The sequence below is a fragment of the Polypterus senegalus genome, chromosome 18, assembly GCF_016835505.1.
Source record: "Polypterus senegalus isolate Bchr_013 chromosome 18, ASM1683550v1, whole genome shotgun sequence".
NCBI classification, from domain to species: Eukaryota; Metazoa; Chordata; class Cladistia; order Polypteriformes; family Polypteridae; genus Polypterus; species Polypterus senegalus.
In genome coordinates, this window is record NC_053171.1 from 35,840,061 (window position 1) to 35,984,239 (window position 144,179).

A 144,179-nucleotide genomic window follows, 5' to 3' on the forward strand; every position below is an offset into this window, starting at 1 on the left:
TTTACTGGAATCGTACTTTAACTGTTTACTGAAATGTATGTAAACTATGACAGGAAAAACAACAACAACAATATTTATTTATACAGCACATTTTCATACAAATCCTGTTTTACAAAGAAATAAAAAGACAAAATACAAGAATAAAATTAGGCAATACTAATTAACATAGAATAATAGTAAGGTCTGATGGTCAGGGAGGACAGACAAAAAACAAAAAAACTCCAGACAGCTGGAGAAAAGAAAAACAAAATCTGCAGGGGATCCGAGGCCACAAGACCATCCAGTCCCCTCTAGGAATTCTACTTACCATAAATGATCTCAATCAGTCCACATTGTATTCAGGGTTCTCATGGAAAAATTACGCAATGACAGCCATGTGGACCTCTGGCCTTCAATCCATCAATGTAAGGACTGCATGGAGCTTTGATCCGGTGGTGGGGGTGCAGATTGCCACCACAGAAAAAAAGGAAACTGAACAGCAGAGAAATTGATAAATGATAATTAAATGCATATACAGAATATCAGGGTTACACTAAATTGAAGCTATAAGAAAGTCATGTTAAAATAATGAGTTTTTAGCAGTTTTTTCATGATCGCCACTGTATTAGCCTGGCAAATTCCTATCGGTACGCTATTCCAGATTTTAGGTGCATAGCAGCAGAAGGCTGTCTCACCGCTTCTTTTAAGTTTAGCTCTTGGAATTCTAAGCAGACACTCATTTGGAGATCTAAGGTTATGATTTGGAGTGTAAGGTGAAAGACATTCTGAACTATAGGATGGATTGAGATTATTTAAGGCTTTGTAAACCATAAGCAGAATTATAAAGTCGATTGTAAATGGCACAAGAGTTATAAGAGATCTAACTTTTCCTATATTTCTTAAGTGAAAATAATGCTGTCTTTGTAATCTGACCAATATGTGATTTAAAATTTAGATCAGAGTCAATAATTACCCCTAAATTCTTTACCACTCATTGACAGTGTAAATAAGCAGGCTGCTTCTGTCATGTGCACATTATTTGTGTAAGCCCGGTGTGGTACATAAGTTACATGATACTTATCAATATTTTTATAAAATATGTCTGCTGTTTTTGTTCCTCTTGACTTATCTTGCAATGCAAACCTGGACAAGTCTTCAGTGATGTTCTTGGGGTCTTTGGGAATTTTGGTTGCTTCCAACTTCAGACTCCCTCGTCTAGGTGACCCAGACAGGGCTGAGCAGGACCCAACTTGTGTTGCACTCTCCCTCATGGCTCTTCCCTCCTAATCCACAGCCACCTAGATGTCACTTTCCTGCCCTCCATGGCTATCTTTAAAGCTCTTCTCTTTTCAGATACCAAGGTAAGCATCTTGCAGAAGAAATGGCCAGCGAACCCTCTGACGCCTACTTCAAACTTCTCATACCTATTAAATAGTCACGTACTAATGTCACAAATTTAGTTTTTGCCAGCACATAAATTGTCTTTCCGCTCCACTGGTTCTCAAAGCATACCAGTGAGACACATAACCAGGCCCATCTTTTCACAAGTCACCACAGCCTGCACCTCAACACCTGCCTTTACATAAGTTGCTTAAACTTCTTTGGTTGTCTTCCATAAATGCCCTTCCCAGTTCCAATCTCTGCTCAGCTCCTTACTGAATGCAAGGTCGGAAACAAGTGGCTTAGACGTCTTGTCCTCCTTTCTGATTCTCACTTCCAATCTCAGCTCAGCCTCTAACTCAATGAGTGGTTCTGAAAAAGTCGCTTAACCTCTTTATACGGTCTGTCAAAAGCAGTGGCATTGCTGAAAATGATTCCGCAGCACGAGTTGGTACACAGGCTAGTCTTTGTAGTGTACTTCGGGAACACCTTGACATGATGGCTTATCCAGACATGAGCAGGATTTCTTGCGAAAGCTCTGGAGGTTACCGGGTGGGTTAGGCCTGTGCAGTACAGTAAAGAGAGGTCTCTGCAAAGCTTCGGGGGGGAGAAACTTAGTTTAGGTAAAATCTTTTACTGGCAACAGCGGCACACAGACTGGTCCTGACACAGTTGTCTTCTGGAGTCTCTAAAGATCATTCTCTCAAATAAATATTCATGAGGATTTAGGGAGGTATAAATAGAAGAGAAGGTGGCTGTATCACAGGAATATTTTCATCACGACCGAGGAAGCTTAATGTCGTATTATATATGGCATTACATCATTCCCATCCAATTAAAATTCAGTGAGAGATAGGGTTAATCTGCCACAAACTCGAGTGAATTAACCTCACTTATTCTTCTTATTCAGAAGAGCACATCAAAAATGCAATTGCACATTTTCACAGCCACGTGCTATCAAGCATTGGCGCAAGTCACGAAGAAGCACAACATTGGCTGTATTAGCTCAGTAATACAGTAAGGTTAATCCATATAAGCAGGTAGTGTATAAAAGTCACCATTTCTCTTCTTTTTATGGAACAGTGTAAGATTGCACAAGTGCTCAGAAACACCACACAGCATGATACAGATTAGTCACCACTGCTATTGACCTCTGCAGGCCAGGCATTTGATTTATCATTACAGTATTATTGGCCCAGTTAGTATATTATTATTGGTCCCATTATTGGCTGATGGGATCTTATCTATTCCAATGTCAGTGCTCCACTTACCTTTTCTGATGGTTACTGTATAAGCACAATGCATGTAGACTCTAGATGTACACTTCCAGTTCATTGTGGCAGTTTAATCCCTAGTTAAAAAAGATAGGTTGGAATTATTGAAATATGTCTCAATTTGACCAGGATAATAAAAGTTGCATTCATTAAATAAACACATATTTACTCCCCAAGTGACGTTGGGAGGGGCACAGGCAGCATGAGCAGATATATGGATTAGTGTCTGGAACTGAGTTGTAGCTTACACCTGTGATAAACCAGGGCGTCAGTGAGCCCCAAACCCCAACACAATCACAAAAATGCAGTGCTTTATCAAAAATAAACAAAGCTTTTATTTAAATACCTCCAAAAGTATTACCAATACTCACAAAACACTGGTCTGTTTCTCTCCACAATATGTTATCTCACCACCGCACTGTCCTCCTCCAGTCAATTGTTGCCTCTCTACCACCCAGCTCCGACTCCCCTGAATAAGGGAGTGTGGTCCCTTTTATTTCAGACCTAGGAGTACTTCTGGTGCCAGGGCGATTGCCCGATGGAAGTACTTCCGGGTCAAATGGAAGTCCATTATTTGAGTAGGGACCTTGTTTCCCTGGAACACCCTATTGTGGCATCCCATGACCCCTCTGGGTGGGGATATCGGGGACTGCTGCCATCTAGCCATCTAGTGATTTCTCTGCTTCCATAGGGGCTGTCCATCCATTTCTTCCTTCAGACTCTGCTTCCTTTCCTGGCTGGGATGTCCTTCCAGCCCTTGTGGCATCTACACACCATATAACCAAAATAGAGTAAAGGGTTTGGATTTTAAGGAGAACCATGTGTCATGTGTGTGCACATGGGAGACAGCTTAAGGGCTCTGGGGATGGTAATTACCCGCCAAACCAGGGGTTGGCGCTGTGTTCTAATGCCTACTCTCTTCCTCTTTATGCAGAATGGAAGATTGACAGCTGTTCCACCACTGACATCACTTCTGTTATCCGCCTTCCTGGATCCGCCTCTTCCTGCCTCATAAGTCATAAGCAAAAGTTCAGCCATTTTGAGTCAGTTTAATTCTGAGCTTCCGTCTGAAAGGATGGTATCAACCACTTCAACCACCACCGTTTTTCATTACTGCCTTGTGTCAATGATATGGGGTCACCAGGTCAACACTTTAACATTGTTTTCTCTCCTCTTTACACTTGTCTTTCATCTTTCTTGACTGTTGACATTAAAAGCAGAATCTGCAGATGATGAAGTGGCAACTTGAATAGATTCTAGTTAGAAACAAACTATCCAGTCATATTACCCACTTAACCCAGTTCAGCATCATAAGGTCTTGCATTCATCTCTGCAGCAATGCATCCAAGGCAAGAAAACAATATTCTGCATGAGGTGCCACAGGGCACACAGATTTAAATGGGGCTAATGTATTTAAGGTTTCCTGTTAAACTAACATGCATGTGTTTGGGACATAGAAAAAAACTGGAGTACCTAAAGAAAAACATTCAAATATATTGAGAATTAACTTGTTAAAAAGGCATTGTTAAAAGCACAAAACAAATTGCTCATGAAATATGAATGGCTGAATGAATAGGAATAATTACAATCGTAAAATTATATTTGGTTATTTAATTATTCTAAAACACTGTAGATACAGCCTACCACTGCATTCCTATGATATCAATCCTGTGCTTTATGGATACCTCATTTTTGATATACAGCTGAAATTAGCTAATGCTTTAAAAAGTCCAGTAGAAATGATAGTCAGCCACGGAGAATACATTAATGGAACATTCATTCCGGACAATTCCAAAAACTGCTAAAAACGACACACAGCCGATTCCTTTAGGTTTGGTTAATACAAACTGATCATAACACCAACACGCTCAAGTTCTTATCCAGTGATTTTTCAACACTTATGAGATTCAAGCTGTACCTTGGCATCATATCTACACAATGGCCCCCAAAACTACATCAGTGGCTCAGTAGTTAGTAAAGGTGCATCATAGAATCAGATTGGGTTTGAACCACAGCCCATTTACTTTCTAGGTGGAGTTTGCATCTTCTTCAAATGTCTCTGTGGCTTTTCTCTCATGTCCTAATCCTTATAACATTAACTTCACTGCACTGTCTCTTCACTTAAGTCTGGTGAGGCTTGCAGTGGTGGCATACTGAGCTGCAGAGAGAAGCTCATTCTATCTTAGTAACTTTGAAGAACTCCTCAGAGGAATTCCCCAGATGCTCCCAAGCCATGTAAGAGGTATAATCCATTCAGCAAATCGAGGCTTGGGTGCTGGATCTTTCTAACTAAATGCTCAAACCACCTAAAATGGCTCCTCTGGATCCGTAGAAGCAGCAGTTCTACTCTAAGGCCCTTGCCTTATCATGAATAGTTAGTTCAGCAAGTTTGTGAAGGATCCTGATTTTTCTCCATAGGACTCGCAGTCTCATTCTTTTGTTCATTACCCAGAGCTTGGGACCATAAATGGGATGTGGATATTTACCTTTAGTAAACATTGAGGATATCCACCTTTGTGAATCTTAGTAAGGCCCTAAATATCTCTCATCCAGTATCTTCTGCTACCTTTAGACAAAACCATATGAAATGATTTCACTCAAAGAAGCATATACCCATAAGTAATGAAGTGTAAAAATATAGTACTCACTGATCCTGGTGTCCACTCAGCTGAGGAATACACACCAAGTAGAATATGGCTAGACTAGTGAGTTCCATATCTTTTAATCAATCCATTTACAGTTACCTGTCACATTAGCAGAAGGTCACTGCCTACTTCCACAACAAAGTATACCATATGTCTGGACGTTCCATGATAGAGGCTTACTCATGTATCATGGAGCAATTTGGACAATCCAATCAACCTAGCTGATCTAAGAAGAAACACGTCCAATGCTGGCAGAGCATAAAAACTCCATACAGAAATGAATAGCAAAACAGCCAAATTGTACCTTGTCTCCTCATTTTCTAAATGTATTAGCACAAGGCATTAAAGGATCTCATCTTTGCAACTGTTCAAATATCTCCATTTCTTTATAGGCTGCCATGTTAATGGGTTAATGATGGTCAAAGTGTGATACACTTCTGAGTGAGACCCATTGTTTTCATATCATCTGACAACACCTCCAACCACATCTTCTTTGACCTCATCCTCACTACCTCCATCTTTGTGCGCTTTTCACCCAATCAATCCCTTGTCTGTTGCACTACATAACCAAACTACCTTAGTCTGTTTCTCCCCAGCACAACATCTATACACCGACATGCCTTTCTCTCATCTCAGCATTCGGCTTCCTCTCACTCAATGAAACTCCACATATCCACCTGTGTTCTTTTCAGCATTCCATCGTGTCCCACCTTCACTCTCATACAGCAAACAACTTTGTAATTTTCATAAAAATGAATGGCTCCTTTAGAAGTCAGAATGAAGGACAGCTCCTGAAATGTCTTCCATGCACCACTCACCCTCGCTGTCACTGTTCCTCCTCCACCTCTGATTACACTCAACATGTCAACTAAATAGCACATCTACCATATATCTCCAAAACAATTCAGTTTTTAGTATTTAAATTTACACTTACTCCATCAACTTCACACATTTATTACAAAAAAGATTAGATTTGTCATTTACTGCTTACCCTTCACACCACTACACCTTTTTATGTGCCCACTTCTGACAACTAACATATTGGACTGAGTTTCTCCCCACCTTTTATCACACAAGCCACACAGCAATGCATCCACCTCTTTCATACCTCCTGCTCCTTTGCTTCCTTCCATCATGTTGTCTTTCTTGCATTTACATTGAGGCCTTTCACTAAACCCCTTCTCACCATTTGAGTGTCTTCTTCATCAAATCCATTTCACCTTTTGAGGTCGATGCAGGAACTCCCCCTCACAAACCTCTCTAGTCACCACCTTCAGTTCCATCACAAATGAAAAAAGGGACTCAGAACAGACCACTGGTGCAACCCCACCTTTACTTCAAAACTTTTACTACCTCCATCTTTAATGGATTATTTATTACAAAATTGAAGGTGTATTTCTGTCACTTAAGTCATTGCCTAGAGCAGACACCAAGGCCTAGAAGAACTTGGCCACTTGATCATGTGCTTACATCGATGTAAAATTCAAAGTACATTATCCTCCCTAGTGTTGCATTTTTTAGCTTGAAAAATGACATTTTTATTAAATCTCATCTTTCTACTGTAAAACATGCAAAACACTAAAAGTACAAAGTCAGAAATGTAAAAAGTATAATAATGATACAAATAATTATAATGAACAATAACAATAATATGAACTGAATAATAACAATGCTGATGATGCTAAGACTGTATATACACTCAAAATATGTCTTTCGCGTGGTATCTTTGAACTTTGAAAACTGCTTAGGTGTACCGTCATTTACCCAGCACTGTTCAACATAACAGTTTGTCTCAACAACAATTCTTTTGATCATGTCAACATCAAGAAATAACTTCAAGTAAGTAAATAGATCTTGGCTGTCGATGTTCACTTTTACTCCTGGCTTCCCCACAAAATCAAAACGAGGTGTTGCAGGTTTATATGAAGCAGGGTCAACAGAAAGCCAAATGCGACCGTCACTTTCCGATTCATCAAAATCACTTTTGGTTTCACTGTCTGTTTCAATTTCACTGCCTGAAGACACATTCACTTCGTCATCACTGCTGATGAGAGGCTCATCAACATCACTGCTCGTATCACTGTCAAGAGCGTGCATGTTTCTTACCAGACGCCATTATGAGGCTGGGTAGGAGATGATGTGTCTACACCGTTGCCCGGGTAAAGCTTACATAAGACACGCTCATACCGTTTCCTGAGTATCGCTCAGGACTAATGCTGTTAGCACTTTTACAGCCTGAGTAATCCACACGTCTAACGCTTACGCAAGACACATCCATACAGTTGCCTGAGTAACACTCAGGACTAACGCTTTTAACACTATTTTCACAGCTCAAGTAACACTTGGGTCTAACCTTAAGGAAGTTAAAGTTTGTTACTTTTAAAACAAAATGTGAAGCTCACAGAGGAATAATCTTGGTGAAATTTAAAGGAACGCCACTCTGATTGCTTGGACACTACCTGAACATTCTGAGACGGAGCTCAGTATAACAGAACTTCTATTGACCATTGATCAGCGTAAGGTCAGTGGTTATGGAGTAAAGTGTGACAAATGCTTGAAAGAAGAAACTTGTGACGATGTTTAGAACATTTATAGAGTCACCCTGACTTTCTTAGCAGCTAGTTTCCCCTACAAATAAGCCAAAAACTGAATTTATTTTCAGAGAAGAGGTCTAGACAAATAAATGAATGAGCCAGCCCAACCGAAGCCATAGAGTAGCTAGATAGTCAGCACTTTTTGGTCTGTCTAATCTACCTATTAGTAACAGGTTCAAAGCCAGGCGAGCAACATGTGTGAAAGCAAATAAGGCTGACTACGCTCAACTGTATGAAAAGCTTCTGAATGCTGGAGATGCAGAAAAAGCAGTTTGGCTAAAGAAACAGCACATCTGCATCAGAAAAGAGCAGACAAGTTGAAAAGAGACATAGAGGGCCGTGTTGTCTCTCAGTGTAATTAGCTGTTTCCAAGACGTAGTGATCAGCTACACAGCACTGTAGCCCCTCCATCACCATACACCCTCCCCAAGCCTCCCCTCACATGCATCTGACAGCATTGCACTCTGTGATCAAAGGCTTTTACGGATGTCTTTTTGATCAGAGGCCCTGCCCTTCAAGCGTGCTCTGTCTTTATGCCTGTGAATTGCAATAACCACAGCGGTGACAGTCTCACTATGTCCATCTCATTGCTGAACTAATTGCTGTATCTTGATGAGCCTGCTGCTCTTCTTTGCTTCACCATATTTTCACTGTCTGGCCTGTCAAGGACCAGACTTATCCATACTATTTGGGAGTGGGCTTTTCATTTCACTAGTAGGGGCTAATCTTAAAAAAAAAAACATCCATCCATTTTTGAACTTGCTTAATTAACTTCAGGGCATCAAAATGGTATCTCTAATGATTCACCACAGTGAGGACTGGGAAGCAGACAACTAAGCAGGAGAGAATGAAATGGCTGCTTTCTCCCAGAAGTCTATTACTCTATCCTGAATGATCTCTCTGATTTATGAAGTACCAGAAAGGTTTACATGTGTGTTGAAATACATTTAACTTCCATCTCCAATGAAACTTTCAATTTTAAAATGTATAAAATCTTTGATATGGACAACCGTGGCACAGACTGTTAAGCAATCTGTGATTCAGACTGTGAGGGTAACTTGAGGTCTTAACTAGACAATCCAGTCTAGCTCAGATTTTAGTCTCATAATTAAAGACTAATTGTAGCCAACTATCAATAAGCAGACATGAACTCAAATGTCTGGTCCGAGTGAGGCACAAAAGAAAATAAAGGACCAGGAGTCTCATCTATAAATCTTGACATGGATTCAAGTGTGAAAACACCAAAAAATGTGTGTGCCAAAAAATCTCATTTTTAAAACCTAATTTACTTTTGTAAATCACAAACATCTTGTAAATGTGTGTACATGAATGCACCTTGAACCCATCTGCTTGCCAGCCTGAATCAATCATATGTGGAGCACGTAAATGAACCACATAATACCATATGCAATCACGATGGTGCAGCGCTTCATTGTTCTGGTGAAGCAGCCTCATACCTGACGCACTGAGACCCCACCACCTACATTCAGAAGTATCTGGCATCACTCCATAACTGAGTGCACAAGACCATGAGTGACATTATATCACAACTCCTCTGCATTCTGGGGGACAAGGACAGGCATAAGGCATCAGTGTCTGGCATATTTAATGACTATTGCTGCTATCATCATGTCTGCCAACTCAAAATAAATGACTCATGGGTTGAGTGAAGCCACAGATCCACAGCATTTGTCAGTCTCACTTTGACATCACAGATGACTTGTGCATTCATGAACTGTAACTGCTTATGGTTAACAAAAGCAGCTTCATTCTTGTTAGATACCCATATTGCAATATGAATGTAGTCAATTGGTCTGATTATGTTAGAAAAACCAAACCCTTCTGCATTTTGCCTTTTTATGTTTCCAAAAACATGTTGTTGTATGTATTTACACCCATACCATACAAAAACTGGATGTAGTGCCCTGCCAGTTGCTAATGCTTCCAGTACAGTGGGCATGATGGACTGGTATGGCTGGGATATTCAGTTCCCAGAGAACTAACAACAGGTAGCCAATATAAACTGACAAGAAACCAAAAAAGTTCTTCAATGCAAATACGCAGCATTGACCCTCTTAAAATGGAGCTGCAATACAGCCTGTACATCATATTCATCACTTCTGAGGTGTAATTTGTTTCTCACATCAATGCATATCATAAAAACAACTCAGTGACATGAATTATTATAATTGTGAGTCGTCATTTAGCTAGTGTGGCTGCATTGTACCTACTTCATCAAGGGGGTCAACATATCTCAATTTCTCTGAAATGTTGCATACGGATGGGTCAGCATTGCCATAAATATACACAAATTTTCATTATTAATGTTGACGTTTATGTGGAAAGCTGCATACACACATTTCATGCCTCTTTTTGTGCGTACACACTTTTTATAAATGTAACCCTGGAGATGAATTCTTTATTTTAAGACAAGTGTTGGTCAAAGCCAGAAGTCAAACTATTGCATAACAGAGCTCAATAGGCAAACCCAAGTCAAACTCTTGGAGAACCTAGGCAAACGGAAACAGAAATAGAAAAACAGAAAAAATAGAAAAACAAAAGTGCTTGTAAAAGGTTTTATGCATCAGCTAGAGTGTGACTTCCTTGTTTATTTTATTATTTTTCATATGTTTATTGTAATGATGTATTTTTGTTAATTTGGCCTTGTTTATTTACTATTTATTTTGTATGGTTCTCCTACGCTTCTTGTACTTTGTGGGTGGAGCCCTCAAGAGGTGTGGCTACCATGATGTCACTGCTGAAGGACTGCCCTCAACCTGCATGTTTTGAAGGTGAGAGTCAATCTTTTATTGGTTCACTGGAGTATATTGAGTGAGTGTCAGAGTGAGTATTGCTTTTCTAATTTCTGGACATTGTTTCTGTTTTGTGGATTCTATTTATGGGATTGTGATTTAGGACTTGTTTGCTTTTTGCCTTCTTTTGCATATTTGCAGTTTTTGTGCTTCTTGCATTTATTTAAATAAATATTTTTATTTTTAAAGGTTTTGCTTTGATTGGCCAGAGGTTTTTATCTTTCTTCTTTCTTGAAGAGCTTTTATATGCCATTTAGGCATGTTTTTAGGACATTAAAGATATTTTGACCATTTGAAGTTCAATTACCTTTTAGACTTGTATATGCCAAAACTGGCCAATAAAGGGGTACATTCAGACTACCTTGGGTGAGGCTTGTTCTGAGAAGGTTATGCAAGGGCTCTGGCCTGTTTTGTGGGTCTTATAGAGGTCACACACCATTTTCATAGTTGGACTGTCCTAGATTTATGATAAGTTTAAGCTCTTTATCCACCAAAGAACTTTACATTTAAATAAAAGTATACCACAAAATAAACATGTAATTGTAATTGAACTGAGGTTGTGCACATTACAGTTCATGACCTCAGCAACCAAACCATACTGGACACCCAGCTTCTGCATCTGTGTGCTCTCCAGGCTGCAGGTGCTTCCTCAGATCAAACTCACTCTGAAACCTGAGGAGCTTCAAAATTATAATCCTGATGTGTGCTCTTATTTCATTATTGGTAAAGACTGGAAATTATTGAGTTGTATATGCATATCGTCACACGTGTTCGTCTGGATTGGGGGGGGGTCATTCTTTTGGCTCTTGCAAGGTAAGCAGTACCACCCCACATGGAGAGCGGGTGCTGTCACTAACACTAGTCTTCTTTCCATCCCACAGTTCAGACTGGCAGCCCCAGGATTAAAACTAGTGCCTGCATTCAGCACTGAGATGACTCTGCCTCTTTCAGTTGAGGCACCCTAAAAATTGGCTATCCCGAAGGATGGTGTCTCATTCTGGGACCAAAAGGTGGAAGGGGTGAAACTCCCAATAGCATACCTTGAGTGCATTTTTGTAAAAATTTTGGGCCATTGTTTTGAATGCCTGTGAATGCAGAAGTGCTGAAACACTTTAGCGTCATATTTTGTTTCTGGCAACACCAACAATTAAAAGAGGAAACCTCTCTGGTGACTCAGCTATGCCTAGTTCTCTCCAACGGCCACTCACTATATATATAGATATAGATGCAAAATACCCGCACTTCGCAGCGGAGAAATAGTATGTTAAAGAAGTAATGAAAAATTAAAGGAAACATTTTGAAAATAACGTAAAATGATTGTCAATGTAATTGTTTTGTCGCTGTTATGAGTGTTGCTGTCATATATATATATACACATACATACATATACACACATTACACACACATTATATATATCTATATCTATCTATCTATCTATCTATCTATCTATATATATATATATCTATCACATATTATATCTATATCTATTTATATCTATATATATATATATATATATTTATATATATATATAGCAAAATACCCGCGCTTCGCAGCTGCGAAGTACTGCCTTAAAAGTTTTATTAAGATGAAAATTAAACCTTTTTAAACTAAGGGAAAATATACCAATAATTATTTGTTAAGGATCTCTTTGTATACCACATTGTGAGTTCGGCCCTCCGGTTGTAATATGACCAATCTGTGTGCTGAGCTTACTCTTGAGCATGCAGCGTACAGTTGGCCATGTGAACAGTAATCTTGTTTCAAATCTCACAGCTTGGATTTCTGCTGTCATAATCGGTTTGAGTTTCATGGTTTGTTTCAATTACGACAGTATTTGTAGGACTTGTGTTGAAGTGACATTCGGCATCTGTCAAGCGTTGTAAGTATACAACCAGTTTCATCGATAACTTCACATCCAGCTTTTGAGAGTTTAAACATTCATAAACATCAAAGTGTCCACTACTGAAATCGTCACCTGTGAATCTAAGATGTTTAAGAGGCATTGGCGGTTGTCCAAAGGTGTAAAATATTTGGCCATTTCGGTACACTTGAAAGCGACAACCGAACAATTCAGCGGCAGCCATCAACTCACATGCAGAACCATAGGTGAAGGGCTTAAGCATTTCACTCTTCTAGTGCTCCTGTGTAGTATAATTATCTCCTGTACCGTCATCAGTCCACACCTTAAACCTGTCCCAGTCGTTCAATACATAAGACACAATGTTCCTCCAGATATCAAGAGTGAGCCTGATATGGCCGTGCAATATGTAACAAAGAGAATGGAAAAGATAGGTGCCATCTCCGGGCATGGAAACCACTCAGTAAGTGACAGTTCTTTGATCGATGGTGATCACCTCGATAGACATGTTAATGCGGGTACGGTTGGAATGATAAAGGAAATGGGTACCTGAACAATGTAAAGTAAGTCTAAAATACCTACACAATAACTATAATCATAATAAATGAACAATAAAACAGCGGAGAAGCCGTGGATTAAATAAAAAGGCTGTAGTTATCAGCAGGGAGACATGAATCCTGTGGCAAAGCAAGGAAGGGAATAAAGAGACCGGAGCAACGGACGGCCTTATATAGGCAGGCAGCCAACAATGTGGGAGGCGTTGGGATGGGGGACCCAACGCCGCCTCACACAGTGACTGAGCTGCAGGCTATGGACATATATATGTACGTAAGTAGGATTCAGTTAGCATTGGGAACCCGTATACCAAATTTCTTGAAGATGGGCCCATAAGTAACAAAGACTGTTGGAAAGTTCAATATGGCTGCTGACAGTGGCGTCATACCACCAAAATAAGTACATACATTAGTTTCAGTTAGCGCAGGGAAGCCACCTACCAAATTTCGTGAAGATGGGGCCATGAATAAGAAAGTTCAGCATGGCGTACGTTGTTGACCGTTATGACCGTTATGCGTAGAATTTCGAAATGAAACCTGCTTAACTTTTGTAAGTAAGCCGTAAGGAATGAGCCTTCCAAATTTCAGCCTTCTACCTACACGGGAAGTTGGAGAATTAGTGACGTTGGAAAGTTCAATATGGCGGCTGACAGTGGCGTCATACCACCGAAATAAGTATGTACATTGGTTTCGGTTAGCGCAGGGAAGCCGCCTACCAAATTTCGTGAAGATGGGGCCATGAATAAGAAAGTTCAACATGGCGGACGTTGTCGACCGCTATTGACCGTTATGCATAGAATTTCGAAATGAAACCTGCTTAACTTTTGTGAGTAAGCCAAAAGGAATGAGCCTGAGAAATTTCAGCCTTCTACCTACATGGGAAGTTGGAGAATTAGTGACGTTTGGAAAATTCAATATGGTGGCCGACAGTGGCGTCATACCACCGCAATAAGTACGTACATTGGTTTCAGTTAGCGCAGGGAAGCCGCCTACCAAATTTCGTGAAGATGGGGCCATAAATAAGAAAGTTCAACATGGCAGGACGTTGTCGACCGCTATCGACCGTTATGACCGTTACGTGTAGAATTTCGAAATAAAACGTGCTTAACTTTTGTAAGTAAGCTGTAAGGAATAAGCCTGCCAAATTTCAGCCTTCTACCTACACCGGAAGTTGGAGAATTAGTGACGAGTCAGTGAGTGAGTCAGTCAGTGAGGGCTTTGCCTTTTATTAGTATAGATATATATATACTGTATATTGTGGCAGATGCCTGGGGCGATGACCTGGCCAGGACGCCTTGGAGCATCGGAAGAGGGCGTACGCCCACCTCAGACCACGTGGGGCCAGCCACCCTGGTTGCTATGGGGACCATGGGTACAGAGCTTTGAAGCTCAACCCTGTAGGGGCCCGTGGTCACTGCCAGGGGGCGCCCCAGTGCCTTGGAGACCCTGGACCTCAGCACTTCTGCCGCCTTCCTTCATTCAGGGCTGGAGTCAGGTGAGGAGTGGACGAAGCAAGAGAAGAGAGAGTGGAGACGGCAAAGTGTGTGAGAGGCCTGGACTTGGGGAGTCTTGGGGGTTTGTGTGCACTGTTGACTTGTATATAGCTGTAAATAAACGTGTGGAGGTGATTTAAAACATGTCTGCCTGACTGTGTCCAGGTCTCGTTCCACTATATATATATATATACAGTATATATATATAAGATGCAGTACCTGCCAAATAATACAAGAGTACACGACACATGTTTCACCCTAATTGGGGCTCATCGGGTGTACACACCTTTGCTTCCCCTTACGTGTTGTGTACTCTTTGTATTATATGGCAGGTACTCTATCACATACCTATGATGTGCTTCTCGCAAACCAAGAGGACATTGTGGATGTATGCTGACTAGTTGACCAGCCACAAGTGACCTGTTACCTGGTAGGTAACTGTCCAAATAATATATTATTTATATATATACAGTATGTATATATATATATATATATATATATATATATATATATATATATATATATATATTATTTTTAATAGATTTTTTGAACATCAGAAAATTGTCCTGGAGTTTGATAAATATAAACACTATTAGGTCAAATACCTTCAACAGCAAGACCTGGTCATCCCAATATAAAGAAAAGAAGTAAATCAATGAATTATCTGCTCCTTACATTTCTTATTTGCCTCCCAAAGTTCTGCTGACTTGTATTTTCCAGTTTAAGACGTTCCAGAGTGGACAAAGTGTGTTACTAAAGGAAAGTGTGTCTGAGAGATAGAATAGGTGGGCAGAGGGGGATTTCAGAACACCTCCAGCCTGCAGCACGCCTCAACGATATCTGAGGTGTGACCCCGATTGAGTCCCCGGCAGTAGGTAGCGCCTCTGCTTTCTCCCGTCAGCACCATTACTGTCATATCACACAATGCCATGTGCAGTCAACGCAGAGTCATGGAATAATTCCGCGGAGCGCAGGCTTCTCCTGCGAGGAGCGAGTAGCACCATTCTCAGCGTTCTTTATCGCAGCCATTGATCGTGGCTTGTGTGCATTGATCCAAGTCGACCATCTGCTAGTGTTAGATAAGCGTGTGAGGGTCTGTGCATTGTGCTGTCACTCAGGGACCATGCAGGAGGGGGAGGCAAGGAAGGGGAGGGGGTGCTTTGGCTGGAGGGAATTATGGGGGCAGGATTAGCCTCTTCGTTCACAGGAAACAGAATTTTAAGCGACTGTCTCCTCTGGCTCGAGCTCTCCCTTTCTCTTCGTCTCTTTCTCTCTCTCTCTCTCTCACTCTCCCTCTCCCTCTCTGTTTTTCTGCGCTTCAGCAAAACTTTCATTTCATCGCCTACATTGGGGGCTCTTCATGCCAAACGGCACTCGGCTTTTAACAGCCCTTTCAAGACTCTGTTTTCAAAGGAAGGGTGAAGGTTGACTTTAGAAGAGTGCAATTGGTGCCATTATTATCAGTGTGAAATAGAGACAGGCTCTCCAGTAAACAGCCTCAACATCCAGAGGAAGGCAGACAAGCTCTTTTCAATGGCCAATCTGGACATTTGTGGGAAAGACTCGAATGCTTTATCCAGATCAGTTGCTATGGCATATGAGACGGATGAGTGTTGTATTTCTGATTCAGAGGTGCACCATCCGTCTTAACGTAAGAAAAGCTACAGGAACATCTGAGTAGTTGCTGCACTCATCAAGGGCTTGCTGCGGGACAAGCATTGAATTATTTCAAACTTGTCAGAGATGCACTCATCTTTTCCTACAGCCTGAGCTTCAGTATGGCTAACAATCTGAGGGTCATAAGTTTATTTGAGTCGAGCATCAGCCCAAACGGTCCTGCTAACTCTATTTCCATTTCTCCTGACACAGTGAACCACTTACTAAAAAACTTTACATGTTAATATTATATGGAATGGTGATATAATACACTTTATTATATCTGATGATCAAGCCGGTTAGGTGGCTTTCTCAGGTCATGAAACTGTGCCAGTGGAGTTTCAAGTGTCCCGCTTGGCCGTGCCACCAAATGCCATCAGTTTATTTCTATGTATTTGGCATCATTTAGGGCATTTATGTAGTCCAGTAAAACAATGTTGAGGACATGTCGAGACTACAGAGTCCGTTTGGCCATGTTTTATTTTAAACAGTGCTTTTTTTTTTAGAATGCACGGTAATAATTCTCATGATTCAATTTTTTATGCATTTATTAGCTTGCTGTATAAATATTTAAATAACTGCAGTAGTGTGTTTTAACATTCATTGTAACTTTATTTACAGGATTTCGTGCCAGATTTGCACAGTTACTGGGAGCTCGAGGCTTTTTTCACACTAATCAGAGAGTAGGTGGCATGCAGTTTTTTTTTTCTATGCTTACATAATACTGGCAAATATTTATAAGATTGGCAGATGCTGCTTTTGTGATGTTTTCTTATTCAGTGTGAGAGAAAAAAAGAACAGATCTTTCTCATTCACTTGTGACTCTCAGTGTACTATGAGTAAGAAGGGTAATAGAAAACAAATGAACTATATCTTTTAAATAAATGTTTCCTTTTTTCATTTGCAGAGGTTTGTATAATAAATCTATACACTGTGACGGTTGCTATTTTAAACATAGCATAACATTTTCAGACCTGTTTAATCCAATTCAAGGTTGGTTGTCCAGGGCCTATTCCAGCAGCACTAGGCCCAGAGCAGGAGATATCCCGGGACGAGACATTAGAGAACGGCAGGCAAAGGGCATATACTGGACTTCAAAGAAAGGAACTAGAGCACTAAATAAAAATGAAAAACAGGGAAAAAAAAAACAGGTTAAAGAGCTTTAGGATCAAAAAATGGAAACACTGCACTCAAGAAGAGCTTCTGTAAAGATCCTAAGTACTCAACGCTAGAGCAGCTCCATCATCCGAGCTCTCCAATTATAATTCCATGGCTTCTTCCATCATGTGATTGCATGATACTGACTACAAAGAAGAGGAGCCAGGGGTAAAGCAGCAAGCAGAAGGAATGACTGAGGTGGGGCACAAGCCAATGTTTGACAATGTGCAGATTCAGGATGGAGAAATTAAGGATGATGGCTGTTTCCCATAATGGAATATCAGAGTGGTAGGATTATGTTTAGTTTTTATGTTATTTTCACACTCTCCTTTCATTGTTTTCATGTTTTGTTATTTCATGTTATTATGACTAGGAGTCCCAAGACACATAAGTCCCAAAAAGTTCAAAAACACTTTTAAAAATGGCCACTAGAAGGGGACATACCAAAAAACCCTGGCTAGATAAATAATAAGGTTTTATCCTTCAGAAAAATGCCCTGTCACACAAAGAAGCTCCAAGGTGCACAAGGTGGCAAAATGGAGTTACCTAGAAACACAAGGCAATCCAAGGCAAGCACAGATCCAAGACAGTAAACCAGAAACATTGTCAAAAACAGAGCATGAAGGTGAAAATCTCAAAATTAAGAAAGCTCAATGAACCATCAGAAACTGTGGGAGACCCTCTAGATTTAGAGGGCAGTTCCTGGTGGTTCATTGTGAATGTGCTCTCGGAGTTTACAGAGTTCTTGTACCTTTTCTATGACTTCTTAATTTTGAGATTTTCACCTTAATGAAAATTGTGATGTGATGGGCAGGTGGCCTCACCCCTTGGGGAACTACCCGCAAAAACACATGAAACATAACCCAAGAAACATAGATACAGAGACGCAAACACAAACGAAGAATAATGCGAACGCTCCACAAAAGTACCATCAACATAAATAAAAGAATAAAAAAAGAACACAACAGACACAAAACTTGAATGAACCCCATTGTGGCTAAAACACAACACACATAAGGTTTTTGTTTCATGGAAAATTCATTACTTTAATTAATATTTTGGTTACTTTTAATTTAATTTAGTTTTGACGGCTATTATTTTTTCACATCTTGTCTTGTAATGTGTCGTCATTTTGTTTTTTTAAAGGGTGCCGCCATTTTGTGGAGTTGCATGTTAAGAGACAAATTACTTGTCTGAGGATTAGTAGAAGAACAGGAGCTAGTAATGGAAATAAGATGTAGTCGGGGATGAGAAACAAAGTTATAACCCAGAAGTCAAAATGAACTAAGAATTCAAGAAGGGCCTAGCTGCAAACCTCTGGAGCTCCACGATTCAGAAGCGCCACTGAACAGTCCAATCAAATTGCATGTTTATGTCACATGATTTACATAGTGGACATGGGTGAAAAGGGTCTGGCTACACTTTGCAGCAGTGTACAACAGTGTTGCTGCCCGAAACCAGTCCTACTACATGAAAGCCCACTATAAAACACGTCATTACTTATGAGTCAGATGGCCCTCCGTCCAGCCTAATTTTAACCTCAGCATAACGATGTATTATGAGCACAGATCACGAGGGACTCAAAAAATAGGTGTGTTGAGAAAGATACAAATGACTGACTGGGCATCACTGACATGTAATGCAAAGGACTGTAACTGTCATCTGATGTTGGATTGGCTTCTGAACAAAGTGGCGGTCTAGGGGTCTACAGCCAGACTTTACAGGAGAATTCACAAGCCAAAGAGAAAAACAAAAATCACAAGTTAAGAAAGTAAGTGAGATTTGGGAAACCAAAAATCAGCCAAAGCCCCCCCCCTACCACCACCAAAAGCAGTATTTTGTTTTATCCACCAAGGAATAGTGAATAGTTGCATATTATAGTATCATGACTGCAACATTACTAATGGGTTAAACAGGGTCACGTGATGTTTCCAGTGGCCTCACGAAAATAATAAAAACAAGTTGTTAAATAAAAAGATGATCAAAGGAAACATGATGTTCAGGTCCAAACACCAAACAATTTGCAAAAGAACTTATATTATCACACCATCGCTATGACACAGTGACCCGTTTATTAATAGGGACATAGTCATAAAAAATGAGCATAATGGTGTCATCAGCGTGAGCACTTAAATGTTAGTTAGTCATGGGGAACACTTGGTACAAGACTGTGAATTCCTATCAACACCTCACTGATCTGGGTGTCTGTGTGCTTCATTCTAGTGTTTCTGGCAACAAATTTGGACTTTGATTTTGGCTGCCACTTTAAAAGCTTGACAGAAGATTTCTGATCACCCAGTTTTGAGTTTACAATTCTGTCCTTTCTCACATTTTTTTAAGGAGTTTAATCAGAAAACAACATGAAGAGTGAAGGTTTGTTTTGCTCTTTAGTGTTTAAATTTTGTTTAACAATGCCCAGGTTGGTTTTCTATTTAGTATACTTTCATTTATTAGAAATTATTGTAATATTAGTCAATGATAATATCCAAGTAGCTATGGTATATCTTTATTGTTTTTGTTGAATACTCTGTGGAAAGCACCTTTAGTTGCATGTATGATAAGGTGCTATATAAATAAAGTTATTATTATTATTATTATTACTTTTTATCCAAAGAAAGTCATGTAATTCTAAAATGGCTAGCTTTCCAATTGAAAGTAGCACAGGCATCTTTCCCAACATTATTTTTTTTTTATTGCCAGGACAGATTATTTTGGGGATATCTAATTTGCCATCGATCTATCCGAATTACTGTTCGTGCTTTGAATGAAACGCTGATCGATTCAGAGATGACTAGCTAATTACCCTCTCAGGTGTGCCTTTATTTCCATGATTACCCAAACCAGTTGGTAGTTTTGGGAGTTTTCCTGGAGTCTGAGATTGATCCTTGGTCATACTAAGGTTTCTCAGACCATGTATTGACAACAGGGGTCTACGGAAGAAAAAAATACGGACACAGCGAAGAAAAAAAAAATCAAAATGTCGAGATTAAAGTGGAAATGTCGAGAATAAAGTCAGCATGTCGACTTTAATCTCGACATTTAGATTTTTTTTTTCTTCGCTGTGTCTGTATTTTTTTTTTTCACCGTGGCCCTAATACGCTTCCGTAGGGGTCTGTGGAAGATTGCTACAAAAACAATCATCCCTTTTGTTTGATTACCCACTTGTTGGAACATGCAATACAATCCCACATATGTGCTAAAATTAACCATAGGAGTGTATAACCTAGTTTAAGACCAGGAAGACAGAAGCAGAGCAATGCTTGAAATACTGTCACTAAATTTTATAAATATTTCTAAGTGCTCTACTATTTTACCAATGCCCATGCAGTTTTTCAGGACATACACTTTCTGAGATTTTGCTGTGAGTCTGTACTCATTTATACTTACAACATTTGGATCTTCAATACAAATATATCCGGTCCAGTAAAGCAAGATTAAAAGCAATTTCACATTTTAAGAAAATAGACTGTTCATACTGAAATGTTCTGTCTCAATTAGATCAGCACACGTGTTTCTTTAAAGAAAAACACAAATTGGTAGGCTAGGCTGAAGCAAGAGTCTGTTACACAACTTTCTGTTGAGACCTTTACCAAAAACTAAAATTCCAACTGAATCCTAAGTCAAAACCAAACCGCAATTGAAAACTAAAAGGGACATTCTAAATAGATTTTTATTGTTTGCTCGTTTTTCATGTATCTTCCATAGACTGCATGGTAGCTTTGTAATGGGAAGTGTGAAATGTCTGAGCCACCCCTCGAACTCACACTAATGAATATATTGGAGTGAATCTAGTCCAGTACTGTTAATGCCAAGGGAAGTTTGCTTCATGCTGAATTCAGGCTAGTTGTCTCCCAGACGTAAATGTGCAACCTCAAGCTTCTGTTGCAGTCACTGAGTGCTACCTCCTTTTGTTAATTCTTTAATCTCGAGTTGAAGGTGGTCTCACAAACGGCAGAGTCACAGTGTAAACTCTGTGGTAAGAGATGCTGTCAAAAAGAAGAGAGTACATTGTGTAAAATAAAACAGTACAAAGAATACAGACAATAGTTAAATGAGCGTTGGAGCCTTGAGGTAATAATAGTGTATCAGGAAAAGTATAACATCAAATTGCCATGCTGTCTTCTGGTCTCAAGCTGGTCAGAATTTGAATGCCGACTTCCAGATTTGCAAAGGCTTTTACTGTATGCCAGAACAACCAAGAGGATGAGAGCCATGAGAGGACATGGTGTCAAAAATGAGGTTGGAACATACAACGTGTTGTGTAGCAGTGGTGTCACATTCTTAGCTGTTGTGAATAACCTGATTTATAAAGCAGAAAATATATAGATATATATTTTGTCACATGCATGCAAATAAGGAACAGTGTAAGTGTTTGGATAATTGTATTATTCCTCAGGAAAGCCAGAGGTTGCTGTCAGAAAAATTCCTTTCTTCTCTCTGCAGACCGGAAGATTGACAACCATGACACCTATAATGTCACTTCCAGTTTCCACCCATCTGGACCTGCCTCTTCCTGTCCAGGACCTTTATCTCTGGAAGCAATGCCATCTTGAATCAGTCTTATGAAGACAATTCCACATTTTTTCTTTTCTAACGTGTTATACCATGCGTTTTATTTGAATATATGGGGCTTTCCCTTGCTGTACCCCAAAGATTTTTAATCTCTGTTTGACTCTTTATTACAATATACTGTATATATATTGTCAGCTGAGTGAAAACACATGTACACCATAGAAATGTTGGGATGCCATCTGGGTCACCCCTTTTAATAACTAAGTAAACAGGCACTCAATTGTGATTGAAAGGCAATATCACCTGTAAGGCTTAGGTCACACACACATCAGGTTGGGGCTCCGTCTGGTTCTCTGCTCATCCTGGAATGAAACAACCCCTGTCAAGATTTTCATGGTTTTATAGTCACCAAAGTGGAAGGGGAGGAGTCAGTTGCCCTCACTAGGCGGTTTCTCTGGGGTGTAGGTGGACAACACCATCAGCAACAGCACCCCTTGTGTCCCGGAGTGGTAGTGGTTACCTCTGATGGGCCTGGAAAGTGACACTCTGATGCATGTTCTTGGTAATATACAGTATATATTAATATATATACAGGCAGTCCCCGGTTTGTACTTAAGGTAAATTTGTATGTAAGTCGGAACAGGTACATTATTTTAATAAATGCTATTGTAGACCGACTGTAACCAAGTGCTCTGCCAATGAATGATGGAGTTTCACCTCTCTGACCTTTTTATTATTTCTACTTTATTTTCAATGGTGATGGGTTTCTTTTCTTTACTGTATCACCAGCACTTGCATCAGATTTGTGTTTCAGAGACATTCTTGAAGGGTGAAGACAAAAGGTTAAGATGAGCTTTTCTGCACAGCACTGTACACGCTATCACAGCAGGAAGGCACCCATCGTCAACACGTGTGATGAACTGACAAGAGACAACTTCCTGCTATGTGCATAACAGTACAAGCAGGCTTGCTATTGAGAATGAATGGGGGCGACGAGGGGCGGTTCATCACCCACCCACAACACAGTCACCACTATAGTATGCTGCCTGCAGCGTCCGCCCACCGAGAATAAACACGTTGTGTCCAAAGGCGGGTAGTGAATCGCCCACCACCTCCCCCATTCAACAGGCAGCCACACAAGGCACACTACAATGCTACCCCCTGCCGCCCCGTTCACCCTCAATGGCCTCCGTTTAACAACCTGCGGGACACCGCTTGCAGCATCACCAGAGAATGAACGAGAATGAACAGGGCAGCTGTGTGTGGTGGGCGGGCAGTGAAACGCTGCCCTCCGCTCCATCCATCCTGCATCCAGCGAACCACCCCATCAAGCCTCCGTCCTGCACACGAGCGATAGCTGTGGCCTCCGTGACTATGGACCACAGGTCACCGCTTGCCTCCGGGAGCCACCTGAGGGACACTACACTGCGCGAGCAGCGAAATCGCCCCTTTCCAGCCTCCGTCCAGCCACCGCTTGCAGTGTCCTCAGACCGAAGATGATGGACCTGCGGTTACTGAGGCACATGCCAGTAACTTGAGGACTACCTGTATATATATATATATATATATATATATATATATATATATATATATATATATATATATATATATATATATATATATATATATATATATATATATATATATATATATACAGGGATTTGGGATTTCGGGATTTGGGCAGCCAGTTTGCGAAATGGCATGGGACAATCGGACAAAGTTGGAAAAAAAGGCATGAGCAGTGATTTGCTGTTTACTTAGTAGTGCAATTGCATCGAGTGTAGCCTTTGTGGCTGTTATGGTGTATAAAATCTGTACATTTTGGTTTCCATTATATTTTGTTTAAGATAAGACAACAATTGAACTAAGACAAATTAAAGCAGGTTTTCTTCCCTTACACCTTACTTTTTGTTCATAGCTTAGTGCTCATTTGGTTTACAGCCTGGGAAAGAATGCTGAGCTGATACTTCAGGCTATTGATTACTTTATGGATGGACATCTGGAACAATAGTTTGGTTTACAGCCTGGGGCAGGAAGAACTACTGATACCTCAGAGTACATCAAAGGTTTTGTTGTGTGGGAAAATGGACAGTGAATTAATTCATCCATCATTTTGACAGCCAGCCAATCAGGTGCATGTTTTGTAAAACCAAGGCATGACATTTCATAATAAATATGCCTTGGTTTGAAAAGCAAGATAGAGAGAAGCAAAGGGAGAAGAAGAGAGAAGCAAAGAAGAAGAAGGAGAAGAAGAAGAGGAACGGACGAAGACGGCCCTGGTCGTCAGAAAGGCATCATGAACATCGATTGCTAAATCAAACGCCTCCCTGGGACATTCATCCTTGTCATCTATAACTTTTTTGTAAGCTTTTCCTAAAGACTATATATTTCCTATCAGTACCTATTTTCTAGTATTCTTTGTTCTTGTGGCATTATTATTATTCTTGTAATAAATACCATGCTGCTTTTAACTTTCTATGCTTTGTCTTAATGTCTAGAGTGATTGAAGTAATGTTAGATTTCTTTGAGCACCTGGTGGCAGCCAGATTTTTGCCATTATTTCTGTGCTGCGAGGTTTATAAGGCTGAGAGTGAGAGCGCTACTCAACAGAAGGGACAAATACGATAAAGAAGGTTTTCTTGGCTGATAAATGGCCTATAGTCAAGAGTGCTGAGTCTTTGTATGTTTAAATGTATTCTTGTAGACCAAAAGTAATATTTAGGTCTGAGATATCATGTCTCTAGTTAAGGCATAGTTGGTGCTCAGCTTTCAGCCACATGTCTGTTCAATATATATTCATATATTCATTGTGTTGTCTTCATTATCACAGGTTAGCAAGAGAGATGCTTCTTCATCATATGTTGGTTAGAGAGAGAGAATGTGATTGAGCAAGCAAATTTATAGGTTTTGTGTCCAACACCTTCAGCCAATCCAGACAGCCATACCATAGCTCAGACCAATGGGGGAAATAGTACATTTTAACACCTGCAACCCCCCAAGACTATATGTTAAGCTAACCTGGCTTTGTGTGGGGGATGAGACAAAGACTTTAGCAAAGAAATACTCATCAAACTGGTTTAAGACACATCCCCCAAATCCTGTCGTAAAATTACAAAGAGACAGTCGTAAAGAGGGCAAACACGAATACCTCTCACCAAAGTAACACTAAATTACATTGGTTTGCCTAAATTATAAATAAAGACATACAAAACATTTATATGCAAAATCTCACATCACAACAGCGGACGCCACTTACATCAGCGCATCAGATTTTGGCCAGGGAATTCTCACCACTTCGCGAAATGGCTGGCCAAAGTAGCATATACGCTGGTCATTTCTAATAATTTGGGCTTTGGCCACACCTCACGGCCAAAATGTAAAACGGCTGGCCAATTCGGGCACTGGCTGAACTTTGGGTTTTGGCCGTAACATATATATATATATATATATATATATATATATATATATATATATATATATATATATAGATATATATGTAAATGGAAGCATATATCGTAACCTGTTGAACAGTAAAATTCTCATGCATTTCTAAAATCTGATTTTAATCCAACATGAAGAACCTTGATTGATAATCTTTCTGCACCCATGGTTCTGAAAATTTGAATGTGATGCTTACCCAATTTTTTAATTAAACATCTTCAAAAGTGTTCCACCATTATGGCAATGTTAAGTTAAACAGCTCCTGTTTACATAGGGCATCTCTGGAACACTGCTGTAAGTGATGGCACTTTTAAGTGTGAAGTGTAAAAGTGATCAACTCCTTCCAGGGGCAAATTATGGCATTAATAATACTACAGTAACATAGGATTATGTGTTGAATTCCTAGCTAAATAGACCTCATCAGCTGTATTTCTGAAGTTTGCTAATCTTGATGTATCTTTTTCTTGAAAATAACAAACTACTGCCCTCGATTTGTTATTATGGAATGCCTGTTCAGTGGCTCAGCAATGCCACTGAAATATCTAATATTAAAGATCCTCCATTATCAGGGGAAGTACAAGTAGTTAAACAGGCTTCTTGCTTCACTTCAGAGGTCAGTCCTACAGTCACTGTACATGTCTGCTTCTTTTAATCCTCTTTAAAGATGTTCCTGATTTTTATCATCTTTTGGTTAGTTGTAAAATTTTGGTATTTTTTAGTTATGTTTCCTGCACTGTGCTTTGATGTTCAGACTTTTTTAAGAGTGTATTCTACCATGTAACCAGCTTACTTTTTAAATATCTATTATTTGTGTTTTTCAGTGCATTACTATTACTCTTGTATTTATAATATTACTGTGTCATTGTATTGTTTCCAGCTTTGGACAGGCACCATTTCCTTGTGTTTGGCATGGCAGTGGCCATATTATATTAGATAGATTAGATAAACTTTATTAATCCCATGGGGAAAATTCATATGCATACAGCAACAGAAGCATAAAACTCAAAGGTATGGACTCACAGGACAGATGATGCAATCAATCAATCAATAAGTAATAAATCAATAAATATAGTAAACTTAAATTGTTTATAGCAGCAATGCTGTTTCTGGTCATGTCATTGAAGGTTTATAATGTCGCTATACCAGCATTATTTAAGATGACAGGATGCAGTTGTCAGTATTGTAAGCTTTAGGGAAATTAAAAAGAACTTTTCAGGTTATTTAAGAAAAGGAATTATAGAACTTGAGCTTTGTTTGACTTGGCTTTTGGATTTTTGTTTTAAACTTTGATTGTCTGCTTACTTGGATCTTTTTCATGCTTTAGATTCTCTGTCTGATTTCTACATTTTTCTCCTTATTTGGTGATGTTCCTCTACCTTCACCTTCATGGAATAAGAGACTGAGTTGTAGATTTTCAGTGCTCTGTCTGTTTTTTGACTCCTTTATTTGGCTCCATCCTCGAGCCTGACTGCTGCTTTTTTCAACTTGACTCTTCATCAAGAACCTGCTAGAGTCACTTAGTTGGATCCAAACATAACGTTTCTTCCTCCAAATGCCACACACGTTCTCAAGGAGTGGCTGGCTATGAAGGCTATTTGTTTGAGTGTGCAGTGCACTAATAAATGTCATGGATTTATCAAATATTGGAAATATATATATATATATATATATATATATATATATATATATATATATATATATATATATTTAGTTTCTGCAAAAATAAATTTGAGTAGAATTTGTTTTGGTTTGTAGCCTTTGACTTGTATGTCGATGTTCCGCACCTTCCCTCCCACCAATATTTCCCATATGGATGAGATGATATTGCTTGTAGAAACACGGGAGGTTCACAAGCAGCACTCTTGCTTTTGGATTATCTTCATTACACGGCAGTAATTCATGTGGCTTAGAGACCTCTGCAATAATTTGCCAATTAAGTATTTAAGCAAACTCCCTCAAGCCTCAATGTTCTTATGAATTTACACTTACATTATTAGCCTCTCTTGTGTTTTCTAGTGTTTCTCATAAGTCTTTGGCCGTTTTTCTCGTCTCAGTCACAGTTTGCCTCGGCCTTTATAGAATATTTTATATTTGCGTCATCTACTCATTTATAGCAATTTTTGACTACGTCTTGGATTAAATTTCTAGTCCCCCTGGTGTTCGCCACTGTTTCTCAAGACACCTTCACTCTTTGACCATTAAACTTGGACCTCAACGGTGATTTGTCTCAGGCCTTTCTTGTGTACTGACTTTCAACCATTTCTGGTGATGTAAATTTCCACACTTTTTAGTGTGTTCCTCCTGATACATTTGCCTTTAACTTGCTCCACCTAATGATGTTTGCACATTTCTGACTATGCCTCTTTAAATTTACAGGTTTTCTTGTGTTCTCTTCTGCCATTAATATTTTTCAACCATTTGATAAAAGCGTCAACCCTTATGTAGTGTTTTGTACTTGTTCTGTGAGCTCCTGTTAACTCAGTTCTGATTCCACTTTCAGCTGTCACTTCCAGTGTCCGCCCACCTGGACCCACCATACCCTGCCTGGCTGGCATTAACTAGAGGTGTCGCCATCTTGGATAGTCTAATATGAGACTTGCATCCTGAAGGACTTTCTTTTTGCTAAAAAGCTGCATTTATTGTTTTTCCTTCACAATATATGGGATTGCAGTGTCACCCCAAATCTTTACCTTTCTCTTGTCTTCTTTTACAATGCATACATACATATTGTTATGTGTAACAATGCAAAAATGACACCACTCGGTAGTTGCCTTTCACTTACCGGTGAGTTTGATCTAAATTCTCAGTTCAATAAAGCGCCTGGCTTGCAACTGACGCTATGTCTTGGATGTTACTGTGTGCCATGCTTGTACAGTCATCCAATAAGTCATATTTATTTATGAGTTTAGAGTGATGGCACTGTTCCTGGTCACATAGGTGAGGGTCTATGATGTCACAACATCGTGGATATTTAAGATGGTGGGGTGTAGTAGTCACTACCCTTAGCTCTGGGGAAACTGAAGAAAATAACTTTGCAGATTACTTAAAGATAGGACTTTGAGGACTTCAGCTTTGTTTTTTGGCTTTGACTTTTGATTCTTGTTTTGAACAAGAATGTTCAAAGGAGTTGGGAAGCTGGATGGAGAGTAGCTGATCTGATTCAGATAAGATATAGTTCTGTATGACATGCTGACTTGTAATTTGCTCATTTAAATGAAATACTTAACATCAGAAATAAACGTGAAGTTTTCAAAGTTTCTGTTGGGGTAGAATACTGTATATGGGCACAGGTGGTTTGAAAACAGGACTCAGAAGTAAATCAGGTAAACAAGTTGTTTTCTGTTTAATAAGATGAAAGTCTATATTTCAATACATTCTTGATTATCATGGCATAGGAGAGCAGTGATGTATTGCATGTTGGTTGGACATCCAAGTAGGAATTTCACGATACTCTGCACAGTCAACAATATTAAGACTACTGCTTACTACTACTATCAGGGAAACATGCTGCAATATCAAACTTTAGGAGAAAGGAGAACAAATGTAATAAAATAGCATGTTTTACGATTCCATGGCAAGCACAAAAATTAACAAGTGGATTTTTTTATGTACGCTGACAAGGGCAAAAGAGAGCTGGAGAAGGACAAACTATACTAAAGTTTATCTCAAGGTTTTTTTCTACAAGGTTTCAGGAACTGCGAAGCTAACTGAACACATGAAATGGAAGCAAAGGCATGGCGTACATCAGGTTAGCCCGTTTGTGTTTTCTATTCAGTTAAACAAAATGGTATAATTTATTACACTCTTCCTTCTTATAGTACTAGAGAAGAGTGACTTGTTGCGTGTTGGTTTGTCACCCCAAGTAAGAATTTCTGGGCTCTGCAAACATGATAGCACAACGTACTGTGGCAACTACTCTTTCAAAGAGCTCTGTACCCTTATATCAAGGCCACATTAAGACCCCCAGTGTGATGGAGCTCAACTCACCTCATTACCCCATTATGCACAGGCATATACTCACATATTATTAATCAGGGACAGACCAATGCAGAAAGAAAATCCCCAGCTTTTTCTGAGGTCAACCTCCCCTTTCTTTTTTGTTCATTTGTTTATCTGAATGAATATAACAATCAAATTGATAAGTGCAACATTACATCTACAAGAAATCAGCTTTCTTCTGATAGCACAGGTAATGAACTTCAATGGAACAATGCTACTTTGGGGCAATTGTGTTTTGGGGTTACATATTTGCAGTAAATAAAATAAAGCGACAGAAAGTGACCCCTCCATTCAGGTTTGGTGCTGTTTGGTGTGTTTTATCTCCTGCAGTGGTCACATTGTTCACCCCATTTTTGATCACGTCTATGTTGGTGGTATGGGACACCACAGAATTGGACTGCACATTACTGGTAAAAGCTGCTAGAAGCGTTGACATCAACCCTCTCATCTGCAGTATTTCCAGCTTGTTCAATCATCAGTTTGGTTTATTATTTGAAAATGTCAGGTGTAGTTTTTAGCAAAAGAGTGGCTTTGTTTCCAGTTCTTTTTTTTATAATTTTTCTTTTTGCTGCACCACTGAGCTCTTGTTTTTGTTTTAAATGATGTACAACACATCAAATGTCTTATCTCAGAAAAGTGACTCACCCATGTCAACCAACCAAAAGCCTTCTATTTAAGTCAAATTGGGTAAGTTTAAAATCGCAAGGATTGAAGTGGGGTACATGTGGGTGCTGGGTAACTGATTGCCAGGAGTGCCTGTGCTGTTGGTGAAATGTGGACTTTTCCAGATATTGGGCATTCTTTCTTGCACATGCTCAGGAAGCCCCATTGTGAGCAGGGGTGTGCACTCAAGTCACCATGATAGCTCCGGCCTGCATCATGAGATTTGTTTTTTATTTAAATTGATGTTCCTTCAAGCCTTTCTTGCAATAAGATCAAACCTTCTGGCACTGCCTGATGCTCACTGAATTGTAGCTCATGGTGGTCCAATGCCTATAGATTGAACTGAGCACAAGAAGACAGTGAGAAGATGGTGGATCAAAAACTAGATGGACAGCACTGGATGTGCTCAAAGTTGTGTATCACCCAGATGCTCTGTGAGGTGACAGTATGTGTGCTCTGCTTACAAAAATAATAATATTTCATTTATTAACTCTTATATCTCACTTAGTTTATGAGATTTAGCAGAAACAGTAAGTGGAAAACAAGGTCATCATGTAGGGAACCCGATGCTTTCATGATGGCTGCAAAGTACAAACAAAAGCCATATACCACATCGAGCCTCATATTGATAAGCTGAGAGTCCTTTTGCATGATGGTTGTGACAGGCACCTGGCGTCCATGCCCAGCCGGGACGCCCCTGCACACTGTATTCAGGGGGGGCAGCCCTGGATGCTAGATGGCTGCCCCCTGGGCTGGTGTAGTGCCTTGGTTTCCCACAGGGCTCCCTGGGAATTGGAGTTGGGGGCAGCCCTGTTGGGTCTCGCTGGTACCGCCAGGGGGTGCTGTGTTTGGGACTCCTGAGCCCGTGTGGGCAGCATATTCATGACACCTGGAAGTGCCTCTGGATCTTGGTGATCAAACACCTGGCGCACTTTCAGGTGACCTATAAAAGGGAGTCAGCAACCACCACCCATCGGCCAGAGTCGGGTGGAGGAGGACAAGGTTGCGAGGGAGGAGTGGTGGTGCCAAGGAAGAGAAGAGAAGAGAACAGAACAGAACAGAACAGAAGAGAACAGAACAGACGAGAACAGTGCTTGTGCTGTACTGGTGTTTGGGACTGTGTTGTGGCTGGGGGGAGTACGGGGAAGACGTGCCCTCCAGCTGAACAGTAATAAAAGTCTTTGTATTTTAGACGTGCCTCCTGTGTCCAATCTGTGTCGGGTCAGGCGCCATATAGTGCCTTTCACATGGTATAAGCTGGGACCACCAAAGAGGTAATGTGCCCTGTATAAGTAAGACATAGTTGACTATTTCCCAAGGCTGTAAAAGATAGCATGCAGTCAAGTCTGACTGCCAGAAAACTCAGTTCAGTGAGTACAGATTCAAATCACTTTAGCCAGTTTAGAGATGTAAGGTAAGCTACACCATTTATGTACATAAATGTACACATTAGGCTAACACACAATAAAATAACACATTTATTTTGGTTAATAAAACAAACATATAAATCCATTAATCCTATTCTTGGTCAGTTGACAACAGAGAAGAGGAAATCAAAAACTCAAGATGAGAACAATTCTGGAGAAAATGAACCACACACAATGTCGAATGAAGTCACAGTTCTGGTAATCTGAGCCCACTGGCTGCCCACCCTCTCATAGATATTGTACAGTATTAAAGAGATAAAAACACAGTCACAACACCTCTGGACCACTAGAGTGCGGCCCCTCTTGTAGTTACACATGGAGATGAGAGAATGTGCTCAGGCATGAAGCTGTTTTGGAAGCCATTAAACACCAAGGAGAGCTTTGAGTCGTGAAGTTTTATTGGACAGTTCTTATCCAATATTCCTGAATTTGACTGGGAAATGAGGCTTAAGGCTGTCTTAATGGTAGCTCCCTTCAAGAGCTAAACAGACTTTTATTATTATTAGGGGATGAGAGGAGGAAAAGGCAGAAGGGTAGAAAGAGAGAGGAGCTCAGAAGAAGAGACATATAGGATGAATTTGTGAAGTTCAATGTGTCAGACTGGGGCAGACCCCCTCCAACTAAAAGACAGGCCCAAGACACTTAGGTAGACAGTCCAACAGTATTGCGGTAAATTACAATCTATAGCTTATTGTTTTCTTATTTTGTTCATCCCTTGTGGGCTCATGCTTTTAAAAAAAATTATTTATTTCAGATAATTTGACCTTAGGTTTACCATCAGTCAGTGTTGGTGTGAATCCCAGCAGTTCTTCCATTGACAACAGTGGCATAGCTTTAAAGTTTCTGGGAACACCATAGAGAAGAAACTTTCGCGGCAGATACTTAGAAGCAGCCAGCTCCTAATAACATACAGAACTATACGTTATGCTGATATGCTCATATAGTTCAGAAGTTCTCTGAAAGTTTCACTTCACAATATTTCAGATATTTACCATAATCCTTCTTCAGATGAATAGTTAGACAAAAAACGAGATCACAATTTCCAGAGTTACAGAGTCAGAAATGTTCACGGACAAATCCATCATGGCATACATAGTACTGTATATATATCATTCAAAAGCCCAAAATATTGGAAAAGTTACACTAAAAATAAATCATGCGTAATCCTTTAAATCCTACAGCACACATTTCTAGAATAATCACTCGGTAAAGGAAATCCCAGCGGTTGCCTTGGAGTTAAGTTGCTTTGTAGGTAAAAACTGAAATTCTTCTGTGAATTTCTCATAAAACTTTTAACACTTGGCAAATTTTGAGAACATAGATTAAATTTGATTAGGAAACAGTAATATATACTGGACAAAAAACATTGTAATTAAAGAAATACAAACTTGTCTACCTTTATTTTGCAGTTGCTGTATACACTGAGAAAAACATTGATTTTTTTTAGAAGGAAGTAAACAACATTTTCAGAAATTTTATGGCCGGCACCTTCTCTTAGCAAAACCTCGCGTGTGTTACTGAAAGCGGCAAGAGTTCTTGAACCTGTTATCGTAGTCAAGAGACGGATACAGGGAAGAAGGTGCAAGAACATAACGGTAATGTTGCATTAAAGAGGAAAAAGAAATAGAAATGGTAGGTTTTTCATTTACAACCATTGCTAAGATCTATATCCGAAATAAATGTCCAACGTACACGTATTGTTTTCTACCGCATATGAAGCGGCTGATATCATGGTGTTTGTTCCACCACTGGCATCTTTGGGATAAAGTGGCGGTTGCCAGGCATTCACTCAAAAGAGCAGCAAGCGGCAGGGTCCTGGCCTTTCTTTAAGTGTATGTATGTGTGTGGTGGGGGGAGCCGTTTTGGGGTGGGGGTGCTTAAAGCCGTGTGTTCCTGCCACTCCTTCTTAAACTCCCACCATCTTCTGTTTTTCTGTTGTAACTTTCTTTATATTTGTGAAATGTATGCATTGTGGTTGAGCTGACAGGCGCTCACAGATAGACTGCTTGAGGAAGCGAGAAGGGGGGAAGGAGGATTAGTGGGTCACTGGGATCCACTATCTGCCACCCGACCCCCCACTCCCACATACAATAGAGATTAATCTTCTCCTATTTTCTCTTATTCTTTACCCCCAAAGTTCTGATCACAACAAGAAGACTCAATGGTTTTGGAAATGTAAAAAAGCTGAGGTAAGGTTTGTATGGGAGTGACGGGGTTAACCCCTTCGGTACCGTAGCCACCTTGATGACAAAATAACATAAACGACTATAAATCCAAATAGAATGTCCAGTCCCAAACGAGTCAAACAGTCTTTGTTGCAGCAGGTTTGTGTTTATTCTGTATTATGTCACTATTTGAATAAATTAGCCTTGCTTTAGCCAAAATAAGTATCAAAATGACGATGGCGCTCAAAACGTTATTGTTCTTAGTACAGCCTGAGCGATGCTGCAATAAAATAGTCTTCATCTGTTCTGAAAATGTAATCAGATGGGCAAGCAGCAGGCCGCATGTGTGCATGAAAACATGAAGAAGAGGGATAACACTTGAATGGTGAGGAGCGCTATGGCAGATCACTGCTGTTGCCAAAGAAGGCCTTGTAATGGTGTACCACAGGGCAACCCTCTTTATATGAGCGACTCAGATCTGCATCATTTACTATGATTAGATTCTTCAGCTTTAGCTTTTAAAGTACAGTTTATATAAGTCAATTTTCCATGCCCATTATCATCTGTTCAGACTTTGAATTTCAGCACAGTGTGGATATAGGAGATTATCGTTCTCCTACCATGGATGGATTCCTGGCTGGGATGGAGAAGGACATGTCCCCAGTGCTTTCTAAAACATCATTTTATCATCCCACTCTTTTAAAATGAAATTAAATAATAAAAATATCTAAAGCAGATAATACTACAATGGTAAGCATGCTTAAGCTATACCATTACCCCACACAGAACAACATATCATTTTACATACAGAACTGGGGAAGAAACTTTAAGAACCAAATTAGCTTTATAGTGCAATAATGATAACTGCTTGTGTTATGCCATTAGAACATTAGAAACATTTTAACAAGAATGGTTTCTTCATTCAAAAAAAAAAAACTCACCCACTTTGATTCCTTCTGAAATAACATCTAGTCAGATTTTAAATGTCCCTAAAGTCCTGCTGTCCTCCACATTACTTGGTATCGTATTCTGTGTGTCTATGGTTCTCATGGTGTACAATGAATTGTTGTGTGTTGGCTCTTAACCAGTAAGGGTAATACAAATTAAGTTAGGCCTTTGAATTTCCTAACTTTGAAAAACCATCTGAAGAAGCAAATGATTATTTTATCTCAAACAGAAATCCAAAGTTACGGCTTCTTTCAACAAAGTCATTCTCTCTAGCTTTGAATTCAATCAAGATTTATCACGTCACGCATCCATCTTTTCGTGGTCCTTATCACTTTGTGGTCATATCACCAACAATGATGGTTGGATTAAAAGGCAGAAGTCTACATGACCATCATCATCAAGCCCTTCCGTGAGAACCCTAAATCCAAAGAGGACTGTTTCATTTATGTTAGGTAGAATGCCCAGAGGGGACTGGGCGGTCTCATGGTCTGGAATCCCTACAGATTTTATTTTTTCTCCAGCCGTCTGAAGTTTTTTTGTTTTTTCTGTCCCCCCTGGCCATTGAACCTTACTCTTATTCGATGTTAATTAATGTTGATTTATTTTGTTTTCTTATTGTGTCTTTTTTCTATTCTTTATTATGTAAAGCACTTTGAGCTACTGTTTGTATGAAAATGTGCTATGTAAATAAATGTTGTTGTTGTTGTTGATATCTTCTTCAGACTGCTATTTCTTCTTGATCCTCCTCTATAAGAAAATCTTAAGAATTCTTACTTCTCATTTTTTAATAGATTCTTCTGCTCTTCTCATATTAAAGAGTTACTTCTTCTACTTGTCCTCATCTTTGGGTCCTTCTTTCTAACAAGACATCCCAGGTTTTCTAGTACACCTCTATCTCATTATTACTTTCCTTGCCCTCTTTTCTAAATAATATACCCATTACAATTCCTCCCAGGTCTCCATCTATAAAAGGTAAATTTCTATATGGTCTTCTTCATTGCAAGAGTCAAATATCCTCCTGGTTCTTTTGCTGAATACTATAATTCCTACTCCTGGTACAATTCTAACACCCTTTTTAATTCTGATCACTGACACAACCCCAAATCCTGCATATTTTACTCTTCTCTAAGAAATTCACAAAATGTTTTGATGCTTTGATCTTCTCTCACCTTTTCCTAGACTTCATTTCTCACACTTCAGCCTTGTCCTCATCCTTAACATATTAAAATGTACTCCTGGGATCCTTATTACACTTAAAATGTCATCTGTTCTAGTCTTCCTCTCTGTGTATCCCATCATCTTCTGGTCCTTATCTCTCAGAAATGTATTCCTTCATCCAGTCTCGCTTGTTATTGGGGTCATATCTTTTCAAGGCCTACATCTCTTACAAAGATGTAGATGACCCCCTTGGTTATCTTCTGTGAAATAGTAGGATTATGCTTTGTTAATTTTTATTTCAATTATAGTATCACATCTGAAGACACCTACATGTCCTCCTTGTCATCATACCTTCAGGTACACCTGTTCTATCATATCTTTATTATTTATGCCACAGAGGACAACCAGAAGTGCGTGGCACATGATTTCATTTCTGTGACAGTATAAATGTTGGCGTTGTTCACTTCCTTCTTATCCAAGATTTTCTTTCCTTTTGATTTTTGAAGTTCTTCCTTTTGAAATTTTACTCTTCTTTTTTTTTAATACAATCTGGCTTAGCATTTCTTGATTTTGATGTTTAGAGTGTTTGATTTCCCTTGTTTGTAGACTATGTCTCATTTCATCACTTACACAGTTACAAGTTTCTGTGAGAAGCATTACTACTCTTTTGGACTTTATCTTCTACACAAAGTCATTCCTCTTCTTAAACTTATAACTTCCGCAGGCCCAATTTCCTAACACTTCTATAGTACACCCTGGTTATCTTCTATGATATAGCTGTGTCATGTTTTCTTGCATGTCCTGATCCTTATCTCTAAGACAGTTACTTTTGCTTGTGGGTCTAATAATAATGTTGTAGTCTATTTTGTCACCTGTACTTGGCCCCAATCTCTAGCACCTGATCAAAACTTGTACCTGGTCCTCCCACACAGACAAATCCACTGGAGACCCTCATGTCTAATACTAGCACACCACTTTCAAGTTCTCTTCTGTGAGTTGGTGAGCCATGTTTTCACTACTTTATCACATAAATACCCTTCTCCTATTCTCAGTTACCCTGTGATCATTCCTAATAGTGCCTTATCTCCTGATTGTCCTATAGTTTGGTCCTTGTCTCCTTTCAAACTAAATTAGAATTCTGGAAGGACCTCTTCTGTTACACATACACATGTTCCTTCTTTTCTTACTGTCGATGTCCCACAAACATCTCCTCTCCCTTTTCTCTTCTCTAACCACCTCACATCTTCTCAACGTCTTCATCTCTCTTTCCCAGACCTCACTTAAATCCATCTTTTCCACTTGCTTACTGACTTCCTTGTTTCTTGGCTTGAAACTAATAAGGGAAAGGCAGCTGTGAGAGGCCTCGCAGTATGGAATGGGTTAATAAAGTTATTTATTAATAAGTCACCCTTCATTGAAGGATAATTAACTTGAAAAAAGATTCATTTAGTGTTTGGATTGTCCTGCACTGATAGCTGCTGCAGGAGGGGACGCGAGGAGATTGGCTCGTATTGTTAGCAGATAGTCAGCTTCTATTGAACAGGAAGGAAGACAATTACTGCGGACAGGAATAATTTTCTGGAGCAATGTCATTAATCTAACTGCAAAGCGTGCCCATAGTTGGACAACCTTCTTCTGCTCCCCCCTGCTTCAAATTTAGATAGTATTTGTCTATTTAACTACATTGTCAAGTTTAGGCACAAAATACAAATAATTTATTCTTCTTTATGCTTGTAAAATATATTTGCATATAGATGTAAATGTTATTTTCTGCCGAACAGAATTTTTAAAAACTCCATCTTTGTAAGAACAATTTTAGGAACGCTGAATGGCTACATAAAGGCCTTTTGTTAAAATGCACTTATCACCAGAGTCCTCCCCGGCCCGTTGAGCCACTCCCCCATTTTAATAGTAAATGTATACCCCAGTCAGTCATTCACATGAAGATATAAGATCGACATACACTCCCTAAATCTGCAGCAGTGTTCTGTTTTCTTCTTATACAATTTTCCTTTTTCTATCTCCTTCTTCCTCCATTTTTACCACTCTTACACAATGCAGCAAATGGAAGATTAAAAACCTGCTCTAAACTTATTTACTGGTCAGCATTTTGGTCTTCTGCATAGCAAGCATGTTTCAGTTTTGTATTTTTTTTTAATTATACACATGATTAAAATGTCCATTCAAAGTTTCACTGAGAGGAAAGCAAAAGAAAATGTTACAATTGCCATATTTAGAGGATATTTTGCTTGTCTTGAGGTGGTTGTTGTGTCTGGAAAGAAGCTACTCCCACGGTTCAAGTCTCCTTGGGTTGCAATGAAAAGATAAATGCCTTTCACTCTGCTTTTCACATTGCGTCCAATTTTCTTCTTGGATGATTTCCTTGGAGTCGGAAAAAAATGTTAATGTTGTTTGGGCTACTCCAGCCCATGTCACAATGAATATGAATGCAAGTTGCTGTTGTTACTCAGACGTCGGTCTTCATGATCTCTTCTTCTGTAGCACACTCTTTCATATCTTTAGCCACCCATTTTTTGTATTTCTTTGTCCAGTTCAGGGCATTCCAGCAGAACCCGACACAAGGCAGGATGGATGCCACCCTTAATGGACGACAGGGGGCTTACCTTCTGCTCTAGAGCATCACCTCTGACTGTCACCTGTGTTATTTACAGTAGTATCTCCATATCACTGACACAGCTGTGCTACTAAACTCATTTAACCAAATTCTCTGTTTTCTTCTTCTACTTCTACCAACCACACAAGCATATTGTGAGCATGTGGGATTATTTTATAATATGCTTATTCTTCTTTTTTTTGGCTGCTCCCGTTATGGGCTGCCACAGCGAATCATCTTGTTTCATATCTTCCTGTCCTCTGCATCTTGCTCTGTCATGTCCTCTCTCACCACATTCATTTTTATAATATGCTAAAAAAATAATCATAATGATCTTCCTTTTGATTTCCAAACCATCTACTTCCAACTAAGGGTTATCAGGAGCTGAAGGCTGCATCAGCCGCATGGGGCACTATGCAGCGTCGGACATGGGGCCAGTCTGCCACAGGTCTACCCACCTACTCCAGTATGTGGCTGTGTGTGCTGGAGACCACACTGACAACAATCTACTGCACCCTGAATGTGGCACCCATCCATTACAAATACCAATAAAATGTGAAGTATCAGGCTGGTAGGTAGTTACTAACGCACATATGATCGAAGAACCTAGAACTGAGAAAAGTGTTGACAAACAATGCTCACTAAAACAGAATATTTGACTAGGGTCAGCACTTTTCAATTAGGTAGAAAGTGATTTTTAGCAAATTGTTTTTGTGGCGGAAAATCTGTTAAACAACATCAGCTTGATCCCCTTGATCGACTAGGCTTATTGAATTTCAGTTTGACTCTGCTGGTCACAGCATTGCGTCCATCTGATCAATAACATGTATGATTTTAATGAAAGTTCCTTTATTAGTTTGAATGTCTGTAGATCACTGCTATTCTACCTGATCTGCGACGGGAGGCTCCAGCACCTGCTTTCATAATCAATTTGTTTATGTACCTCTACAAAGCAAGCTGCAAAAGTTGAGGAAATCACGTCAAGCAGATTTTAACTTGTTTAAGGTCCTTATAAGTTGTGAGGACCAAAACAATTCATTCAAAATCGAACTTGCAATGAAACTCAGTGTTTTGCTTCCAAAAAAATTTGCAAAATAAGCTGCATTTCACTTTCACTAAAATGTGTGCCATTCACACTAGAAGAATGGTGTTTACTTCGAGTCTGGAAGCTTTTTCCTGCATTAATTCCCTAAAACTCTTTCTGTCATGTACTATTTAAATAGAGATGGCTAATGAAAAACAAAATCACATATCTGTGCATATCCTCAGATAGAATAAGATGGTTATGAAGTAATCACCTCAGGTCTAACATGTACAGAGTTTTTCAGTCGAGAAGACACTGTAACTACATGATGATGTGTCTTCCTGTGGAAAATATACTGCATGTCATCATTTTCAAAAAACATACAGCATTTTTCTGTGGTGATGTGAACGAAAGAGAATCAGTTTTACCTGTTTGATCGGAATACTGTACATGCATTCTGTAACACAGGTAAACACAGAAGTGTGAATGAGGCTTTAGGGAATAATATTCTTTGTTTTCCACTCACAAAAATCCTTAGTAAGTTTTGCTTTTGTGGAAACTCCAGCAAAACAAAGTTTTATGTCAGCTTTTGAAGTATTTTGCACATCAGTACTTTTAGAGCGTTGTGGTTTTTGTCTTTATGACTGTCGGTCAACAGCTCAGTTTCTGAGGAAAATATACATAGATAGGCGAGTGAGAGTTAATTTAGCAACAGAGGGTTCTGGGATACTTGACATAAGTATGAACCATAAAGGTTCACCAGTTAATGCTAACATTAAGGCAGTATAATCATACTTTAACATTTCCTTGCACCCTGACATATTCCAAAGACCTTCATGTTGCAGATTTAAAAATAGCTCAGTGTGAGAGAAGCATTTTCCTGATATCTGAACTCTGTATTAAGAAAATGGATTGGTAAGTACTGTAAATGCCTTACAGTTTCCCATACCCATGGTGTCAATGTAAACCTTATTACATCACTAAGTAAATAAAGAAGTTATATCTCCTGCTTGGGACAAATAAAGTCTATCTATCTATCTATCTATCTATCTATCTATCTATCTATCTATCTATCTATCTATCTATCTATCTATCTATCTATCTATCTATCTATCTATCTATCTATCTATCCAGTACCAGAGAAAGCCTATATGGAGCACTAGACAGGAAGGGGGCCCACCTCGGTGGGCAGATCACACATCCTTTGTGTTACCAAAATGGCTCCTGTCATTTTCCATAGCGTGGCTGGGTAGGTAAGATTCTGAAGTACACACAGGTTAAGTTACATAAATAGTGCCCCTCAGTGTCCGGAGCCCCTTAACTTTCATAAACAACACCTTAGGCAACCACCTAAATGACTGACTGGCTATCTATCTAAATAAATCTATCTAAGCAAATAAAGAAGATAAATCTCCTGCTTGGGAAAAATAAAGTCGATCTATCTATCTATCTATCTATCTATCTATCTATCTATCTATCTATCTATCTATCTATCTATCTATCTATCTATCTATTGTGACAGATAGGGGGCGCTATCGCTCCCTTGAACCCCTGTCCACGACTCCAGACACCAGGTAAAAGTCCAAATGATGACTTTATTAAATCGCCACAGTGCACAAAGCATCCTTTCCTCCACTATACTCATATAAATCAACAATAATACAAACAATAAACAATCCTCTGACTCCCAGACGCATTGCCACCCTTCCACCCAGCTCAGCTCACCATCTGGGAGCTCTCATGGTCCTTTTATATTCCCTGACCCAGAAGTGTTCCCAATCCCCAGTCCATGTGATCTTGTATCACTTCCGGGTCAGGTAAAAAGTCCTTTTCTTCACCCCGGAAGCACGTCGCTCTTCCTCTGACGCACTTCTGAATTATAGGGCACAAAGGAATCTTCGGTCCTCCCTGCAGCTCCCTCTTGCGACCCCTGTGGTATAAAAACTACAAAGTCCATGACTCCCTGCTGGTCTTCGGGGCACCTCCATACTGCAGGGAGGACTCCATCTGGCGGCCTGAGGGTTTTGGCCGGGATGATAAGCCGGCCAAAGATCACACTATCTATCTATCTATCTATCTATCTATCTATCTATCTATCTATCTATCTATCTATCTATCTATCTATCTATCTATCTATCTATCTATCTATCTATCTATCTATCTATCTATCTATCTATCAATGATGCTTTGAATGAGTTTGCCACTCTCTGAGAATGCTGACTTTACTGCCACATAGCAGCACATAGAATCAGATTTATTAATCAATACCCAAAGCCTTAATAGTGTATATGAACACCCTAAACAGTTTGAGTTATTAGTGATGCTGATTACAAAAGTGTTCCTTTGCATTGTTAAAATAATAACCAAGAAGTAAGGCTTAAACACGTTACCCTCAGGGTAAAATTGTTTTTGAAAGATTGTTTCAAGTTCCTTTCCTAATTTTTCTTTCCCATTACAGTATTGTTTTTTTTAAGGCATTGAATCATATATTTGCATTTTTTTGTATTTTTTCAGTTATTAAAGCTTTTTTGTTTTTGCATTGCTTCCATTGCCTTTTTAATTTTTTTTTCTTGGCATATCACCATTTTGAGTTGCTGTCTTCATTTCCTGACATTTGTTGCTGCAGAGAACAGTGCTAGAAGATACACATTTAACGACACCAGCGTGATGCTATGAAAACGGGCATTTCAGATTCATCGTCATCCGAGTTTGCGGATATTCAGAGAAAAAACCTGTGCGCATGTACGTATATTATTTAGTTCACTTTAGAATACCCTGTTCCTAATTTTTGATTCTTAAAACATAACCTCGATTAATTGGGTTATGAATATGTTTATATGAATGACAGGAGTGATTTTATTTTTTGATTCCCCAGTTTGATTCATGTTTCCTCTCATGGTCATCCCCATTAAATCTGGTTGCCTTTCCCTGTGTACAACATAACAGAAATCACACAGAGTAACATCATGGTTCCAATAAAGATGAATTTAACTCAGCAGCTAAGCCACCTGCCTGGTCATTTTTTATGAGTTCAAGCTTGGTATCAGTGCTACTTTGTAACAGTTTCAATTTTTGTTCTAAAGTCCTCAATCCAAATTCTAGTCTTGGCTGTAATGGGTGCTGCACAGGAAGCAGACAAACTGTGTCAGGGAGCTTTTTTTGCAACATGTGATCAAATGAGGCAATGTACTAAAAACACTGCATTTTAAAAACATGAGTACTTTACTCAGTGTACGCATTTGTCTTTTGTGATCCAATATGGAAGCTGACAGGCAATGTCAATTGAGATGATTAATGTTTTATTGATTTGCTTGTTCAATGGCTCTGAAAACACCTAAGACTCAAAACTGGAAAAGAAATTGTGGGGCTTTCACATTTTTAATTACTTAGTCTTTGTTGTATGTAGAAAACATCATCATCTCCACTACAGGACTAATAATAAGGTATGAACAAAAAAGAACATAAATACTTCATTCATACACCATTAATGGAAAATTTTGTGGTCTGCTGCATCTATCATTTAATCTGGTGTTTTTATATTAAATTATTGAAAACGTTTTGTGGTTTTCAATAGTTAAGTTTTCTTAGAAGTTTGCAAATGTTTCTATTTTGAATGGTAAATCATTTTTTGATTTAACTTATCATAGATTTCTACCTTCACTACATGAGACTACACCCAATGGAGACTGAAGCAATAGTGAACCTTTTTCAGTGACGTGAGGTGAGGTTCATGGCTGGTGAGGCAATGACTCCTTCAGAGTAAGATTTACAAATATATGAACCCAAAAGAGTCGCTTATTCACTACTCAGTTGGCTGCATGCACATTGACTACTGGTTATGCTTCTTATCTGATCAGCATTCTTCACACACACACATAGGTAAGGTACATATTTGTCTAAGAAAGAACGTTACATTTATACCGGCGAGAGAGAGCGGAGAGAGCACATTTGCTCTGCACGCTGTATGCATTCTAAATTTACCGTTGCAATTCCTCAATTCATATTCAGTGGTATAAAAAAAGGATTTCAGTTTTGACCTTAATTGAAATATTTAGTTGTTTTTAAAAGCTTTTAATTCTGATGCTTTAACTAGTTTTAGTACAGACTGTGCAACAGTTAAGGTCAAAATTTACCTTTTAATTATTGGATTGTTTTTTTTTTCTATTGTGAACCCATTTTTTATAAAATTGAAAACCATTTATGGTCCTACCTATAAATGAAGTCCATGCGCCTATCATTCTTTACGAAAATCTCTTGTCACTTTCTTGTAAAAGTCCTCCTTATTTTCCTTTTTAGTTTTAAAAGTTTTAACTTTCCATTTTGGCAGTCAGTCAGAATAAAAAATTTAAATAAATGGACCACTGCCGAGCACTTGACTTTCTGATATCGCTAACTTACTGACTAACTTATTGACGCCTCTGCGTAGAAGAGCAGCAGCAATGAGCACCTGTTGGGTTCAAATGCGCCCCATTAGTATGCCATGATACTGTCTGCCTCACCTTGAGCCTTTTCACTGCGGCTTTATGTCTGATCAGCAAGACTAAATATGTCACACACATTCATTAAAGATATTAGCCAGACTGTGGAAAGTCAGGGTGTATAATAAACGTGTCTTTAAACATTATATTGGCGACATACAGAGAGACAGCAACAGGCAGCACCAATTGCAGGCATCAACCCCATGTGTGACAAAGAGCACAGTCCGAGGTGAGACAAGTCTCATTTCGTCACTACCATACCTCCCGTTTCTCCCCTGTTTTTGAACAGGAAATGCACAAATTCAGTGATTTTGACTATAAAAATTATAGAAATTATTGGAATCATACAGAAAACAAATTTATAGCACAGAGCAGTGGGCAAATTTATTTTATGTTATCATTATTAGTTTTTTACTTTTATAATGACAGCCTCACTTGCCGTCCCTGACCTTTTTGTAGGTCTGAGAAATCCTGCACTGTGTTAGGCCCTCGCAGTACTTATTTAATTTATTTTAGTGACACACATTGCTTCATGTTGTTTAAATCCAACAGTGTCCACCAGTCTTGTAATTCTGTGGTGATTGGCATATCGTCAGTTCCTAAGAGCACAAATCCTGAATTAAAAACCTGCGTGTGTAGAGTACCAACCTGTAAGAGGCTACCAAGCCTGAGCTTCCTATGGGTGATCAACAACCTCTGCTTTCAAAGACCTGATATTCAGAGTTTTTAATAATTTCAATAGAGTACTTCCAGGCGCTGTGCAAGCAGCGGCCTTTTTACAGAAGCTCTGTGTTCCTCACTGTTTTTTTTTCTGAATTTTACTATTTATTTATTTAACTATTTCAGGGCTGATGTCGACTTTTGTCAAACTTCAAGAGTAGAGGATGGTAATCAGCTGTAAACTGCAATGAAACTCGCCCTTACGTTTTATTTCGACTCTCTTTGCTAGAAGGAAAGTTACATAGCTTTGTTGATTGAACCTCAATCCCCTATAAATGCCTGAGTAGCGCAGAGCGAACAACCTCTAAAATGGCGCCGACATCTGGTGAGAGACCAAATCAAATGCGCAAAGCAAAAAACTCCGTGGATGTTTTATGTAATTTCGGTGAACAGAACTCTGACTTGTCTGACTCTGAGTTTGATGCGAGTGACCTGGAGATGGATATCAAAAACGATAGTGAGGTACCAGCATCATCTGATCGGTCCCCAGCTGATTGTGGTGCTGAACACTTTCGTGCAGCTGATGTGTCTACAGCAGCATTTGCCTGGGAGGACCACCACTTACGATGACAAGAGGTACAAACCATATTGCGTCACACTGAGACCACTACCGCCACTCACCTACTGTGTGAAGACAGCCAGGCAGCTGGCTCACTGTGCATTCCTGCTGACCATCAAGATGCCCCTACGCAGCCACTGCCGCCAGAGATGCCAAAAATGCGCCAACAGCTGCCACAGCACATAGCAACAGACGTTTCATGTTGACTTACATTATGTGTGAAACCATTGCTTTGTGTGCTTGTCAGAAAACTGAGTTTTTTGGAAAAAAATATTCAGTCCTCAAAGAGATAAAGAGCTCCATATTTCTCACCATTTTTCTTTTGTTTCTGAATTTTACTATTTATTTATTTATTTAAAGAGCTTTGGTAAAAAATCAAAGTCCAGGGGACAAATAAAGTTCTGTGTATGTCTAATTAAAACTTTGACAGTGTCAGGAAAATTGTTAATTTATATATGATAGAACATCCTTGAGCAGCTACCATGTGCAGTCCTTAAAAGGTGGAAACAAGCACATACAGTGACAAATAAAAGACTGGTAGCCATCGACCAAGGTAAAAAAATGAAATTATAAATTCCTAAACTGGTAACCATTTCATTGCTGGTCCTACACGAACATGTGAATGAAAACTATTTTTTTAGAGAAAATATCATCCATAGAGAAAGGGGAGAACATGCAGTTGCCACACAAACAATAACCAGGTATGAAAATGGACAGACATTAGATCTAGGAGACACTGTGCCACGTTCACTCGGACTAAGAAATTATAATTAAATTGTTGAATGAATATCTAAACTCCATCCATCCACCCAATGTCTAAGAAAGAAAAGAAATGTATTTTACAAGACATAAAATGATGACGAGCGCCTGCAATCTGGAAATGATCCACTGTTCAAATTGTACTTTTTGCATACAGAAAAGTAACACAGAGATTGGTGAGTTTCCTAATTAGACTTTGGTCATGTCCTGCACTCTGACTTGGAGGGGTCATGAAGTAGTTCAGTTTGTCCTAAAAGGACATGCTTTGATTTACATTGTCTGCTTCAGATACAAATCCATAGGGACAAGGCTATGTGACATCATCCTGAAAATCAACTAATGCTGCTATGATTTAAAAATATTTTACATTGGACATCGGGAGATGAATCAGTAAAATGATGAATATTCTGAACAATGCATTTATTCCTTCACTGTGCTTGACATTTTATGAACCTACTTGTTTTAAAAACACAACTGCAAGTAATACCAACCTATACCAGTGTGTGATGCTCAGTGTCTTTTAAACCCAAGCAAAATTACACCCTGGGCACGTACTAATTTATGAACCAAGACCAGTGGCGACATGGACGATAGATAGATAGATAGATAGATAGATAGATAGATAGATAGATAGAACAACAATATTTATTTATATAGCACATTTTCATACAAATTATGCAGCTCAAAGTGCTTTACATCATGAAGAAATAGAAAAAAGACAAAATAAATAAAAATTAGAGTAAGACAACACTAATTAACACAGAAAAAAAGTAAGGTCCGATGGCTAGGGAGGACAGAAAAAAACAAAAAAAAAAACTCCAGACGGCTGGAGAAAAAAAAAATCTGCAGGGGTTCCAGGCCACGAGACCACCCAGCCCCCCCTGGGCATTCTACCTAACATCAGAGTTCTCATGGAAGAACTTAATGATGACAGTCATGTGGACTTCTGGCCTTTAATCCATCAATATAGGGACATCACTGTGCTTTGATCAGGTGGTGGTGGTGCAGATCGCCACCCCAGAAAACCGGAAAAAGAACAGAAGAGAAAGTAGGGGTTAGTACGGATTATGGAGCCACCATGAATAATCATGATAATTAATTGAATATACAGAGCATCAGGATTAAACTAAGATGAAGCTATGAGAAAGCCTGGTTAAAGTAATGTGTTTTCAGCAGTGTTTTAAAGTGCTTCACTTTATTAGCCTGGTGAATTCCTATTGGCAGGCTATTCCAGATTTTAGGTGCATAACAGCAGAAGGCCACCTCACCACTTCTATAGATAGATAGATAGATAGATAGATAGATAGATAGATAGATAGATAGATAGATAGATAGATAGACTTTATTTGTCCTAAGCAGGAGATTTAGCTTCTTTATTTACTTAGTGATGTAAAAAAGCTTATATTGACACCATGGGTATGGGGAAACTGTAAGGCGTTTACAGTACTTACCTATCCATTTTCTTAATACAGAGTTCAGATATCAGGAATATGCTTCTCTCACACTGAGCTATTTTTAAATCTGCAACATGAAGGTCTTTGGGATATGACAAGGAGCAAGGAAATGTTAAAGTAAGATTATACTGCCTTAATTTTAACATTAACTGGTGAACTTTTATGGTTCATACTTATGTCAAGTATCCCAGAACCCTCTGTTGCTAAATTAACTGTCACTCTCCTATCTATGTATATTTTCCTCAGAAGCTGAGCTGTTGACCAACAATTATAAGACATAAACCACGACGCTCTAAAAGTACTGATGTGCAAAACATTAGATAGATAGGTTAAATTCTATTAGTATTTAGTGTTTGGGACTGAAAAAATAATTCATTGCCAATAATGGAACTGGAACATAGCGCAGTCTTTTGGCACGAACAGTTGAAAAAACTGACTGCAGAATGCCGAACTCAATGGCAATGTCTATTTTCTTCTTGCTGCACTACAAAAAATTAAATCTAAGCCCCCTGAAAAGTATTTTAATCATCAATGGGAGTGAGAAGTTCCTACTTTTTCTTCAAAGTAAATTACTTTAGTTACATAGGCGGTGTCCCTTGGTGTTCATAGTGCACAGTCAGTATTATTAGACTTTGAGGTTCGGGGGTTCCTCCCAGTGTTTGGAGCATACGTTACTTGAGTTATATTATGTGTCCATAACAAGTTCCCCCGTAACTTCCATTCACAGTACCCTTCAGGTGACATCGCCTAACAGATTGACTGGCTCTCTTTGGCTTCCATGTGTTATTTTGTCAGTCACCTTTTTTTTTAAATCTAGAAAGGGTTAATAAAAAATCATGCTAAAAAGTTTGAGTGAATGAAGGTCATATTCGTAAATAAGAATCATCGGATGTATAAACTTGCGAGCACGAAATTCAAAGACACATTCAAATGCAATAACATTTTTTTAAAGAAAGGTCATGGTGTGCAGATGTTCATAGGTTAAAATCTCTGCAAATTTATGAAACACATTGAAAACTTGTGGAGTAGCAAAAACATGAGGGAACTCAGCAGTCAGCTGAATCCTCAATCTGATCAATGCACTCGTCAAAGTCAAACTGTACCTAGAGAAACCTGGAAACAGGCAACAGAGTCTAACTGCAGCAAACCTACAGAGCTCCGCGAGTATAGCTGGTCAACTTTGATTGACAGTTATCCCGCCCCTAGATACGCCCACAATGCCTCTGGTCTGCAGTAACTCTTCTTGAGTTCCACTTCGCTGCAGGAGTATGATGAGTGTCGAGTAAACCAGGTGACATAAACATGCAATCTAATTGGCTGTTCAGTGAAGCTACTAAAGCATGGTTTTTGTGCCAGGTAGAGAAGAAATATGCATATTTTGCTGCTATTTATTTTGAAAAATGATTATATTGGGATGAATTTTGTAGATAAAATGGATCTTGCTTATTCTTATTTCTTTTTTTAAACAATAGTTCTATAGGGAATTGGGGAAAAAATGTAAGTTAAAATAAGAATACGCTTTAAAAAGGAGTTCATTCTAATGGAAAGCAATGTTTCTTTTATTTAGAGTGTCCAAATACAAAGAAAAGCTCAAACATTCAAAATCAAAATCAGTGCCATGTCATCTACTATACTAATGCTGTAGACTAGGAGTTGCAAGCACTAATCAGTTCCAAAGCTTGCAGTTCCAAACACTTCCAATAACACCCACTGGAGGGGGATATCACCATTAACCCCCAGCTAGTAATGAGGGCAGACACTGAATCTTTCTAAATAAAAGATTTAATCTTCACAAAAAAGTATTTCAATCACAATGAAGTTCCATGGAGCAGAAAGGCAAAGAAGACAATCCAGTGCCAATATAGATGCCTTTGTGAAGTCAGCATCTTTATGTTAGTTCACACTGTTACCCAATTGGCAGTAATAAAAACACCTCCACCGTCAATATCTAGATTTGCAGCTCGCTCCCATATTTGCAAAAAACAAAAGATTTTGTTGACCACCAGAAGACCTTCTAGAACTATTGTTGCCAAGCCATAGCTCTTTGATTGCATGTTACTCTTACACAACTCCTAGCTTTGGGCCATAAACATCAACATGGTCATTCCTGTATACACCTTTACAGTTTTTGCTTCCATGCCATTCTGTCCCGTTTGAATTCTTTTCCAAATCTGTTTTGATTTACAATATCACTATTGGTCTCCTCATGTTCCCCTGGCAGTTCATCACATTCCTCTCTGGTCGCTGTCTCCATCATTACCACAAACCAGACTGGACTTTATTAAGGCCGCCTATGTGTTAACTGAATTACACTTCATTTGACCATTTAGTGACTGTTAATCCACTCTTGACTTCCCCAGTGGCCAAATCATGATGTCTTTGGGGAACACGTCTCCTCTATATATATTACATCTAATATCCCTTAGCACTATGTTTATCCTACATTTACTACACACCTATATTTTAGTCTGTTGTTATTTCCCAAATCTGAACATATTTTTCCCCAGAATTAACATTTGGCCAACTCATAATATAAACCAAATTCCTTTTTACACCAGAATGAACACAATTCACTCTTCCAATCTACTAGACTCCTTCTACCCCTCATAGGTTACAAGCACGTATCATTTGTTCAGGTCCAAGATTTTCACTTGCATTCAACATTTTTGACTTCATCCCCGCTGGTCCTGCTGCTTTAGCTCTAAGCATCCTCAAATATGATTTCAGTGCGCTTTTATTTTGAGGAACCTAAACTAAATGGGACAATGAGCAGCCCAGTAGATTTTACAATGCAATCTTTTATTATTATTCATTTGTTATATAATTATTTAAATTGTTTAACCAGATATATTTGCAACCGCCTTCATTTTTCTGCATTATCTTGGTCAACTTCAACAGCCTTTCAATAGGAGGAAAGAAGTAGGTACCAGAGTGAATCCCACTTCTTCACATCTTCAGTAGTTTCATCATCACTCACAAATCTCCTCCCGCATCTCAGAGGGCTCAACGATGAGGAAATCTAAGAGAGCAAGACCTGGGCCAGAGGAAGAGCATGCCACCTAAAGGAAGGCATCTCTGCCACAAGAAAGTCAATAAGAGTCCATTGCTTACAATGCTGCACTGCATGACACCATTGTAGTTGCTGCACATAAACTTTTAAATGGACAGGTGGGACATTTTAGAACATCCACAGACTAAGCTGCAGTTGTGTCCTTCTTTGATGGAAGTATAAAAAATGTTATTCAATATTTTTGGGGAGCAAAGAAATGTATTTAGGGATGGATCCTTCCATGCATATGTTGTTGCTGAGATAGGCTCTAGCTTTCCACAACCAAAAACAGTTAATCTATGTAAGGGAAGCATTGTTTATAATTATGGGTTACTGCTGTTTGATAAATCAGAATTTAGGAACTTCACCCAATAGTAATTTACATCTTTGGATTTTAACTCCATTTCTTCAATACCTGATCAGTTGCAGAAAGCCGAAAACTTGGACAAGCATCCAGTTTCTGCTGAATGGTCAGACTTCACAATGCTGTTTTTGGAAGAGACAGCCCCCCCCAAAATGGACATGCCAGTGAAGGTTTCTAGCTAATGTCCATGGACTGAAGTCTCACTTTTGAGAGCAGATGAATAATGAGAAAGTTCTGTTTCATTGGTTGTTATAACTTATACTAAACAGAACCCCAGTAGAATAAAGACAAGACAGTTGATAGGCTGTAGGCCATAACCATATTCCTACCAACCACCCCCCACAAGCACCCCCCTGCCACCCCCCCATCACCACCACTACCTTTATATCGGCGCTCGGTGGTGCAGTGATAATTGAATCTTAAAGTCTGGATTAGGATTCTAGGAGCGCCACTTGACTCGGTCAAAACAACTATTACAGGGAGGCAATATTTTTACACGGCACTTCACATTGATTAGGTAATGCACGACAATGAAAATGTGTTGGAATCTAAATTATAGTAATTTGCATTAAACAAGGAGAGCGCATCTGGGGAGAGACGAAAGCCTAATAACTGACAGCTTGCATGGCTGACTCCCAGAGCCACTGGAGTGTGCCCTTTATTGGCTGTCATTTTCTTCTGAAACAAATGCACACACACATACACCACAGAAGAACGTGAAGCTCTTTTATTTCAAGAAATGAAGTAGAAGGAGGCCAGGTGAAAAAAAAAATGTAAAAAATGAAACAAAACATCATATTCGCACCATACGAGTTCAAGCACATGCCTCTTGGTAAATCTTGTTTAACTCGGACAACAAGTTCTCATGCTGGCTTGACCAGCAATCACAGGTTTGGCCTCACAATGAGACCTGAGCAGGACAGGCTAATTAGATCTCATGCTTAACCGGCACGATGGAATTTCAACCAGATCAGGTTTCCACGGTCTCTCCCTCTAATCACACTACCAGTAGGTTTGCGTTAGGCCTCCCAAAAGCTTAAAAAAATGGAGAGGGTACTCTAAATAAAAGGTCATTGTAGATAGCCTGGAGCTTTGTTATCACTGAGAAGCGTAAGTGTCACTTAAGCCACTTGTGGCAAGGGAGCCCCTACTGTAGTGGAGCTCCAACCTGGCATAAAGTGCCAAACGTATCAAGATGTATCAGTCTTAGACTGAATGTTATGTACACAATGAATGCATTTTTATGTGAACTGCTGTATATTTACCTTTGTTTTCCATCAATTTTATGTATTTTAATAACTCACTTTTAATGTTACACTGTCTTGGAAGGCCAGAGCGTATGCTAAGTTGGATTCAGCACTGAATGGTACAGGAGACAACATTATTACACATTTACTCTTGGACCTTTTACATTTAGCCTAAATGCTATGTCAACTGGGATGGTGGTCATTTGTAGAGATTGGAGGGCTTGGGTTGGGGTCCCAGACTGCAGCAACAGAAGGAAGCCCATGTGAACTCAAGGAGAACATGCCGTCTCCACTTAGACTCAGATGGGGATATGGCTGAGATTCTAGCAAGCAGAAGTTCATACATCTGTTCTGTGATGGAGTAGCATTAACCCCAGTGCCACCATGACATTTTATATATACAGTAACTAGCTGTGTAAGCCTGTGTTGTAAAAAGTACTGGGTCTTAGAAACAATTGAAATTGTCAGAAAAAAAAATGAAATGTAGAGATGTCAGGTGATTGAAAGGAATTACTCTGAGCGTCTCTCTCCTAGGAGGATTTGTTTTGCCGACATGCTCGCATCACTTGTGCATTGGCGGCTGGAGGAAAAGTTAAAAGGATACCATTGTGCCGATGTTAGCAGCTAAGCTAAGCTAAGCTAAGCGACTGAGGTTTCATTTTGCTGACATGCTCGCCTCGCTTGTGTTATTAGTGACTAAGTGAGTTTTCTGTTTCCTCGGAGGCTGAGCCCTTACCCCGACTTCACCTCTTACGTCCGGGCCGCACAGGCACACACACTTCCACATTACAGACATTTATATATAAAACTAGCCATGGCACCAGCCAAAGACAGGTAACAGAATAATTTAAAAAGATTTGCTATCTTATTCTCTACATGTATCTTCAGTGTCTTTCCTCTGTATTTACATGTGTCAACGTTGTAATAAGACAAAAACACAAAGAAAGTGTTTGGTGAACCTTAAAGGCAAACTTTGTATGTTACCATGTGCAAAAGACATAAAAAAAGAGTGTTAAGCGCAAAAGATCAAGTCTTTCTTAGGTTCTCTAATAGAACTGTCCAAGATGGTGTTGATGCTGGTTTTGAGGCATTCTGGTAGGAAGAGGTGGGCTGACCTCAGGAAATGACATCATAGGTTGAATTGTGTCAATCGTCCTTTCTGCAAGTTGGAAAGAAGAGAGAACATTAGTGCATGGTGCCACCTCATGTCCCAGAAGAGAATTAAAATCACCTTAAGTCCTTAAGCTGTTTCCCAAATGCACACGTGTGACATTTTTTCATTGCCGCCCCCCCTCTCAAGTGGGTTCCTGTAAAACTTGATTCTCAAACTCTGTCATTATTTTCAAAGCATTTTTCTCACCTTCTGTCCGGTGTTATAGTTGACGTCTTTGAAGGCGACTCTCTAGGTACGCCTCATATGCCTTTACTCCTCCTTGTGTGTCTCACACTTCCTCTTTCATTGCGTCACCAAAGCCAATCCGACCAATCAGATTGCTCTGAAGGACAGGATGCACATACCTTAGTTTTTATTATATAGTAGAACATTAGTTATTCATAAATTAAAGGCATTAGATAATATATTTTGGAGAAATTAGGTGAATAGAATTTAATAGGATCAATGGCTTGTTTTTGTGAAAACTGTTCTAATCGGCAAAAGTTTGTTTTTTGGGTACTGCAGTTCTCTTCCCACATGTCATTGGCATGTATGTTAAGTTAAATGGCAACTCTGAGGTTTTAATGAGTGTTGGAATCTTCTTTAGAGGGGTCTGAAATGCACTGGCCCCTTCCTGGGTTTGTTTCCCACCTTGCACTCAGTCCTACCAGGATGGGCAGCATTTCTCAGTGAGTGGGCTAGAAAATCAATGGAAGGATGAACATTTGTTTGGTTACTGAACAAACAACTGAACTAATCGAAGGACTTTGACTGATGAGAAATGGATACTCTGCAAATGGAAGCATTGCTTCTTCACAGCAAAAAGTCTTTATGTTGTTAATGAAGAAATTAATTGAAAACTGACAGTATACTCAGAATGCTCTGATCTATGAAGTTACAAAACCAAGTTTTTCATAAAGGGAGGTGGATGGGAAATAAAAGTAGATAAAAAGTTTTTGGATAACTGATATGTAGGTATCCCCGACAGGGGCAAGACCACCTATCAGCTGCACTTAGAGTTTACATTCCTTAGAATGGATAATAAATGTGGGCTAAAGCTGAACAAAGTTGATTAAAGTTGTGGATTATCTTCATGCAAAATATCACACTAGGAATAACATTGTTGGCCTCATGCCTAGCAAACTCAAAATGATGCCCATAAATTCAACCCTGGAGTTCTGGCGTCTGCAAGAACATTAGAAATGTTACAAATAAGTGGAAGCTATTCAGTCCATCAAGCCCATTTATTAAGCTAATAGCTAAGCTGTCCCTGAATCTCATCTTCTTAACCCTTCTTCATAAAGGTTGTCAAGGTTTCTGCTTCAACTGTGTGCCTCGGAAGTTTGTTTGAGTCCCACAATTCTATACGTAAAAGATCCGGTTCCTGGTTTCAGTCCTAAATGCTCTTCCCCTTAATTTCCACTGATGTCCTCGAGTATGTGATTCACCCTTAAGCTGAAAGAAGGTTCCTGGATCTACTTTATCAGTGTGTAATACCTGGAATAGGTCACCATGCAGTCTGCTCTGCTCAAGACTAAACAGGTTTAATTCTCTGTGTCTGTCAGAGTAGAATGTGTCCTTAAGAACTGGGATGCACTTAATTGCTCTCCTCTGCATAGCTTCAAGCACTGTTATGTCTTACTTCTATCGTGGTGACTACTTCGATAACCTAACCTGGGATTTGAAAAGAAGATCTACCACACCAATGTGCCATCTATGTTGAAGAATTTGAGATAATATAAAAACATCTGCACCTTCCAGATAACTCAAGTTTGGTCTTCTAAACTAAACTTATCCTTAAGTTTTATTGTCCGTATTTCTGTTGAAAGAAATTACATAATGTCTTTGTAATTCTCCAAGTAAATGGCCAGATGGGTTATGCTGATGAGAGGTTATTTTAGTAGGCAATACGGAATGGATAATAGAGACCTTTAACATGTGGAAATCAGTATGGCCTGTCAAACATCTGGCACCCTGAATTATCAGTATCTCAGTAATGGAAATGAAAAAAGCATGTTGATAGTTAGATATGCAAGGCGATAGATAGATAGATAGATAGATAGATAGATAGATAGATAGATAGATAGATAGATAGATAGATAGATAGATAGATAGATAGATAGATAGATGCTAATTTTATTAACATCCTTCTATTTTCACAATTGCCAAGTCCAATGGCTGACTAAACATTATTGCCCTTAGGGCAGTCATGTCCACTTCTCAAGCTTCTAATGTAGCAGAAAATGAAAATATAAACAAAATAGTTGAATGAAATAAAGGCTAAAACAGAAAAAGAAAGAAGTAATGGCAGAGACATGAGCCCTTGAGCATGAGCAGAACCTGGATTCTCAGGGGGCTTTGCTCACCAGTAGATCTCTGTCAGCTGTCCCAGCTGAGGTCAAAGCCAGAGGCCAACAAGGGCCACCTGCTAGGCGAAGAAACCAGCAGATGATGCAAAGTATATGTGAGAATGATGCAAAGCAGGGTAGGTTTTACTCAAAAAAAGATGGAGGAGGAAGGCTCTGAGAGCGGAAAATAAGTGTCTAGGACCCAAGGGAGAAAGGAAGGAGGTGTAGAAGTTCCTTTATTGTATCAAAGCCCATTTAGATGGGAAGCCTTACTTGACTGCTATACCTTTTCTGCACTTCGAAAGAACGCAAGGCACTAGTCCTAGCAGCATGTAAAAGAGCCTTTGTGTATGTGAGAGTGTGCGCTTCAAGGCAGCTATGGGCTTTGCCCCCACAAGTTGTATGGCATCTGTCACAGGGGTTATTATTGGGTTAAAAAAAGAGTAATGAATGAGGTGAAAGGGGACTACAGGCTGAAAAAGACTCATTGGTTTTTGCATTTTTTTAAAGAAGAGAAAGAAAAAAGTTTTCCTTGCCTCTCCCGTCGCCCTGTCAAACTCAATCAGTTGGGGACCAAAGAGATGGAGCATGGCTGACCATTTCCCTCAAACAAAGACTGTGCGCCCCCAGAGTTTGGCACAGATTTCACATTCGATTTAGTTCTCTCAGGGAGAGTGAAAAGAAGGGGATTTCATTTCGGAGGGATCTGATGTTGAAAGGAGTGAGGTGGTGGGATGGGGAGGGGTGTTAAGACAGAAGGGGGCTGAAGAAAGAAGGAGAATGCACATGGTGGAGGGGGCTCCACTTTCTGAAAAAAAATGCACACTCTGTCAAGCATTATCCCCAGAAGCTTAAACTTTACATGCCCCTCAATTGAGCCACTGAGAGCAATATCCGTCTCCAGCTCCATTAGCCGGTATTAGGAGATACGACACTACGCAAGCAGATTTGAGACAAACCCAAGCAGCTACAACAAACGCGAGCTACAAGCCTTGAGCCTTAAGACCCCGGCTCTTCCAAAAGGGCCTGAATAGATGTTCCCTAAATCGTGTTGTTGAACAAATCAGGTATTAACAGGGAGAGTTAGTCCGCATTTAGTTCCTTAAAGACTTTAGTTAAGCTAGTGGTTTCAGCGCTTTGGGACTCGGACCGTGCTCGTAAATCTTTTTCCCTTCAAGTTAATGCGGGACTGAGGGCCCAAAATATTCATGAGGAAGAGAGCAGAGGGATAAACAAAGCCAGCTCCAGCTTCAGGACCAGGTTGGGTTGGCTTGTGAGGAGAGAAGTGTCAAAGAACTTCAGTACTGCATCAGAGAAAGGGTTTCCTGCAAAAGTTAGCATTTTTAAAAAGCTGGATGCTGTTGTTGGAATCTAAATTTGAAGATGAAAGGGCCATATTAAAACATTTGGCTGATTAATTGATGACAATGAAAAAGGAGTCAGGGCACACTGCCACTTTCCTATCGCTTACAATTAAATCCACCATTTCAAAGGAGTCTATCATTATTGAAACGTTACTGAAAATGTTGGTTTGCCATTTTGGTTGGCTGGATAATGGCGGTGTTTTATGTATCAAGAAGACAAATGCTGTGCTGTTCAGACTGGGAGATGACTTGTTGGAGAAGGATGATGGTAAGCAGTTGTGGTTGGACACACAGGGGGCACAGACATGGGAGAGGGATGAGGCTGTCTGACAATGAGCAATGGTGACCACAAAAAGAACTACTATTAGATATCACTGAGAGACCAATGGAGTGCAGCGAGCAACCATCACATGCTGCCAGTGGTTGGTTCTTCAATTAACTCTTTCATGCACCTTCTTATCTGGACAGAAGAAAGTCTGCATATTTGGAAGAAATGCCTACATCTGATGAAGGCAAAATATATTCTACTTGCACAGCAACCCTTGTCCAGTCTGCCACCGTATGTCCTTTTCAGTGTTAGAATAATTCTTCTCTATATATTATTTCACTGCCTATTTACTACTTACAGTTATTTACTTTAGTTTGTTTTCATTGTCCGTACCTACATGAAAATTAAAAAAAAAAATAGTTACTTATGTCAACAAAATTGAAATTTGGCCTATTGAAAAGACTTATTACTGTTGGTATAAAAATATTTCTACTTCTATTTGCTTTCAATTTGGGTAGCAAGTATCACCTTTCAGAAGGTAAAATTCTGAAACATCTATTCAGGCAGTGTGTCTGGTTCTTTACCATTTTCTTTGCTTTTCTTTTTGCTCTTTTCTTATACAATTCTTAAAGTCCTAATTGCGATTTACATGCTGTATTAATGCACACCCTTTTATTGTTTTGTACTTCTGGGGCACAGACTGGTAAAATGACTTTCTAGGAATTAGTGGAAAGATTAAACTAGCAACTTTGACCAACGTGGCAACCCTAAACCACACATCCTGTCAATTATGTGATCCTAACGTTATAGCTATGTTCACACTAGACATCAGTCTCGATTTTTGCCTTTTGTCCACACTACCACACCATCTTTAACACACAAAAAGTCGCTCACCAGAGACGTATTTTCTGTCAGTGTAGACAGGAAAAAATGCAGAGTTTTGGAAACATAAACTCCAATCGCACTCTGACTGGTTTGTGCTTATTATGTGCTCCTTCCCTGATTGGATCCTGCTTATTACAGCATCACATTCTCTGATTGGTCATCCTTCATGGAAGATAACCATATTGCAACATAGTGGGCATGGAAGAGTTGCTTTCCATGGAGCTTGTGTTGCTGTTCTGTAGGCATATAAATTGCATTTTGTACAGTTTGAACGCTGCATACATGCGTGAGAGACAAATTATTTACCAGTTGCTACAGTTTTGTGATAAATCCTTTGACCATAGGTATCAACATCCCTTCAAGGAGGATATTTCCTCTTCCTGTTTCGGCCAATGTATGTGTGCCCAGTCTAGGTGAACATCTGTGTCATTTGTGTTTTTGGATGTTTTATTTTGGATGAAGCTACTTTTGTAAATGATGTGAAAACGCTACAGTGAATAGAGATCTTTTTCTTTAAAGTGCCATTTTTAATTAAATGTAGTAGCGTGGACACAGCCTGTTTCACACTCTTCCACAGCACACCCCATCAAAAGGCATGTTTAGCACATACTGTAGTTTCATATTTGAATATTTTTAGCAATACCTAGTGAACCAGTTCACAAGAACACTTGTTTTCTTCATCTGAGTTGTAGCACCAGGCCACAAATCATAGGACCTTTCAACAGTTAACTCCATTCTAAAGAGTTTTAAAGGCACTACTTTGTTTTCTTATTTCAGTACTTGAACAAACAACAGATGATGTCACCATTTAGGAAGTCCAATGTGAAGTGGGATTTGAACTGCCAGCTTTATGATTCGCGGAGCAGGTTCTGAGCCTCTAGACCTGATTACCAGACATTTTCCAAAATGCATTAGAAACCTGAACTGGATTAGGCAAGTTTGAAAAAGGAATGGAATGACAAATTCATAAAAGCATGGATATTCAGACCACTGCAAGAAATTGAATACTTACCTAATTATTTCCATATTTTCACATTTGAAGCACTGGAGGTTGAAATGACTCAACTCAGGATCATACTATTAAACTTTGACATTATGCTCTTAATGTATTGAGCTACCACCTTCATCCATAGTGCCATACAGATCTAAAGGGGTTGCCTCCATATTTCTTCCAGTTCAAGTGACTTGTTTAGGATAACATGTTGTGACCACCAGCAGGTGCATCAGCTACCTAAACCTGACACAGTCAGACCCAAGAACAAATTCTATTTAAGTGTGGGAAAATGTTTCACAAATTGTTTTCCCCCGCACAGTTCCTGCGCACAGTATAAACCACAAAAATATAGCACACAGTACTTTTCTCTCTTTTCTTTCACCTCGACTTCTCCTCTGGCAAGCTTCACTCTCCTCCTCCCGACTCTGGCTCCCTGAATGAGATGTAGCTGTTCCTTATATTCAGAATCCCGGAAGAACTTCCAGTGTTGCATAATTGTGGCCCCGGGAGTACTTCTGGGTAAGGTGGGAGCCTTATACAAAAGGGCTCAGTAGCTCCTGCAGCACCCACTGGCGGCACCCCCGGAACCCACCAGGGCTGAGTCAACAAATACCAATTCGCATACCGCACTGTGGGAATCCAAGGTGCCATTCCAACCCAGGAGGGCTGCCAGGTAGCAGTTCAGGGGAGATAGTACCCTTTCTAAACCATTTATGGCAAAGATACATTTTGCTATTGAATTAAAGCACTGGATTTCAACCTGTATGTGTTTTATTGTGTCTGGGGTTTGGGGTGCTATTACGCCCCCTACAGGCGACAATATACATAGGCGAAGATTAAGGGAGAGCCAGATGGTGCATGGCCCCCCAACTGATGCACTATTTTGTTTACCAATCATCAATAAGAGTTTTTTCTTCCCTCAGATGTTTATTTTTTAAGGTCACAGTCAATGTTAAATGTTGCTAATCAAAGATTATGATTTTTAAATCCATCCATTTTGTATGCAGCATGTTCTTATTTTACATGTCACATAGACACTCCTGTTGGCAAGCAGATCCTCAAGCAGGTATTTAAATGAGCATAAAGTCAACGTGGATCTGTGTCTTAAGAACTGGAAATTCTTCCAGGAGGCAATGGATTGAGCACCAGAAGTATTCCTGGGTCGCTTGTTAAAAGAGAGCCCTCCACTTAGCCCAGAGAGTCGGAGACAGAAGAGAAGACAGGAAACACTAGACTGGGAGGAGTGGAGGAGAATGGAAGGAACAGGAGAGGGAGTGAAGGAACTGCTGGCTGTACTGTCATGTGTTGAAGCCATTTACAGTATCCTGAAAAGGAAGCCTGTCAAAAGTCCACTTTGCTATTGAATAAAAGCACTGGATTTCAACCCAGGATTGTGTTGTGTGTAGTTGTGCCTGCGGTTTGGAGTGCTGTTATGCCCTCTATAGGCCACAATGTACATCGGCAGAGATTAATAAACAAAAATGTCAGTGTCAGTCCATGGACAGGATGGCACACACACCATAACTCACACACACACACACGCATCAGCAGCCAATTTATCATTGCCAGTCCACCAAACCTTTTCAAAATGATTTTCCCAAGACACCATGCATGCAATTTCTAACTTGTTTAAAAATGAAGAATGTGTTTATTTTGCCAAAAGTACAATCAGCAGGCCAAAAAAAAATTCTGTCATTTCAATATCATTAATAAAACTTGTGTGCTTTTTGAGAATTTCAGAGTTTTAAACATGTTATTTTAAGTGAGATTTAGGTTATAGTGTAATAGTGTTATATTATGAACAATTTATGATTTGTGACTTGAGATTTGATGTAAATATGTAACAGTATGCCTGTGTCTCTAAAAAACTGCAGTTATTGCTTACGGCTTAACTTGTGGTCTCTTGTTCTGGGCCTCAGTGACAATGATCTGAGTTGGATTAGCAGAGTTTGAGAATGGTATATTATAATATCCATCCATTTTCTAACCCGCTGAATCCGAATACAGGGTCACAGGGGTCTACTGGAGCCAATCCCAGCCAACATAGGGCACAAGGCAGGAACCAATCCTGGGCAGGGTGCCAACCCACCGCAGGACACACACAAACACACCAGGGCCAATTTTAGAATCGCCAAACCACCTAACCTGCATGTCTTTGGATTGTGGGAGGAAACCGGAGCGCCCGGAGGAAACCCACGCAGACACGGGAGAACATGCAAACTCCACGCAGGGAGGACCCGGGAAGCGAACCTGGGTCTCCTAACTGCGAGGCAGCAGCGCTACCACTGCGCCACCGTGCCGCCCACATAATATAATATAATATAATATAATATAATATAATATAATATAATATAATATAATATAATATAATATAATATAATATAATATCATTTGGAGGAGTAGTTTGTAGGAGTTCCTTTCCTTGCACATCCCTAAGACTAACGGATAACTAGTGAGTGTGTGTCAGTGCCCTGCGATTGACCGTTAACCTGTCCAAGACAACTTGAATTAGATAAGTGCATCAGAAAGGAATATTTCAATAATATAATGCATTGTATAAGACAGTGGTTCTCAACCTGTGGGGAGGAACCCCTAGGGGGGCGCGAAGTAACAAAAAGGGGGGCGAGAAGATGTGAAAAAAAGAAAACAAGAATCAAAAATAAGGAAAATCATCTGTTGAAACCAAAACAAATTAACTTAAACTACATTCTGATACTAGAACAATAAATATAGAGTTAGATAAATGTCAATAAAAGTTAAGTAGGTATAATAAAATACGCATCTACATTTCAAAAAAATGTTGGGGGGGTGCGATTAAAACTGTTATGAAAACTCGGGTCGCAAATACTTAAAGGTTAAGAAACACTGGCTTACGGCTCATCTGGACCCCCAAGTCAAACTGTTCAACTCATAGAAGAAACACGTTTTCTGAATCTGTATGTTTTTGTGAAGAATCAGAGCTTATCCTGACAAAATTCAGATGCAAGACAAAGAATTCAGACTAGATACAACACAACTCCATTGTGGGACAAAGGAAGAGACAGCGAGATACATTTTGATTGCAGCAGATAAGATCATTAAGCTGATGCCTATCTAACTATAATTTCTCCTCGGTGCTATTGAATTGCTCATTTCAGTTAGGAATGAATGTGCTACACCTTGTAGCAAACCTAATGCTGATTTCAGTCTGCATGCTAATACCATAGGGGTTGTCTTAGAGCTCAAGCACTCATTCTTGAACCTGCTTGTTAGATTTCAGGTTGACAGGGAACCACAGCTCAGCAGCAGACCCAAAGGAAAAACAAACATTCTGGGAACTGCAGGCCAAACTCAACCATCCACACTCTTACAAATAAAGGTGCCAGAGTGGGTCTTCAAAACAATGCCATAGGGGAACCATTTTTGGTTTCCACTAGACCCATCCAGAAAGAACCATTTATTTATTTAGGTCCATAACAGGCTCCATATAGTAAATAACCATGAACAGATGGTATCAGATTTGTGAAATATTAATGGGTCAGGATTTTAAAAGGACTCCTGCTGCATTCATACAGTAACAGAGGATACTGTAAGTCCAAGTTTTCTTAATCTGTTAGAGTCCCGCTAGGTAGCCTACCATGCATTAAACACTTTGGGGGTTTTCTACATTTTAGGAAATTTTTCAAAGCACAAAGAACCAACTTCATATGCAAAGAATCCTTCCCAGAATACAATGGTGCTTTGTCAAGCTATCATTCTAGAAGGAACAACACAAACCAGTAAAGAACTGTAAAGTGCCATTAAAGAACCAGGATTTTTAAGAGTGCTCCTGTCAGTTTGCTCACTTGCTTATTCCAGTTCAGCGTCTATGGGGCTGGATTTAACCACCGTAGAATGCAGTTAATCATACCAGGCAAACTTAGACGTGCTAAATGATCTATCATGCATGTCTTTAGTATCTTTAAAGAAAGTGGAGTACATAGAAAAGGCCACCTAAAGAGGGTCATGAGAAACATTTAGCTTACATATGGCACACTTTAGTTTGACAAAGTGGATTTTTGACAATTATAATAAATATGCTGGCATTTGTTTGAAAGATTGGATCAGACATACTGTATGTGTTCATCACTATCTTCGATAGTGACACTGGTAATTAAGGGGACTGCCTGAACCAACCATACATGGAAGGACCTTAGTTAGAAGAGTCATAAATAGAATATAAGGAAGACATTAACCTCTGACCCAGACACACATTTATTTAAATGGTAGGCACCACTATCAGAAACATTCAGCATGGTGGGGAGCAGAACTTGCTAACCAAATGCACTGGAAAGAGCAAATAAATGTGTGGACATTTTGATGTATGTTTCTTCTGGCCCTGGGGCATCATAAGTTGCACTTCTAATGCCTGTTGAGCTCGGAAGGACCTCTCCATGAACCGCATTGGACAGAGGCAAGCTACATAGAAATGCAATAAATTATTAAACTTCTCGTCCATCAATTTTCGGAACCTGTGCGTCCATTATAGGCTTGCAGGGTACCACAGTTCATTCTGGCGGCACTGGGTTTAAAGCAAGAATGAACTCAATCTATCACAAGACACACTTTCACTGCAGGCCAATTAAGAGTTATCATTCAATTTCATTTGTATGTCTTTGGAATATACTGTAGGAGAAAGCCATAATGCCAGTGGAACTCCCACAGATGCATAGAGCGAGTGCACTGGCTGAGATTTTAACCCATGCCATCATGGCTTCCATTTTGAATCACACATAAAAAATGCTTAATGCACATTTAATCATACTATCTTATTAGTAGCATTTAGTTTTAATGAAAAGTAATCTTGGCTATAGTTTGTGAGTTCCTTTAAATAGTAATAGGGTTCAAATAAATAGTTTTGCATATCTTTTTAATTTTAGTAAGACAATCATCAATTAAAATATTGATTTAAAAAAATGATCAGTCTTGTTTACAAGCATGACTGATTGGCAGTTTTTGCTGAATTTGCAAATATTTTGGCAGACGGTGTTAACGGGGGTGAATCGAATGAGCTGTCTCGCTCAATTCATGCTTCCCCCCCCATCCACTCCTCTGTGTTCTGCTTCGCACGGAGTGCTGTGTTTAAACAACATGAATAAAGATCGGGGGAGATAAATTCAGCGCAGGAATAAAAATGAGACTACTGTATTATTATCTGCTTGCCGCTAATCTGGGTCGAATTGTGTCTGTATCGCTTTCTTCCTGGCCGTTGTTTGTCGAGTGAGGTTCCCTTTACCCATTGACAGGGGCTTTGAGAGGAATATGAAAAGACAGATTTAAAGGTGACACCCGGGTCAGATAGCTGTGGTTATTCAGAGAAAGGAAGAAAAGCAGCGAGAAGAAGGGAGAATGAAAAAAAAAAGATGATGGGGGGGTGGCAAAAAGATGAAAAAATGTGTAAAAAGTAAAGGTGTCCAGTAAGATTGTAGTGCACAAACTAAAATAAATAATTCAGTTTGGATCAAATAAAATTGCTGTGCTCTACCTTCTACAAAACTCCTTGCTTGCTTTAGGGGGTCCCTATTGCTAGACGTGTAGTGCTCAGGAATCTTCAGTGCTCATGGAGGGCTGTCTGGGTCCCAGCTGTATGTTTTGATCTGCAATATTCAACTTCAGCTAATACAGCAATGATGGACACATTTGGAAATGTAAGCCATTAACTGAGAAAATCTGGTCTGATAATGCCCTCAGGAATAATGTGGGGGCCCCCAAGTTACAATTATTTAAAGAGAAAACCAAGTGTATGCATCTTGCTTTGTTTTTCAGTATGCTATTTTGATGGACTTTAATCCAACCTTTTCTTAACTGCATGATCATCCAGACATTCAAAAAATACATTAAGGAGAGTTTAAGAGCAATGCTGAGCAATGATTGGCAGGAAGTTAATAACACAAAGCTTATACTGAGGCAGAAGAAGCTTCTACAAGTCACATGGAAAGTGTTGCGAGCTTCATACACACAATATTACATCCAGACATCTGCTCTCTAAACTCACTTAATCCAATACAGGATCAAAGGAGGCCAGAGCCTATTCTGGAAGCACCAGGCACAAGTCAGGTACCGACCATGAATGGGTTTAATTTAGTCTCACCAATTATCTTATCACATATATTTTATGGTGTGCCCAGTAAAACAGCACAGAACGGTACATGGAAGTCATACAGTTTGAGCTCAGGTTGGGATTCAAAAACAGCCTCGTGGAGGTCTAACGTGGCAAGCCTTAACGGGCCACTCCAGGTAACTAGTTGTAAATTGAAAATCTGTTTCCATTTGACTCCTCCTTGAACCGTCACCTTATCGTGGTGGAGGGGTTTGCGTGTCCCAATGATCCTAGGAGCTATGTTGTCCGGGGCTTTATGCCCCTGGTAGGGCCACCCAAGGCAAACTGGTCCTAGGTGAGGGATGAGACAAAGAGCGTTCAACAAACCTCCAATGATGAGTAAAACTTTGGACGACGCTTTCCCTTGCCCGACGCTGGTCACCGGGCCCCTCTGGAGCCAGGCCTGGAGGTGGGGCTCGATGGCGGCCCTGGTGGCCGGGCCTGCACCCATGGGCTCGCCGGGCACAGCCCGAAGAGGTAACGTGGGTCCTCCTCCCCATGGGCTCACCACCTATGGGAGGGGCCAAGGAGGTTGGGTGCAGTGTGAGTTGGGTGGTGGCCGAAGGCGGGGACCTTGGCGGTCTGATCCTCGGCTACAGAAACTGGCTCTTGGGACGTGGAATGTCACCTCTGAAGGGGAAGGAGCCTGAGCTAGTGCGCGAGGTCGAGAGGTTCCGGCTAGATATAGTCGGACTCACCTCGACGCACAGCTTGGACTCTGGAACCAATCTCCTTGAGAGGGGCTGGACTCTCTACCACTCTGGAGTTGCCCCGTGAGAGGCCGAGCAGGTGTGGGCATACTTATTGCCCCCACTGGAGCCTGTGCATTGGGTTTTCCCCCGGTGGACGAGAGGGTGGCCTCCCTCCGCCTTCGGGTGGGGGGAAGGGTCCTGACTGTTGTTTGTGCGTATGCGCCAACAGCAGTTTGGAGTATCCACCCTTTTGGAGTCTCTGAGGGGTTGCTAGAGGGCATACCTTCTGGGATTCCCTCGTTTTGCTGGGAGACTTCAATGCTCACGGGCAATGACAGTGAGACCTGGAAGGGCGTGATTGGGAGGAATGGCCCCGATCTGAACCCGAGCGTGTTTTGTTATTGACTTCTGTGCTCGCCATGGATTGTCCATAACGAACACCATGTTCAAGCATAAGGGTGTTCATATGTGCACTTGGCACCAGGACACCCTAGGCCTCAGGTCGATGATCGACTTTGTGGTCGTGTCGCCGGACTTGCGCCATATGTCTTGGACACTCGGGTGAAGAGAGGGGCGGAGCTGTCAACTGATCACCACCTGGTGGTGAGTTGGCTTCATGGTGGGGAAGATGCCGGTCAGACCTGGTAGGCCCAAACGTGTTGTGAGGGTCTGCTGGGAACGGCTGGCAGAGTCCCCTGTCAGAAGTAGCTTCAACTCCCACCTCCGCAGAACTTCAACCACGCCCCGAGGGAGGTGGGGACATTGAGTCCAATGGGCCATGTTCCGTGCCTCTATTGTTGAGGCGGCTGACCGGAGCTGTGGCCGCAAGGTGGTCGGTGCCTGTCGGGCGGCAATCCCCAACCCGCTGGTGGACACCGCGTGAGGGATGCCGCCAAGCTGAAGAAGGAGTCCTATAGGACTTTTTGTCCTGTGGGTCTCTGGAGGCAGCTGATAGGTACCGCAGGCCAAGCGAACGCTGCTTCGTTGTTGCTGAGGCAAAACTCGGGCATGGGAGGAGTTTGAGAGGCCATGGAGAACACTTTCGGACGGCTTCGAGGAGATTCTGGTCCACCGTCCGCGCCTCAGGAGGGGAAGCAGTGCAGTGTCAACACCGTATATGGTGGGATGGTGCGCTGCTGACCTCACTGACGCTAGGGTCGGTGGGAGGAGTACTTCAAGACCTCCTCAATCCCACTAACATGCCTTCCACGAGGAAGCAGAGCCTGGGGACTCTGAGGTGGGCTCTCCCATCTCTGGGACTGAAGTCACCGAGGTGGTCAAAAACTCCTTGGTGGCAGGGCCCCGGGTGGATGAGATACCGAGTTCCTTAAGGCTCTGGATGTTGTAGGACTGTCTTGGTTGACACGCCTCTGCAACATCGCATGGACATCGGGACAGTGCCTCTGGATTGGCAGACGGGGTGGTGGTCCCCTCTTTAAAAGGGGACCGGAGGGTGTGTTCCAACTATAGAGGGATCACACCTCAGCCTCCCTGGAAAAGTCTATTCGGGGTTCTGGAGAGGAGGGTCCGCCGGATAGTCAACCTCGGATTCAGGAGGAACAGTGTGGTTTTCGCCCTGGTCGCGAACAGTGGACCAGCTCTTCACCCTTAGCAGAGTCCTGAGGGTGCATGGGAGTTTGCCCGACCGGTCTACATGTGTTTTGTGGACTTGGAAAAGGCATTCGACCGTGTCCCTCGGGAATCCTGTGGGGTGCTCCGGGAGTATGGGGTACCGGACCCCTGATAAGAGCTGTTCGGTCTCTGTACAACCGTGTCAGAGCTTGGTCCGCATTGCCGCAGTAAGTCGAGCCCGCTTCCAGTGAGAGTTGGACTCGCCAGGGCTGCCCTTTGTCACCATTCTGTTCATAACTTTATGGACAGAATTTCTAGGCGCAGCCAGGGTGTTGAAGGGGTCCGTTTGGTGGACTCAGGATTGGGTCACTGCTTTTGCAGATGATGTTGTCCTGTTTGCTTCATCAGGCCGTGATCTTCAGCTCTCTGGATCGGTTCGCAGCTGAGTGTGAAGCGGCTGGGATGAGAATCAGCACCTCCAAATCCGAGAGCATGGTCCTCAGCCGGAAAAGGGTGGAGTGCCCTCTCAGGGTTGGGGGAGAGATCCTGCCCCAAGTGGAGGAGTTCAAGTATCTCGGGTCTTGTTCACGAGTGAGGGAAGAATGGAGCGTGAGATCGACAGGCGGATCGGTGCGGCATCCGCAGTGATGCGGCTCTGCATCGGTCTGTCGTGGTGAAAAGGAGCTGAGCCGTAAGGCAAAGCTCTCAATTTACCTGTCGATCTACGCTCCTACCCTCACCTATGGTCATGAGCTATGGGTAGTGACCAAAGAACGAGATCGCTAATACAAGCGCTGAAATGAGTTTCCTCCGCAGGGTGTCTGGGCTTTCCCTTAAAGATAGGGTGAGAAGCTCAGTCATCCGGGAGGGGCTCAGAGTAGAGCCGCTGCTCCTCCGCATCGAGAGGAGTCAGATGAGGTGGCTCGGGCATCTGATCAGGATGCCTCCTGGACGCCTCCCTGGTGAGGTGTTCCGGCACGCCCAACCGGGAGGAGGCCCGGGAAGACCCAGGACACGCTGGAGGGACTATGTCTCCGGCTGGCCTGGGAACGCCTTTGGGATTCTCCCGAAGAGCTGGAAGAAGTGGCCGGGAGAGGGAAGTCTGGGCCTCTGCTTGCTGCTGCCCCCGACCACCTCGGATAAGCGGAAGAGATGGATGGATGGATGGATGGTGAGTTTCAGAATTCCAGGGTTTAAAAAGAGAGAGTTTAGCATTCATCTACAAGTGCTCCAGTGGGTGACAATGTGCAGTATTATTACTATCTGATATGTTATTTTTTCACAGTGATGTTAGGCATGTACAATTCAGCCAAATCCACTAATGACTAATTCCTACTGAGACAAAATAAACATAATTCCATCCATTCACCTATCAAACTGGACTATTCCTAGCTTGGAAGCAGCAAATAACAATTCAGCACAGAGCATGCTCAGACACACACCTGGTGTGATTTGCACAAAAGGAGAAATTAACAGACAGTGAGCCCTGCAAAATTAAAATAATTAAGCAAAAATTACTTTATTGGAAAATTAGGCCATAAAACAAGAGATGATCAAATAAGAGAAGAAAACATGTATTAAATTAAAGGAATCCTAAAGAGTTTTATATAATAACTAGCAAAATACCCGCGCTTCGCAGCGGAGAAGTAGTGTGTTAAAGAAGCAATGAAAAAGAAAAGGAAACATTTTGAAAATAACGTAACCTGATTGTCAATGTTATTGTTTTGTCACTGTTGTGAGTGATGAGTGTTGTTGTCATATATATATATATAAATATAAATATAAATATATATATATATTTACACACACACACAAACATATATATATACATATCTATACATATACACATACATATACATACACACATACATACACACACATATATACACACAAATACATATATATATATATACATAGACACATACATACATACACACACATATATATACATATACATACATATCTACATATATACACACACAGCTATTTCAGATCAGTGCAATACGCTGCTTGTTAAAACGGATAACTCCCGCTCTTACGTGCAAGTCTGCGTGGATATTATGAACTATCATATTTGTTCAAGTTCTATTTAAATTTTAAATAGAAGGAATTTTTATTTAGTCGACAGAAATATCTTTGGTAGGAATGGTAAAAACAGACAGGAATATTATTCCTGAATAAATCAACTTAAACCTTAAACAACTTATAATATTTTGCTCTCCATAAAAATATATCCTGTCTAAATTATACAAGTTAGAAATAAAGTAAACATTAAAAGAACAAACATTCAAATTTCTTTACTCTTATGTAATTTTATATTTTATAAAAAATAAACTTAGATTTTAAATATCCCAAAAGATTTTGCTCTCCATAAAAATATATCCTGTCAAAATTATACAAATTCAAATATGAACATGCTGCATAACAAAACCTAGAAATATAAATAAAATGTGTTCCTTTCAGCAATAACAAATCAAATCATTCAGTTGTCTTTGCTCATATGTCATTTTAGAGCTGGACGCCTGGCATCTTTTTTTGGCAACAAGTTCGTTTCTGTTTGGTGTGAGGTTCTGTGTTGTGGAGATTCTCAGGATGGATTGCAGGTGCTCATCAGTGAGGCGACTCCTGTGTGCTGTTTTGTTAGTCTTTATCACTGAGAAGAGCTTCTCACACAGATATGTGCTACCAAACATGCACAAGGTTCGAGCCGCATGTAGACGGACTTTTTTTGTTCTTCAAAGTCACCAAAGCGCCGTGCAAACTCAGTGCGCAGTGCGCTCAGTTTATCAGCAAAGTGCGTATTTGGGAACACCGTAGTGACGACTTGGTTTAACATTACTTGGCAACAGGGAAAGTGGGGCAAGGTGAACTGGTGCATTTGTGTCTCCCATAAAAGCAGCTTCACTTGAAATCACTTTGTGATTGTGCACGGGTTAAAACGTCCGCTGAAGTGTCAGATTCTTATTTAATTCTTCTGCTTTCTGTATCTTCTGCATTGCATTCAGGTCTTTCAGGTTACCCTGATGTTTTGTTTTATAGTGCCGTCTTAGATTAAATTCTGTAATTACAGCCACATTAGCTCCACAAATGAGACACACGGGTTCAGTAAACATATACTCAGCCTCCCATCGGTTTTTAAAGGCTCTATTTTCAGAATCAACTTTTCTCTTCAGCATCGTGTGAGCTAGCTTCGCAATAACTTGCAGCATCTTAAGCTACACTTGATTAACGCGGTAACTGTTCGGCAAGGCAGCTGAAGCGCTGCATTATGGGATCTGTAGTTTATTGTGTTACCAGCGCTTCATATACCCGGGCTTTAATAACAATAATACAGTATATAAAATGATCTCGGGGCGGATATAATTACACGCCGGGGCGGATGTGGCCCGCGGCCCTTGAGTTTGACACATATGGACTAAATAGAACTTGAAAAGATATATTTTTCAAATGTGATCGCGCAATTCAGATAGAGTTGACGCGCACTACAGCCTGCATGCCTCAATAAGTCATCCTCCCCTTGCCCTTACTTTTTTACCGTTCATCTAATGAATACACTGAGTATGGCTTTACCAAAACAATCACTGATGGCGAATAAAGTATCCATTATTCGAGTATGTAGATCGGGTTATATATATATATACATATATATATACCCGCGTATCGCAGCGGAGAAGTAGTGTGTTAAAAAAGCTAGAAAAGAAAAGGGAACATTTTAAAAATAACGTAACATGACTGTCAATATACAGTATTTGTTTTGTGAGTGTTACTGAGTGTTGCTGTCATCAAGGATTTGATTATCATTATTTCTTTCAATCAGGTTCGTATTTGTAGGATGTGTTGTGTTCAAGTTACATTCCGTGTTTGTCAATCGTTGTAAAGATAACAGGTTTCATTCATCGATTCGTTTCTTACTGCATCAATAAACAGCTCGTCTTCTTCTTTATCTGAGACCTGACACACTGCATGCACGGGTTTTTTTACACTGTCTTCCTTTAGCGGGACATTGACTTTTTCCAACGTGTGCTTTGTTTCCGCAGTAGTTGGATTTATGAATATGTTTGTGTGTATCAGACGCTTCATATTTGTTGCTGCCTTTTCAATTGTGTAATTCGGTTTTTGTTCAACGCTCTTTGGAACTGTTGCCTTTTATCTCTGCACTGCGTCAGTTCACGTGAGCTGCTCGGTGTACATGCATCGAAGGTTCCCAGCTGTGCTGGTGCCATCTCGTGCTATGTCCATGGCTGTATTTAATGTTACCTTAGTCCTGGCACTTAAAACTTTCTCTCGCAGTTTCGCTGAGTTTGTGTCAAACACCACCCTGACCATCTCATCTTCCTCTCCATAAGCACAGTCCTTCACCCGTGAATATTTAGTGGCAGTTTGCTATTGGATTGCCTGTCTATGAACTTAATTTAAAGTTTAGGTTTACATCGTGCTTTGTTTCCGAAGTAGCAGAACTCATGAACATGGTAGTATATGTCACTCGCTCGCTTCTTATTGTTTCGCTGCCTTCTCAATTATATAATGCATATTTTCTTCAGCGCTTTTTGAGGTCTTCCTGGTTTTCTATGTACTGCGTGATTACGTGAGAGGCGTGATGATGTCACACGAAACTCCGCCCCCACGGCGTTGAAGCTCATCTCCATTACAGTAAATGGAGAAAAACTGCTTCCAGTTATGACCATTACGCGTAGAATTTCGATATAAAACCTGCCCAACTTTTGTAAGGAGGCTGTAAGGAATGAACCTGCCAAATTTCAGCCTTCTACCTACACGGGAAGTTGGAGAATTAGTGATGAGTCAGTGAGTGAGTGAGTGAGTGAGTGAGTGAGGGCTTTGCCTTTTATTAGTATAGATAAATTAATCTCACAAAAGGGGAGGTAACCTAAAACTAAACTTCAAACTAAATTAAAATTAGCCAATTTAAAACAAGGAAAACCCCAAAACAAGAGGCTACTCCAAACAACAGCGAAACAATACCAAAAGAAAAGGCCAAAAAGATAATAACATTTTCTCAAAAACAAAATTCCAATTAAATAACCTTAATTTTACTGAGATTGGCATTAAACCTCAGAGAGAAGAAACCAATGACAAAAAGTATGGAACCCAAAGCTTCAAATGCTGTAAGATTTCAGCCAGGATTGTTTATTTCTTGTTTATTTTCACATTTGGTTCTGATTGTAATATAATTTTTCATATTCAGCTATTAATTCTGTTTTGGTTTTGTTTTGTCTTTGTAATATTATGATATTCTTTGTTGTTGCATTTGTTAATTACTTTGCAATTATATGTCTTCTTAAGCTTCTGTTTTTTTTTTGTTATCTTCCCTGTCTCCTTCATGTAGAGTCCAAGAAGGTGAGGCCACCTAATGATGCAGCTGTTCGGCTGCCACAGCAAGTGTTTAAGGGGAAGCTGGATTTCTCACTTTAGCCTTTATGATTAGGAATCCCAGAAACAGTGACATGGGTGAGAATACTCCTAAAAGGACTATAAAGGTGGCCATTCTGTTAGCAGTTAACCTGTAATACCAGGAGGCCCAACCAGCAGAGCAGAAGACAAAAAGTAAAATGAACTAGAACAATTAGTAAACAATATCATAATAATTGCAAAACTATTAACGAAAAGCAGATAATTATCCATCCGTTCTATTTGGGGGTCCTGGAAAGGAGGGTCTGTCGGATAGTCTGTCAGGAGGAACAGTGTGGTTTTCGTCCTGATCGTGGAACAGTGGACCAGCTCTACACCCTTAGCAGAATCCTGGAGGGTGCATGGGAGTTTGCCCAACCAGTCTACATGTGTTTTGTGGACTTGGAAAAGGCGTTCGACCGTGTCCCTCAGGGAATCCTGTGGGGGGTGTTCCGGGAGTATGGGGTACCAGACCCCCTGATAAGAGCTGTTCGGTCCCTGTACAACCGGTGTCAGAGCTTGGTCCGCATTGCCGGCAGTAAGTCGAGCCCGTTTCCAGTGAGAGTTGAACTCTGCCAGGGCTGCCCTTTGTCACCGATTCTGTTTATAACTTTTATGGACAGAATTTCTAGGCGCAGCCAGGGTGTTGAGAGGGTCTGGTTTGTTGGACTCGGATTGGGTCACTGCTTTTTGCAGATGATGTTGTCCTGTTTGCTTCATCAGGCCGTGATCTTCAGCTCTCTCTGAATCGGTTCACAGCTGAGTGTGAATTGGCTGCAATGAGAATCAGCACCTCCAAATTCGAGAGCATGGTCCTCTGCCGGTAAAGGGTGGAGTGCCCTCTCAGGGTTGGGGGAGAGATCCTGCCCCAAGTGGAGTAGTTCAATTATCTCGGGGTCTCGTTCACGAATGAGGGAAGAATGGAGCGTGGGATCGACAGGCAGATCGGTGCTGCATCCGCAGTGATACGGGCTCTGCATCGGTCTGTCGTGGTGAAAAACGAGATGAGCCATAAGGCAAAGCTCTCAATTTACCAGTCGATCTATGCTCCTACCCTCACCTATGGTCATGAGCTATGGGTAGTGACCGAAAGAACGAGAGTGCAAATACAAGCGGCTGAAATGAGTTTCCTCCGCAGGGTGTCTGGGCTTTCCCTTAAGGATAGGGTGAGGAGCTCAGTCATCCAGGAGGGGCTCAGAGTAGAGCCGCTGCTCCTCCACATCGAGAGGAGTCAGATGAGGTGGCTTGGGCATCTGATCAGGATGCCTCCTGGACGCCTCCCTGGTGAGGTGTTCCGGGCATGTCCAACCGGGAGAAGACCCCGGGGAAGACCCAGGACACGCTGGAGGGACTATGTTTCCCGGCTGGCCTGGGAACGCCTTGGGATTCTCCCGGAAGAGCTAGAAGAAGTGGCCGGGGAGAGGGAAGTCTGGGCCTCTCTGCTCAAGCTGCTGCCCCCGCGACCCGACCTTGGATAAGCGGAAGAGGATGGATGGATGGATGGATGGATTATTCAACCCGCTATATCCGGGGTCCGCTGGAGCCAATCCCAGCCAACACAGGGTGCAAGGCAGGAAACAAATCTCGGGCAGGTCGCCAGCCCACTGCAAGCAGATAATTAATGAGAAATAATTAATCACTAAAAGAAAGTAATGAAGACACACAGTTTCACTAGCAAAATAAGCAAAATAGATATATATATATATAGATAGATAGATAGATAGATAGATAGATAGATAGATAGATAGATAGATAGATAGATAGATACTTTATTAATCCCTAGGGGTAATTTACATAATCCAGCAGCAGCATACTGATACAAAAAACAATATTAAATTAAAGAGTAATAAAAATGCAGGTAAAAACAGACAATAACTTTGAATAATGTTAATGTTTGGCCCCCCCAGGTGGAACTGAAGAGTCGCATAGTGTGGAGGAGGAACGATCTCCTCAGTCTGTCAGTGGAGCAGGATGGTGACAGCAGTCTGTCACTGAAGCTGCTCCTCTGTCTGGAGATGATTCAATGTTCAGTGGATGCAGTGGATTCTCCATGATTGACAGGAGCCTGCTCAATAGTCTACAAACAAAAATGAACAATTAACAGGGAGAACCTGACAACACCCATATGCATCCACACGCAAATAAAAAGGTCACCAGTTAATCTAACCTGAGTTTCTCTGGGATGTGAAAGGAAAATTTTAAGTAACAGGAGGAAGACTACATACACATTCTATACTGTTTGCAGAAACAGATGTGGTGTGATTTGCCTGCCAACTCCTTCAAACAGGAAAAGGCTGCAGAAGGTGATCACCGCAGGTGGTGCAGTGCAGTGGCAGCTAGAAATCTCAACAGTGGCAGAAGCTTGAAGATGAGAACCTGGTGACAACGTGTGATGGTCACTGTTTACGTAATGAGCACAGTCTGCTAAGAGGAGGTGATCGCTGAACATAACCTATGAATATCTCAATTTGGTCAATATGTCAACCAAAAGTTGAATGCCAGGTATTCAGATACACATATTATATATCTGGACAAAAGCCAAATGCAGCTAAATGACAACTCATAAGCAGTTTTATTTTATCTTTCTACTGATTATGTGTGTATGCAGAGTTCCTTTTTTTCTGGGTTATGTGGAAATACAAGTGGACCAGGACCGAAGAATTTTGAGTTTTAATTCATCTTTAGACTAATCTGAGCACAATGACCCTGGAAATGTGCAAGAGTGTATTATGTAAAAGCCTCTAATAAAAAGAAAAAAACAAAATATATATATAATTAAGAATCTGATGTACAAAGAAGCTCATGATGACATGGATGGCTTCTCATTTGATTGAAGTTAAATCACCTTGTAAAGGTGAATGGCGGTGGTGGCATTACGTTAAATAAAGACTGATTGAGTCACTCATCAACTCTACCCAGATATGTAAGATGGTAATCCACCATGAATAAAATGCAAGCCTTTTTCCTGTTTCCCAGTGTATGACTGTATTCCTTTCTTTTTATAATATTATCTTCTTAACGAATAAAGTTTAGAATGCTGTTCTGTATTTGTAAGGTATTGTTCGCTGAAAGTACCATTGTGTAGTATGCACACCCACACATCCAGTGGGCCCAAGAATTATTGGCACCCTTCACATAAAAAAACAAAGCTTTTTAAAATAAATAACACACACAATGTACTATTATTATCCCAGAAATTTGAAACATACAGACCTTTATACTAATACAATAATTTTAGAATGAGCAATACTATATTTTCTGATAAAGTATGTCAAAATGATTTAATTCTCACTCCTTCACAGTGATGTTAGGCATGTACAATTCAGCCAAATTCACTAATGACTAATTCCTACTGAGACAAAATAAACATAATTCCATCCATTCACCTATCAAACTGGACTATTCCTAGCTTGGAAGCAGCAAATAACAATTCAGCACAGAGCATGCTCAGATACACACCTGGTGTGATTTGCACAAAAGGAGAAAGGAACAGACAGTGAGCTCTGCAAAATTAAAATAATTAAGCAAAAATTACTTTATTGGAAAATTAAGCGATAAAACAAAAAGGCTTGTAATTAAATAACTAACTCCTTCTTTAAATAAAATCCAATCTAATAAAATATGCAGTTAAATGTTATTCATTTTAATCCAGCTCAGTGCTCAGGAACATTTATTAGATTTCTTGTTTCACACCATTATAAGAGAGAAAACCATCTGTCATCCATCACTGTGGGCAAACACAAAGACCTGAGAAATCTGAAGAAACTTCATGTTGTTGATACTTCAAAAATCAGATACATTTTACAAAGACGAGATACATGAAAAGTAAAGCAATGGAACATCAAAACTCCTAAAGCTGAAATTAGCTTACCAAAAAGACAAAGCAAGAACTTTTTACCACTATTCCCAGTCTAGAGGCAAAAATGAATTGAGGTCTCAGCAGTTGGGAAGCTGAACTCTTTGGTTGCACCTTTTGTAATCAAACCTAAAAATCAAGAAACAAGATGGTGCCTCAATGCCAAAGGCCTATTTGGGAAAAGAGAACTGAAGAAGAACCTTACTGTAGACAATAAATAAACCAAAGTGACTACAGCCTACCAGCTACAACTGGGGGCTTGGTTGAAACATCAGAATAAACCAAACCAAAAGAGGAATTTCACACGAGTAAACAAGTGGTCTCAAACTCTGGTCCTGGGGGGCCACAGTGGCTGCAGGTTTTCATTCTAACCTTTTTCTTAATTGGTGACCTGTTTTTGCTGCTAATTAACTCCTTTTCCTTTCGTTTTTTAAAGATCTGTTCCTCTGAATTGCTTCATTTCTTTCCTTAAATGGCAACCAAACAGAAATGAAATGTGAAGTGAGGGAGCAACAGAAGACCAACTAAGTCAGGGCCTCAAATTTCAACCAATTTCACTCCAACCAATTGCTTAATTAGGACCTGATTCTTACTGTTAATTAAACCTGTCCTTTAATTCCATGGCTTGTTGCTGGTCTCTTTGTGTAATAGCATACATTTCCAAAAGTGCTGATTTTCTCTTTTCTAAGAGCACATTGTTAAAATGTTTTGTGGACCTGAACAGACCAGCATTCCTGAGACCTTCATCTTTCTTTATTTTCAGATATGTTATGGTGGACACAGTTTGCTGGTCATGTTTTGGCTTCTTTTTGTGTCTCATTATTGCTTGGAAAAAAATTAAGGGGGTCTGAGTCTTCAAGAGTAAGTCCATTCAAATTAATTCAAAAGAAGTTCAATAGCAGCAAAAACAGGTCGCTAATTAAGAAAAGGGTTAGAATGAAAACCTGCAGCCACTGCGGCCCTCCAGGACTGGAGTTTGAGACTACTGGACTAGACAGACCACATTGACTCAGAGACTTTTTTTGCTGCCATTGACCTTTGCCCCAAACCGTTAAAATAAAATGTATTTTGAAGTCTACTCAGTTTTATTAGGCCAAACAATTTCATTGTCCATGCCAGAAAGATGTAAATGTTTTGTAGGTAAACTAACAGCATAACAATGACTCTAAACCTAACACAAATTAATACTTTCCAGTAATTCTCTGCATTTAAACTTTATTCAAAATCTATGAGCTAAATTGAGAAGGACATTCCATAAACATAGACTTCAAGACATTTTGGATCTGGAAAATGTAGTAGAGGAAAGGCCCAAGAACCCACCCAATGCGTTCTTCAATGTAGTGCATGTTAAATGAAGACTTTGTGCTGTTATCCAAAGCCATCAGAGGTGGCACAGACTTCTCAACACAGATGCTCCAAATATGAAACCTGTGTTTTCAACAAACCATAATATTTATCTTCTTTGAACTGTTGAATTAAAATAAAATGCTTTAGTTAGCCCATGTTCTGCTCATCAATGTAGCTCACTTTATCTGCTATTGTGAACGTTTTTGTTCATTATTAATAAAGACTGTACTTCTTGAGTCCATTGTTATATTTCAGATAAAGGTGGAAGTGCATACAGTATACAAAGATTTTTATTTAGGCACCTTTGATGCAGAGTTTGGCATAATGGCTCTACCTCACAGATCCAGAGTCTGCATTTGAATTCTGGGCCAGGCCAACATCCATGAGGAGTTTACATGTTCTCTGTGTGGATTTCCTTCCATTTTCCCAATAACACCTGTGTTACGTTAGTTGGGGATGCCCGATTGCCCCTATACTGGTGGTCCCCACAAGAGACTGCCATCCTATCCCTCATTATGGTCAATGTTGTCAATGACATTTTTCTGAAAGTATTGTTCTGATGATTTATTTTCATTCATTTTTTTATATCAGTGACCCTAAACTGGATTAATGTGGTTAAATAATGTTTTCTTATGTTACCTTTTCCAGCAGCAAGTTTGGTTCAGTATCATTAGAGAATTTAGTGCCTTTCTCAGAACTAATAATCTGGGTTATTCAGAGCTCTGGGAACAAGAAACTGTCCTGGATGAGGCACCAGTCTATCACAAGTTTCACTCATGCACTCACCCACATCACCTCAGCCATCCACATATCCGTCCTTGGGGCAGCCTAATTCAATCTAGCATCAGCAGCAAATTCTGTCACATCAGTTTAAAGCCACCAGTCAACCAACCTGCATGCATATGACATGTGTGAGGACACTGGAGATCTTGGTTAGTTAAAGACTGTGTGCAGTTTACACGCTCCTTTAATTTCTGTCTGGATGTTCTCCAAACATTTTAGTTTCTTATACTAGCATTTCTCGTTTAGCCTTTAAATATTTGTGACTCGAGTTTTCATAACAGTTTTAATCGAGCCCCCCTAACGTTTTTTGAAAGGAGTCCACTAATACCAATTTGTTCTTTTTTAATTAATGATATATCATAGATGCGTATTTTATTATACCTACTTAACTTTTATCAACATTTATCTAACTCTATATTTATTTTTCAAGTATCAGAATGTAGTTTAAGTTAATTTGTTTTGGTTTCAATAGATGTATTTTTCATATTTTCGATTCTTGTTTTCTTTTTTTCACATCTTCACGCCCCCCTTGTTGTTACTTCGCGCCCCCCTATGGGGGGCCCACCCCAGAAGTTGAGAGCCACTGTCTTATGAAATTCATGATATTATTTAAATATTCCTTTCTGATGCACTTATCTAATTCAAGTTGTCTTGGACAGGTTAACGGTCAATCGCAGGGCACTGACACACACTCACTAGTTATCCGTTAGTCTTAGGGATGTGCAAGGAAAGTAACTCCTACAAACTACTCCTCCGAATGATATTATATTATATTATATTATATTATATTATATTATATTATATTATATTATATTATATTATGTTATATTATCCATCCATTTTCAAACCTGCTGAATCCGAATACAGGGTCACGGGGGTCTGCTGGAGCCAATCCCAGCCAACACAGGGCACAAGGCAGGAACCAATCCTGGGCAGAGTGCCAACCCACTGCAGGTATATTATATTATATTATATTATATTATATTATATTATATTATATTATATTATATTATATTATTCTCAAACTCTGCTAATCCAACTCAGAACAGCGTCACTGAGGCCCAGAGCCTATCCTCGCATCACTAAAAAGCAAGAAAGGACCAGGATTTACTTGCCATCATCTTTTTGTGTAGTTTTACTTCAACAATCATTGGTTAGTAGTGAATATGAATAATGAATAGTGAGTTATAAATAATTTATAACATATATAACATGTGTGCTATGGAATGCAAAGTTATTATTGTAGTGTGCTTAGGTATTTCACACAGTCTATCGGTAGGAGTGGGAAAAAGGAAGCACCACATAGAAGAGTCACAGAGGTACAGTATACAGTAAAGTGGTGCAAGATAGAGCATCGTTTCTCTGCTGCTAAAGTCAAGAAGTCCAGATGCATGTCTATGGGCAAATCTTCTTAAGGATCCTGGCTTGAGTTGCTGTTACGTCTGAGAACAAGTGAGGTGTGAGGTGGAGCCAACATGTGAATACTTTCATGGCTTCGCTCTTTCTTTTTGAGTTTTGTATATAGAAGTCTTTATTCCTTTAATGTCAAATGCCTGTTATTCAGGTATGGGGTATGGCTGTTTTTTTTTTCATTTACTGGGTCTCGTTTTGATTTCTGAGGCAAAGCCTTGCTTTGAGTAGTATACAATGAAAACCAACTAATAGCATGCAGATACAAATTAAATAGAAATAGTTGATAAAACTAATGCTGCCCATAAAATAAAATGGGGTCCATATTCACTGGCTGCATAACATCCTGATGTGGCATCTGCTCAGCTCAAGACCACAAAGTAATAAAGAAGGTGTTGGAGTCAGCACAGAATATTATTGACAAATGTCTTCCTTCTGTTCAGGACAAGCTGCCTTAGGAAGGCATTTAGTTTTATTAAAGACCTCAGCCATTCTGCCAGTCACTTTTCTCCCTTCTCCATTCTGACCACCAGAACAGACATCAGTAGAGTCAGAGGCAGTTTTTGCACATGAGTTATAAGATTACTTAATAGGCATGACAGTTTTCTTTCAATATGTTGTATAATTGCTTCATTTGATGTATGATTTTTAACTTATTATCTTTTTTCGGTTCTTCATATTGTATTGCTGTCACTAGTCTGTAGTAAACATGCAAGTAAGAACTTCATTGTACTCTGCACACATGACATTAAACTTAAACTAGAACCCAAAAGTCTGCGGTGGGCTGGTGTCCTGCCCGGGGTTTGTTTCCTGCCTTGCACCCTGTGTTGGCTGGGATTGGCTCCAGCAGACCCCCGTGACCCTGTAGTTAGGATATACAGGGCTGGATAATGGATGAATGGATAGAACCCAAAAGTGATTGCAGTGTTACCCTTTTTCAGCAACTATAACACACCAAAAGATCCAAGACAGAGACAGAAGCCTGAAATCACTGAATTATAACATTATTATTTGCAAAATATGAACCCTTTAAACTCAACCCCATGGTTTTGGACTGAGAAATATTTAAAAAATTAAGAAAAAAAACAGCATAAAATCATTTATTTCCTCATTGTTATAATTAAAGTACAGTGGTTTGCCATTAATTGGCATAATTCGTACACTGATACTATGTGGTAATGTGTTTCCTTCTTTCCTCAAAGATGGCCGAATTACTGTATCACAGCCACACCTGCCCCAGTTTGGCTTTCTTCAATATCCTGATTCAAATATGTACAATTTGATGGACAGACTATCTAATAAACGAGAGGGGTCTTTCAACATTTTAGAATGAGACCACACTCTACTTTCTATATTTCAGAATTCTTTCTTTTTTTTGTGAAGACGTTTTTCAAACTTGCAACTATCTGGATGCACAGTACAATTTCTTTTCCACGTATGTAAGTTCTGACTGAGTAAGGTCTGCCCTTCAAAATGACACATAGGCTCTGTGTCCTCAATTATGGATATGAATGCTATGCATGCTCAGAAAACCGTAAAATCAGAGAAAAGGAATTTTGCATTTCTTCCAAACAGTAAAACTAGACATATTACTTGTAGATATTTCATAACAATTATTTTCCTAGGTGTTCCATAGTTCCATGTCATACTTTCTAACTTGCTTAGTCCTGAACAGGGTCACAGGGGGGTGCCAGAGTCTATCCCACCTAGCATTGAGCACAAGGCTTGAATAAAGCCTGGAGAAAACACCAGTCCATTGAAGAGTGCCTTTGTAGTGTTTGGACACTCATTTCAAAATGCTTTTTTTGGTAAAAACGTTAATGAATTTTGCAACTAATTCTGCCATAACATATCCATACTGGACCGCGAGTCTGCCTGGTGGGTTGCCAACCAGGATCCCGAGCTGTTTCGTCATGTGGTGAGTCTGACAATGTGCTATACCAGTGCATGCTCCCCAACCTGACCTGATCTGATATCTGTACAACATAACTAAATCTCCCAAAGACTAAATAAGAAATTAAAATAAGACAACATTAGTTAACATAGAAAAGGAGTAAAGTCCGATGGCCAGGGTGGACAGAAAAAACAGTCCCCTCTGGGCATTCTACCTAACATAAATGAAATAGTCCTGTTTGTATTTAGGGTTCTCATGGAAGAACTTGATGATGACAGTCATGTGGACTTCTGGCCTTTAATCCATCAATGTAGGGACATCATGGTGCTTTGATCAGGTGAATACAGAGTGAAGGATGACGAAGTTATAGCCAGTTATAGCCAGTTGAATCAAAGTAGAAGAAAACTAATAAAAAGGATTAATGTTACATGTTTTACTTTATCAGATTTGCTAGGGAGGAACCCACTGAAACCAAAAGCTATTTCAATGTCTAAGATCATTTGCTTCGCATTATTCATGTGGTAAACCTGCGTGGTAATCCTGCGCCACCTCCACCTACTCAAAGCTTCATGATGCTCCAACAATGATGGACGGATTAAAAGGCAGAAGTCTACGTGACCATCATCATCATCAAGTCCTGCCGTGAGAATCCTAAATCCAAAGAGGACTGTTTCATTTATGTTAGGTAGAATGCCCAGAGGGGACTGGGCGGTCTCATGGTCTGGAATCCCTACAGATTTTATTTTTTCTCCAGCCGTCTGGAGTTTTTTTTTGTTTTTTCTGTCCCCCCTGGCCATAGAACCTTACTCTGATTCGATGTTAATTAATGTTGATTTATTTTGTTTTATAATTGTGTCTTTCATTTTTCTATTCTTTAATATGTAAAGCACTTTGAGCTACTGTTTGTATGAAAATGTGCTATATAAATAAATGTTGTTGTTGTTGTTAAACAGATAACCAAAGCAGTTATGTTCAGTGAGGATCTTCTAGTGCCTTTGGTTAAGCTGGTTACCTCAACTCATGGATAAAATGCTGTCCTAGAAACTCCTGATTGCTTTCAGAGACAAACACGTCACGGACTCAAACCTAATGGCGTCTCCACTAACCCTTGCCTCTCAATCTATAGAACAGCATTGCAATTTCAGAAGCTGAAGACAAGAGCTCAGTTATTGTTATGTTGATTTAGGATTAAATATTAGATAGGATTAGAATGGATATGGCAACATGCTTAACATATTTAGAAGAGGTTTTATGTCCATTTAAAATGTATTTGTGTACTCTGATACTTTAAGCACTTAAATATTTTGAGACTTGTGACAGGTTACTTCATCTTTATACTGTACTTGTCCTGCAGTGTGTGTCCACAATGAACTAAAGGAATAGAAAAAAGGTCTTCCATGCAATCCAAATGCTGAATTTAGAGTGAAATTAACACTTTTTAAAAAAGAATGCCATTTCTTCTCAGGGCAAATTGACCCCCTATCGAGAACAATACATATTGCTAAAAGATCAAGTATGATTGATTAACGTTGCAATGTAAAATAAATGAAATTATGGAGCACATTTATGGAAGAATGTTTCATATTTGTATTACTGTATTGCAGGCAATGAATTTTTCAGATACATTTCCTGCTGTAATTTGCCTACAACATTTCTTCAGAAGCTATTAATTGTCAAGGAAATATTTGATTAGCCTTCTTGAGCAGTTTTCCAATAAACAACGAATCATCTCTTTGGCCTTTCATTGCCGAAGATTAGGTCTGTATTAATATTACCAGGCTAAACTCTCATCACAACTCTCTAGTTTTAGATCACATTCCTTCTTTGCCTCACAACCACAGCCTATATTCTCTGTGTCATCAGAATTTAGAACAAAAACACCATGGGAATTTGAAAAAGTACCAACACTTGACACCACTAAAATCTATTCAAAGACAATTCTTACAAATTATGTTGCGTGTTTTTGGATCCTCACTGTCCCCTTTCTTTGTTGCCAGTCTTTTATGGTATTGTTCAGGTAAAAGGGCTTTAAAATAATATATTCTGTCATTAACACGGGAGTCATGGTGGTGGTGCGGTTAGCACTTTCACTTCATGGAAGCAGCACACTCTTTAAGTGGTTTTCCCAAGATACTCCCATTTTCCCCTCACATCCCAATGAGATACATGTTTGGGTTAACTGGTGTGGACCACTAGAGGGTGTAGAGCTCCCCACAACAGACACAGAGCCCAGTCTTGTCGCACAGCATACGTTTATTTTAAATGAGAAAGTGCTTTTCCTTTGCTCCCCCCTACAAAGCACAGTACACGCACCAAATAGCACAGATAAGCACAGTCCTCTCTTTTCTCTTTCTCCATCTCCACTTCTCTTACAGCAAGCTTCATCCACCTCCTCCCAGAGCACTGGTGACTGGTTCCTCTTATAGGACACCCAATAGGACTCCAAGTGTCCAACAAGCTTATTGCAGGTGTGCCGGAAGTGCTGCTAAATAGGGCTCAGCAAAGGTCCAGGTGCTCCATGGTGGTGGCCACAGGCCCCAGCAGGGTTAAGCTTCCATGATCCAAACCTGTGGCCCTCACTGCTAGGAAGGGAGGCTGCCCTGTAGCGTTCCACGGGAGATAGTGTCAGGAATGAGCTCTCTCACCCGGTCCTTCCTTTATCGAGGTGTCCTGGCCGGGTAAGGGCCCCAGAAGTCCGCCGCACTGGCAATACTAATTTAAGCCCATGCGGGTGTGAGATTGGGTGGGCTCAGTGGCTGACTGGTACTGCATTCTGGTTTGCTTCCTGCCCTGAGTCAAATACTGACAGTAATAACTTGGCCCTGAATTTGATTAGGCAGGTTTGAGAATCCTATGTCTTATCATTAATGGACTTTAATTCAAGCTCCACTTTGGCAATGACTGGGTGAGGGATTAAACCCAGAACATTTGATCCCTGAGGCAGCAATGTAAAATGCTATAAATCAATAACATTGCTTTGTGATATGACCAACCAGCTCAGCTATTGATTTTGTATGTTTTTTTTTTTTCGTTTTGCCTTCGTGATACACATTAGCTTGTGGAGTGTCTCATAGATGACTGGTATGGGTTATCATGGTGGGAGGAGAGAAAGTGAAGCACTGCTACTACCACAGGTTCAGTTTCCTCTAGAGTGGAGGAGAAGCTGCCAGAAAAGTAATGACCTCACTTCCCGTGTGTCTGCTGCAATACCTGCCCCTTCCTGTCACCTGGATATATGAAATCAGTGCTCAGCTGGAAGTTGACATTCTGTTTCGGACCTGCTTCAGAAGAGGAAGGAGCTCCAACTCATTATTTTTCAGCTTTCAACTAAGTGGAATATCATCAACAAAATCCAAGATCACACAAGAAATGCCTCAATGGGCTTTCACGGGCCTTGTTTTTTGAAAGCTCCAGAGTCTTGATTCCCTAAGAAGACAAGAAAATAAAACTCCAAAGAAAAACCCTTTTAGGAAAAAAATTTGGAAGAAATCTTGGAAAAGACAATTCAGAGAGAAAGACTCCCTTCCAGGTAGGCTGAGTGTTCACTGGGTGTCAAAGAATTGGGTTAATAAAATACACAAAACAGATTGTCATTAATGATAATAATCGTCTTACTCCACATCTCTTAGTTTTTTTTATTTTCAGTTCCAAACATTAAACGGGGTGTCTGGATACAATCCCAACTCTTTCCCGTTTATCTTTTGTTCGGTACCCCTGACAGCTTTAACCAGGGTTTGTAGATTGTAAAATATTATTTTCACTTCTGTGTCTCTTTCATTACAATCTACAGAAAGTCATTTTGCAAACTGAGGGTCTTTCTGTGAATACTGCACATTATAAACAGGAAAGAGTCCAGTGGACCTCAGGGTCTTTGAGGGTTATTGTCATAAAATGGGTGTCCTCATAAAGCATCTGTTCATCAGTCTGTTCATTCACTAAACATTACTAATCCAGTTTTAAGGTCATTGGAATATTAACAGATTGGAGCAAAACTTAGCAGTCAGCTCTGAACAGGCCATCAGTCCTCCACAGGGAACACTCTCTCAGACCGCCACATTTGTTCATGCCAGGCCAATTTAGCAATACCAATTCATTGAACCTGAAGCCTCTTGTAGGGTACATTCATTCACTGTGGGACACCTAAGCTAGCATGCATGTACTGTATGTAAAATGGGAAAACTGGAGTACCTGCAGAAACACCCACACAGACCATGCAAACACTACAACAGCGACTGCACAAGAGCTTCAACCCACTGAAACGGCAAAGCTAACTACTGTTACAAAAACTTGGTTCTGCACAATAAAGCGTGCAATCTTTTGTTCACTTTAGGGTGACCTAATGTAAAGTTTGGCCGAACTGTTCTCAGACATATTCATTCGTACTAAGAAAAGACAAATGGGCATGGCTTCACCTTTACTCACTAAAGCAGCTCTCAATAGAATAATGTAAAATGATACGCAGTGAGCCAATAAGAGGGAACTAACAATGAACGTGCGTGAGTAAGTAGATTCATGCTTATGTACCTTAGAGTTAACAAGTTTAGCAAGTTTTACTGCTTTGAGACTTGACAGGAGAAAATTTTACATATATGTCAAGTGAATTATGAAAACATCATTATTCCCACAGTTCCTTGACAGTGCTGAACTTAGAGGAATTCTACAAATAACAGCAGATGATGAGACTGAGCTGACTATACCATGGAAATGCATAGACAAAAGACGTCCAGTGTAATACATATGTTTACATGTATTAATCTGACACTTTAAAGTACAGTGAGCTAAAAATGACAAGTGTATGAATGGGAGCACAGACAAGTTAAGTGACCTGCTTGTGATCACACAGGAAGAAATGTGAGGATGGAACTGACAGCCTTGTGACTTATGCTGCATTCCTTTTACCTCATAAGTCGGATGTCAGAGCTGGGAATGACGTCACCCCCGAATTGATCGTGGTCCAGTAAAATTTTCGGAAAATCAATATGAAAATGTCCTGGAAAACCTTTGTTGTGCTTGCTCAATCGGAATAAATAGCAATTTATGACAACACATTACATGGTTGGGCATCACGGTGGCGCTGCTGCCTCGCAGTTAGGAGACCTGGGTTCGCTTCCCAGGTCCTCACCGTGTGGAGTTTGCATGTTCTCCCTGTGTCTGCGTGAGTTTCTCCCAGGTGCCCCGGCTTCCTCCCACAGTCCAAAGACATGCAGGTTAGGTGCATTGCCGATCCTAAATTGTCCTTGGTGTGGCCTGGCATCCTGCTTAGGGTTTGTTCCTGCCTTGCACAGTGTATTGGCTTCAGCAGACCCCCATGACCCTGTAGTTAGGATATAGCGGGTTAGAAACTTACTGACTGACTGACGTATTTTGTGTGTCCAAACACCGTAGCAACATGCCCACAGATTGACATCGGACAGTACGAAATGTACGAACGATTTAATGAGACACAAATAGACAGAGACGCTAATGAACAGAATAATGCTACAGTTTTCACTAAAGTCTGCAGTGTACATCACCATTTTGGACTTATGTCATGATCTAAAGCTGGCCAAACTCAGACTTGACAGACCAGCCTTGAGTTTCTGAGTTGGAAATCTGACTGAAGGTCGCATTCCCATTAAAACTTCAAACAAGGAACTCAGAAATTCCAAATTCCTACTTCAAATGGCCTCTCTGCTCATCCCTATGTATGGATTGTACAAAACTGGTAAGGAATGAAAGACCAAAGCTGTTTGCATAAAGCAATACTAACCTCCAGTCGTCTCAAGTAAACATTTTTATAAAAATGAAAACAATATTTCCATCCAGGTATTTAACTTTACAGTGAATTCTGCTTGAAAATAATAAAGGGATGAGACGCACTGACCAGCACTATTATATACAATGAAATGAAATCGGGGGGCTTTTCCAAATAAAAATGAAGGCCTTGCCATGTGTTCCTGTGGAAGGATTTTCTTCCACTGTGGCATTTTTTTTTCTCCACAGCGGCAGTATGAAGTGCCCAAGTGACTTGCTAGGCACCTTTTACGTTCTTATCTGTACTAAAGAGACACTCTGTGGTTTTGTTGTCAGCAACAATCATCTCCGAGTGAAAGCTAATTTGCCGATGAAAGTGAGATAGCCCAGGAGTCCCAGTCTGGAGTGGCGCAGGGGCTGATTAAGGGGGCAGGAGGGCAAAGCCGCTCTTTAATTTGGGGCGGGAGGGGGGAGCGGGGTATCTGTGGCTCACAATGGCGATTACCTTCCCCTTTATCTTGAAGAGAAGGGGCTTTGAGAGCGCAATCTGAGGCGAGGAGGAAATGGCACGACACAGGATTAGTGGCACAACAGGACGGTAAATTAAATGTTGGAGATGAAAGAATGGGACTCTGACATGCATCGACAGAGAGCATTTGCTGAATCCTAATAATACAGCCACACAAAATACCTGCAGAGATTAGTAAAGGGGAGGGGGATAGAAAACAGAGAGAGGGGCAAAGAGAGGGAAGCATGGAGAACGGAAAGGAAGAATGAGAGAGAGAGAATGGGAGAGAGACAGAGAGAGTGAGAGGAAAAAGCCCGAAGAGGAACTGAGAGAGAAGAGAAGATCAAAGGGGGCAGAAAATAATGAAAGAGAGGCAGGAGATAAAAACCAAAGAGAAACGGAGAATACAGAAAGAGGGACCCACAAGATGACATTGATGCAAAAATGGGGAAACAGGATTGAGATTGAGAGATTGGAAAAAAGTGCTAAACCCTCAAGAAAAAGTCAAAAAACTTGCATTTTGATGGCTAAGGGGAGCAGGTGAATCTTGTGTTTTTCATAATTTAGTACAAATTAAAAGAAAAGATTCTTTATTCCAAAGAGTCGATTGCTGAAAAACAACCCCAGCACTGTGGGAATGCATTTGGAAACCAACTCTAGAAATCGGTATGCCAACAGCACAGACCTGCAGTCATGGCGCACTCTCCATCATTCAGCATACTTTTTGTGACACCTTCCTTTAGCAAATGCCTTCCTAATTTGTTTGTGTTAAACGCAGGGTTCAGAAAAACATGCTTCCATCTGCAATTGAGTGCTGGAACGTTACATGAAAAGAGAGGGTTCATTTTGTGATCTGCAAATAATCGTCTTATCTACTTTTCAACTGAGCTTTTCAACTGCAGGAAGTTCACATTTGATGCAAACATTAAAAGTTGTTGAGTGCAGCGGAGGAGACCAACTGTAACTAGATTATGGGCAGTTGTCTCGTCTGGGGTCCAGAATGCATTTGGAGAAGTACAACATGGTTGTGAGTATTTGAATAAACCAGCATGCTGCATTGAGGAGGTGATTCTAGTAAGGAAAAGTGGTATACAATCTCAAATCTTGTTCTTTTGCACTGCAAGAGCTAAATCTTTGAGTTGTTATCCTAGCCAACCTGACTTGCAGCAGCCAAAGTTATACCGCCTGAAAACTCCAAAACAACTTTGTCAATGGTCAGAATTGTAAATAAAAAAAAAACTTAAGAAAAATAAAAAATATTCCAATGACCGTTCATTTGGTGAAGCTGCTCCACAGGGTTGTGGAGAAGAGGAGTCCATCCTTCTAAAATTCTTCACTAAAGCAGCTTGACGACTGTTAAACTGGTAGTCCGACCAGCTCACATGGTCACTGATAGTTTGCTTTTAAACAATTAAATTTTTTTAGTACTCATTGTAAGGGAAATATTGCCCATAATAATTTAAAGCAGGACAATGTGAACGTTAAGGAGCATATTTAAGAAGCCCAAAAGAATTCTAGTAAAAAAAATGTTTCTGTAAATTTAAATTCACAGCATAAATACCAGCGATAAATTATTCAGTTGAACACACTAAAAAGCTCTCTTTATTTCAAATCTCTAATTCTGTTATAAGAGAGTCTGAAGTGAACGTGAGTGAGGTGCAGACACACTCAGACATACAGAGCCAGACGAGGGACACTTGCTAACCTACCATGTATGTCTCCTGGATGAGGACCCACAAAAAATCCCATTAGGGCAGAGCAAGAACCTAAAAATGCCACTTAGCTAGCAAGTAGGCTTAGAATTGAACACTGGTGTAGTTTTAATTTATGGAAGCTGTTGAGAAAATTGAAGACTGTTTGCTGTCTTTAATCGTGATGAGCAAAACAATTCCCATAAAACTGAATTCACATTGAAACTCAGTGCTTCACGTCACAAAACAAATGTGTGAATAAATTATGTTTTGTTTCCAGTAAAACGTGTGGTATTCAAAGAAGAATAAAGACATTTGGTTCCTGTCTGGAGGTTTTTTCTTGCATTAATTCTGTATCTGGCATTAAATATTTAAATACATTTCCTTAGTAAAAAAACATCTGCAGAAGTGCGCATATCCTTAACTAGGACAAGGCTTTTGGTACAAAATGGCACCGTATTGGCAGCTTAGACGTCCCGTGTCCTGATTCTGCATTCTCATCCTACCAGAAATTTAAGAGCTTCGACTTGAGATGTTTCATCTTCTCACAGTACACTGAAGTGAATTTCCATTGAGATGTTTTGGAGAAAAGAGAGATTGCTCTTGATTTGTTAACTTCAACTGCAAAAAACATATTAAAGTTAACTGTATTTTTTCTGTGAAAATAAAGAGAAAACTAAACATGTTAAATGTGTATCACCTTACTTCAAATGCAATTTCAACCACAAAAATGGGGTTTCTAGTTGACCAGATTATATTTTATATTTTAGGTAAAAGATTACTACTTGAAGAATTCAGGTAGCTTTGTTTTCTCTGAATTGTTCAACTCAGAGTTCCAACTTTGTAGGAATTTGAAATGGAACTTACAACTAAGAAAATCATATTTTCCATCTATCCAATGGCACATGAATGCTGCTTGATTTTTATATTGGATGCCCATATGCATTCAGGGTCAGATTGGAATTACCCAGTTCAATATAAATTGTACAACTCTGGCATGTGACAAGAAAACCAAAAGGGAAAACATACAAATTCCAAGCAAAAAATGGCTGGGTGTGCAATGCAAATGAAATGCAAGTATAAGGATGGGCAGAAAAGCCAAGAGAGAGACGATGTTGTGTAATATAATACCATGGCCATCACAGGAAAAGTCAAGAAGCCAGCTTGCTTAGATGAGCGAGGGAAATTCCCTTCAGTAAAACTAGATATTTACCCAGAGGATTGTAGCTAGCCTCCTTTATGAGCATATGAAATGGAGCAGGGCGAGAATCTCACGTTATACCAAGGACACTGGACCTGTGAGGCAGTGGCATACACCACTGCACCACAGTGTCGCCAGCGGATCATGATGAATCCTCAATTTTATTTTATGCTCATAACTAAATAGACAATTTTGTATCATGAACAGCTCGACAAGCAGCTGTAATACTCTGAAGTGATGGGTAGTGGCGTAGCTGGGGGGGCAAGAGGGCACAGCATCCTGGGGGCGCCAAATTGATGTTACAAAATTTTAGAATGAAATGTTTTCCATTCTTAAATGCACTAAAAAGTAAATAAAAAACATTCACATACTCAGTCCATCACTCCATCAGTATGAGGATATCTTTTTCTGTTTTTTGTATCTTTCTGATTTCGAAGCACATATTAGTTCTGTATACCCAACAGACAATAATTTATCCCCTCCACTACTCTAACATGCTTGACTCCCACCCAGAAACATTTCTGATGTTATTAAACAGGTCGCGAGAATGACATGAGGCATTAGTGTATCATTGTCTAAGTTGTTGCAAACGCCATTTCTATGTGCCAAATGATTTGTTTTTATGTGTTTGATAGAAAATTGATTGGGCTGTGGTGAAGTATTCTAGTAGATGGCTGCAAAAGTCTCGACGTTTCCTCATCATATTTTCACACGAATAAATTGTAAGTAATGCAGTTTTTATAAATATATCATTATTTTGCATTATAATTTGCTATATACTTTCTTTAAAATCATTTTTAAATGTGGAAAACAAATTTGTTCTTACAAAAACTAATGACGGATTTAGATTTTAAAGAACACGAGGCGGTGTTATCATTTTCGGAGACTTATATGAAATTTTTTTTCTTAAAATACTATTATTTTAAATACATTTTTAAAAAAAATTTTTCCCTTCCCCATTGCATTTTGGCAAACAGGAGGGGGCGCAAAATCTTCAGTTGTCCCCGGGCGCTGAAAACCCTAGCTACGCTTCTGGTGATGGGCCCTCATCCGGAATTTAAATTCTGAGACCTAAGGCAGATTACTTGAAAGTTTGAGAAAATTATAACTGTATGGACATGATTCAAAAGCTTAAGACGTTATTAATTATGATATTCTTATTCATTTCTAATCAATCATTTTTCCAAATCCACTTGTTCCATTATAAGGTTATTGCTGATTCTGATAACATCTGTTTTATGGTATACAAGTCATTTTTAACTGTACTTATTACTAACCTGATCTTTTCATCCTGCATCTGATGAAGTAAAAACTTCTCATTTTCATCTGTGAATCATCGCCCCCTTCATGGGTACTTCACAATGCTTATATCCCCCCTTGACTGGACGAATTTTTCTTTTTAAAACCCACGCTATATGGTAGCATCAAAGAGCTGCAACAGATTTAGAAAGCTGCTGCCAGGTTTGTGACCCAAACTAAATTGCTGTGACTGTATTATTCCTTAGTTGCCATTGAAACTCTGCTTTCGAAGTGTAAGTCATTTGCCCCAGCTCTCAGGAAGGCTAGTTTATGCAGCTTACATGGTGTAAATCTGTTGGACAGTAGAGATCTGTGACCACTGACCTGCATACTGTCCTGAAAACAGATGGCAAATCTGCTGAAATGTTTTGTCTTGTTCCTGATCTCTCTGAAAACACAGATGCACAGATGAATTGTCCCTCACCTCCCTGTTTTAATGAGTAAAGTCTACACATATGATGATATCACAGACTGAGCAGAAGCCATTCAGCATGTGTAAGTGTGAGTGTGCAGTTCAGATGTTTAATTATTAAGCAGAAATATCGCAAGTCCAATTTCATCGTCCAAATATTGATGGATAATTCATGGAAATATACGGAATGTAAGAAAGTTCATAGAAAATTCAATGACTCCATGAGAACTCCATTTTTGAGATATCTGTTGGCATAATTGTGGATCATAGCAGGAAGTCACAAGCAGTGGGGTAACCCCCACCCTCAGACCTATAATGCCTCATCTTAGGATCAGTTTATCATTGTTCCACATGTAAATGGGAAAATCCATTTCAGTTTGGCAGCGATCATCCTATTCATAAAAAGCTTGCTAGTGAAGCAGATTTGAGCCTTCAGGGAATGTTTGCAATAAACATATACATCAGAGTTTCTTCCCTAGTCAACCATGAAATTGTTCCCCTGATAGCAGTTTTCCTTTGTTTTCAAAAGATACAGAAAGAGCAAAATAAATGAAGCTGACTTCAATTAAAGTATTTATACATACTTTCAGATAAAATTACATTTCTAGTGAGCAATGACAAGATCGTTTTAAGCTCTTTTTATTAGCTTTGGTACCCCCATGAAGAAAAGTTGTAAGGAAAAGCAGATAGTAAAGAGTAAGATGGTCTAATATGAAAGAACAATGCAAACTGAAGTCAGCGCCATTCCTTCTGGGCCACCTTTAATTCAGTTCAGTTTATTTTTGTATAGAACTCTATGCTTAGATCACATTTACAATGATAATGCACTTTACAGTATATTGATAAGTTGTACAACTTTAACATACATGAATGCATATCTATATACAGTATATGATTCACTAAGGCAAAACAACCATGGAAAGCACGCCGGAAGGGGCGTGGGCTCCGTGGGCTTCGAGCCACGTTGACTGTTCATAGAAGCATGTTTCTCGCGGAGGTGAATCGCCATATGCAGCGTGTTAAACGCTTTGCGAGGGGTATCCCATGGGATCCTTAAAACAATCCTTTACAACTGAAAACACAATGAAGTAAGCAGTCTTTAAAAACCGAGTTTTCGGTTACGACGCACGACCTTGTGCACCATAGCAAACTGTTTTACTGTGTTGGTTCGTTTCATGCATTGTTATAATGTTGCTTTTCTTGCTGATTTACTACATTACCGATTTTTCAAATGTTGATTTTCTCCCTGTACTTAAAAATCATTAAAAAACCAGCCTGATTATGTGTGGCTAGTACAGTATAATACACAGTAAGTTTAATGCTTAAATCAAACAAATCATGGCAACATAAACTCCATTACAATGGAGATATGGTCAGTTGACGACAGAGCATTAGGTGTGTGGAATGAAAAAGGAATGAAGTTGTACTGTAGGTGGCACGTGTTGTTTAAATGCTCATGTAGGGTCAATGAGTGACTGGAGAGTTTGTGACACCAAATTCAATACAATACAATACAATTTATTTTTGTATAGTCTAAAATCACACAAGAAGTACCACAATGGTTTTTAACAGGCCCTGCCTTTTGATAGCCCCAGGCTTGACTCTCTAAGAACACAAGGAAAAACTCACAAAAATAAACCATAGTAAGGAAAAAATGGAAGGAACCTTGGGAAAGGCAGTCCAAAGAGAGGCCCCTTTCCAAGTAGGTTGGGTGTGCAATGGGTGTCAAAAAGAAGAGGGTAAATACAATACAATACACAGAAGAGAACACAAGTAATCCTCAATACAATATAATAGTGCAATAGAAATATTACAAGTACAGAGTGGAATTCAACAGTAGATGATATCACATAATACGATTAGGATTTGTTAAGAGTCCTGGAGACATCGGCCATCAAGCTGCCTCCCCCTATTGGCCATTCCACAGCTGAGATAGCGCAGGGCCAGCAGATCCGATGAAAGGACCCCTCTATCTGATGATTCCTGTGATCCTCCATCAGAGATGACTTTACCTTAGGTAGGCAAAACAACTTGGCAGGTGGGCAGTGGCACCAAGTGCCACATTTAAGTACAGAGAAGAGAAACAGAATAGGTGAGGGTTAATAACAAATTAGAACTATTGTGTTACTTATGTTTTAGTGCTAATGGCCAACAACAAAGATGCAGTCTGTACAGTTAATCAGCAGCTCTAGTCAGGGTATGCTAAACTGAAGTAGTGAGCCTTTAGCTGGGATTTAAAAGCTGAGACTGAAGGAGCGTCTTTTATAGCAGCAGGCAAACCATTCCACAGTTTCTATGGAATAAAATGAAAACAATATTAAACCAAGCCAATTACATTTGTTTTTCTATGGTGCTCTCCAGTGGGTGCAGATTTACTAGAACGGAGAAACGGTAAATTGCTAAACCTTGCAATATCCACAGCAATGAACATTAAAGCTATGTTAAACACAAAGTAAAATGCAGCAATTTCAATTTGTTCTACATAAGCAAATCATGACAAAACTTAAAGTCTTATATTACTATTATCTGTCACTTCAAAATTTAAATAGTTGACTTCTAAGACACCTCTCTACCTGCATGAAGGCTGATTTTGCTCAACTTGGAGAATCGTAATCCAGCTTCTACGCCTCATTCGGAAAGAGATGTTTTATACTGCCTTAAATTGAAAAAAAAATCCTCTATACAAGGATCATTATAGAAATTTGTTTTAAAATTTGGCAAGCATTTAATTCAAATTGAAATTGATATTTTAATTGATTGATAATGCACATTTAATGACAGTATAGTAAATAAAATAAAAACAGTAGTATAAAGCACAAAGTAAGACTGTAAAAACCAAGGGCACTTAATAAAAACTCTAAAACCTAAAGCATAAAAACATAAACAATTCCAAAATGATTCCACCCAAAAATAATTTTCATTTCATTTTCGCTTTCTTCTTCAGTATACACGGGCGTGTTGTGTCTACATGGCCTTGCCACAGTGCTGTATTTTGTGCTGCTCTTGCTTGCCTTGGACCAGCGTATACTTTATTGAATGTTAAGATGATGTATTGGCTAAAGGACCATGCACTGGGCATCATTTCATTTTGGCAGTAAAACAGGGTGCTGAGTTTCACTGATTTTCCCCTGAACATATTATTGTATTTGTTGCTGTATTTTTTAGTTCGATTGAGTTTTGCTCATTTGCTTTAATGAGAAGCCAATCAAAATTGCACCTTTTATTGGCTAACTAAAAAGATTACAATAGTCAAGCTTTTGAGGCACATTTTCATGCAAAAAAATGTAGCTCAAAGTGCTTTACATGATGAAGAAAAGAGAAAAAAAGACAAAGCAAGAAAAATAAGTCAAGATTAATTAACATAGAATAAGAGTAAGGTCCGATGGCCAGGGAGGACAGAAAAAAAAAAAAAAACTCCAGACGGCTGGAGAAAAAATAAAATCTGCAGGGGTTCCAGACCACGAGACCGCCCAGTCCCCTCTGGGCATTCTACCTAACATAAATGAAACAGTCCTCTTTGTATTTAGGGTTCTCATGGAAGGACTTGATGATGATGGTCGTGTAGACTTCTGGCTTTTAGTCCATCAATGTAGGAGCGTCATGATGCTTTGAGTAGATGGTGGTGGCACAGACCGCCACCACAAAGAAACCGGAAAAAGAAACAGAAGAGAGAGTAGAGGTCAGTACGGATTTTAGAGGCACCATGAATAGTTATTATAATGAATTGAATACAGAGAGTTTTAGGATTAAATTAAAGTGAAATTATGAGAAAGCCATGTTAAAGTAATGTGTTTTTAAAAGTTTTTTAAAGTGCTCTACTGTATCAGCCTGGCGAATTCCTATTGGCAGGCTATTCCAGATTTTAGGTGCAAAACAACAGAAGGCCGCCTCACCACTTCTTTTAAGTTTAAGTCAGGCATTCTGATATATAAGATGGGGCGAGATTATTTAAGGCTTCATAAACCATAAGCAGAATTTTCAAGTCATTTCTGAATGACACAGGTAACCAGTGTAGTGACATCAAAACTGGAGAAATGTGTTCAGATTTTCTTTTCCTAGTTAGGATTCTAGCAGCTGCATTCTGCACTCGTTGCAAACGATTTATGTCTTTCTTGGGTAGTCCTGAGAGGAGTGCGTTACAGTAATCTAGTCGACTGAAAACAAAAGCGTGAATTAATTTCTCAGCATCTTTCAGTGATATAAGAGGTCTAAGTTTTGCTATGTTTCTTAAGTGAAAAAATGTTGTCCTAGTGGTCTGATGAATATGCAAATTAAAAAGGTTCAGGTTACAGTCAACAGTTACCCCTAAGTTTTTTACTTCCTTCTTAACTTTTAATCCTAGTGCATCAAGTTTATTTCTGATAACCTCATTGTATCCATTATTGCCAATCACTAAAATTTCAGTTTTCTCTTTATTTAGTTTGAGAAAATTACTATTCATCCATTCAGAAATACACGTAAGACATTGTGTTAGTGAATCGAGAGAGTTGGGGTCATCAGCATAACTGTGGTAACTCATGTTGTGCCCTGAGATAATCTGACCTAACGGAAGCATGTAGATTGAGAAGAGCAGCGGACCCAGGATAGAGCCTTGTGGAACACCGCATAGGATATCATTCTAAATTGGCCCTAGTGTGTGCTTGGTGTGTGGGTGTGTTTGTGTGTGTCCGGCGGTGGGTTGGCACCTTGCCCAGGATTGGTTCCTGCCTTGTGCCCTGTGTTGGCTGGGATTGGCTCCAGCAGACCCCCGTGACCCTGTGTTTGGATTCAGCGGGTTTGAAAATGGATGGATGGATGTGTCTTTGAGTTGTGATTACCACAACTAACAAAGAATTTTCTCCCTGCCAGGTAGGATTCAAACCAATTTAAGAGACTGCCAGAGAGGCCCACCCTTTGACTAAGAACAGGCCATTCAGATAAATAATCTACTTCTTTAGATCCTATAAAATCACATCCAGCTGAGATCTGAAGGACTGTAAAGTTCTACTCACTACCACACTACTTGGTAACTTATTCCTTAGGTCATTGGATTTTTGTGTTGAGGAAAAATTTCTAACATTTGTGCAAAATTTGCCCTTAACAAGTTTCCAACTGTGCCCTTGTGTTCTAGTTGAAGAATTTATTTTAAAGTAACAGCAGGGATCCACTAATTCCCTTCTTTATTTTAAACACTTTAATCATGTCACCTCTTAATCTCCGTTTGTGCTTTCTCTCGCGCTGCTATGTCATTTTTATAAAATGGAGACCAAAACTGCACGCTGTACTCCAGGTGAGGCCTCACTATATAACTTAAGCATATACTTTCATGACTTGTACTCCACACTTTGTGATGTATAACCTAACATCCCATTAGACTTCTTAATGGCTTTTGTAAACAATCTAGAGCTACATAGTGATGAGTTCGCTATGACTTCTAAGTCCTTCTCGTCAGGTGTACCTTCAAGCTTCAGACCTCCCATTTTTTAACAAAATATCAATTGTTTGCTTTATAGGTTTGTAAAATTAAATATTAAAAAGGCAAAAAACCTAAAAGATAAACGAAAAACTGCTAAATAAATGTTCTGGTTAATTACAAATTGCCTGCTGTAGGAGTTTAAAGTCTTTAGCTTCATGAACAGAGTTTGTATAGATTTTTCACTACTGATTGTTCTTTGTGGTTTCATTTGAACTTTCACTAAACTTTAGTTTCAAATGTTATTTTGAAACTTCAGTTCAATTCAATTTATTATCTTTATACTTTACAAGATATTGGAATGAGTTTATCCTTAGTCAATTTAGTGCATTAGCATCACTGTAAAGCCAAATTGTATAAGTTAATGTTAATGGTAAATTTACCTCAGTTTGCTTAGTTTTGAAATTGATAACATAACTTGAAAGGGGTACAATAGTTGATCCTGTGCCCTAACCTTCAAAAGTCATGTGAAAAGACAATTCCCTCTTGGGGTATAATACAGTGTACCAAAATAACATAACATAGATAATGGAAGATTCAGTTTAATCTCTTATAAATTAAAGATAATGGTATGTTCATAATGTTAGTACCATGTGACAGCAGAATAGCCCTTCGATTGAAGGCAGACAGCTAGAAAGAAACATGAACTGTCAGACAGATTGGCATTAAGGCATGTAGTTTTGCGACCGTTATATCCGTTATTTTTAAATGTACGTATGTGTGGTGAATGACCCAACATGTGGAAATCTTAAGAAATGTAACCTAGATAGATTATCCTCAAGAAGAATACCATACGTTTCCCCTTTCCCCACTTCATTGTGTGTATTATAAACTTTTTTCCTTATTTTATTCTCTGAACTGCTTGCTTTGAAGTTCACTAAAATCTTTAAAAAGCAGACCCCTGGACTGTGGAGTTTTTTATGTACAGTGAGTTAAACTAGTGCTGGAATGCTTGAACTATTTGGAGATCCTTGACAAATGCAGCTAGAATCAGAAATGCCATGACAATACAATAAATAGTACAACAATATTGTAAAGCCAACACAGATTACAAAAAATAAACAGTGGCAACAAGTAAAAGCAATAAATATGCAGCAGGATCAGAATCTGAAAATATAAATAGCTCACATAAATTGCAACATTCACCAGAAAGAAGAGGCAAATGCCAGAGAATGTAATGACAGTAAATCTGTAATGCTTACATCATGGACTCTTGACTGTACAGTATGTGAATTAACACTTTATAATGGCCCACGGCTAACATGATATTAAATGCTATGAAATCCTTTTCCCGATGGCATGGGGCCAAACAGCTTGTTGCTGAGGTGTGCATGTGAGACAATAGAAAGTGCTTTCTTCACGTCTCTCTTGTCATTAATGTCCTGAATGGAGGGAAGCCTGCCAGGGACACATTCCAAAACCAGTTCAATCAGTTTTGCTCCCCTTCAACGTCGGTCAGTTTATGAGCTGGACCGGGGTGTAGCCAGGCATTCTTTTCACGGGAAGATGAGAATGTACATGAATTATAACTCCATCTAAGCTTAATCAGTTGGAACTTCGAGGAATAAAAGTGAGAAGAACTTCGAGATGGGGAAAAAGGGGCTAAGGTTAGTCCTGCCAGTAGTGGAAATGGCAAATTATCATTGAGAACTTGCTGAAGTTTGAGTCAAACGCAGCCTTTTGTTTGGTAAATTTTTTATTTATTTACTACGGAGCTTCGCCCCCTGCTCGCTTCGCTTACCCACCCCCCTGTCTGCGTTACGTGCCAGTAACTTCACATCTCTGCCGCACGCATATGTGGATTTCACTTTCACCAAACAACAAAACTTAATTCTCTTCATTGGAAAGAAACACTGTTTTACCCTGATGGCAACACGAATTAGACGATCTACAAGTCTCCGACTTAAAAGTTTAAATCCGAACAATATATTCAATCTCTTTTCGCTCTTCCGTTATTTAACAGAGTAATAATTTCCGTTTGTTTGTGCTAAAGTGATCTTTTCTATCATTTTTTTGAGATTTTCAAATTTTCTTACTTCCATTATCACTAACCTGCTCTGCATGTGTATTGCACCAACATTTTTTAATTCTTTACGACGTTCTACTTTGTCATCTACTCTTTGTCTTTTATTTCCAGCCCCGGGGTGGTTAAATCTCTTGGCACAAAGTCTCGTCTCGCGGGACGTGAAAGCGCCTCTCTCTGAGAAAGTCACGGCTTGTCCCAAGATTTTTTTATCATAATAGAGAGATGTTTTTAAAGATTCACCACTGGAATGTATTACTGTTCAAGTAAATTTCTCTTTTTAAGGCACTTTTCTTGCCATTTGGAACTATGCAACTGGCAGCCTGAGTGTGAGTTAGCCACTAAGGTGGGCAGTCTTTTGTAGAGGTTGGGGTTTATGACATTAAAACTCACTGTAGTCAGGTCAGCATTTGTTACATGTCTGGCTACCTGTGTGACCCAGAGGGAGTCTCTTAACTTGCTCAGGGTCGGACAAAAAAAAAGTGACCCATTTTAAAATATCCTGATCTAGGGTAGAGGATGTTTGCCAAATAAATATAATAAAGACTCTATAGCAGTATCACATTAGGGCTCTAAAGTCAAAGTGAACTCAGATGGTACAAACATTGGATGATTGTGTTTGACAATGCATCCATCAATGAACTCTTGATGTATAATTAATCTAAATATACATCCATCCATCCATTTTCTAACCCGCTGAATCCAAACACAGTGTCACGGGGGTCTGCTGGAGCCAATCCCAGCCAACACAGGGCACAAGGCAGGAACCAATCCTGGGCAGGGTGCCAACCCACCGCAGTAATCTAAATATTGGTTTTGGTAATGGCACATATCTTACTACTGTTTGATACCTGATTCTATATCTGACTGTAGTCTTATTCAAGGGGAGAGCAAATCATAGTTGTATGAATCCAGAAAATCCCACCCATCCTTTCATTTTCATTTCCAAACCCGCTTTCCTGGTACAAGCTTTCAGTGCCCATACAGGCTTTCTGATTCACTCAAACAAGGCCAGTTTAAATTGTTCAAACAAGCCATCTTTCTCATCTTTGGAATGTGTCAGTAAAATGTGAATACTCAGAGAAAAATCTAGGCAGACACCAGGAGGTCATGCAAGCTGCACACAGACATGTCTAGGCCAGAATTTGAAAAAGAAGTACATTTCTTCACCTCCTCTTTAACATTTGCAACACCCAAAGGATACATTGGTGAATAAATTGAGGAAAATTCATATAAATATGTTCTGGTGAAATATCAGGAGTAACTATGCAATTGAAGTTTAATTAGCCTGACACAAAAGAAATAATTGGCCATGATTGTACTTCTAGCTAATGTTACAAATGTTGTCCTATTGTATTGTAGTATTGTTTTATTATGTTTACGTTTGTTACATAATGCGTATTTACAAATCTCTATGTGCTTTGTAAGAGTGATCACCAAATACATAATCCAGGCGCATTCTGAGGTGTGTCTTCCATGGAACAATGTCAGAAATGACTAATGAATATAGAAAGGTCACGCTTTTCTGCAGTACATTTAATAATTTCTCAACTCAATCAGTTAACATTTACAGCTATATAAGGCACACCTTCATTAGGTTGGGTAGAATAGACTAACCGTCTTGAGATAAAGAGCATGGCACACTTACCCACAATTCCCTGGTGCACAATTTGTCCGCAATGAATGGCAGGCAGCACATGGTGTCCTTTGAACCCTGTAGGCTGGCAGAAGAGAACTGCTTGGAGTTGGTAGCTGCCCTTGTAGGGATGGCACTAAGTAGAGGACACATCTGCCTTAATTATCCCACAATGACAGCCTAATTATTGTGTTTGTAACTAACAAATCACAGCACAACAGACAGCATGTCCCTGTCCTGTTTCGAGCGTCTTAATTACTTTCCTTTTCTGCTGTTCTTACTTTGCATATAAAAGGCAGTTGTTAATTGTCTGCTCTATAAATATTCGCCATGCAATTAGCGTGCTGGCCTGCCTTTGCCGAGCGTTATCATTTCGCGTTTGGAGCACTGCATGGCCTGCTCACTCAATTTCCCATATCTAATGGGAGTTTGATAGTGGCATCGCTGCTTTGTTTCAGGCAATAAACAGCTCCTCTGTCTCAGGGTCTCTTTGTCAGCTTTGACAGGGAAGCTATGTTCTCCAGATCTTCACTTCAGCAGTTTGACGGTTGTTAAACAGGGAGTCCACCGAGCTATCATGGTCACTGACAGTTTACTTTTAAATTATTTAACATTTTGAGGACTGATTTCAGGAAAATTAGGTCTATAATAACTTTTATGTTATATTTAAGGAAGGAAAACAAATTGATAAAGAGTATGTTTAAGAAGCCCTATTGAAATGTTAGTAAATAAGTGTTTCTGTGATTTTATTCTGAATTCATTCAGATTATATAGGTGAAAATGGAATATAACAGACACTCTCAATCAGTTAAATTACACTAAAAAGGCCTGTTCATTTAAAAGAGAGTCTGAGCTGACCTTAGGTAAGAATTTACACTGATATGTCAATTCATTAAAAAAGAAGCTTTGATAATCTAATTCCCAATTTGCTCCTGATTTGGTGACAATAGCAATAAAAAAAATTAACCTGCAGTATGTGGCAGGATGTGGCGACAGCACCTATGACATGGCCCACAGCAACGACAAGTCAAAGATGGAGAGATGCAGTCCTCTTATTGGGTGAAGATATAAAATTCCTACAGATGGAAGCTAGTAAATGATGTCCCATTGCATAAAAAGCTAATCTATCTGATGTAGCTAACCGCAGGCTAGCAAGTGTAAAATGTATCACAGGTAAAATAATGGAGGCAATTATTAAGAAGAAGATTGAGCAGCACTTGTTAAGAACAGGTGTGTCAGCAAACAAGCAACTTGGATTTGTATGGGGGGGATCATGTTTCACTAATAGGCTGGGATTTTCTGAGGAAGCAACAGCAACATACAGTATGATCAGAGAAGGTGCTTATGAAATAATTCATTATGACTGTCAGAAAGCTTTTGTTAAGGTACCAGATGAGAGGCTTGTGATCAAACATGGGAATTCGAGGAGTGATTTGTAGAAATGGACTTAACACGGGGAACAGAGGTGTGAGGTTCTTAAAAGTGGTGTCCCTTAGGGTTAATATTCCTAAATGATCTTAATAAGAGTCTAAATGTCACATTAGTTAAGTTTGCAAATGACACCAAACTAGATGGAATAATAATAACCTAGAATCAACAGAATTATTACAGAGGGGCACAAAGAGAAAACTGGAAACATAATGCAAATTAATGTAAATTATTACCTTGGGAAGAAAAATATTTGGCTTGAGTACAAAAAGGGAGGACTGAGACTTGAATGGGCATGTTGTTAGAAGGTCCTAGGAGCCATAGTGCACTTGGCACTTTTTACATCAAGAAAGTGAACAGAAGTGATTATAAAAAAGTTAAGGTGTTTAGCCTGATATGCAGAGTAAGTCAGGGGAGATTATACATAAGCTGCATAAGACATTAGTGAGACCTCATCTGTGGTCATAGTGTTACAAAAAAAAGAAAGTCCAGAGAAGCACAACTAGGCTGATTCCAATAATGCTTGATATGAGTTATGAGGAAAAAGTTTAAGAAACTGAGCCATTTCCATTTAGAGCAAACAAAGAACAAAAGGTGACATTATTGAAGAATTTAAAATTATGAGTGGATTTAGTATATTGGATGGAATCGTTTAGCTTCAACAAGACCATGGAGTCACAGATGGAAACTTGTTAAGGTTAAATTTTACACAAATGTTAAAATGTTTTTCTTCACACAGAGGACTGCTGACACTTTGTCACACATCTGCTCCTGGGGATCACCTTCAGGGCCTAAGTAAGGTAAGCGATTCCACCCCAAACTAAGAGTGGGTGCTGTCGCCAACTGTTCCATTTCTTTTACCCACAATACCAAGAACAGCCACAGTGACTGACACTGCCTGCAGAGCCAAGAGAAGGCCCCGCCCCTTCTGGCCAGGAACAAATAGTGTCCAGAGTGTCACATCCCATTTTGACCCAGAACTGTGAAGTGGAAGGAACTCCATAAGCTACTTGAAGCCAGAACGTGACATTATGTTATATTGCAGGGGTAATAAGCTTTCCCAATAAAGCACTTCCACAAAAGGAAAAGGTTTGGGGACTGTCCCCGCATAATGTCCTTTGGACAAAAGAAAACACATAAAAGACGTTGGTTTTGATCAAAAAGCATGTATAGCAATTGACAATAGTAACAGACAAAGATGGTGTTTATATATAAGGACAAAATGTAGGACAGAAATGAGTTGGCAGAAGATGACGTCTACATGTTGAACAGATATGATGTCATGAAAGGGGGACCGGAAGTGAGGTAATGAAGGAAGTGATGTCATCAGATGGAGCCGAAGGAATCTTCATCGTAAGGATTCAGAAGTATCATCATCGGGAGGTGCTGGCAGTGACGTCTCGACGACCATCTTGGAACCCGGAAGTAAGGTCTGATTTATTTTTCTTCTTTTTGACTGATGAGAGAGAGAGAAAGCCATTAGTGTCGCACATCAACCCTTTGTCTCGTGATGTTTCACTCAACGTTGGGCTTGTTGACTGCCTCCTAAGCACACGTGTGACACTTGCCAAATATTGGTGTCTATAAGTCATGACACTTTTGTGTTTATAACATTAAAAGGAGTTACCCGCCTGGCTCCCCAACTTTTAATGTGGACTCCCAGAGTGTTCCTGGTCATAACAACATGTAGTAAGGCACTAAGTTGCATTGTGGAGAGTGTTACTTTAGGGATTTGTAAAACTTGAATTGATCTTATTTCTAAGAGTTATGTGAATACAATTGATGAGGAATCTTTTGCTTTGTTCATCAAAGTCTAGTATAGTATTAGTCAGTTCTTAACACTTTGCCTGTTAACTTTTTATTTTCTTTTAAAAAATCAAAATTACATTTGTATTTATTTATTTGGCTGATGCCTTTATCCAAAATGACATACAACATTTGAGATGCACAGACAGGTGAAGTGACTTGCTCAGAGTCACTCAGTGTCAGTGGCAGGATTTGAACCACAACCGCAGGTTAGAAGTCCAAAGCCTTAACTACTGCATCACACTGTAATTTTTTTATACAGTAAATTTCTTTAAATAAAAGGGTCTGCTTATTATTATTAATACTGAGGTACAGTGGAAACTCACAAATACAAGGTCATTCCAATTCATTATCTGTGTGGAGTTTGCACATTTTCCCTGTGTCTGTGTATCTTCTTCTCTAAGACTTGCATGTTAGTGACAGTAATAAACTCAACTGTGATGGACTAACACCCTGTCCAGGGCTGGTTCAAGCCCTTTACTTAATGAGGCTTTATTGGATTAATATTAAAGGACTCCATTTCCTGACTTTTAAGTGAAGTATTTGCCTTATAAGATTTCTATTCGAAGTGGCCTGAGTTGCCTCGAAAGCTTGCATATTGTAATCTTTTTAGTTAGCCAATAAAAGGTGTCATTTTGCTTGGCTTTTCTCTATATTCTCTTTTTATAAACCTCCACCTATCTTTACATTTTCAGTGGCCACTTTCTTTTAGCACAGTGTTGCTTGAAGCCTGATGATGATGCAGCATCTCAAGGCCGAAGCTATGTCTTGATGGTTTCAAAGTTCACTTCCACTTGTTAGCACACATTTCATCTTATTGTGAACTGTAGGAATCCCTAGTGATGGCTACACTGAACATAGCAATAATGCTCAAACTCCAAATGTCAGCGGGGAACTGAACCTGTGTCCAAGTATTTCCTACTTTACTGTCCTACTTCTACCTGTGGCCCTTTGAGCTGAAAAACGGCCCAAAGATAAACATTTACTTGAAGGTTATCTACACCCATCTACTGCTTGTGTTAGGAGTACCCTCAAAGTGAAATGACTGGGTCCATTGACAGAAGCCCGCAGAATGGTGATGGTGGTGGCTACAATGGCTCATCTGCTGTATATCTTTAAAGCTGGCCTACTTTTTAAATGGTCAACCACATCAACATCATCTCTGGGTCTAAGAGGCTATACAGACTGCATCAAGCACTGCTGTTCAGAGGCTATAGTGCACAAGAATGCTGGCTCAGTAACCATGCGTGGCTCATTGAGTGGGAACCATTTGTCATTGCATCAGTAATAGAAGAATAAAGTGAATTGTATAAGTCTGATGATTTACAAGTGAGTTTGGAGGAATATCTAAAGGTAAATCTGGAACAATTCTAGTTTTCAATGCTGTCTATTGTTTGGAACAGCAAAACCATTATTCATCTCTTTTTGTGAACAATTACCAGCCTACACCATCATAATACAAAATCAATATTAACAATTGAGCAATGCAATATTAAGAACACACAAACATATGAGATACAGAAATTGCACCATTGAAAGATTTAAGTTCAGAAAACGGACAAAAGGTGGAGTGTATCAAACTGCTCACTTCACTAATTATTTCTGACTAAAATGCTCCTATTGAACAGATTCAGACCCAAATGCAAATGTGCTGCATACAGTATGTATTACCAGCCATTGCATTTGTATTTAATATAGCTCCTTTTATTTCATCTTATAGGGTTCAGAGAGGACTTTCCAGTAGAGCTTTATGCATTTATGTTCCTAACTGACTGTACAGAATTCAGCAAGTGGGTATTTGTCCCTGATATTTGTGCACGGATGGTATTTCATTCCAAGACACCGTGAGGGATGTCAGCCAGCCTTCTTTCAGACTAAAGGTCAAGTCTCTTCCAACAGCCCAACTGTCTGTGGTGCCACATAGTGATAATATGCAAATTACATATTGATAGCAATTATTAAAGCAACAAATACTTTAATCAAGAGCAATGACAGCTTGAAGCTGAATTTTATTTTATTTTATTTGTTTATTTGTGTTTATCTACATCCATCCATTATCAAACCAGCCCAATCCAGTTCAGGGTTGTGTGGAGCAGCATTTGGCATAATATAGGAACCAACTATGAATGGGTAGCCAGTGCATTGCCAAGCACACTTCGGTTTCAAGTTGTCAGTTAACTTTATTTGCACATCCTTGAGATGCAGGTGGAAAACTGTATGGGTTGGATGAAAAAAACTATAAAGATGATTGAAAGTATAAAAACCTTACAGGCAGTATTTAATACAGTTTTTGAGCCTAGGATTTCAGAGCTGTCATGATGAAGGACCACCATTCATTCATTTGTTTTCATTCCTGTCACAGCATAGACCCAATGCTCTTATAGTATATATAGTACAGGAAGCTAATCAAAGACTTTGTTAAATGGTGCGACTCAAACCACTTACACCTTAACACCAGCAAGACCAAGGAGCTGATGGTGTATTTTAGGAGGCCCAGGCCCCTTTTGGACCCCGTGATCATCAGAGGTGACTGTGTGCAGAGGGTGCAGACCTATAAATATCTGGGAGTGCAGCTGGATGACAAATTGGACTGGACTGCCAATACTGATGCTCTGTGTAAGAAAGGTCAGAGCCGACTATACTTCTTTAGAAGGTTGGTGTCCTTCAACATCTGTAGAAAGATGCTGCAGATGTTCTACCAGACGGTTGTGGCAAGTGCCCTCTTCTACGCAGTGGTGTGCTGGGGTGGCAGCATAAAGATGAAAGACGCCTCACGCCTGGACAAACTTGTTAAGAAGGTAGGCTCTATGGTAGGAGTAAAGTTGGACAGTTTAAAATCTGTGGCAGAGCGACAGGCACTAAGCAAACTCCTGTCAATCATGAAGAATCCACTGCATCAACTGAAAAGTGTCATCTCAAGGTAGAGGAGTCGATTCAGTGACAGACTGCTGTCACTGTCCTGCTTCACTGACAGACTGAGGAGACCGTTCCTCCCCCACACTATGCGACTCTTCAATTCCACCCGGGGCAGTAAATGCTAACATTACTCAAAGTTATTGTCTGCTTTTACATGCATTTTTATTACTATTTAATTTAATATTGTTTTTTGTATCAGTATACTGCTGCTGGATTATGTGAACTTCCCCTTGGGATTAATAAAGTATCTATCTATCTATCTATCTATCTATCTATCTATCTATCTATCTATCTATCTGTCTGTCTGTCTGTCTGTCTGTCTGTCTGTCTGTCTGTCTGTCTGTCTGTTTGTCTTGGCATATAGTGCCTTTCCTATCTATCTATCTATCTATCTATCTATCTATCTATCTATCTATCTATCTATCTATCTATCTATCTATCTATCTATCTATCTATCTATCTATACAGTACAACAAGTCTCCATCATTATCTGTCTTGGGCTCCCTGGGAGCTTTGACTCTAGGGTTCTTCTCCACACCAGAACAAGTCTTCCTCACTTTCATTTTTCTTGGGGGTTCCAATCCAACGCATGATGTATAAGGCTGGCTTGTGGCCTGTGAAGGATGTATCCAATTTTCCTCCACATTTTGTTCTGAATGACACTTGTGATGAATTGCAGCCTGGTTTGCTGAAAAAGCTCCTTGCTTGAAATCCATTTTGGCCACCAGATGAATAGGATCGGGTGAAGACAAGTTTTGATAAAGATTTGCAGAGTATGGTTCGTGTTCTTGGTCCATCTCTACATCTCACTTCCACACATCAGCATAGACTTTATATTGGGGTTAACCACTCTTTAGTATGGTAGCTGAGATGCTAGTTTCACCATACTGCTTTCAGGGCAGCAAAGGTTCATCATGCTTTGGTGATTGTGGACATTTGGTGTTTGTTGTCACTCCTGTCTTGCTCACTGTGTTGCCAACGTAGGTGAAACGTTCAACATCTTCTATGGCATGTTCGTCAATAGTAGTGGGAGCTTAAAGAAAAGGGGTTAATGCGTAAGCTCTTTGTCCATTATGGTACCACAAATGTGCATCTACTAAATAACAAATAATAAGGTATGCATACTAAAAAGTTATAAATTGTGTCTCATTATGAACAACTGTCTCTGCTGGGTGTTAATCCCATCCTGGTCACTTTATTTATGGAGTCTGCATGTTCTTCCTGTGTCTACCTATGATTTTCCCTGTGAATTCTGTTTTTCCTCCCGTATATCAAATGACGTGAGTGAGTGTGAGTGTCGATACGTTTACATTTTCTCTGAAATGGACCTCTGCCCTCTCCAGAGTTGGTTGCTGTGTTGAGTCAATATGGAATATGTGGATTCTGAAAAATAAATGAAAGAGTATTTTCTTGAGTACTTTCTTGGAAAAAAAAAACAGTGGTGACACGGTGGCGCAGTGGTAATGCTGCTGCCCTGCAGTTAGGAAACCGGGTTTGCATCTCAGGTCTTTCTGTGTAGAGTTTGTATGTTCTTCCCGTGTCTGTGTTGGTTTCCTCTGAGTGCTCTGGTTTCCTCCCACAGTTCAAAGACATGCAAGTTAGGTGAATTGGCCATACTAACTTGGCCCTAGTGTGTGGCTGGGTTGCTTATGTGTGTGTTCGCCCTGTGATGGACTGGCTCCCTCTCCAGGGTTTGTTCCTGCCTTGTGACCTATGATAGCTGGGATAGGCCCCAGCAGACCACCCTGACCCTGTTCAGGACTATGCAGGTTAGAAAATGAATGACTGACTTACTGACAAAAGCAGTGGATGAGTACAGAAGGAGAAGGAGACACTTTAGAAATTTGGCAATGGAATGCCTGTTAAGCTGTTAACACCAAACCTTACACTGTAGCTCGGACCAACCGGGAAGACTCAGACGCTTGGATCACATGCTTGCTGACATACAGCTAATCCAGTCAAAGGAATTCTGGCTTGACTCAAAGATTTCACCGTAAAACATGATGAAATCCAAGGAGGTTATTGGATTCAACATATATATGAAGCAGTAGGGAGAATAAATATATGGATACATTCTGTTAAAGATATTTGGAGAACGGAGCCACATGATGAGCAAATGTCTGTACACAGTGCCTGAATAGCCCAATCCGAATAACACTTTAATGGTAAAGCCCTCTGATTAAAATCCATTGTATAGTGAGCAGTCAGGCTTTAATCCATGTCTGTTAGCACAGACAGAAAGAGAGAGAAAAGAGGAACAGTACTGGGCCGTCACGGATCAGTGCAAGTGAAGTTTGACCTGATAGCTTATGTAGTTAAGGAGAAGACATGAATCCCTTTCATCTCTCTTAGGGGTCAATGTCTAACGAGGGAATGAACCTGTCAACCCTCTTACACCATGTGAAGCTTCACCCTCCACTCCTGTGAGCTGAATTCTGCTGTTTCATACACCATGGGAATTCCTGCTCATACCAAATGGTATATATATTGTTGCTTATTTCTGACATTGAAAGCTGAGCTTTGAATGCACCATCTCTACTTTTCTGACCTCTTCTGGCCAGATGAAAATCACTGGACTGGTTAGGTCCAGATGTGGCATGTCTTCACATTTACTTGGAGCAAATGCAAACTGTTCTTAATGGCATTAGTCACAAAAAAACATATTACTGGCAAAAGCAGTTCAACTCATCACAAAAGAGTGTACTCAGTACTTGTAATGATAATGAAAATGGGAATAATTATAATAATGAAAATGAAAATCAGTTAAAGCAACTGTGAATTACATAGTCAGAAAAATAAAATCACTCATTTGTGGAATAGTCTAAACAGCAGCAACAAATGAGATGGGATTAGACAGATGACATGCTGCATTATTTTCAAAGATCACAGCCAGAAACGTACATAAGAAAAAAAGCTGCATTTTTACATTTATTTACATTCATTACATAGACAAGCATGCAGGTATCTTTACATTGTGCCTTCATTTCATTAAGGAAGTAGTTTAGAAGACAGCAAGATGGATACAGAGATGCACAGATAGCAGTCTGGGTGTTGGTGGTAACTGCTGTAGAGAGCCACTGTCAACCTTTCATCGCACAGGTCCTTGATTAAAGTCAGACACTTGTTAAATCCAAGCTACAAAATGCAGCTAATTGGCAAGGTTGAAACCCTGCAGACTGTGATGGGAGGGGTGAACAGCCTTTTTAAATCACATGAAAGTTTCAGGGATGAATGTACCATAATTAGATTAATAAGTAGCTTAATTTATCACAGCTGAGGATATCAGCAGCTTGACTTTAAAGGGTGGGCCAAGAGATTAGCCCGATTGGTTTTCCCAAAACATGATCAGACCCCAAAACAAAGAGTCTCTTTTTATTTTTTTTTTTTTTTTGTACAATTACTAAGTATTATAAAACACTGAGCACTCAGAACTGCCTTTTTCTTTCTCCTTGTGGATGATTATTTTTTAAGTGTGACGTGTATCACGAGGATTTCTGGCAGATTTCTATTAAGTGGACTTCTGACTCTGAAGACACCCTGTTCCTTTAATCTCATCTGTACAGTAGATTTTATACTTTATGGCCACTATTTTAGGTACATCTATCTAGCACTGGATAAGGCCCAGATTCCACAAAAATGCTAGAAAGCTGTCTTAAGGATGTTGGTTCATGTTGACTTAATAGCATTACACAATTCCTGTAGATGTTTCAGCCATAGATTCCACTTCATTCTATTGTATTGGATTGACATTTGAAGATTGTGCAAGCCATTGGAGCAAACTGAACTCACTGGCATGTTTTGTGAAACCAGCTGGAGATGATATGTGTTTTGTGACATAGTATATTATTCTGCTTGTAAAAGGATAGACTGCTCAGAAGCAACGGTTATGTCTGCTGTGGAACTCAAATAATGCTGATTTAGTAAAAGGCTTAATGTGAAAGATTTTCCACACCATTATAATATAACCACCTGCCAATATTGTTGACTCGGGGAACAATGAATCCAAGGATTCTGCCATTTACTCCAAATGCTGACCCTACCATCCTCTTGTCTCAGCAGAAATTAGGATACGTTAGACCCAGCAAAACTTTTCCAATCCTAAATTGTCTTTTTTTGGTGATCACATACTTTCTGTAGCCTCACCTTCTTAACTGGTAGCAGTGGGATTCTGAGTGGTCTTCAAGGTCTGACATTCAGCAATGGTGTTTCACAAATCAGTTTTATTATGAGCTGTTATTTAAGTTAATGTGTCTTCTCTGTTAACTTGAATTGTTTAGGGCAGGGGTCCTCAATCACGGTCCTGGAGAGCCGCAGTGGCTGCAGGTTTTTACTCCAACCCAGTTGCTTAATAAAAAGCACTTATTGCTAAAGTAACACTTCTGCTTCACTTTAGTGATTTTGAGCCCTTATTGCTTAATTTTGTCTTAAACAGCTATTTTAATTGCTCCTTATTATCAATAACATGCAAATGACAAGAGAGAGCAGCATTTCTCCATTTAGCGTATTTACATTTACACCTGTGTGTATTTATCTGCACTATTGGGTTTAATTAAATACTTGGAAGAAAAATGAAGAGAAAAAAGTGAAGGACTGAGAATTACTCGTCCATTTTAGCCTTCAAATCATTTGCATGATAGAAAGGGAAAGAAAATCTAGGATATGAGAATGACCTGACATAGTAGAGTTAATTTAATTTCATAGCTTGTTAGTGCTTTATTGGCAAGAATTGCTTTCTAATTAAGCAACCAGGTCAGAACAAAAACCCTGCAGCCACTGCGGCTCTCCAGGACTGGGATTGAGGACCCCTGGCTGGGCTCCATTACCAGCTATACTCTTATGGTACTGTCACTTTTAGGCCATTTTTGGTGTTAATTCCTCTCTTCATAACTTGAGGACTGAGCCAAAGGAGCTGGACCTCACTTTGCCTTTGATTCATGGCTTAGCCGCAGATGAGTATAGGTGAGGCTAGGCCAGGGGTCCTCAATCCCAGTCCTGGAGAGCCGCAGTGGCTGCAGGTTTTTGTTCTGACCTGGTTGCTTAATTAGAAAGCAATTCTTGCCAATAAAGCACTAACAAGCTATGAAATTAAATTAACTCTGCTATGTCAGCTCATTCTCATATCCTAGATTTTCTTTCCCTTTCTATCATGCAAATGATTTGAAGGCTAAAATGGACGAGTAATTCTCAGTCCTTCACTTTTTTCTCTTCATTTTTCTTCCAAGTATTTAATTAAACCCAATAGTGCAGATAAATACACACAGGTGTAAATGTAAATAAGCTAAATGGAGAAATGCTGCTCTCTCTTGTCATTTGCATGTTATTGATAAGAAGGAGCAATTAAAATAGCTGTTTAAGACAAAATGAAGCAATAAGGGCTCAAAATCACTAAAGTGAAGCAGAAGTGTTACTTTAGCAATAAGTGCTTTTTATTAAGCAACTGGGTTGTAGCAAAAACCTGCAGCCACTGCGGCTCTCCAGGACTGGGATTGAGGACCCCTGGTTTAGGGCATTCTCTCTTATTAACAAGGGTTTTTTGCCCACACAAATACCCCTCACTGGATGGCTTTGTTTCTTGAACAATTCTCTGCAAAACCACTCTCAGAAAGCAGCTGATACTGATACTGATACCAAGATACTGGAACCACCATGCCTGCCACCAATAATTACATCATGTTGGAAGTCACTTAAATTGTTATTTTTGTCCATTTTAATCTTTTTTTTTTAAAAACAAGTGAACCTCATGACTTTGTATGTAAGCTGTATATTGAACAACAGCCACCAGACTTGAAGGACAAGATTATTTGAGGAAACCAACCAATGAACCTAATAAAGTGGCCTCAGAGTGTAACGTTTTCTAATTATGAACAGAAAAAAAGTTATTTAAACAGATGTACCATAGCTGATTACAAAAAGGCCTATATTAGGCAAAGAAGACAATGAGCTGAGAAAGTCTTTCCTCCTTAATGTGACCACATGTAGGCTATGTATTTTACCAGCTACTAAATTAATTTGCCCACCATTAGTCAATCCAAATAGCAGCACCAGCCAAATTCCAACACACAATGCGCTGCTTGATCTAAAGAGTTTGCATCACTAAGGTTTGTCCTTCACAGTTGTACACTGCACTTACAGTTAAACATATAGCTTCATTGCAAAGAGTTTCATTTAATATTGAAAAGACTCTTTTGTTATGGATTGCTTCATATATTACACATTCTTTACAAACTGGTTTAATCTAATATCACATTGCCCAGGTTTTTATTTAGATTTTGATTGACTTATACATTACATTTCACTTAGGATATGTAATATAGGGAGCTGTCATCTTAAGCAAGCTTGAAACTTTTCCAAAGTTATGAAAAGCCAATACAGAGAGTAGAACCTTAGGTCAAATGAGACATTTATGATACAAATATAGGAGATGGCTTGGTGCGCATCAGACATCATATAATTTCTGGAATAGTCCCATAAACTGTACATGTGACAATATAGAGCTTGTAAACCTATATCAACCCTAAATTGGTTGTGCCACCTTATTCTTTGAAAAATCTTTACATATTCCACATTATGGAGTTGACTACCTTTTAATGATTTGATTTACGTAGATATTAGACAGTGCATGTAATTACACAAAGTGCCACACTAGCTCTCCATTGGTACACTACATTTAATCCCTGATCTCACCTGTTTTTTTTTATGACAGACACAATCAAATCAGCCATCTTTGGATTGTTTAACCCGTAGACTGGCCATTGTCTGATAACCCATTAAAATCACCATTTGTTCCAAGCACATGTTTGTTCTTTGTGTTTCTAGCATTTCATAATAATGTTCAGAAAACGAGTCGCTGTGCACTGCCATTTTATAGAGACAGAGTGTAAAAACACTGTGCATCGTGTGATCTTTGTGTCACATGAGCAGCAAGTATATGCATCATGGCCATGTAAAAGTAGTCAAAGATTGGCAGCCATGTAAAACTTACTGTCTGGTGCACGTAGTACAATGAAATCCTTACTTGAATTTCTTTTCAGAACAGTTAACAAAAATACAATAAAAAGATAAATACGAATTCTATAGTAGTTAGCATGCAACATGCACAGTACAGTATATACAATATGCATTTGCAAGTATTATATTTATATTGTCAAACATGTGAGCTTGGGGTGTGTCATTCAGTGTTTTGGGACACATAATATTAGGGGCAATGATTTGGATGTGATACTGACATTAACCCGATTTCTATTTGCCCTAGAATGGAGGAACACAATCCAGAGGAACCCCTTCCTCACTATTTAAAGCCACTTGACCCAGGAGATTACAGTCAGAGAAGACCAAACACTCAGGTTTCAAAGACGTCGCTGAGAGCAAATAAATAAATAATTTGATGCCAGTTTGATGTTCTCAACCTGAGATTTTTTTTTTTACAACTATCCTTTGACATTAAATGAAGTCACACTTGGTGCCCCAACTCTTCTTTGTTATCTTGTCTCCATTTTATAACACATACAAACACAAAATATTGTCACCTGAATAAGTGTGCTTAAATAAATCAGTACAACAACACATGCCCAAATCCCGAAAATAATTCAACCAGAAGGGTACAAAATGTGTATCACAATAGGAGGAAAAAATTAGATGCCAACAAAAATGAAAAAAATTGTTTTACTGTGCATAAGGCCAAAAGATATTACCAGGTAGAGTGTAGTTATAAATCACAGTCCTAACTGATCAACATATCCAAGCTGAAAGCAAAAGACAAAGGTCAGTAATCCAGCAAAAAGATCTCAAAATGTAAAAATCTTGAAAATTCAAGAATGCTGATAATGGAGAATAAATAAAAAAGCCTTCACAATAATGGATACCAAAGTGAGCTTAAAAATGACACAGACTGTTGAAGAATGCTTAGACCTTGTAAATGAGTGAAAGTCGGTGAACATTTTGGCAAAAGTGGGTGGAAAAGGTCAAGTAACACTAACTAAAAAATAAAATCACTACAGGACAAAGTTCAACATGTAGAAAATTTAGTAGCAGTGGGAATTTTGTGAAAGATTTGTGGTTGTATGGAGCCTGACTAAATATTATAGAATTTAAATTAGAAACACCCTCAGGTTGCAACTGTGCAATTGTTGTTGGCAAGCAAGAGCATGAAGGAGGCGTGGATAATGTTGTGCTTGGAGGTAAGGCTCAAAAAGTAACATGAAGAAATTTAGAAAAGTAAAAGAAGAGTCATTATATGCAGAATCTCCTTCACAAAGTCAAATGAAAATACCCCTCAATAAATAGGGATAAAGGGTAAAATAAGCAGAAGTATAATGCAACAAGAAATTGTGAGATCTTCAGTGAATGGAGCACTGCTGGGGGAAGGAGCAGAACTTTTCTTGTAAAGGTGTACTTTTAAAGAGACACTTTATTCCTTTTCAATGGTAAAACAGCTTTTTATGCTAAGCAATATACACTCACCAGCCACTTTATTGGGTACACCTTGCTAGTACCAGGTTGGACCCCATTTTCCCTTCAGAGCTGACATAGATTCAACAAGGTGTTGGAAAACTTCCTCAGGTATTTTGGTCCATACTGATGTGATATCATCATGCAATTGCTGCAGATTTGTCAGCTGAATATCCATGATGTGAATCTCCCGTTCCACCACATACATAAGATGCTCTATTGGATTGAGACCTGGTGACTGTGGGGGCCATTTGAGTACAGAGAACTCATTGTCATGTTCAAGAAATCAGTTTGAGATGATCTGACCTTTATGACATGGCGCATTATCCTATTTGCAGTAGCCATCAGAGGATGAGTACATTGCAGTCATAAAGGGATGGACTTGGTTGGCAAATATACTCTAGTAGGCTGTGGTATTTAAATGATGCTCATTTGGCACTAAGAGACCCAAAGTATGCCAAGAAAATATCTCCCACATCATTCCACCACCAGCCAGGACTGTTGATACAAGGCAGGATGGATCCATGCTTTCATGTTGTTGATGCCAAATTCTGACCCTACCATCCCAATGTCGCAGCAGAAATCAAGACAAATCAGACCAAGCAACATTTTCCAAACTTCTATTGTCCAGTTTAGGTGAGTCTGTGCAAACTGTATCCTCAGTTGCCTGCTCTTAGCTGACAGGAGTGTTCTGTGGTGTGGTCTCCTGCTACTGTAGCTGATCTGCATCAAGGTTCAATGTGTTGTATCTTCAGAGATGCTGTTTTGCATGTTGTGACAAGTGGTTATTTGACATGCTACTGCCTTTTTTATCAGCTTTAACAAGTCTGGCCATTCTCCTCTGACTTGTGGCCTCAACAGGACATTTTCGCCCAGACAACTGGATATTTTCCCTTTTTCAGACCATTCTCTGTAAACTCTAGAGATAGTTGTGTGTGAGAATCCCAGTAGATCAGCAAGTTTCTGAAATACTCTTGTCAGCCTCTTTGGCACCAACAACCATGCCACATCCAAAGTCACTTAAATCACCTTTTTCCCCCATTCTGATGCTAGGTTGGAACTTCACCAGGTCATCTTGACAATGTCTACATGCTGAAATGCATTGATTTGCTGCCATGTAATTGGCTGATTAGATATTTGCGTTAACAAGCCGCTGAACAGGTGTACCTAATAAAGTGACCGGTGAGTGCATAACTCGTCTGTTAATGCGTTTTCAGTTGCTTAAGAATTACCTGAGTATTTTGATAAATAGTTTAAGCTGGCATTTTGCACCCAATACATGCCAGGATGGGCTCCAGCTTTCTTATGACCCTGATCAGAATTTGGAAAATGGGTGGATGTGTAGTTTAATTAGATGGTGTAGAAAGCTCTGGAGCACTGTAAGTCTACATTTTTAGGAATGCTACTATAGGATGTTGTTTGGCTGTAAGAGAGAAGCAAATGCATCTACCGAAAATGCAAATTATGTTGGCACAAGAGTGCTACTTATAACATGTAACATCCACCAACACTTCTAAATACTACAAGCATGCCTGACTATAGCCATCTGCCTCTAATTACAGAAATGTATGAGCTATGAAATCTCTTTTTGGAGACAGGAAACTTAATTTTAAAAAGGCAAAGCTGTCTTACAAGATGGGTTGACCATATCATACCCTAGCTTTTAAGATCAATAAAAGAGCTTATCAGACAAAAGAACGGTGGAGGAGGAAATGAAATCAAGAATCTGACAGAACTGCCATGCACTAGTAAAAGGTTGTATGGTGTGCATTGCCACACTTCTTTTTTTCTTTTCTTTACAGCACTATATATTTGAATAATATTTAAAGAATAACATTTTTTTAAAGAATAATTACTGGCTGTGTTTTACAGCCAGGGGTTGGCAACCAAGCTCACTCCTCAAGTAGGTTAATTGGGGTGGGAGAGAGAAAACACTCCCAATAGAGAAGCTACAGTGTGTGACGCCATAACCTCACCAAGACGCCATTACAGCACAGTACATCCTTGACGCTCTGTAAGCATCAGCGTGAGAAGAAGCAAATGGCTGTTAGGAGATTTACAGTGAAAAAGAAAATAGTTAACAAGGAACTGACAGGTTATTTTGTTATTTTCTGACTTTCATTAGTTTAGGCCTTGGACATTGCATGTATCATTCCAAGTTTACCAGCAAGTGTTTTAAAGTTGATGCAGAGGCTTAGCACAGCCGTGGATTACTGGGAATCCAGGAAACCACCACAGTGGAGCCCAGTTTATGTATTAGTGGATTTATATCGTTGTGTTTTTCTTTATTTTTTATCATCCTCAAAGTTAGGTGGGATTATGTTTGTTTATATCGTTTATATTTCTTTGTGTTTGATGTTATGCTTGTTGATGCTTAAATATTTGTTTGATGTGTGCAATTCTCCCTACACAACTAAAATGGTGTCTTCCAGTTTGAGTGAATGAAGTACAGGAGAATTGGATCTTCTTTATAAGGATGGTTGTGGCAATAAAAGGGGGTCGGTTCGATCAACCTAATAGGTTTAGAAAGAGGGGGAGTTAGTGTGAACAAGGTGCTCCAGACTTAGAGGGGGCTGCTGGCTGAGCAGTTGGTTGCTGGTAAAAAGCAGCCTGAGGCTTCGGTGAACCAAATAGGCCTCCTGAAATTTTTTTTTGAGGAGTTGTATTTTAGGAATGGGCTGAAGCAGAGTCATTTTTATTGTTTTGTTTTTTTGCTTTTCTTTTTTTAAATAAGCTATTGTGGGATAAAAATTTACCTTTTTGTACATCTGCCTCTCTTGTGCCTCTCTTATTACACCTCCTGTGTCAGTCAGTCCCAAACTACTACAGTAGTAGCCCATCTGATCTGATAGGTGGCTTGTGACAGTGACAGCCATACTTGGGTGAAGTCTGAAGTAGCTGCTGAATGAAGGTACAGAACGGTGGTCCTGGGCGGGAGTCAAGGCTGTCTTAACGCATGGGCTCACTGGGCAGTTTCCTGGGGGCCCCATGCTAATCTATGTATGTAAGTAAATACTATACTATACTAAATATGTGTTATTGTGTTACAAGTGGGCATTGGCATTCGCCTCTGATTTAGTATCACGGTCACCTCTGCAACCTCACCTGCATGTATGTTTATGAATCTCACGTACTACATAATGTAAAAGCGTATATGTTAACGTCACTTCAACTAAATTCTCTGCAAAAAAATGTTGTAAATGTTTGTGTTGAATACTTGATTAATAATAAATAATTCATAGTAATTTCATACTGTGCCAGCTCCGTCTGTATGGTTTACCATTTGAGTATCATTTATATGTTGAAATGTTTGTGTTTTTCAAGGCTCATGTTATATTGTTCAAAGGTTTGTGCTGATTAATCTTTGCTGTACACCATGTTTTTAATGTTTAAACACGGATTTTGTTGGAAGTACCAATACAATGAATATATGTTTAATTTTAACGACCATTACATTTTTACTCTTGTGAGTGGTTGAGTAGGTAGGGACCCAAGTGCACTGCTTTGTCAGGGGGCCTATAATGCTGTTAAGATGGCTCTGGTGGGAGTGCATTACAACTGTAAGATGCACATTGACAAAGAATAGAAGTAGTGATAGAGAATTAAACATTATACCGTGCATCAACATTAAGAAGAATCTAAGCATTTAAAAAAGAGAAAGAGAGGTGTTCCCTAAAGCCTTTCCAAGATAAAACATACACCAAATGTCAGCCAAGATAAATTTCAACACTCCATGAAATACTGTTCTAATAAGAATTAGGGTATGGGTGTGCTGTTTGTGAGAGCCATGTCAAAGTAATTAAAAGTCAGGGTTTGTTAAACATGAGTAAAACAGGATGCTGCTCAGCAAAAGCACCTTAAAAGAGCACTTAACAGGCAGGACGATAGCACTCCACAAGATACTACGTCTTTGGATGAGAGAGGGGTCTGGAGCCCTACGAGCAAACCCAGATGAAAACAGAGAGAGAAAGCGCATCTTCCCCCACTGAGCATCTCTTCTGGGAATTCAACAAGACTCCAAGCATTACTCATCAATTCCTATTCCATTGTCATATTCCACATACTGGGTTTATTTATCGTCACAAGGATCTGTAGATTATCAAAGATGCAATGGGTGCTATGCACAAACCAGCCCTGAATGGGTCAACAAATGTTGCACAATAACATTAAACTTATTGCTATTCTACAATATTTTGCTTCAATACATTTAATTAAAATTAAAAGTAAAAGTTCTTCTTTTGACGAATATAAATTCTGGCATATAAAACATATAATTTTGTTATAGTTATACATTACACAAACTTCTAGATGAGAGTTTGTTCTGCTGTGCTATGTGTCAGTAGCAGCCTAAGACTCCTGTGCTGTGCGAGATTTGCACGCCTCATTCAGTTCAGAATCCATGTACTGGCCTTTTGTGAAACTGTAGAGTCCCCCATCTATTTTGAAAAAACTGTTTTCTGTTAGCACCAGCAATCAGACCCACCCAAACTAAGCATTGTTCCTGTTTTACTGGTACTGCTACTAATAATAAATGTAATGGCGGCACAGCTGTACCCATCATTCTCCCCAGAGCACAATACAATATCGGCTAGAGTCTCTGCATGTTTTACTGATATCTCGTGCTGGATGAAGGACGACCATCTACAACTCAACCTGGCAAAAACTGAGCTTCTTGTGATCCTCGCCAGCCAGTCAGTTCAACTCCACATCTCTGTACAGCTTGGCTCCCTGTTGGTAATGCCTACCAGGTCAGTTTGAAACCTTGGGGTGGTGATTGATGAGCAGCTATCTCTTTTTCTGACCGCATTTCTACTTTTTTTCATTATGTTGTACAACATCCACAAGATCAGATGTTATCTGACAGAGTATGCAGCACAATGTTGGTCTTGTCACGTCTGGATTACTGCAACTCATTTCTGGCAGGAGTACCCGCATGTGCTATCAATCCACTGCAGATGACCCAGAATGTAGTGGTCCATCTTGTATTTAACCATCTGAGATGGCCACATGTCACTCCTCTTTTCAGGTCACTGCATTGCCTCCCTGTTATTAATTCAAATCCCTGATGCTTGCCTACAGAGTAGTTAATGGGTCAGCACCTGAGTATATGGAGGCCCTGGTGAGATGCTATGCTATCTCTCACCCACTCAGGTCTGTCAGAGAACAGCGTTTGGTGATGCCACCTCTATGTGGCATCAAGTCTCAATCCAGACTCTTTTCACATGTAGTGCCTAGTTGATGGATGGTTTGCCCACCTCAATCCATACTAGTGACTCCACCAATATATTTATGAAGCGATTCAAGACCTATCTGTTTAGTTAATATCTGTCAAACTAAAAAGAAGAAAAAATAAACTTTGCCCTGTGATATTTTATATTCTTGGTTATTTGTTTAAGTGTAATTGCTTTATTGATTGTAAATGTATGAGTTATTACATCTTTTTACTTGTGGCAATCAACTTTTGTTACCTGTCCTATTGCAGTAGCCTAATGTTGCTTGATTGTTTATCTCTTTTGTAAGTCGCTTTGGATTAAAACATCTGCTAAGAAAATAAATAAAAATGTATTGTAAATGGCTTGACTATATGGAACCTCTGCTGACAGAAACACCTTCGATCAGGCTTTGTTGACTGTGTCATGGCTCATGCAGTAGTCAAGGCCTTGTTCCTCCAGGGTTCATTTTTAAATTCTTGCTTTAGTTATTTGTAATGGTTTTGATTAGTACAATACTTGATTTTTGTGAAAGCTGGAGTCACAATTGCAGTGGACTGCCCATAAAGCGAAAGCTTATCATGAGCTGGTGGAAGTGTTCAGTGTGACTTAGAAAAAAGCATAAAACAGTGATAAGAAAAGAAAAATCAACTAAAAGAAGAAAATAACAAACTGCAAGAATAACATTTAGTGCCACAGTAATTTCATCCAAATCTTGATGTTCTGTTTTTAATTCATATCAGCATATAATGGAAAAACACTGGAAACCAGCCTGGAAAATGTTTTTGCTTGTGTTCTAAATTGTTACTGTTGCAGAATCCTTTAATGGGATCTTCATCTTATGTGGTTCTTAGCATGCCAAATGTTGGTGCCATCAATCAGAGCATTTTCTGTAGTAGTAAAAAGTTCAAATCCGTCCATTTATTCATCATGCATCTCCACCAGGTGAGTCTCAGAATGCACAGGCACTCTTGTATCTTTTTTAGGTATGATCACAGTAACATGGTTCCTGCCCGAGTCAACAGATTCTTTTAAAAATGCAAAGAACACGATGGAATCCATGGTTGTTCCCTTCTTTGTGAGCCATAACTGTCTGCCTCTCTTGACGTCTAAATTAAGTTGCACTACTATGTCAGACCACCTTGTTCCTACATGCAGTCCTAGCAGTTTGCAAATCAACCCAGTTGCTCTCGTATCCTCATTACAATGATGACGCAATTGTCATATTCTGCATTGTACACTCATAAGTTAAGTATGCAGAATCTTTAAGGGCTTCATCACGTAAGACTCCCACTGATACAGTTTTGGTGCCCATAGAGAATTAGAAAATTTAGCATCTACTTATACAACGGGTCACACCAGCCCCGATCACTAATTTCAAGACCAAAACAGAGAGAGCAAACATACCAAAGGAAAACGTGTAATCAATAAGTAACAACCTAATTCAAAACTCCCAGCTTTTAAGGTGGCCCAGGACAATGTGGTCTGGGAATATGTCCTGAGCATTCATTAGACTGAAGTGAGTGCCAGTAAGCTGTAGGCATTTAAAGACATGGCTGTTGTTTTCATGTGTTCTGGTGCTTTGGTGATTGTGCAAGTATGATAGACAGACAGCATGGGAGATGGAAAATGTCAGTCTAAGAAGGTTTTATGAATGTATAGTGAAGCACATTCCGAGAGATCATCTTGAATCCATGAAGACCCTGAGCACACGATGTTCACTATGAATCTATGAAATTGAGGTGTGCACATTTTATAATATTTCTCCAAAATTATTAACTTAGTGTGCATTTAACTATCACATGTGTGATAAAACAATAGATAGTGTTTCCTTAATCTACTATTTGATTTGTGAAACTTTGTTTTATATTATTTTGAAGTGTGGTCCGTAATTATGGATTGCTGCCTATCCCTCCACTGCCATGCTAATTCAATATTAATAAATTAAGTCAATTTTGTTGAATCACTATGACAACGGTGACCCAGTGTTGCTGTTGGAATATTTGCACGGTTGTGAATATCGTGAATGTATTTTGTCTATTTAAATAAATTGCAAATAAAGAGACATTTTCAGGAACTAATCAGAAATACCTACAATACAAAATATGCAGTGCACACCTACTTGTGTGCCAAGTGTTTTTTTGTCAGATAGGTGCTTGCTCCATTATGGAGTGCTTTGCCCATAACACTGAAGCATGTTCATTGAGGTGATTGTTCTAATTTATCTCACCCTAAAGGCAAATCAAAGCCATAAACAAATGATGGAAGATATGTTTAGAACAAGTGGAGTCCGTCCTGGTTCTCAAGTGCAGTAGTGGGTACAGGGTATCGATTTCTTAGTTATTAGACAAATTTCATTGGGTTGCTTTCTGCTGCCTGACTCCATCAGCTCTGATCTGAATGGATGGATGGATGGATTGTTTGATGGGATTTCATTATACATTTCCTCCCAGTAATCAATTTGTCACCAAACTCCCTCTTACAATATGCCAAAAGACTTATGTAATGCCTTCATTTTAATGTTTAAATATTTTTTTAAACTTCCACCTTATTTTTGCTGTTGCAGTAGTTTAGGCATACTTCTTCAATGTGTGATGATAATAGCTGATCAAAACAATCATATCAAATTTTAAATTTCAATGTGACTTGCCTCTTCACTGCCTATCTCAGCAAGCCCAGAATAATTAGCACAGTTGCATCGCTCAGCCAGATGTCTGCACTCTCTTGGGAATGCCAATTATGTTTGTAAAACATTTAAAGAATTACATTTTATAAAGGAAGTCATTTCTTTCCAGATAGCGTGGCAGCCTCATCCCCAATCTGTAGAGGTGACAGAATGGCATCTATTTCCATTTGTGACTGACAGATTATTTTTATTCAGTTGTCATTTTCAGCTGGGAGTGCTGTTTAACATACAAACACTACACACACCTTTGCCATTTCCCCCTCCTAAAATTACAGAAGCAGGTATCAGAGCAGACTTTACTGAGGCAGTAAACTGTTGATGTAACTTACAGTGAGGGAGGACACCTTATGTTCTGACCATGTGTTTTATCTTGGTAGAGTAATATATATTGCTCTACTGTCCCCTATTGTATTATTAATATGTAGCCTTAGAATGCCTAATCTCACAGACTTACCACTGTATATAACTTATCCTTACCTTCCCTTCTATATCTATAACCTCAGGCAATTAGATGTAGTAAAAAGACAAGCAGGAGTTAAGTTACACATAAAATAATGTATTACTGATAATATTCATAAATAATAACAAAATTCAAAGTACATTTGAATATTGGCAACCATACAACCTGATAAAATGGTGATGTGTAATTCAGGTGGCACACAGTTAAGGCATCGTTGGTGCTCAGCTTTCAGCCACATGTCTGTTCAATATGGCTGCTGAGCTGTGCTCTTCATTGTGTTGTCTTCATTATCACAGGTTAGTAAGAGAGATGCTTCTTCCATCATATGTTGGTTAGAGAGAGAAATGCTTCGTCATCATATGTGGGTAAGAGAGACAGAGAATGTGGTTGAGCAAGCAAATTTATAGATGTTCTCTCCAGTTCCTAGAACCAATAGGACATCATGGTACTTAAAGGCCTCTGAGACAAGCCAATTCCAAACAGCCATATCTCAGACCAATGGGAGCAATAGTACATTTAACACCTGCAACCCCCCCAAGACCATATGTTAAGCTAACCTGGCTTTGTGTGGGGGATCAAACTGGTTTAAGACACATCCCCCCAAATCCTGTCATAAAATTACAAAGAGAGTCATAAAAAGGGTTGGGGGTTGTGCAAACACGAATACCTCTCACCACTTGGTTTGCCTAAATTATAAATAAAGACATACAAAACATTTATCAAGTTATATGTAAAATCTCCCATCACAACACCATGTTACAGCTAAAAATGATTAAGAGTTCAAATATAACATTTTCTCAATTTACTTTATGATTTCATTGAATGTTGTGACATAAAGGCATAGTGATTATTACAATATGCTCACTTCTTCAAGGGCTTGGGTTCAATTCCATGCCTAATAACTATTTGTATTCAGCTTTATTGGTCTTCTCAAGTTTGTCCAGGTACTGCCAAATACACATCCACATATGCAGGTGTTTGTACCAGTGGGCTTTGTGTGCAGGTTCCATATCCCTGTGTTCCTGCAGTGGACAAAGCCAGTAACATGGTGATTAGATATATTGGTCCTTATGTTATTAGATGGCCCAGGATCTTACTGCTTCTCTATTCCAGCACACGTTAAAATACAATCCACATTTCATGTGTCACAGTCACGACCGGTTTGTTGTAGTCCATATTATAATCCCTGCTCTCCCCTCCAAGCAGTTTTAGTAGATGGAACAGAGGAGTATGAGGTTCAGTATATTGTTGATTCTAGGCTATGAGGATTTATGGTGGAGTATCGTGTCCACTGGAATGACTAGAGACCCACGGACAGTTCCTGGGATCAGGTTAATGCCCTTCATGCCTCTCGCCTGAGGCTGCCCTCATTTTACTACAGGAGATGACCATTGTCGGGCAACCGGTGCGCCATGGAATTTTCTAGGGGCGCCGCGAAAACTTTTGTAAAATATTTAAAACTAGCCAACCCGCGGCGTACCATACGCTGCATATTCAGGCCGGTTTTTTAATGATTTTTAAGCACAGGGAGAAAATTAACATTTAAAAAATCGGTAATGTAATAAATCAGCAAGAAAAGCAACATTGTAACAATGCACGGAACGAACCAACACACAATCGTCCGTGACTGAAAACTGGCGGACCGCCCTCGCGCCTTCTCCTGCCAGACGGAGGGATGGGGGTTCACAGTGCGGAGTGTGGAACGGGAGGAGAGGAGAAGAACGTCCATTCAGCTCCGTCCGTCATGCTAGTCTGCTGATTTCTCATTCAGTATGCACTGCCCACTACCTGTGACTGACGTAGACGTTTCATTGCTCTGGGCGGTTTTGGCTGCTTTTCTATATATAATCCACCGAGACACCCGACCATGGTAGTTGCGAGGTGGGAGGGGGGTGTGTACAAATGGTTGGGACGCAACCAGTGGGAGTGTATGAGTCGCACTTAGTGAGAATTCCACGGTTTGCAGCCCGAATGGGGTTCAACGGCTTACCCACGCCAGGTAGACACATGCTCAATGTCATGCATAATTATTTACTGAATGCTAAACACTTCTGGAAAGACACAGTTGTCTAAAACGGGTTGGTGTGAGAATACAACAGTAAGCGAATGAAAAGATGGAACTCTAGACTTTTCATTGCTCTGTGCGGGTTTGGCTGCCTTTCTATATATAATCCACCAAGACACCCGACCACGGTAGTAGCGAGGTGGGAGGGGGGTGTGAACAAATTGCAGGAGCATCTAAGAAGACGCATGTTTGTCGCGGATGCGAATTGCTGTATGTAGCGTGTAAAACAGTTTGCTATGGTGCACGCGGTCGTGCGTCGTAACCGAAAACTCGGTTTTTAAAGACTGCTTACTTCATTGTGTTTTAACCTCAACTAGTAAAGGAATGTTTTAAGAACCCCATGGGATACCCCTCGGTTTTGGCTGCATTTCTATATATAATCCACCAAGATACCCGACCACGGTAGGAGGGGGGTGTGCACAAAGGGTAGGGACGTAATGAGTGGGAGCGTATGAGTCACACTTTGTGGGAATTCCACGGCTTGCAGCCCAAATGGGGTTCAACGGCTTACCCACGCCTCTCTGCGCTGGATAGACACATGGTCAATCTCATGCATAATTATTTATTGAATGCTAAACACTTCTGGAAAGACATGGATGTCTAAAACGGGTTGGTGTGAGAATACAACAGTAAGTGAATGAAAAGATGGAACTCTGGAGAGAGCAAAATACAACACAATAGTGAACCCGCGGCATAACAAACTCCGCGTGGCTCAGACGTGCATGTGGACTCTTACCACAGACGAAAGGGACTAACTGAGTGGTCGGTGAGTTTTTGCATCCGGGCAAATGGGCAGGCAGTGTGAATGCCTAGAGAGCGAGGGTAGACGCTGGCCGGTGAAAAAGGAGTGTTGGTGGGCAGGAAAACGTCTTCCGTGTTCCTACAGGAGCATCTAAGAAGACGCATGTTTGTCGCGGATGCGAATTGCTGTATGTAGCGTGTAAAACAGTTTGCTATAGTGCACGCGGTCGTGCGTCGTAACCAAAAAGTCGTTTTTTAAAGACTGCTTACTTCATTGTGCTTTAACCTCAGTTGTAAAGGATTGTTTCAAGGATCCCATGGGATACCCTTCGCAAACCGTTTCACACGCTGCATATGGCGATTCACCTCCGCGAGAAACATGCCTCTGTGAATAGTCAATGTAGCTCGGAGGTGCATGACATGCACATGACATTAACCTGACCAGCACTGCATGTGTCCTCTACGACAGACGAATATAAATGACGCCATTTTTTCTGTGTCATTGCGTCTGAGTTGGTGGGTGTGGCCCTGTGAGTTGTCATCGGATCCAATGGTCTTGGAGTTGGTGGCCGTGGCTCCTTCCTGCGTGCGCCATAGGTGTCTCACTTGTCGGCGGCTTAGTGAATCCACGCCCCTTCCGGCGTGCTTTTCATGGTTGTCTTGCCTTTCCATGGATGTCTTGCCTTAGTGAATTATATATATAGATTGCTAGTGTTTTTGAACTTTTGGTTGAATAAAAAGATAATGTTTAAAAATATATATTTTATGTTGGAAAAACAGATAACGGAACACGTATGGAAATGAAGTCTAAGAAACGCGAGAGACTTCAAATAATGGACAAGGAAATGCATGTCTATCTTTCTAAAATTGATCCTCGTATCAATCTCATATGTGCTGAAAAACAATCTCAACGTTCACATTAATTAAATTTAAGATTTATCTTTTGATTCCTTTATTAATAAAATGTCTTTCAAACTTGTAAAATTAACTGTTTTTATTGCCGATTGTCCATAGATTGTGTCATCACGACTTTATTTATGGGCAATCCCTCAGGTACGCCGCAAAAGAAAATTTTTGGACTTAGTGCGCCGCAACTCGAAAAAGGTTGCCTTTCACTGTTCTAGACCCTTCTATAAACTGGAACGTTCAGGTTGTAGTAATGTCACACAGGAGGTTTGTTTTTGTGTACGGAGTGTGCTTTCTGTTAAACTGAAGTAGATTTCTAAAGTAATTTGGGGGGCTGCTTCTTTACGCAGGATATTGCTGGGGTTTGTGGGTATTGTATAGTCTGTTTTTATGTTTGTTTGTTTGTTATCCTATATAATCCATGGGGAGGGATGACAAGGACACCTTTTGTTCAACTTCCAACTCGCATGTTTCTAACTATTGAGGAAGAATTCTCAGCCAGAAAGCAGTACTTCAATACCAAAAGTTCAGATCTACAGTGTCAGTAAAAACAGTGGAGTGAATTTCATTAACAGCCTGACATCCTATGGAGGAAACTTGCCTCTGAAACATTCTCACACTTGAAGATCTGCAAGTAGGACTGTTTGTTATTTCGTTTAGGGAAGCTATTTTTTCAGGGGAATGCAAGCCACAATCATCCATCATTTATTATTTATCTTGACTGATAGTCACCTTTTGCTGTATTGGACTTGTTGTTTGGAATTCTGCAATTACAGCTTTGGTGACCATGTTTGTTTATTTCATGTTCATCTTTGGAGGGTGTTGTAAATATTGTAAATACTTGTGTAATTGAGATAATATAACACAGATTTAAGTATTTTGCAATTTTAAGTCAGGTGGATGAACGGTAGTATAGATGAAAGTATATTAACAGTATTGGGTTAATCTTGGCCTTAGAAACAACCCATCATTTTCAGTTAAGTGTAGCTTTTAGCATTTATGTAAGTGGTGGTCTCAGCACTCCTAGTATTCTTGAGGTCTGTTACAAGGTTGTATATACGTAGGCACGCTCAAGAGTGTAGAGAATACTGAAGGGCCAAGACCCTCAACTGGAAACAGGCTTACACCTACTGGTATGAAAACAATTTCACAGATTACAAAATACAATATCTTTCTAAATAATTCATTAATTACATAGAGAACATGAAAGAAATTATAAGAAACATTGGTTAAGAAGATACATTTCCGGGCTGTTATGAGTATTATAATAAGTTAAATTATTCAAGAAAGTTTCTTATAATTGTGAACAACATCTGGTGGGTCCTTAATGCAGAAGCTGTACTAGGAGACTGTGAATCAGTGACAGCCACATTTTTGGTATGAGAGTAAAGAAATGCAAAACTGGCTCAGAAAAAACTAGTAAGAAGAACTTGGAGAAATACTGTTGGATTCTTTGAACCACTGAGAACGAGAATTGTTGAAAAAGACGGAAAAAGTACTTTTTCATGATCTACTATTATGAATATAATATAATGAAAAAATTGCACAGGAACAAAGACTGTGACTAAATACACAAAATACACCAAAAGCAAATCTTCTAATGCACCACATTCCCCATTTCAAATTTGCACCAGTTTGTAAAAGCAGTCTTGTAAAATCTGAGATCAGCTTTTTCCATGTTGGAGTTGTTTTCTGAAATTGCTGTTGATGGATGTGCTGACTGCCAATATACTTTGCCTTCAGGGAGTAAACATCTCTCTGTATCATTTTCTCAGAGCTGGAACTAGGCACACATCATAGGGTTTTGGTAAGTATAAGCAGAAATTCTTGAAAATCCGTTACATGCTCTCTCACTATGTTAAAAAAAAATGTCTATTGAATGTAACTTAAGTAAGGCAGCTATCTCCACCATGATCTATAATGTACTGATACCTTTGTACAACCTGAGTAAGCAAGTTGTTTTGAACAGGGTGAAAGAGGCATCTCCATACTAAGATATCAGGAAATCAATTTTTTTATTTAAATTACCTGAAATATTATATGTAGATTATATGTAGATATGCAAAATGTTCTGTTTATTGCTCTTGGAAAATGTTTGAACTCTTTTGTTAGGCACTGAAAGGAAAGCTGTTGCACTTACTGTATCTCACAGATGGTATTACACCCTTAAAGTTAGTACAGTCCTAAACTCATCCATTGTGAATACTTAAGTATTTTTATATGCAGATTTGATTTACACTTATTTATGATGTACTGGTTTGTGCTGTTGACCCATGGGTCAACTGACTTACATACGAATCCATGGCCTGTGTGGAGTTTGCAGGTTCTCCACATATCTCTTTGGTTTTCCTCATGCATCCTAGAAGATGGGTAGGTGGGTATCAGTGTGCCCTCAGATGGACTGGCTCCTGTCAGGACCTTGTTTGAATTATGTTTTGTAGTATTTCATTTTCTTCATTGTTATTTGAATTTAGAATTTGAATGTAAATGTATTATTTTTGTAGCCTCATAACACCACCATTTTGTGCACTGATTTCATGAGCACACTTTAAAGTAATTACAATGCTGTTATAAAAGAGGGTGGCACACTCAGACTTTACTTTAAATCCACAAAAAGAATACCTGTGCTGGTCTAGTTCTACAGCAATGAAGACAATTAAGAATTATGAAAGTATAGTTTCTTAGACTGACAACTATTAGTTTTCTGAATTTAACATTTAATTTTTTTTTTTTTGACTTTTGTTGAAAGATACCTTCAGTCACCTATGCTTCAACCCTTGCCTGATTATGGATCATAGTTTGATAATCCCTTAAACAAGTTAGTTTCATTTCTGCTTTTGATAAGCTTTCTTTTTCTTAGACTATACTCTCGACAATCACAAAAGTGCCACAGACAGGGTGCCCAGTTTCTGTCACACATAGATGAAGCATCATGTATAGATAAGCTGAATAATTCCTTAACAATCTCTGAGATCTTGGTTGCTTTTAAATCTTTACAAAGCAAAAATGTAGTAGAGTCAGATGGTTAGCAAGCAGAATTTTATTTTAAAAAACTAAGATTAATTAAATTATTTTCTTGAAATAAAATTGATAATTCATTCATTCATTAATTTATTTTTGTTATGCTCATCAAATTCAGGCCAATTTCCATGCTAAATGCAGATTTTAACATTGTGCTATGATTGCAGCTTAATTTTATTTGGTTTTGGTCATTTATATTCATATTTTATTTATCCCTTTAGTATTTTGTAGTGGAAAACTCATTTAGGTTGTTGATTGTATTCCCTGTGTTATTTTTAATAAAGTTAACAATATTTATGCAATATCTGGCCTAATATCTGCTTGGCATAAGAGCAGTGGCAGTTACACATAGGATTATCCTACAGTGGATAAGAAAAAGTCTTGTGGTTTACATGACAGTTTTCAAGAATTGAAAGTAGTGAGGTCCATTTTGGTTTCTCTCTTTAAGTTTGCTGCTCTGATTAATTTGATCTTCCAGATTCTGATCCTTGCCTGTCTGGCTCTATTTGGGGTACTGTATTATTATCCCCTGGGCTCACAATATCTCTCAAGGACCTGAGTATACTTACAACACATTATAGCCAAAGTTCTTGCAAACATAACACACAACATTCTCAAGCTCATTTAATCCTCAAATGGAAGAGAGAAAGTGCTTCCTAAAATGCCTCACAACATTAATCTGGGTTTGTTAAAGGTAGAGAATTGTTACCAGATTTTTAACCTCTGTAATATATACCCCAACAGCAACTGGGCCCTCTTGAGGCCTTGCTGTCTTTATATGCATTAAAAGCATTTAATGGATTTGAATAGGGTTACTTATTCACCTGATTATACAAATTTGCGTCTGGACCCAATATATGTGCATAGATTTAACTATTATGCTCCATTACAAGTAACATAAAGTTTGATTATTTCATTTTTGATTGTGGAACAAGACAAGGGTGTCCTTTGGTCATCTAGTTTATTTGCTGTCTCCATCAAACTCCTCACCATTTACTTTTATAAACAGACAGAGATTACCAAAATCATGAGGGGGGACTTAAAAAGAAGTCACAGATGATGTGCAGAAGACACAATGTTTTATTTTACTAACGCATACTCATCTCATCCACATGTACTTACGTCTGTTGCAGGAGTTCAATGAAATGCTGAACAAGAGAATGCAATACACTGAGATAGCCTTGCATGTCATCTTAAATCTGTTTCAAATGTGGTCTAGGAATTACAATTACATCAAATTCAATGTCAATGTCAATTTATTTATATAGCATATTTAAAACAACATAGGGATGCTGTGGCCAAAGTGCTTTACAATAATAGAATAAAAGAAAACATACAAATAACATAAATAGAAATAAAATATATGAACATAAATAAAATAAATAATAAACAGAAATAATGTTACATAATCACAATGAGGAAATCATCAGTATTACTGAAGGTCACAGAATGCAAGTGAATAGAAATGAGTCTTTAATCTTATTTTGAACAGTTCAATTGTAGATGACTCCTTTATGTGATGAGGTAAAGAGTTCCACAGGTGAGGAGCAGCAGCTGTAAAAGCTCTGTCCCCCATAGTTTTACACTTGGTACGAGGGACAACAAGAGACAACTGACCAGAAGATGGCTGGTGTAAAGCACACATTTCAGATTAATTCATCTTTACTAAACTGAAGTAATGTATTAAAATGAACAACCTTCGGATGTTTCTGTATTTTTACTGCATTCTGATATATGGTAATAAATCTTTTTTTTAAAAAATAATACACACAATGATAACTTTGCTCATCTGGATCATAAAAAGGTCAAGGGAAAAAATGCTTTAGAGATCATAAAGAGAGGGGAACATAATACTACTTTTAATTCTGCTACTGGGTTGTAAAGCAATAGAGTGAGTCAGAAACAAATAGAGTTGTACCCATTTGGCTACTGTAGGGGAAATGTTCTGTGTGCTTTTCTGTGTAACCAAGACTGTTTGTACCAGTTTATTTAGCATGGAGATGGTGAGATCATGTAACTCTTTCTTTAACTGTCATGTTTGTTTAAATATGTATAAGAAGTTCCTATTCAGTGATAAAAAGTGTTGCAAATCTATCTATCTAGATATTTTGGTAGTTTGGTTCTGTCTATACAAAACATAAGGTGTTGTCTAGATCTGGGCCTGGAGGGATTCCCAAGATATCCATCTCTCTTTGCCAGGCCCAGGGCTGAGAGATATGGAGGCAAAATTGTGACCTTACATCCCTTAAGGTTCAGCTCCAAATCTCTGGTTCTAGCACCTAATGTTGAGACTTTAACACTTACAGGGTATTGTCTCGTAGGCCTATATTTAACATCACTGACCCTTTTTAACCCTTCAATGAAACCCTTAAATTGAGCCAAACCTCTCAGACCAGAAAATTGTAAAAATCTAGACCAAATTAATATTAATTTCAATCTTCATAATGATCTGCATATTTTACAAATCTCATTTTGCTTGTATATCTGCTCAAATTGTCCTGATCCTCCTACTTAACTTTTTCTCTTTTGAAGTATGATACTTAAAATATACAGTTTCTTTTTTATATCTAACCACATGTAAAATGTATAATTGAAATATACATTCCATGCATTGTCAATATTCACTTATTGCCAAACACATGTATCTCTCTATTATAAAAAAGAATCCTGGAGAGAAACAGTAGGGTGACGATACGTGATCTTCACGTTAAGATCACAGAAGACACTTAAAAGACCCGTGAAACTAGAGAGATTGGCCACGGAGCGTCTTGCGGGGACATTAAACATGTGCCAATAGATTGTCCCAGGACTGTCTCACAATGACGTAGATTCTTGCAAGACACGCCCTACTTACAAATAAATAAGAGCAAGGGCAGCCAGAACCAAGATTGCCCACCTTGGACCTAGAACCTGGGTGCTGATGTTACTGTATTTCGGTAAGTCACTGCTCCAAAGTTGACTTTGATGTTTTACACAGCAAACACACTCAGTCGTGTTTTGGCTTTGAGCACACACAGATCCAGGGCTCTCAGCACATATAAAGCATATAAGAACAATACGTTATAAATGAAACGTAGACGACTAAGTGAAGAAGAAAGCAGCATGGAGAAAAGAGATGCAAAAGCATTGGCGAGACAAAAAAGAATAATCTAGGTGCAAATTCAGAAAATAAGGAAAGTAATTATCAACCCGGAACAAGTGGAATTGAAAAAAAAGCATGTCCAATCGGGCTCAGAATTAAAAGACAGAGTAAAAGACAAAGTTAAACTTCATAATAACATTCACAGATGTTGGCTCTATACACATGCAGAGCAGGTTAGTGATTATGAAAGCAGTGGAATTTGAAAGGCTCAAAAAAAAATTGTTGGCACGATACACATGTGGAGAAAGTTAAAGAATATGAAAGTAGGAACATTAGAAAGCATAAAAAAAAGAAATTAAAGATCGCAGTAGCGCAAACAAATGGAAATTATTACTCGAAAAAGGGAAAATAATCATCATGGACCAGGTGTCATTGAAAATAAAGCAGGATAAAGTGAGGTCAGAAATAAAAGACAAAGATTAGAAAACAAAGTAAAACGTCCTAAAGAGGTTAAAAACAAGGGAGCCAAACACATGCAGAGCAGGTTAGAGATAATGAAAAGTGGAATTAAAAAAAAAATGTAGGCACAACACACATGCAGACCAAGATACAGAATATGAACGCAGCAAAAAAACAACAGTGTCAAAACAAAGAAAGTAAAGATCACATTAGCGCAAACAAAAAGAAATTATTACTCTGAGGAATAACGAAAAGGTGAATAGAGATCGAATATATGGACACAGGTGATATGTCAGAAGTATGTACGTAAATATTGTAAGGCTTTGAAGTTTAAGTCAAGAGAATTTCAAAAATGGAGTTTACCTCACATGCATTTATTGGTTACTTTGCAAAAAAAATTATTAACTGCTGATGATGTACAGTAGATACTGTAGTTTTGTCTGTGTTGAAATTCCAAACAGAGAAACCTATCCTGAATTATGGTACAAAGTCATTAAACACATGTCTCACGGACCTCATTAAAAAGATTCAGCATATTAAGACTCGAAAGATTCCAAATATTATTTTTACAGAAGCTCTGAAATAAAAGTGAAACTCATGAAATGGCAAAAATTCAAAGAAAAAAAAAATCTTAAAAGTGTGTATCCGGAAAAACAAAAACGGGGGTTGGCAAGTGAAGCGAGCAGGGGGCAAAGCCCCCTAGTCTTAATGTAATTTTAAAAAATCTATTATTACACAGCAAAATATTGGTGTAATGAAGCAGTTTCATTTTTCTGCAATCCAAAATAGTAAATTGAAAAACTGCTTAGTTCAAGTTTTAAACAAATTACAACAAGAAATTACAAAATTGCTTACTTCAGATCTTAATAGGGGAACTATGGAAAACATCATAGTTCAACAGTTGGGATTTTCATGCAGATTCTGACCAACAGTATGCTATTCTCTTTCTCATGTTCAGTTTGTTGCTGAATCTTCAAACTTTTTCAAACTAACAGCCACATTTCAAAGGCTAGTTTCAGTATTTTATTATCTGAGTTTTTCCAGTCCATTTCTGCCTAATTCAGTTTTTGGTTGAACTTTCACTGGTGGGCTAGGGTGGTCTGGTTTGTTGACAGTGTCCAATAGCGTAAACTATTCTTTTTATCCGGATTGCTGTAAAAAGTGAATTTTACAGTTATGTTATGCAAATGACCATACGCTTCATAAGTACTGTAAAGCTCTCCTACATTTCATCAGTCTGAGGTATTCATAGTTCTATTGCAATAAATAATGTTCATTGGTATCATTGCACTGGTTAACTCAGCTGTTATTTAAAGTAAAATTCCAGAATGGTTTTCCAAGGAAATGAAATCCTACCCTAACTCCATTTTGTGTATCTTTATTCTGTGCATCATTGGTCACTAACTACCATCAGCTACATAGGAATCTGGTTGTTAATCCCGCATGTAGAATATGGTGCCACTTCAGGAGAAACTTGAAGGCTCATATGTTACTGTTAAATTCACCTTTTAACAAAATCATATATTTAACTGTCCTTAAAATTTTTAGCTCTGCACAATATTTAGACATGGCGTATGCACGATATTAACAACAAATTTGAATCCTTTGAATGACTGTACCTCAAAAATATCCATCCATCCATCCATCCATTTCCTAACCCGCTGAATCCGAATACAGGGTCACGGGGGTCTGCTGGAGCCAATCCCAGCCAACACAGGGCACAAGGCAGGAACCAATCCTGGGCAGGGTGCCAACCCACCGCAGGACACACACAAACACACCCACACACCAAGCACACACTAGGGCCAATTTAGAATTGCCAATCCACCTAACCTGCATGTCTTTGGATTGTGGGAGGAAACCAGAGCGCCCGGAGGAAACCCACGCAGACACGGGGAGAACATGCAAACTCCACGCAGGGAGGACCCGGGAAGCGAACCCGGGTCTCCTAACTGCGAGGCAGCAGCGCTACCACTGCGCCACCGTGCCGCCCACCTCAAAAATATGTTTTCATCAAAACACTTTTTTTATCTCAAGTATTAAAAACCAGGCCGCATTTTCTAAATTTCCTTTACTATCTGCTGCAAAAATGATACTTTCTAGTTGTGAGAAGGAAATTGATGGTATCTCCAAACTTTCAGAAGAGTAGGCACCTGGAGATGGGACTTTTCAATACCATTTTCAAATAATAAATTGAAGTTAGACCTTGATAAATTACAATCCTCACACTTAGCTTGAGCTCATCTTGGTCTAGCACAACTCAGAACTTTACATTGCACACATCTCCCTCCACTTAAATGTTCACAATAAGGGTCAACACTGTCATTGTAAGAGGCACCTGCTCCACTGACTCCCATATTTTTGAAAAGACACCTTCTAAGACCTTACAGGAAAAAAAATATTTGCTTATTTATCAGACAGAATGGGACATAAAATAATCTCTAATATCCCTGTCTGGGGTAACACCCAATGGGACATCACTGTTTAAAGAAAAAACAATTATGATAACTTACACTACATTGCTAGCAAGTCATGTTATTTTGCTCAACTGCAAGACTATAAATCCTTCTACCAATACAAACAAAAACAGAAGTGCTATTTCACATAACATTTGAAAAACTTCACTTTACAAGGAATAGTTCAAAAGAATCTTATCAAACTATTCTCAATTCATTGAACATACTGAGCCATTGCTGAGATTTTTGGATATTTCATTTCCTGAAATTCCCTTCATAAGGTGAATTTTCATAACCATTAATTTAAATGGAAACAATTTCCGAGCCCTGGGCCAATGACTCACATTTATGCTCAAATAACACCAAAATACAAACCATTTTAATAATAACATTAGCCATTAAAACAAACCCTTGTAAGACAAGTTCATTTCCTTTCAATAAATGCTGCTTAATAAGGCTGCTTACCTACACTTTTGTCACTTCAGGTTTCACATTTAAGGGAGTGTTCTTACAGTCTTTTTTAGGCTATTTGTAGTCTTTTTTGATTCAAAGGGTAAAATAGGAAGACACGTGGGCAACATGTATCACAAGCTGACTACACTTAGCAGTGATTAAAGAAGGTTGGGCCCCTGGGCTAGAGACATTTTTGGGGCCCTACCTACATAAAATACTATGAGTGTTATACACATCAACATCAAGGTTTCAGGGATGCACAGAATAAAATACCTCTACAGAGTCTTAGTTTTAAAGTGAATGGCAAAAATCATGAAGAACAGAAAAAGATAGGGGCATACTCCCTGAAATTATCAGAAAAAAGTGTGCTGTATTGAAGCTAAAATCTTTAATTCACCATTGCTACCCTGATCATATGTCACCATCACAAACATTGTCTGAAAAGTCAACTATAGGACCCTATGCAAAATGCCTACAAAAGCAAGCATATCAAATGCTGTTGGCCATTCACCATATAAACACAGACGCAGGATTGCTTTTCAGAATTTTAATCTTCTGGAATTCTTTGGAGGAAAGTCCTTGATCAGATCACAAAAATCCTGAACTAGATCACTCTCAGTCAACTTCAGAGTGAAATGATCCCATTGCGGATCTGAGCCTATTCTTCACTAGCCTGAGCTCGAAGAAAGATCACTCACGACTGGCTTTTGTGACATGCAATGTCAGCTAAAGCCTGAAAACAATATCTACTTTCAGGAAGTTTTTTTTCCCCCTCTAAGATACTGTAAAAGCTTTGGAGTACAGTAGATGAAATGCCTTTAGTGCTTATGAATTCTCTGAACTTGACAATATGCTAACTGCCATGCCATTGTGCCTCAAACAATAAAAGACTCAGACGGAACAATAACCACAAACTAAATACAACAAATGTCCAAAACTTAACAATAAGTTGAAATATATTTATACACACACACACTACAACAAAAAACAAAATAATGATAGCAGAACACAATTTCTTAACTCTGTCTCTCTGTGTTCTCTGCTCTCTGAGCTGCTGCTTCTAACAGCCTGTGAAATAAGCGATCAAATCAAATGAAATCAGGATCAGTGTTATTGTTATGATTAGCAGTCTTTGCTTATTTTTTGTAGCTTTTCATGGACTAATATTCAATAAGCATTTGGACTCCCAGAACAAACACTATTTAATTATAATTCAGACTTATATGAAAAAATTCTTCTTTGAAGGCAAACCGCTGGCACTCAATTTTTTACCGCACACTGATCTCAACTTTGTGCTACTCCAGAGACTTATAATGTAACAGGTGTCTTTAATGTGTTTAAATAAGCAGAAGTGATTTTATAGTCTCACAAAGCATCATGGGGCGCTGGAAAAAAAAATAAATTTGCCTAAGTCACCCACAAGTCAATAATATCCAACTTCACAGCTGCAGTTTTAGGACATAAGTTAAGGTTAGGGTTAGTATGGCTAGTATCTGCTACAAACAGTTACGTTTATGAGTTACTCATCATTAGGTGATAGTGTCGTTAACATTAGTGTTTGGCATAGTTAGTGTGTCAGTCAATTTCATTTGTGCCCAACTTTAAATTTCTTTTACTAAAATGCTGGTGTAGATGTATGGTGATGTCACTTCTGTCCTGAAACTACTGATTAACAACTGCTGGCATAGAGTTGTGGTGACACATGGTGTTGAGGTTGTATAGGTGGATGCATTTTAATCCGTGGACAATTTTAGGGAAATATTTCAGCAAAATAGATTGTCAGTAAACCCAACAAATTTACTGTGAAAAGCATTTTTTGGGGGTCCCTACAAGTTAGGGCATAGATCTATTGCCCCAGTAAGCCTTGGCTATAATCGGGCCATGACTGTGAGAATGACCAAGACTGTGATTGTTCATCACCGATATCCACCACTTTCTCAAAACTCTAGCCATGCTACATGTGAAAATCTCACTTCAACAATGAAAAAGAGCCAAACCTGGATGTTTAGGGTGCAGCTGGATGTCTGAGGCAGGGATGAATGTTTGTGTATTTGGAATGACTATGAAGATGATTGGAGGTTAGCACTAGTGGCTCCCATTTTCAAGTGGTCCTAGACTTCATTGTGGTTCAGATACAAATGTTTATTTAAAAACTTTCTTTGTTTGCCCAAATTTTCTTAAAACAGTTGTTCATAGTTGTTGCTTGGCCTACATACTGTACATAAATACATAGCTCTTTGGGTTTAAATGCTGCTGGCACTATCAGCGTTCAATTTGCATGTTCTTATTGTTGCCTGTATGGAGTTTCTATGTTCTCCTGGTGTTTCTGATTGGTTTTATCTGGGTACTCTGGTTCTTTTCCTTAATCTAAAAGACATATGTCTAAGGTTGCAACTCTGATTAGTCTTGCATGACAATGTGTGTGTAAGTGTGCCAAACAACAGACTGTCAATGGGTGGTGCCCACCTCATGTAATGTGGTTAAGACCAACTTCGTCCCTCTGCCCCTAGTAATCCTGAATTCGACTACATAGGTTCAATGCTCAATGAATGAAATTTGACATTTCCAATGCCCAAGGAGACACAGGCTGAAAATAATTAGTAAATCTAATTCATTCTAATAGTGCTGCATTAGAATGATCAATAATGAGTTTACATTCTGAAAAATTATCACATTAACATATTTTAAAGGGCAATGAAGAGAGCCAAGGCAGACAGAGAAAACGTGAAGGTAAGCTTCCTAATCAGACGTAGATGTGGCAATTCAATGAGATGGTAAAGAAAGAGTCAACAGCAATCAGAGGGAGAGGGAAGGTAATAACTATATTTCTTTCTACAAATGGTCCCTTTATTGTAAATGAAAAAAAAGATCAGGCTACCCTTTTCTCATTATTCGTGATAGAGCGCTCTCTATCAGCACTAATTAGCTGTGAAATGATTCATTTGGAGGTTAAATGAAGTTATTTAGTGTAATGTTGTTTCCTTTGAAGGATCTTTCATTATGTCAATATATCTCTGTTTGAATTCCTTTAAGAAAACATTATCTTAGGCAGTGAGGAAATAAGGTTGAGCCGCAGAGAGACGATGAAGAGGACAGTGATGGAGTTTCTGGCTCTGCTGAAACGTGGAATAAAGGATGTGGGTGTTTTTATTGAACGATCTTTGAATACACTTTGTTTACATGTTTGCTCACATGATTTGCTACATTTATTTTGTTCTTCCTCACAGTTGTTTTGAAATTAATGAAAGTCTGATTTTGCAAAAAATATTTTCAAAAATAATATTTGCTGCTTAAACTGTTTTACTCACTTCTTTTCTAAAAAATACTGTATGTAAAGTGTTTTATATCATTTTGTTTCTTAACATTTTCCTCCTAATGATAAAATTTAGTGCATTTTTGTTTTGTGCCAATGCTATGGTGGCAGAAGGGTAGGCAGTGCTGTGCTCTTTCACTATTAGTCTTGGGTTCCATCCTCATTTCAGTCATTCTCTCAATGGCATTTGTATGTTCTTCCTCATATCCACCTGCAGTTTATGTCATTAATCCAATTTCCACATTCATCCCAATAAAGATGATCATAGGTGAACTACAGAATCTAAATGGGCCGTCCAAGGCTGTGCCCAATCCGTGCCAGGGTAGGCTTTGGTTCTCTTCGATTCTGTAATATGATGCTGTTTCCATGGTTTTATACAAACCCACTTTTTAAAGGGAGTAAAGCCTGGGTGTTAAGTGTAACTGTTGAAGTCATGATATTAGCAGGTGTAATGGATAATTGGCCATTTTGTGTTTTATTGTTGATGTATATAGGGTTGTCATGATGTGTTGTGATGGTTTCTGATGTGGTTACAATGATACTAAAGCTATGGCACCAAAGCAAATTCTTAACTGATATGTGGCAAGGCATTCATTCATTTAGCTCACTTAGGTCCTCATCCTGGACATCATGGTGGTACAGTGATTAGAAACCTACTTTACACATCCAGGAGACTGAGTTCAAATTCTAGTCTAGACGCTCTTTGTATGGAGTTTTTCCATCTTATTTTTTCAATCACATTTTTCACTGAATACTGGCTCAGATCATTTGAGCAGATGTTTCTGTCGCATCCAAAATAAATGTGTCGTGGGTTAACTGATGATATGAATAAGAGTGCCCTGTGATGGACTTCCATCTCATACATATCCAGGATATATTTACACCTTACACCAACTGATGATGAGATATACCATAGCTGACCCGAGTAAACAGGGTTAGAAGATGAATGCATAGATACTTGGGTCTCCGAGCAGAACAATTCAGACCGGCACACAGTTTATGGTTGCGACACTATAAGGAGCCATCTAAAAATCTGAAAGAATCGATTCCTTGAACATGTTCAGTTTTGACATTTTTAGTGAGCTCAGCTGATTTTACTTTCTTAATTTCCCAGATGGCTTTGTGACACTAAGGTGACCACATACCACACAGCATTAGGTGTTGTCATGACAATAACAAGTCCCTAACAATTCAATTGTAAGCTTACACTTTTCTTTTTTTGGAGGACAGGAAAGGTGTTTTCACAAAGTTATATACAGTAGTTCTGTGATGTTTTTCCATAAACCGCATGAATAATGTAACGACCACTGATATATCTGCAGAGATTTAGAAACACTTCAAAAATATTTGGATTTATCCTTCATTTTTCTGTGGTAATGACAAGCATCTCCTAAAGAAACTTGCTTTGTCTGACAGATTACAGTTCCAATTTTCAATCCAGATAATTGAATGAAATATTAATAAATGTTGTTAAATTGTTTCGTGTATATTTTTGATTATTACTGATTGACACTAGGATATAGCGGGTTGGATAATGGATGGATGGATGATTGACACTTTGAGCTTTTCTATTGTTACTCTTTCTTTGTAAAAGGTTTCACAATTCAGAGAGATGTTGGTAAGAAGTAGTGGTTACTTTTTGATTTGGAAGAGTGAGATGTGGACAAATAGTAGCATACTTAGGAACAACTTATTCTCCAGAGTCATTCTGCTATTTAGATGACTGTAAATGTAAGTAATGGAAATTTTGTTCTACAGGGCTGGCCATTTATATGGATACACCTTAATAAAATGGGAATGGTTGGTGATATTAACTTCCTGTTTGTGGCACATTAGTATATGTGAGGAGGGAAACTTTTCACATGGTGGTGACCATGGTGGCCATTTTGAAGTCGGCCATTTTGGATTCAACTTTTGTTTTTTCAATAGGAAGAGGGTCATGTGACACATTAAACTTATTGGGAATTTCACAAGAAAAACAATGGTGTGCTTGGTTTTAATGTAACTTTATTCTTTCATGAGTTATTTACAAGTTTCTGACCACTTATAAAATGTGTTCAATGTGCTGCCCATTGTGTTGGATTGTCAATGCAACCCTCTTCTCCCACTCTTCACACACTGATAGCAACACCGCAGGAGAAATGCTAGCACAGGCTTCCAATATCCGTAGTTTCAGGTGCTGCACATCTCATATCTTCACAGCATAGACAATTGCCTTCAGATGACCCCAAAGATAAAAGTCTAAGGGGGTCAGATCGGGAGACCTTGGGAGCCATTCAACTGGCCCACAACGACCAATCCACTTTACAGGAAACTGTTCATCTAGGAATGCTCGGACCTGACACCCATAATGTGGTGGTGCACCATCTTGCTGGAAAAACTCAGGGAACGTGCCAGCTTCAGTGCATAAAGAGGGAAACACATCATCATGTAGCAATTTTGCATATCCAGTGGCCTTGAGGTTTCCATTGATGAAGAATGGCCCCACTATCTTTGTACCCCATATACCACACCATACCATCAATTTTTTGTTCCAACAGTCTTGGAGGGATCTAATCAATGTGGGTTAGTGTCAGACCAATAGCGGTGGTTTTGTTTGTTAACTTCACCATTCACATAAAAGTTTGCCTCATCACTGAACAAAATCTTCTGTAAACTGAGGGTCCTGTTCCAATTTTTGTTTTGCCCATTCTGCAAAT